At 51.0% G+C, this 141,434-nt stretch overlaps 2 protein-coding genes across 4 annotated transcripts in view; both read left to right on the top strand.

Annotated features, from left to right (window-relative positions):
• Positions 1 to 660: 660 nt before the first annotated feature.
• Positions 661 to 55,116, top strand: Ssh1 (slingshot protein phosphatase 1). Of its 3 annotated transcripts, XM_052169143.1 has the most exons (15): positions 661 to 798; positions 5,127 to 5,167; positions 23,426 to 23,529; positions 27,316 to 27,380; positions 27,964 to 28,085; positions 32,764 to 32,832; positions 33,251 to 33,316; positions 35,122 to 35,316; positions 35,784 to 35,877; positions 37,513 to 37,641; positions 39,866 to 39,912; positions 41,334 to 41,480; positions 42,830 to 43,030; positions 45,595 to 46,147; positions 48,715 to 55,116. In XM_052169143.1, exons 1-15 carry the CDS (start codon positions 730 to 732, stop codon positions 49,927 to 49,929), a joined length of 3,117 nt encoding a protein of 1,038 aa, XP_052025103.1. In that variant the 5' UTR covers positions 661 to 729; the 3' UTR covers positions 49,930 to 55,116. The 3 variants fall into 3 exon arrangements, with proteins under 3 accessions (XP_052025103.1, XP_052025104.1, XP_052025102.1); XM_052169142.1 differs by lacking the exons at positions 661 to 798; positions 5,127 to 5,167 and adding an exon at positions 19,036 to 19,196; XM_052169144.1 differs by lacking the exons at positions 661 to 798; positions 23,426 to 23,529.
• Positions 55,117 to 83,692: 28,576 nt separating this feature from the next.
• Coro1c (coronin 1C) overlaps positions 83,693 to 141,434 on the top strand; it is a 69,184-nt gene continuing 11,442 nt past the window's right edge. Inside the window, exons 1-3 of the mRNA XM_052167590.1 lie at positions 83,693 to 83,809; positions 109,009 to 109,208; positions 129,910 to 130,032. Of these exons, the coding sequence (XP_052023550.1) occupies positions 109,014 to 109,208; positions 129,910 to 130,032 (318 nt within the window). The 5' untranslated portion in view covers positions 83,693 to 83,809; positions 109,009 to 109,013. The remainder of the gene's footprint in view (positions 83,810 to 109,008; positions 109,209 to 129,909; positions 130,033 to 141,434) is intronic.

A 141,434-nucleotide genomic window follows, 5' to 3' on the forward strand; every position in this document is an offset into this window, starting at 1 on the left:
GACCGTCCCTAGGCAGGCCTCTGGCCGGCCCACAGTTCTCTCTCTCCCTCCGTCGGTTCATCCAGCTCACAGAAGTCCTGCCTCAGGGCAAGCACTGCTCCTTCGAGAAGCCTTTCCCCACCCCACCCGCTAGTCTGGTTTCTAGACACCAGAGGAATTCCGCAGATTAGATCAGCCCTTGGAGGTGCAGAGGCTGGAATCCAGGACCTTGAGTCGGCGGGGCACCCAGCTACTGGGCTACACCCCAATCCTATGCAAAGTAACTCTGCCAGCGGATTTAACAGTCCCGGGGGTGGGGGGTAGGGGGGAGGTGCCTAATTGGCTTTTGGATCCTCGAGGCCCGCACTTTATATGGGCAGAGTAACTTTCCTGAAAGAGTAAATGCGTTTTTTACAGAGCTTCGCTCTGCTGGCCTTGCCTCCAGAGACCTCAGTTTCCCTACGTTGCCGGCGAGTCTGGCCGCGGAGGAGGGGCCCAGGCCTAGCGGCTGCAGCCATCGCGGGTGCGCGCACGAGTGGACGTGACCGCGCGGCGGGGCCCGCCCCAGGCCGGCCACCCGGCGCATGCGCATCACTGCCTGAGCGCTGCGGGCCGGGTAGACAAGGGGAGGGGGCGGGGTGGGTGGACGCGGGAGGGAGGAGGGAAGAGGGAGGAGGAAAGGAGCGAGGGGCGGGCCCGGCGCGGCTGCCCGGCCGGCTGCTGGAGGCCCCGGGCCGGGCCCGCGCCGCGATGGCCCTGGTGACCCTACAGCGCTCTCCCACGCCCAGCGCTGCGTCTTCCTCCGCAAGCAACAGCGAGGTGAGCACGACCGCGCCCTCCCGCAAGGTGTGAGGCGGAGATGCGTCCGCCCTTGGGGTGCGGGCGTCCTCGCGTCCCGGTGACTGAGCATGCGCCGGGCCGGGGTCGCGGGGATGCTTCCAGCGCTCAGGGCACCGGGAAAGGCTGTGGTCGGCTCTGGGCTGCGCGGTCCCGGGCTGCTCTCGGGGCCCGAGCTCATGGTGCTGAGTCGGGATTGATGGGGACCCGAGCGTCCTGGTCCCCAGGACGGCCTGCCCCAGGCTGTGCTACCCGAGTCGGTCCCATCCCACCTCCCTCCTCTGATGTGACTAAGGCCTCCGAGTAAACCCCGGATGACCCAGCCGGCTGCAGGGGACGCCCCGCAGGCCCAGGAAGTTGCCAGCTGGAATCTGGGCCCTCTCCCCGGGTTGTGTGTCTGCGTGAGACTCCGCTCAGCAGTCCTGCGTGCCCGTGTTGGTGCGTTTTGGGCTCGCCTTGCCGCGACTGGCAGGCACCTTTGCAGAGTGGCTGTGAGGTTAAGCCTCCAGGGCCCTTTCTGTCTGAGACTCTTTCATGAGTTTTATCTGCAGGCAGAAGGTTCTGGTTGCCTCCTCTTTGCACACAATTAGGCAGGGGAACTGAGAAGTTAGATTGTAGTAAGGACTCTCTTCCCACACAGCTCGGTTCTCCCACATCAGTTTACAAAGTGCTTTTTATCCCTTATCTTGTGTTCTTCCTACGAAACTACGGGAGCTTAGAGAAGCAGGGAGGGCAGTACAGGCCTTTGCAGCCGAAAGGCTCCTCCTTCCTTCCTTCCTTCCTTCCTTCCTTCCTTCCTTCCTTCCTTCCTTCCTTCTTTCCTTCCTTCCTTCATCATGTAGTTCTCGCTGATCCCCTGCCTCTGCAGCCCAGATGTTGTCATCTCAGAAGTGCCCTCTACACCTGGCTCTCAGCCTGGCTTTCTAGCCAACTTCCATACCATTTTGGTAATTTAACACCTGGTTGCTTCCTGTCCCTATATTAGACACATTTTGAGGCTTTTAATCCTCTTTAGTTGAGATGTAACTCACAGCCAGCGACTCCACCTCTGGGAAGTATGCACACCAGCGTTAGTAGACACTAGCCTGTCACCCCTCAGGCCAGCAGCGGTTCAGCACCCGCACTCCTCAGTTGCCAGCCTGTAGATGTCTTTCTTTGCTTCACCCCCACCCCAGGCTGCCCCTACTTCTCTACCTTTGCCTACTCTGTAGTTCCTGTAACAGGAAATATGCACTGTTGCCTCTGCCTGGCTTCCCCCTCTAAGCGTGCTGGTCTTAAGGTTTGTTCATGCTGTGTCTGATCCCTGTGTCCATTTCATTCCTTTTTATAATAATCCAATGTATGGGGGTAAAAAATTTTCAGGACATTGATTAAGACTTTTTTTTTAATATAAAAGATTTATTTATTTATTTTATGTATATGAGTACACTGTAGCTGTACAGATGGTTATGAGCCGTCATGTGGTTGCTGGGAATTGAACTCAGGACCTCTGCTCACTCTGGCCCTGCTCACTTTGGCCCCAAGATTTATTTATTATTTTATGCGTAAATACACTGTAACTGTCTTCAGACACTCCAGAAGAGGGAGTCAGATCTCATTAGGAATGATTGTGAGCCACCATGTGGTTGCTGGGATTTGAACTCAGGACCTTCGGAAGAGCAGTCAGTGCTCTTAACCGCTGAGCCATCTCTCTAGCCCGATTAGGACTTTTTTTTTTTTTAAATCATTTTATTATTTATTTTTAGTGCTAAATGTTGAACCAGAACCTTGTGTATGCTTGCCACTACACACACTGCCTACATTTTAAAAATTACATTAAGGCGTGTGTGTGTGTGTGTGCGCGCGCGCACACGTGTTTGTTTGTCTGTCTGCTTATGGGTATATGCTGGTGCCCGCGGAGATCAGAAAAGGACGTTGGATCCTGGGGAGCCAGGCTTCCAGGGGGGCTTGTGAGCTGCAGGTTGTGGGTGCTGCAGGTTGTGTGAGCTGCAGGCTGTGGGTGCTGCAGGTTGTGTGAGCTGCAGGTTGTGGGTGCTGGCGTCTGCTTTTAGACTTCTGGAAGAGCAACAAGTGTTCCCTAGCTGCTGAGCTGTCTTCTGTAGCCCCCTCCTAGCCTACATTTTAAATTATGATATGATACTCCAATGACCAATTAACAGAAGAAAGCTCAGAAGACAGTCAATGCTGACATCTCAAGGAGGCACAGAGCCCACTTGGCTTTTACATCCTAGGGATACAGAAATCCCCAGAACAGACTACATGGCCAGGCTAGTAAAATTAAGAATGGGTCAGGTCAGAGACCCTGGCTCAATATAGAAGACACTGACATCTCCAGCATCCACTACATACATATACATGTGCACGTGTACACATGTGAACACGTGCCACATACAAATGCACAAACCCTAAAATCCCAGAAGGCTTTTTTTTAACTTGAGCATGTCAGTGGCCTTTGACCACTCACAACTGGCTGGGATGTTCCTGGGATGGCACAGCTGCCTTCCAGATGTGCCCAGGTCAGAAGCAAGGCAGGGAGAGGACAGCAGGTGCTCCCGGATCCAGACTGGCTGTGCCTCCGGCCCGCCCTTCCTGCTCTTGCCGTCCTCTCTCCAAGCCGCCTCCGGCTCGTCGGAGAGGCCTGGATTATTTCTTTGGGATGATAATCTTTACCATCTCCGCTTCTCTGGCATTCCTGACCTTATATCACCTCTCAGTGGAAAACCAGATGGTGACTAAGAAGTAAATGGTTGTAGAGCCCGTGTCCCCTTTCCCCCAGTCTCTTATCCAAATGCCACCTCTCTTATGAGTCAGGGATACAGCGGTTTCCCGACAGAGCTAGGCTAGCAGCAAAGCCCGGGAAGCCAAGTGACGTCCCAGCCCTTGGCCCCACAGCAATCTTGTCCTCTTTCTTTTGTCCCTCGCCGCCCCCCATACTTTCTGGAGCTCTTATTATCTCATAGATTTGTCCCTTTCCTGTTAACCTTATCTGAATTCCTTTGTGAGAGCAAGGGAAGCGGAGAAGTAGATGCATGAGCCTTTGCCCGAGGTGTAGAGGGACATTGTTTTGGACAAATATGCATGGTCTCTGTTTTTCGTGGGCATTGGCCAGATGCGTTGGACCAGCCTAGCTGCTGACCCTGACACTCAGAGACAGAGTCTTCTCCTTCACCAGCGCCCTGTGCTCTGCCCACTAGATACCAACAGCACCCTCCAAAAAAATGCCCCGGTGGCCCTTGTTGAAGGAATCCTTACATGTGGTGATTGCTGCTAGGTGCTTCTGTCTGGCAGTGGGATGTGTGGAAGCTGCCCTGGTTTTCTCCTCTTCTTTATAGCCTAGGAGCAAAAGTTGTCCATTCCCAGTGTGTTCTTCTATAAAGTTGTATACAGACTCTTCATATAAGGGGGACTCCTTATGGAATACTCATTCTTGGTGGAAATGGTCTCCTCTTGGTGTATATCCCAAACTGTTCCCTTCCTACCTTAGCTCTGGATCCAGTTCCTGCTGCCCTTGGCCTCTGGCTGGATGATCCCCAGTCGGTCTTGTGTCTGTCCTGGCTGTCACACTGCTCTGTCCTTCCCTTCCACACAGTGGGTGCTTTAAAAAAAAAAAAAAAAACAAGCCAACTCCCCCTGGACCACCTTGTGTTTTATTCTTATTTTGTGTTTCACCCAGAAAGGGGGGGGGGGCGGGTAGGTGGGGAGTAGTGACAGGGTTAAGATGTATACATTTAGGATTCAATATCTGGCTACCTTCCATGGCCCAAGTCTTGTCTGGAGTGACTTTTCGTTTCGGTTTGTTTTTGGACATGCCTGCTGCTGTGTTATCTGGGCCGCTCTCAGGTTCCCAGCACAAGCAGTCTCCCTGCCTTAGCCTGTTCGGTAGCCAGGGTGTCAGGTGTGTGTGGTCCTTCTTCGGGATGGAGTTTTTAGGTGGTATTCCTTGGACTCACTAGCGCCTGGCTCAACAAAGAAATAGATTTTCTTAAAACACAATCCCATTTCCCGTAAGAGCAAAACCAAAATAAGGCTGGGAGTGAAAAACGGTGCCCGTAGGGACTTAGCTCAGGCCCTTGCCTTTGGACTGTGGCAGGAACCGGGATAAACATTAGGAAACCTGAAAATGTGGGGAGTGTGACTCAGAGGACAACACATCAGGTTGACGAAGAGAGGGCTGGGGTGCGTCTCGAGCACGGCAGCCTCCTTCCTGGCCGCCTTTATCTTTGCTGGCACTGAAGCAGCTGCCAGGGTTTATAGTGGCAGCTGTGAGTTCACATGCTCCTTCTCTCTCTCTCTTTCTCTCCCTCCCGTAGTTGGAGGCCGGCAGCGATGAAGAGCGGAAGCTGAGCCTCAGGTAAGCCCACTTGGCGTTTGTTCTTAGGTCTAGGAAGCAGGTTAAGAACACTGTTTCTAACCGTGCCTTAATGAAAACCCGGGATAGCGCTGTGCCAGTGCAGTCTCACCAGAAGGGAGTCAGGTCTCTATGAGCTCCAGGCCAGCCTGATCTACATAGCACGTTCTGGGCCAATAAATGTAAAATTATAGTAAAATTGTACGTGCTTAACTAGCCGCTGCCTTAGGGGCTCAAGCCGGCCAAGCAAGTGCTCTCCCAGTAAACACCAGCAGTCTGTAACTGCCTTAATATGGGATGTCATTTGGAAAAGAAGGCAAATAACTGTCCCTTTTCTGTACCCTACTTCATTTCCTCTTGTGTTGTTGTTGTTGTTGTGTGTATCAGAGAACAATTTGAACCATTAATGGTCTCCTCCCAGCCAGGCGGTGGTGGGTACCCTACTTCATTTCCTCTTGTGTTGTTGTTGTTGTGTTGTTGTTGTTGTTGTGTGTGTGTGTGTGTATCAGAGAACAATTTGAAGCATTAATGGTCTCCTCCCAGCAGGGTGGTGGTGGCGCACAGCCTATAATCCCAGCACTCTGGGAGGCAGAGGCAGGTGGATTTCTGAGTTCGAGGCCAGCCTGGTCTACAGAGTGAGTTTCAGGACAGCCAGAGCTATACAGAGAAACCCTGTCTCGAAAAAAACCAAAGCCAAAAAGCCAAAAAAAAAAAAAAAAAAAGGTCTCCTCCCATATGGGTCCCAAGGATTGAACTCAGGTCCTCCGGCTTGGTAGCAAGGTCCTGTGCCAGCCCCGCCCTCTCATCAGCCCCTGGTACATTTTCTTGCAGACGTTCCTGTCTGTTTAATAATCATTGTGCTATGTTCTCTTTTTTTCATTCTGCCTTTGACAAGCTGCTACTTTTGAAGTCAGAACATGACTTCTATTTTGCTTGTTTTTTGGTGTTTTTTGTTTTTCAAAATGAGGTCTCCGTGTAGCCCTGGCTAGCCTGGAACTCACTCTGTAGATCCATCTGCCTCTGCCTCCTGAGTGCTGGGATTAAAAGCGCCGGGTGTGATTGGAACTGATCTGTAGCTGAGCTCACTTAGACCGTTCTTAGGGGCTGGAGATAGCTCAGTTGTTAAGAGCACTGGCTGCTCTTGCAGAGGACCTGAGTTCCGTTCCCAGCACCAGCATGGTGGCTCACAACCACTTGTAACTCCAATTTATACAATCTGATGCCTTCTTTTGGCCTTCGTCGGCAGGCTTGCATGGGTACACAGAGATAAGTGTGGGCAAAAATTCCCAGAAACATAAAATGATAATATTTTTTGTAAAACTCCCGTAAGGTGTAGTCACCAGTTACTGTATTCCCATGGGGGACACCAAAGTTGTCTGGACTATTTTTTGCCAAAAATTCAGGCCTCCTTCTCTTTGCCCATCTGAAGTCTAGCCATATGCCTAGACTGGGCAGCTCTCACACTATACTAACCTTTCCCAGCCAGAAGACCCTTCCCTATTGCGGTTTCTCCTCACCACGTGGTCCTACCCCGTCATGGCTTCCTCTTCCTTCTCTCCTGACCCCTCTCTCCTGCTGTCACTCCCCTGCTGTCACTCCCCGGAACCTCGTGTCCCACCTTTCCCTTCCACTGCCTTATCTTAGGCTCTAGCCTTTATTGAGTAACTAGAATGGGGAGAAAGTTCACAGGAGATCACCTGCATGGCTCTTGGTGGGAGGACAGTCCCTCTTGAGGAAGCACAATTAACATCAGAATACAAAGAGCACCAGGGTAACACCAAGTGCTGTGCTGAGTTACTGCGCTGAGTGCTCTGCGCAGTAATGCTCTCTGGTGTTCTGCTTAAAGTCTTTCAGAAGTTCCGGAAACATGTCTGGCCTGTCTTTGGACTTTTGTGCATTTGAGAGGAGGAAGGGAAGCCTTCCACTTGGATCAGGAAATGCGCTATGTGTGAGGATAACGTGGGTGGGGAGTCCTGACCTGCAGAAAGCAAAGTGGTAGCACTTGGAGCCACCAGATCAGATCATCGTCAGTCACGTTAGACTGTGCAAAGGGCAGATTGGCTCTCCCCCTCCCCCACTTTGGGGCAGCTTGTGGCCCAGGTTAGGGTTCCAGGGCTGGAGACACTCCTCCTGGGGGCAGTAACGAGCTGCCTTTTGCTGCACGGCCTCTGCGTGGAGGAGGGCCAGTGGAATCTGGGTGTTGGGTGCAGGCCCGGAACTGGGAGGAGAACTTGATGAGCGTGGTGGGCCCCCAGAGCCTCTGCAGCTTCCTGTGCCCTGCTCCTGTGACCCTTCCCAGGGGTCAGAATTCCATCTACCCTCCACCCGTCCCTTCCTCTCTGGGCACTGGGCCAGGGAGAGCATTGAGCTAGCTTTGTCTTTAGTTGCCCTTAATTAGCAGAATGCTTGAAGATGTTTGTAGCCAAGAACTTAGAGCTGTGATAAGAAACTGTGTCTGTCTGTGGTCCCTTCTCACTAAAAAGGGAAAGTTGCCTGGTTTGGCACTTGGGGGAGGGGAGTTGACAGAGCGTGGGGGTTGGTGTCTCAGTGCATTGACACCTCTGTGTTCCAGAGAAGTATTTGTGCATGCTGGTGCAGGCCTGTCACTCCAGCTCTCTAGAGGCTGAAGTAAGATCTCTGAGGCCTACAGAGTTCAAGGGTGACCTGGGTTATATTGCAAGCCTCTGCTTAAAAACAAAGACAGACAGACAGACAGACAGATGTGTGTGTGTGTGTGTGTGTGTGTGTGAGGGTAGTTCAAGCAAGTGCTGTACCTCCAGGCTGGTAGCCCAGGGTCCAGTCAGTCTGTCCAGTTGAGTGAGTTCTTCTGGACTCACAGACAAGGAACCTGACTGAAGTCCCAGGACCAGAACCTAGAACTCCCCTTTGGGTTCGCTGCAGGGGCTCCTATAATATCAGATCCATCCAGGCAGAGCCCTGCCCCTTTCACAGCAGGACCCCAAAGCCACTGTGGCCACAAGGAGAACCCCAGGTGTGGGGTCCTGGGTCCTCACGGTCCGGGAGTGCAGAGGGAGTTCTGGCTTCTGCTCTTCCTCTTAGTCTGCCTTTCAGGCTTCTTGAGTCACCTTGACAGCTCCCCTCCCTTCTCAGACAGAGGACACCATCCTGCTTTCTAACAAGGAAGTTCTGTGTGCAGGGCTGGCCTCTGGCTGCTGTTCCTCACAGACCCTGCTCATTCACACCCTCAGATCTTCCTTCTCTAAGCCTCTCCTAGAAAAGCAAAACAAACGTGACCAGGTGGCTTGGTTTGAGGCAGAAGCACTTGGGAGAGATTTCCCTTTGGCCCTGAAAAGTAAACAGTCTTTATTCAGTTTCTAAGGTAGAGGGAAAGACTGGGAAGCTGGTGGGGCGGGGCAGGGTGGGGCGGGGCGGGGCGGGGTGGGGTGGGGTGGGAGTAGATGCTTCCTTACCTGCCTCTTTTCTGCGCTGATTCTAGTTGGTCCGCTGTAGCCTTGGGTTCTTCCTACTAGTGTCAACAGCTGTGGATTGAAGATTTAAATGCTACATTGTTGCTGGCATGTGTTTAGGGCTAAGGTTTTGGCCAGGCCAATAGCTTTCTTTTTTAAAACTCTCCTTCACTAGGCAATACAGTGTAGCGACTTTTAACTAACCCTTATTTTGGTAGTACTGCAGATTGCTACAAAGTGTGCACACCCTGGTGGTTTCCTTTTGTGGGAGGGGATGTCCCCCACCCCTTTCCCTACGGATCCGGATACTGTGAGGCAGCTGTGCTGGTTTGCTCTCCAGGGTGGTCTGAGAGATTAGCCTGGCTCACTGGTTGCAGCACTTTTGCTGGACCCGGTTTTGTCTTCTGGGTCTCACCTGCCTTTTTTTTCAGACCATGGCTCTTGGGTAGTGCCATCCACCCACACTGCTCCTGGACCCATCCCAGGGCCACCTTTCAATGCTCTCCTCATGGTCCTCCCTGCTTTTCCCTCCCAGTCCCCACATCTCTGTCTGCCTTTCTTCCCCCCACCCGCCCCCTCCCCGCCAGCTTCACCCCCCCCCCGACCCCCGTACTACACACACTGTTTTGGGGTCCCGCAGGACAGCTCCTGCTCCCCTAAGCCAGCTCTTTTTTCAGTAAGCTGACTCACTCGTGGGTTCCCTGGGACCCGAGAGAGCTGGTAGTCCTCTTGTCTCTCTGTAATGAAGGTGGGTCACCTGCCCCTCGTGTGGCAGCCCTGTGTGTTTTTGTCACATCCCTTGCCTCCGGTGGCCCTTGTGCCTGATATGACTGGGTTCTTTTCCCACACACGGCAATTACATAGTCGAAGGGGCTAAAGATGGGACTCTGTCATCAATTATAAACATGAGAGTGCAGGCTGCGGGTGCTGAGTGTATGGGGTCCCGAGTTAGGTAAGTCTGTGCGTGGATCCCGGCCCCGCCACTGTACCAGGCTCTTTACCCAGAGGTGCTGGCCTTTGCCCCCGTGGGGTCATATGTAGACTAGAAAAAGCCTGGGGCCGGTTAGCAGCCCGTGGGAATTTCCTTGTTTGGGATCTGATGTGTTGGTTAGTTATATGTGAGCTTAGTATCTTCCTCAGGTGTGATTTCTAGGAAGGGTTAGCCTACGGCACAGGAGAATGCACCCTATGTGTGTTTCAGCCTAAGAAGGTCACCAAGGGGGGGGGGGGCCCTGACCAGCGAAGCCTGCAGCCTGCGTCTGGCAACAACATTCTTAGGAGATGCTGGGGCCTCAGGGGCCTAACTCTGACAGCTTCTCTGAGGACCTTCTGGAAAATGGCAGGCATTGTCTCATGCCTGATGAAGGAGAGGAACACCGAGGGGAGGTCCTCAAGCCCTTAGTGACAGCCCTGGCATTCTTTATCTGTGCCTAGCGGCGGCCTCTTCTGGAAGCCGCGTGGTTAAGACCATGGGAGTTGGTGAGCAGGTGGCCCTGCTGGCATTGCCTCCTGGATCCTGATGCTGGGAGCCTCTCAGGCTGGCACGAGGCACTGGTGGTTGTGTGCCAGGTGGGACACTAGGGAGGCGACACAGCTGTGTCATCCCCAGAGTGTGGCTCAGGAGTGGGGTTTCCTTCTTCAGTCTTGTGTTCCTGAGTCAGGTCTGCAAATACATTCGTTAGACCTCTTCTTTCATTCTTGTCTCCTGCCTGGTGGATTTGTGGGTTAGGGCAACAGGTGTGTCTGTCTGGTTTCCTTTTGGTTTTTGGAGTTAAGCCATGAACTCCCTCGTCCCTTCTATCTGCATTTCCCCCACACTCCTTCCCCGCAGTCTTGACTTTGGACTCCCTAGAGGATATTACTCTTTGTAGCTGCCGAAAGTGTGGCTGCCCTCTGTCACTGCCCCACGGTGTCTCATTGGGCCAGTGTGTCCCTCTCTGCAGACTGCTTGCCACTCCCCCTTTGTTTGTTTGTTTTTCAAGACAGGGTTTCTCTGTGTAGCCCCGGCTGTCCTGGGACTCACTCTGTAGACCAGGCTGGCCTCAAGCTCAGAAATCCTCCTGCCTCTGCTTTTTAAGTGTTGGGATTAAAGGCGTGTGCCCAGCACCACTTGCCCTTTGAAAACCCTGCCGGTAGCCTGCACAGGCTTGGGTCTCCCTCTTCCTTATTCAAGGGTGTATTTCAGAGTGTTTTAGCGCCTCTGTTGACACTCAGCCAGGAGAAGTCCTCTGAGGTATTGAGCAGCCACTATGTGTGCCTCGTGAGGAGGAGATAGCATGGGCAGGAGTGTCAGTGGGTCAGTGGGTCAGCATGTCAGTCCCCTGTCATCCAAGTGGCAGGCGGATAGAAAAGTAACCACTGATGCCATATACATTCGTTGCGCATGGTGCCAGTTTGTGGTCGTGGGAACAGGCTTGCCCAGCAGAGCCAGAGATGCCTGAAGGACTCTTCCACCTGACCCTAGCCTCAGTGCCCTAGGTGTCTGGTGGAATCTTGCAGGTCAGACTGCCCATCCTGTGAACTGTGATCTAAAGGCGACTCTGTGCCTGGAAGGCCTGCATTTCCTGTCTGCACAGTGCCCTCACCGCAGACATACCCGTTGCATGTGTCATTCTGTACTCAGCATGGTACACTTGGGAGGCCAGAGGAAAACCTCTGGGAACATTTTCTTCTCTCCTCTCATCTCTGGGGATCCTACTTGGGTCATCAGGTTTGATAGCAAGCACCATTACCCACTGAGCTGTCTTGATAGCCCGCAAGATTTTATTTTAAATTCGGAATTTCTTTTCAAGCTATATTAAACTTTTAAATCTTAGAGCAGCATCCTGTAGTGGAGATGGATGAGGCCAAGGTGAAGAGTTAAATCGATTCCAACACAGCTTAATTAAATTCATTGCTGCAGTTAATGTGAATTACATTTAAGTGCGGTCTTCAGACTTTCAAAGAATGGGGGGACGTTCTCATCTCCCCTCCACTCCAGGAGTGTGTGCACTCACAGAGGTGCTCCTGTAGGCTGTTTTCACTCATGACCATCTTGGGTTTTCGTCCCCTAGTGAGGCCAGGCACAGTGACAATCCTCCTGTCTCAGTGCTTGGCTCGTGGAGGCAGGAAGCTTGAAAGCACAGATCAGTCTGGGCTACACAGATGCTGTCGCACAAGCTAGAGAGATGGAGGGCGATGGATCAGCAGGTAAAGACACCGAGAGTTTAATCCCTGGAGCCCACATGGTGGAAGGAGAGGACCAGCTCCACAGGTTGTCACAGGTTCTCCTCAAAGCTCCTCATGCATGCTTTGACAGTTACACACACACACATACACACACACACCAATAAATAAAATTAAATGCTTAACATGAAAGAGAGTTGTGAGAAAGTATGAAGAAACATAAGTTTTTATAATGGACATGTCTGCCATGCAGCCTCTGTCACTTCACATCAAAGACAAGATTAGGTCCTGGCTCCTAAAGTCAGCTGTCACCAGCCTCAGTCTGTGAGGTGGTCGTGATAACTATTCCCATAAAGGAACTGAAAGCCACTCTGTGTGTGTCTGTTTTGGGCTTCTAATTGTCCTCTAGGTTTGTAACACGCTCGGAAATTTGATTCCCACAATGAACAAGGTGAGACATTTTTGGTGTGTGGTTGGGTCAAGGTTATGTCCCAACCTAGAGGGTCTTGGTCTGGACCCCAGGGAATCGGACCCTGGGCTTCAGCGGAGGGTGGGGGAGGGGGGCTTGGCTGCCACTCAGATGGGAGCAGAGCCTTCAGCACTGCATCAGTGCTTACAGCGGAAGGACTTGAATCTTAGCTCTCATCGTTGGCATATGTGGTCATGTGGATGGTGCTGGGTGCCAGCAGCTCTGTGATGAGGGGCCGGCCCCACTGATACCCTCAAGCTTGAGGAGGGGGCGGCCGGGACTAGTGAAGGTAGGAAGGAGCCGGTCTATAGAAGACAGGCACAGGCTCCCATTCCCAGGGTGCTCAGTGTGAGATGCCTTCCCCAATGGGTAGATGTGGCGACCCCTCTGGCTGGTTCAGTAGAATAATGGATGCCACAGAAGCACGCACAGTTGGCAGCAGATAGCTCTGTGTGGGCACAGTAGGGCCTCACAGTTGAGGTTGGCCCTGCTCCCAAGGTGGCTGTGACCTTGGGCCGCCTGCCTGCTCTCCTCACACTGAGGAAAAGCCTTCATCTTCCCTAGTTTTCTGAGATCTAGAGAGAAACCTGGTGTTGTCCTGCCTTGGTGCAAAAGAACAATTATTATTGCTGGGCAGTGGTGGCGCACACCTTTAATCCCAGTGCTTGGGAGGCAGAGACAGGCGGATTTTTGAGTTCGAGGCCAGCCTGGTCTACAAAGTGAGTTCCAGGACAGCCAGGGCTACACAGAGGAACCCTGTCTCCAAAAAGAAAAAAAAAAGTTATTTCAGTGATGTCCTTTATAGAAGAAACCCCAGCTCGGAATTGCTCATTACACCTAACATGTGCTTTCTCTCTGGAACATTCCACAGTCTTTGACTCTAATGACCTGGACACTTTGTATCCATCATTTGTTTCTGTTGTTCTTGCTCTGTATGTTTTGTGTGAGACAGGATAGCCTGGGACTCCCAGACATCCTCCTGCCTCTGCATCATTAATGATGGGCTTAGGGTGTGCTTGGCTAAGACCATCATTTAGTAATGTGCCCTTCAAGTGAGTGTGTTAATAATTGCTTCTGACTAGATGTGTGATACAGCGTGTGAGAGAGACTGAGCCTTTGATCCATGGGTTGCTGGGCACCCATGCCAACTCTGGTGGTGATATCCCTTGGCTTCTTCACTGCTAAGCATATCCTGGGGAAGATACTTCGAGATTATTTTACTATCCTGCCCTAGCTAGGTACTTTCCAATTTAGTTGATTAGTTTATTTGGTTCAGTAAGGATGATAGTTGTTTAGCTGACTCCAGACTTGCTGTGTATTGGAGAGTGACCTTGAACTCTGATCTCTTTGGCTCCCTCACCCAGGTGCCAGGATTACAGCTGTGGTGTGCATCACCACGTCTGGCTTGTGCAGGGCAGAGGACTCCATGATTGTTCAGCAAGCAATCTACCAACTGAGCTACATCCTCAGCCACTGACTGCTCGATTAAATATCTTTGCGGGCCTGTGTTTTTCCGTTTAGTGTTTCACACTTGTTACTTATGTTGCTAGCTGGATGTATTTTGGACACCCTCATCCATTTATCTGTTAAAAGATACTGGCAAGGCAACAATTCGCTACCAGTGGGCCAGGAAACAAAGCTCACGGCTTTGACCTTGGACAAGGGGCTGGTACAGGCTGATACAGAGAAGAACTGTAGAGCGCTGTGAGGGCAGCCACTGTAAGCTTCCTTGAGAGGACCAGGTTTCGGATGTCAGGCACCATGCGTGGACGTGGGCAAGGAGACTGTGAGTAGAGACCTGGAATAGACGAAGGAGACAGGCTTCTGAGAACCACAGCAGAGGATGCCCCGAGGGATGTGGGCGATCGTAAATCAGAGCCTGACTCCAAAGTCAGAGGAGCGGATGGTATGGTGCCTGGAAAGACTAATTGTGTCTACAGTAGGTAGGTGGCTGGAGTGGTGTGACACATGGCAGAAAGCTCTGGGGCTCAGGACAGCCAGTCCGCAGTGATTAGGAGCCCTGCAGTCTGGGGGTGGGGCCAGAGACCGAATGCTCCCACACTGTTGTGTTCTGGGCAGTAGTAGGTTGAGTGGAGGGTGGGGTGTTGAGTGTTGAGCTCACCTGAACTCTGCAGGCAGCCTGCCGCTGTCTCCTCCCCCCGACCCCCAGACTCTGTAGCCCTTGCTGGAACTTAAGTAGATCAGGCTGGCCTCAAACTCAGGAGACCCACCTGCCTCAGCTTCTCCCGTGTTGGGATTATAGGCACCATGTGCCACGTGTTAATGAAATACCGATTCAGTTCCTTGGCCACACTGACCACACTGGTACTGTGTAGCTGGTTCTTATGATAGTGCATTTCAGTAAGGGAATGAAGAAGGCCAGGGCCAGGTGGTCCTGGAGACAAGGAAGGGACGTTCCTTGGGACCGTCCTCTAGGAAGGTTGTATGTCGGTGACTGATGAGTGTGGCACGGGGCTTCGTTCTTGTAGGAAGCCACGGCTACCTGAGGCAGCTGAGATCACCCATTTCTGAGTATTTTTTGAGTTGTTTCAAAAATACTGCTTTCACGTTCCTGTTGATTCTGGCTGGCTGGCTGGGTCACTTCTGCTGCCGTAGAGTTCCCACACAATGCAGCCTTTATACCTCAACTCTCTTTAAGGAGGCTTAGGGCCTGGTGTACCCGATGAGGGAGGAGTTGCATTAGCAGGCTGCCCAACAGCTCTGGAGGGTCGTGGGTGGACTGCCTTAAGGTTTGCAGATCTGTGTCCGGCTCACTGACTAACTTAACTAAGCAGAAACAAGTCTTGCTCCTGTGAGCTTGGATAGTCCTAGCAACTGGCTGGCTCCTGCCTGCTGGGTGTGAAGGAAGGTTATGTGGCTGGCTCGGGGGAAATGTCTCTTGACTGTCTACAGTGCCTCTGGACATTCCTTCTCTCTGAGGGAAGCCCACGCCTCCAGCCAAACAATATGAGACCCTGCAGCAAAGACTTAGCAACTGGCGTGCCAGCATATTTCTGCCCATGAACCCTTTCCAGAGCACCATGCCTTGCCCTGTATTCCTTCTCTCAGGAGCAGTTTGGAGCATGGATTGAAGAGGTTTTTTTTTTTCCTTACACCCTGAAGAAGGCATTTGGAACCAGGCCCTGCCACATTTTGCTCAGATGCATAAGATAGAAGAGCCGTCTAGGGCAACTAGGGTGCTCTGGGCCATAAAACATCAGGAGGCTGCGGTGGAGAAACTGGGAAGGATTTTCCTCCAGTTCGCAGCTTTTCCCTCATCTGTCTCCAGATAGTATCTGTCCTTCTCTTCGTCCGTAAATGTCACTTTGCCAGGACTGGGGCTGTCAGTCTCTGTAAACCAGGCTAAACAGGCTGCAGGTTGGGCGGGCAGCCCTGCCGTCCTGGGGATGGGACAGGAAGGATGTGGAGCTGGGAGCCTCCAGCCCCTTCTGCTCCTGTTTGCTTTACAACTTGCAACAGTTCATTCTTCCCCCATCATGGATCTTTTGTCAGAAGAATGGAATTGTAACAATTAGGTGTAGCTGTTGGAGAGGCGAGCTCTCTGGACTGTAAAGCACTCTCCACAGTCACCCGAGTGCCTGGAGGGACCGCTGAGACGTGCTCGTGCTGACAGAGCGATGGCTGCACCACACACAGGCCAAGGTTCTTAGCGTTTCTCGTTCTACAGCTTGAGTTGGGGCATTAACGCGGGTGATCAAGGTCTAAGAAGCAGTTTATGCCAACCTGGATCTTAGAAGCATCATCTGTACGGAGCAGTCAGTGACAGCAGGTTAAAGAAGAGGGAACTAAAAGGCCCTCCTCTTTGGGATATCGTCCACACCCGTCTTCTGTTGTTTTTGAAACAAAATCAGAAAAGTTCTATTCTAAATCAAATGACTCAGGAGGCAGAGGATGTGTTGAAAGCCAGCTAACTCAGAGTCAGGAAAAGCACCCAACTGACCTTCCTGCTCCCCACCTCCCAGAAGGAAAAAGCCCCTTCTTCCCCATGCTCTCTTAAATCCCCTTCAACTCAAAGCCCCTTTGTCTTTCCTGGGGTTTCCATCTCTCCCTCTCTCCTTCCCCCCCAATTTATTTGTAGCTGTCTTTTGTTATTTTTGTAGCTGTCTTCAGACACACCAGAAGGGGGCATCAGATCCCATTGCAGATGGTTGTGAGCCACCATGTGGTTGCTGAGAATTGAAGACCCTGTGGAAGAACCGTCTGCTCATAACCACTGAAACGTCTTTCTGGTCCTTCCCTGGGTTTTCTTAGGTTCACTCCCTGTTGGCTGGTTGCTTGCTCTACCTCTTGACTTTATGAAGTCCTGTTTACAATAAGCAGAAAGCTGTGTGCTAGGGCTGAGCCACACCACAACAAGAAACAGGTTTTTCCAGTTCACAATCTCAGGGTCCACACTGGGATCAGAGATCCTGCAACAATGTTCCCTGTGATGGTAACTTTACAGTTCTGTAGCTTCTTTCTAGGATTTCCTTCAGGTTTTCTGTTCTCTTGCCTCAGTCATCACTATGTCCAAAGCTAAATACAATCAGAGGTTAAATCAGAGTGGGGCGGTGGTGGCACACATTTTTAACCCCATCACTCAGGAGGGAGAGGTGGACAAACCTCTGAGTTTGAGGTTAGCCTGGTCTACAGAGTGAGTGAGTTCCAGGATAGCTAAGGCTGTTATTGGAAAAGTATTGAGTTTGAGCCAGGTTGTGTTGGCCCAAGCCTGGCATCTCCCGTGTTTAGGAGACAGAGGGACTGCAAGACCTGTAGAGTGGGAGTGGGAGATCTTATCTCAGAAACTCAGAGCAGAACTGGTGAACTCGATCCCTGGGCAAACCTGGGCAAAGGTGTTTGCCACCCATGTGGTGGGAGGAGAGAGCTCACTTCAGCCAGCTGTCCTTTGATCTCCACTTGTGAGCTGCAATGCCACACACATGTTCATACATACACATACAACGTATATCCATGCAATTGCAAAACAACTTAGCAACAATTGCAAAATGCCTCAGCTTTAAGCAGTCCGGCCTATTGAGCACCTGTTCTTTAGAGAGCCCTGTCCTTTAAGCTTATATACTGTGCTCTTTTTGGTGAGGTGACCTGTTTAAAAAATTCCTAAAATCATATATTTAAGTAGCTTCCCGTTCCGTGAGGTATGAGTCAGCACGATGATGCCAGCTTGGTCGGTCTCACAATTCTGGGATGGATAAGATGACCCTCAGACGGTAGAGAGATGGCTCAGCGGGTAAGAGCACTGATTGCTCTTCCAGAGGTCCTGAGTTCGAATCCCAGCAACCACATGGTGGCTCACAACCATCAGTAATGGGATCCGGTGCCCTCTTCTGGTGTGTCTGAAGACAGCTACAGTGTATGTATAATAAATAAATAAAATCTTTAAAAAAAAAAAAAAAAGAGCCTTGAAAGGTCTCTGCCCTCTGACGGCCACAAGAACGTTTGTCAGCAGTGGGACTTACCAAAGGTCCAGCCTGCTGTCACTGTGGTCAATCTCGTGTCAACTAGTGCCTGAGAAGCTCTAGCAGTCAAGAATGCTTGGGACTCTGAAGGCATTTAGCCAAAGATGCACGTACACGGTTACCAGCTTCCAGAGAGGGTCACATTACAGGCTGGGGTTGGGGGCGTGGTGTGACCGCCTTCACTGCACCTAACCGGGCGCAGGAAAGCATCTGTAGCCAAGCCTCCCTGCCTGGGGCTGTCTTTCTGAGCCGTCGTAGCTTCTTCTTGCTGCGTTTGGATGCTTGGAAGAGGGACTGGGACACCATCTGCGTCCTGGGTTCTTGGTGACACCGGGGTGGGCCTCCAGGGCCGGGGTGTGCAGAGCTGGCAGCTGTGCCTTGGTGTGGGTTCTTCTGGAGAAGGGAGCCGCCGGGGGCTTGAGACGGGTGTGGGGCAGTGGGATTGGAGTCGGTCCCAGCTGTGAGGCCTGTGTTCCGGGATGAGCAACACTTTACACATCAGCTGAGTAAGAACTCTGTGATTCACTTACTGCCCTAGTGAGAACTCTGCACGCTGACCTGGAGCTGGGAGAAACTGCCAGAGATCTCCCAGGGAACCTCCCAGGGGCGTCTGCTCGGTGCTCACCAGCCACTGGCCCCCTCGTCCGGACTCACACTCATAATCTGTAAATGAAGGCTCTCAGCATCTCCAGCCCTCTGGGCTCAGAGACCTGTTTTGGCTTTCCAGCCTGGCCTGCGTGGGGGTGGGGGGGGCACCTTGCACCTCTCGAAGATCCTCAGAAACATTCAGGTTCTTCCCACATGCGGTGTCCCCAGCTGAGGGGACCGTGGTGTCACCAGGCACCTCGAATGGCTATCAGTGTGGCTGAAGCATTTTCTCAGGCTTCGAAGCTGCTTTTGAAAATGCCGTTTTGACTGTGTAAGCCACCCACGACCCTGCTTGGTGGGGCGGGTTGGGGTTTGAAAGCAGGCGATGCCCCGGGACTCGAGCGACGTAGGACGCAGGACGGGGTCCTTGCACTGAGGTGTGCTGCACGGAGGCCAGCTGCTTTTCCTCCTGGCTCTCATGCACACCCATGGCTTGTCCCCAAGCCTGCAGTGCAGCCCGTGGGAGTGCCGTGACTGGAGGCACCGTCGGTTGCTTTGCTTTCTCTGAATGGACCCCTTTCATCAGGAAATGCTGGGACAAGGGCTTTTTAAGCCATAATGTCAGAGGAAGACAAGTGCCACAAGAGCCACTTGCTCTCTGGGTGGGACCATCGTCTGAGGAGGGACTCCACTGCCTCCCTGGAAAACCCCAGTGCCTCTGGCTGGCCTGGCCTGTGTGGAGTGGACGGACAGCTGGGCCCCTTCAGGGACGTCTGGACCAGCAGGGTGTCTATGGAGGCGACAGCTGTCACCGTGGAACTTGATCTTTTCTACCTTTCTGACCTCTGTGTCTTCCTTCGGCCGAGCCGGTACCTCTGCCGTCCAGAGGTTTCCAGCCCACATTAGTACGTAAGCCACAGCAGACCTGTGTCCTCCCTGGGCACTCCTGCCCTGCCTGTGTGAGAGCCGGGGCCTTGGGGATTGAGGGGTGCGATTGCCTTGCCCACTTCTAGAAACTCTGATCTTGCAAGGTTTTTCCCAAGCGCAGAAGGCTGTGTCTGAGAACTGACTTGTGCTTTGGCCATGAAAGTTTTGAGCAGGGCTATGAGGAGGGGTTGCAGTTTTCCCTGGAGCAGTGGAAGAGGAGGCTTCCTCTGTCTGGGTCAGGTTTTCTGTCACTCTTAGGACCCTAAAGTCTCACTATTTGGGGTGGGGGTTTGGTGGATTGGTATGCATCCTTGACCTGGGTACTCAGAAAAAGATACGCACCTTTACTGACTTGAATGTCATGAGAGCTGGGCAGGGGGTGCGGGGTGGGGCACAGCCAAGGCCACAGACCACGGCTTGATCCTGAGCTTGCTAGGGGCTCAGTGTAGAAAAGTAGGTGTTGCCTGTCCATTTCACACAGTGATGCTCAGCTACCTGTGGACACTGTGGCCCAGGCAATGCACAGCCTAGAAGTCAGGCCTCGAAATAAGTGCTCCTCCATCTTGTTTGTGTTGAGTCCATACTTGACCATGCTCCAAAGTCTCCTGTTCGTCACACAGCGTCTCAAGTCTCAGGCCGAGAGCCATTTGGCCATGGGTGGTCTGCTGTTCCCCCGTATATTTCCTGGACACGGGACCTTGCAGACCTCAGAGCAGTATGGTTCCCCGCAGCATGCATGCTGGCTGTTGACAGGAACTGAGGTGATTCCTGGACACTGATTGTCATATTGCTGCAATGAAACATGACCAGCAAGCAAGCTGGGGAGAAAAGGGTTTATTCAGTTTACACTTCCACAGCACTGTTCATGACTAAAGGAAGTCAGGACTGGAACTCATGCCGGGCAGGGACCTGGAGGCAGGAGCTGATACAGAGGCCATGGAGGGTGCTGCTTACTGGCTTGCTTCCCCTGGCTTGCCCAGCTTGCTTTCTTGTAGAAGCCCGGATCCCCAGCCCAGGGGTGCTCCATCCACCACGGGTTGGGCCTCCCCTCTTGATCACTAATTGGGAAAATGCCTTACAGCTGGATCTCACAGAGGCATTTCTTCTACGGAGGCTCCTTTCTCTGTGATAACTCCAGCTGTGTCAAATTGACACACAGAACCAGCCAGTCCACTAATGAACCTCGTGGGTGGAGGGGGAGACGTCTCCCCTTCCTTATCAGACCGAGAAACCGCAGGCCTCAGAGTGGGTCACAGGGTGAGCCCCACCCACTCACTTATCAATGTTCCCTTTTTTTCCTAAGGAAATGCAAGGGAAACCAAGGGGAATTTTTGCTCTTGGTTTCCAAGGCAAAGGTCACACTGTTAATGTCTGGCAGTTTCCAGAACGCTCTGGTTTCTGGTCAGTCTGAGTTCTTTTTTTAATTTTTAAAACTGTGAACAAAAGGAGTAGATGCAGCCTGGAGAATTACCCCTGGGCCGCTTTGATCACCAGATGGCTGCTTTACCATTCCTGGGCCTCAGCTCTCGGAGATCTGGATGGAGATCAGAATCGGTCTGAAAGCTTTGTCAAAGCTTTGTCATTAAAATTTTGAGTAGGGAAGGGTTGTGCCGGCAGTGAGAGCAGAGTCTTCCCAGGGGAGGCTGCAGAGGGATTCCTGTCTGTCTGTACTCCTGACTTCCTCAGTGCAGGTGTGTGGCTGTGTGAGTTGGGAAGGTGTGTGCGTGTGGAGGATCACGAGGAAGTGCTGTGTGGGACTGTGCTGGCCAGGTGTCACATGACCCACTGTTGGGTTCTCAGAGTTCAAAGGCCCTTGCTTGAGAGTCCAGCCAAGCTTTGTACGTTCAGTTGACAGTCTCTTCTTACCATAAAGTTCACCCCTCCCCACCCCCGTTTCTTTTATGATTTATTTATGTTTTACATGCTTTGGTGTTTTGTCTTCAGGTATGTCTGTGTAAGAGTGTCAAATCCCCTGGAACTGGCTTTTCTTTTTTTTGTTTTGTTTTGTTTTGTTTTTTTGAGACAGGGTTTCTCTGTGTAGTCCTGGCTGTCCTGGAACTCACTCTGTAGACCAGGCTGGCCTCGAACTCAGAAATCCACCTGCCTCTGCCTCCCAAGTGCTGGGATTACAGGCGTGCGCCACCACGCCCGGTTTGGAACTGGCATTATTAATAGTTATGAGCAGCTCTGTGGGTGCTGGGAATTGAACTCAGGTCCTTTGGAAGAGCAGCCAGAGCTCTTAACTGCTGAGCCATCTCTCCAGCCCCTTACCATGGGAACTTAGCCGGGAACTTCAGATTTTACTGTGGATCCACCAGCACAGAAGCCAAGTTGTCTGAGAGGCTGCTCCAGGGGCCTTTGATTCTAAATGATCATGTTTCATCACTGACATTGGGTTTATCAAAGATGAGTTTGCCTTTTCAAACTGCAGGTAATATCATCCATCTCTCTAGGAATGAATCTTTTTAGTTCCAAGGTTCTTGAAAGGTACTGTTTTCCTAAAATGTTTTACCCTTCAGGTCATCCAAGTTCGCCTTTTACTTGCAGTATCTCATAGCTCAGTAATTTAAACAGGTCCTCTCACAGGACCGGTAAAAGCTAACATGGGTGTTAGAGTATGCGTTTTATGTTTCTCTCAAAATCATAAAGTTGATATGTGTTCAGCTTGGAAAGTCTGGAACCTGCTAAGAAGCTGAGAGAAGGTAGTTACAGGATGTTGTCTGCCCTGTGCTGTGTCCTGTGAATCCGTTCCGGGTTTTGAGTGCTCGGTGACAGTGGAAAGCTGAAGCTTCTCCTCTTTCGGAAGGAAGTCTGGATGGCTGTACAAGCTGAAGGATTCTTTTTTAAGATGTTAATTTTTAAAATCTTGTGTATGCGGATATCTTGCCTGTGTTAAGGATTGCATGCTGTACCCTCAGAGGTCAGATCTGAAACTGGAGTTACAGACGGTTGTGAGCCTGTAGGTGGGAACTGGAAACTGAACCGGAGTCCTCTGGAAGAGCAGCCAGGGCTCTGAACCATCGAACTGTTTCTCCAGCCCTGAAAGGGGGCAAAATTCTTAACTAAATTATAAGTGAAGAGTTGGAAGAATGTTTTTTTGTTGTTGCTGTGTGTGTGTGTGTGTATCTGTCTGTCAGCCTGCTTGCCTGCCTGTGTGTATCTGTCTGCCTGTCTGTGTGTGTGTCTCCGTCTCTGTGTGTATCTGTCTGTCTGTCTCTCTGTCTGTGTGTGTGTATATCTGTCTACCTATCTCTAAGTGTATATATGTGTATGTATCTGTCTGCCTATATGTGTGTGTCTGTCTGTCTGCTGTCTCTGAGTGTGTATATGTGTGTGTATATTTGTCTGTCTGCCTGCCTCTTTCTCTCTGTGTGTGTATCTGTTTGCCTATGTGTGTGTGTGTCTGTCTGACTGCCTGTCTGTGACCCTAGGGATTGATCCTAGGGTCTTTTGTATATCAAACACATGCTCTCTACCACTGAGCTATCTGTCCCCAGATCTCCTTTTTTACCCCATTTGCTCAGGCTAGCCTTGAGAGCAATGGGAACCATAGGCCTGCCTCTCGTTCTGACTTCTTAAGTCACAGGCTGAGTATGAATTTTTTTTTTGTTAGTTAAAATAACAAAGGCTGGAAACTCATCCTGCTGACAAATTCTGTATGGGTGAGCTTGAGATTGCTCGCAGACGTAGTGGACAGGGCATCCCGACTGAGGACGGTTATGGCTCCGCCCAGCCCCAGCCCTCAGGTGGTGTTCTAAGGATGCAGACACCCTGGGAGGCCATCTGTGTGTGCCTTCCAGAGTCTGCACCAGGAAGCAGTGACAGGGCTGCAAGTGTCAGGGAGGCAGCAGGTGGGAGGAGAGGGTCAGAAGCAAAGACCAGAGAGTGCAAGTTCAGAGTGAGTCACCGCCTTCTGCTGGGACAAGGGTCTCAGGTTACACCAAGAGCCCCGTCTTGATTGTGCAGGAAGGAGCTGTTGGCCTGGGGCTGCGCACCTGAACTAGGTTGGGGACAGGGGTTGTAGCATCCTGAGCTCCTGAGCACTGCGGCAGCGGCTGTACTATTTAATCCCGTTGCCTGTGTGTTCATCCCATTGCGTGCGGTCCGTCATCCGTCCACTCTAAGTGTTCCCTCTGGCGTGGCATGCGCCACGCCGTTGTGTTTCTCCATGTCTGCTCTAACTGTGTTCTGGCTTTGTTCTTCCCAGCTTGAGTGAGAGCTTTTTCATGGTGAAAGGAGCTGCCCTCTTCCTACAGCAGGGAAACAGCCCCCAGGGCCAGCGGAGTCTCCAGCACCCTCACAAGCATGCAGGTGACTATGGAAGCATTCATGGGACCTTTTCTGTGCCTCAGTGGGTGGGAACTCATTTGCTGGGTCTTAGGGCCAGGGAAGCAGTGCATTGTGGGTTTGTAATGAGCAGCCCAGCTGTTGGGGTAAAAAGACTCCCCGTGTGTTCTCTGTCAGTTGACTAAATGTCTCTGCTGATGGAGAGGTTTGGACGGAGGGACCAGCATGCATCATGGCTATAAGCTGTCACTTCAAAGACAGCCTCCAGGTTCTTGGTACCTCACCTGAGCATCAGTGGGGTGATGTCACGGCCAAGGGCTCATCTGACAGGATGTCTTTATCCTATAATGGCTGCCTGTTGGAAAGGCCAGAGGGGAGATCAGACCAAGCCTGAGCAAGGCTAGCCTCTGAGAGGTCAGAGGTCAAAACAAACAGACAAAATCCTTGCTTTGGAGCCAGCCTGGCTTCTGTAAACCTGGGGTCAGATTGAATAATAATGTAGGTCGGAAACCAAATGGGTAACAGTGCCTGCCAACTTCCAAGGCTGGTCTTCTCAGGCTGCTAGACTCCAGAAATGAGGGCAGACTGAAAGGGGAACTGAGAGGCGCCTAGCACGAGGGGCTCTCTGTAGCACGTCATGGCCTCCGGGGTTCTTCTGAGGGAAGCTGTTGGGGTCTGCATATCCACACGGTCAGGAGGCCCCTCTGCCTTTCAGAAGAGCCAGTGAGGTTCAGGAAACAACTGGACATTTCCTCACCCTGTGATAATTTTCCCCTTGACCTCTGCTCACCCAGCTTCATCTTAGGTCTGAGTGCCGAGGTGTAACTTCACACCTTGTCGTTCCTGACTCTAGTGCGCCAGAGCTCAGCCTGTGTTTACACTGCTAATCCCAGCAACCAAGATTTACGTCTGTCGTCCTCTAAGAAAGCCCTCGTCCTGCACAAGGAGGCATCGTGGTGTGTGGAAACATTTGATTTGAAGCAGGCTAGAAGTCAGTCTGTGAGCCCAACACTAGGAGGTGGGGTGCATGGAGCATCATGTGTTCAAGGCCAGCTTACGCTACATCGTATATATTTTAGGATACCGATGTTACTTAGTGACACCATTCTGTTAAAAACAAACAAACAAAATCCTTGCTTTGGAGCCAGCCTTGGTTCTGCAACTTCTTTTTTTTTTCTCTTTTAAAATTAAGCAAAACATGCTGCACAATTTATTCTGCTCCACATAATATTTATTTTTTCTTTTTTTTAGGTTTTAAGGTTTTATTTTTATTGAATATCGTCTTCATTTACATTGCCAATAGTAAAATCTTCCCCAATTTCCCCCCCTCCCCAAAGACCCCCAACCCCTCCTCCCACCCCCTGCCTCCACGTATATGCCCCTCCACCCGACACACTCCCACCTCCCCCCCCTTGGTTTCCCTTTGTTGGGCCTCTATTGAGCCTTTACCTGACCAAGGACCACTCCTCCCACTGATGCCCTACAAGGCCTTCCTCTGCTACATTTTTGACATGAAACCTCGGTTTTCTAATTTTAGCAGCAGGCATCCCGGCCTCAGATAATATGGAAATTGGTAATTATGCCTGTGGCCAGGCCTGGTGGCTCACACCTGTAATCCCAGCCCTACAAATCTGGGGCTGGAAACCAGGGAGTTCAAGGGCAGCCTGAGGCTACTCATCGAGCCCCTGCTTCAAAAGCAAAGCAACAAAATAAAAAGAAAACAGTTATCAAAGCTCTGGGAGCACAGTTGATGTAAGTAGCACTTCCTTCAAGAGTAGGATCTGAGTTTGGATTCCAAGGACCCACACAGAAAAGGCCAGGTGTGGCTGTGCATGTCTGTCACCCCGGGGTGGAGATGGGTGGATCCTGAGCTCTCGCTGGCCAGCTAACCTAGCTAATGATGCTCCAGGCCAGTGTCTCGTACAAAAGGTGAAAGTCTCTTGGTCAGCCAAGCTTGTCCTCTGGCTTTCACAGACAGGTCCACACAGGCACACAGCACATGCCAGCCTTTCTGGGGGCGATGGATATGACTTCTAGCATGATAAAGCTAAGCAGCGGAGCATTTCTATATCTGCTGGCGGCTGTAGCCTCCTGTGAAATGTGTGCCTGATGTGAGTGAGCGAGGCCTGCAAGTATGAAGAAGCTACTTTGTATCCGAACTGAGCTGGTCTGGTTGAATGTACACATCCAGGAAAGTGGTCTCTGGCTGGCCTGAGATGACTTGCAAAAGACTTCACTGTGTTCCCTCTTCCTGTCGCCTCCCTCGCCACTGTGGAGAGTGGCCAGAGGTTAATTCTGTGGGATTGGGTCAGATTCAGCCAGAGAGGGAGGCCGTCGTGTTCTGCGGCTCTTTTGTCTGTGTTTTGGGGATCTTGTTTACTGGGGGAAGAACACTTACCATAAGTTGTCCCCTCCTGATGCAGCGTCACACCTCCGTACCTTAAAAGGACAACGTGCTTTTGCAGCAGGCACGGTACTTGTAGTTCTCTGGGGCATTTGCTTCTGTACGCAGCTCTATCCTTCCAGGGTTCCCAGCCTGGGTGTAGAGGGTGTTTCAGGTCGGGTTGTTACTTTGTCTCCGGCTGTTACTTTGTCTCGGGTTTTTGCAGTGCTGGGCACGGAACGGAAGGCCTTATACATACTAGGCAATCGCTGCAGGGAGGAGCCATACCTTCAGCTCTTGTGGGGGAATCAAAAGAAAAAGGATAAGTGAGTTCCTTTGAGCACTGGACACTGTTGAGAAGGGGAGTTTTACTGAGTTATTAGTCACAGCTTCAGCCTGGTAAGCATCGTCACAGGGAGCCTTTCCTCAGAGGGCACGCAGGCAGAACTGGGCTCCTACATCCTGCTTTTTGGCAACACTGTACCGCAGCTAGATACCCTGCCAGTCTCCAGCGAGCTTGCTCCCTGCTCCTGAACACGCTCCAGACGCCAGGGGCGCCTCCCAGAGGAGCTCAAGCCCCACCCTGAGAGGGTGATGAGTTCGAAACTAGTCTGGGCTATATAAACTCTATCCAAAGAAGGGGAGTGGGACTGGTCTGGAGAGAGAAAGCCCAGTGGTTAAGAGTGCACACTGCTTTTGCAGAGGACCCAAGTTCAGTTTTCAGTATCTTTGTTGGGAAACTCCAGTTCCAGGAGATCCCACGCCCTCTTCTGGACTCTGCAGGCAACGACACATAAACATACACATACCCACACCACATATGTGCACATTTTTTTTAAGTGTTAAATGACTTTCTGGCTGGGAATGGTGGTATGCAGCCACAATCCTAGACCCCGGGAAGCTGTGGCAGGAGGATTGCTGCTTTAGATTACTATCTTTTTACTTTTCTTAGCAATGAAGGACAAAGAGAACACATCAGTAATTTCCTTCTTATGAAAAGGTAACAATAGATTGTTTTTTCCTCAGGTAGTTTCTCTGGCCACCCAGCACACAGCTGTTGTCTGTGGTCAGGTAGATTTCCCCCAGGCCCCCACATACACTCCCCAGGTGCAGAATCTGGCTGGTGTGGGAAACGCCCAACCAGGAGTTTGAAGAGGACAAATGCACTCAGTGCTTTTCCTCGCAATTCAGCCCGTGGCCTATGCCTCCCTGCAGCCTGTAGTTTCTGCCTCCCCACCTTGCCAAGGAATGTTTGCTCCAGTGTGATAGCTAACATGTTCCTGGGGCCCGCATTTCCCGAAGTCTTTGTTGAAAGGACCACTGTATCACCCAGGCGGTTGGAATCAGCCTTCCATGGTGCGTTTGGTTTGGTTTTTCTAAGGAAAGAGGTGAGTAGATGCTTAAACCACTCCTTGTCCACCCCTCAGGTGACCTGCCTCAACACCTCCAAGTGATGATCAACCTCCTGCGCTGTGAAGACAGAATCAAGCTGGTGAGAGCCGAGGGCGTGGCGTCGAGTGGGGCGTGGCGTCGAGTGGGGCGTGGCGTCGAGTGGGGCGTGGCGTCGAGTGGGGCGTGGCGTCGAGTGGGGCGTGGCGTCGAGTGGGGCGTGGCGTCGAGTGGGGCGTGGCTTCCAGTGCAGCAGGAACCTTCTCTTATGGCGATGCCTTCTCTCACTGTTGACCAAAGCCAGGGCACCGGAGTGCTGCTCGGTGTTAGATGCGTCAGTGGGATGCGTGACACTGTTGAGTCTATGCCTAGCTCTCCGAAGGGCCAGAAGAGACGTGTGTCAGGTCTCCGCAGCACCTCTGCTAACTGTGAAGGGAGCCTGAACTCCATTCCACCTGTGCCCCCACTGCACACAGTTGGCTGGCCCTGAGCGTCAGGCACACACACACTCTCTCTGCTCCTCCTCACAAGCACTTGGCCTTCATTTCTTCCCTGATTTGGGGGTGGGGGATCAAGAATTAAAACCCTTGGTCTCAGCCAAAAAACAACAACAAAAAAAAACCCCTTGTTCTTGGTTTGGGGGACAGAGGAAGGGAACAAACTAGTGAGATGACCTCCGTTTGCAGGCCGTGCGCCTAGAGAGCGTCTGGACTGACCGCGTCCGCTACATGGTTGTGGTGTACACCAGCGGGCGCCAGGACACCGAGGAGAACATCTTGCTGGGAGTTGACTTTTCCAGTAAGGAGAGGTGAGTCTCCGGGATGGCGGTTCCCGTCAGAGCAACTGTGTCACTGTTAGCCAAAGGTTTTTTTTTTTTTTTTCTTGGTGTCCTGCGGTGAGTCCTTACAGAAGAGGGCGTGGGGCTTGGGGAAGTACCGAGGCTCTGGGGATAGGGCACGTCCTCCCAGCCCATAGTTTCCTGTGCTGTGAGCCAGCTGGAGAATGCAGAGCGCTCCGAGCCTCAGAAGAGGAAGCACGTGACCGCCTTCTGTTGCCATACCAAAATACTTGGGTAGTTTATAAAGGAAAGCTGTTTATCTGGCCCGCTGTTTCAGAGGCCTGCAAAGCTACTGTGAGGCCTCTCTCTGGCCACGTGGATGCCATGACAGCGGCGGGGGCGTGTGCGGAAGAGATCACACGGTGGAACAGGAAGCAGAGGGAGCTAGGCTCAGCCAGCCAGCATTCGTCCCTTCTGAGGGTGGGACCTGGAGCCATCTCCCACCAGGTCTCAGCTCATAAATACACCACCCCTCAAATGGTGCAGATTTGGGGACCCAGCTTCTAGACCTGAAGAGATTTGTGGGGTCCCTCACAGTTGCAAAGGCATCCTGCACAGGAATGTTTCCCAAAGTGTGTGATCCAACAGTGAGCACTGAAGGACAGACATGCTAGAGTCAGCCAGGAGGACACCCCGCCCCCACCCCCAGTCAGACAGCCCGTGTGGGAGGATGTGTCTCGTGGGCCATGAGGCACCTGTATGGTGGCGAGCTTCTATGGACTGACTGCCTGTTTTAGAGGTTTTGTTTGGTTGTTTGAGTGTTTTGGTTTTTGTTTGTTTCCAAGACAGTGTTTCTCTGTGTAGCCATGGTAGCCTTGGGACCCACTCTATGGACCAGGCTGCACACAGAGACACCCCTGCCCCTGCCTCCCAAGTGCTGGCATTAAAGGTATGAGATACCACCAAGACCATCACCACCACGCCCCCCCCCTGCTGTTTGTTTTGGACAGGTTTTATATATATATATATATGGATTTTTTGGAGACAGGGTTTCTCTGTGTAGCCCTGGCTATCCTGGAACTCACTCTGTAGACCAGACTGGTTTCGAACTCAGAAATCCGCCTGCCTCTCTGCCTCCCAAGTGCTGGGATTAAAGGCGTGCGCCAGCACCACCCGGCTGGACAGGTCCTTGTGTGAAAGCTTTAAGGCTTGCGGTTGGTTCCCTAAGCTCGGAGGTCAAGCACATTCCACCGTGACCCTACCTACCATGGCATGGTGTGAGCAGAGTGTGGGAAGTTGTTGCAGACCCTATCTAGTCTCCACCCTTTACCCTCAATTACTCATCAGTAAGCAGATGGGTTTTCCTCAGACCCAGTGTAGGAGGCCACAGGCCAGGCCCCAGGTCAGCACAGATGCCACAGCGCATGCTCAAGAGGATTGTGTCACCGCCAGGAGGCTTAGCAGTGACACACGTCAGGCTTCTGTGATAGTAGTACAGGCAGGTGGGTGGTACCAATGTGGGTTTTAAGGTCTAGTAGGTAGCGCGGTGAGGTCACAGGTGTGCAGGGCGGCAGGTGTGCAGGGTGGAGTCAGTAGCAAGAAGACCAATCCGGAGATCATGTGACTGCACTGGGTTTCCCTGTGAGTAAGCTGCTGTGTCACAGGCTGGTGACCAAGACTTGGCTGATGGATGTGAGTGGTGGATGAATTCATTTGGTGACTCCTCTTCCCCTGCCCCCTGGCATGGTGAGAAAGTTTGCTGTGGCACAAGGAAGGGAGGAGCTGAGTCAGAGGCTTTGTGGGCTGGGGAGCGGTCTGAAAGAGCAGCTGGTGTACTCAGAAGGGCTGCGGACCTGCGGGAGGGAGGTATGCTATTAAGGTACCTCGGTGGGGGTGTGGCACACTGTTGAGGCACCGCCTTGAGGGGGCTCTCAGAAGTGGGAGGTGCCATCTTTTTGAAGTGCATGTGTGAGTACGCACTTACATACATGCACGCATAACTCAGGATTCTGCCTGCTTCAGCACTTCCACGTACAGGCACTTGCCTCTATGCCCTGGCTAAGGCGTTAATGTTTTACGTGTCAATACAGATTTTCAGATGATGGCCCATCTCTGTAGGAATCTTCCTGGGACAGGAATTTTTCTCACCATATGGAGGTGGTTTGGATAGCTTATTCTAGTCCTAAACAGGGTGTGTGTGGGTGTAGGGGGACTGTCTCCTGTAGCCTGTACCCTCTTTTCTTTTTTGTATGCTGTCTTCAGACACACCCGAAGAGGGCATCAGATACCATTACAGATGATTGTGAGCCACCATGTAGTTGCTGGGATTTGAACTCAGGACCTTCAGAAGAGCAGTCAGTTCTGTTAAGCACTGAACCATCTCTCCAGCACTCTGTACCCTCTTTTTGATCCTCACCATAGAAGTGTCATAGGAGTAAGGTCTCCTGTGGTCACCACTGTTGTGTTACAGAGCAGAGTACAGTTCTGTCACTGGGTTTGTCCTGGGCTGTGTCATGGAGTCCCCTTGCAGTCAGCATTGGCTTGTGTAGACGATCGTGTGCAGCCAAAGGAGGGAGGAACAGATGGAATCCCAGGTGCCCCGTGTCCTGGCTCTCCCCAGGGAGTTCTCACTACTGAAACCTGGCTGCCACCGTGACACTCTGTTCTGTGGCACAGGGGCGGAGTCTAAGAGTGGCTTCTTGTGACTGGAGGCAACAGTGCTGGAGAACACCTGGTCTCTCCTAGTGTTTGCAGTTCTCCTGTGCGTCCCTCACTTGTTCACTCACTCGGAGACTTGTCCTGTGTGCTCTTGTGTGCAGCACCAGAGAAGGTCATGTTCGTTTGCACCTAGGTTAATGCTTCCCGCCGAACTCTCTGGGCTTCTGCCCTTGTTCCCGCCCACTTTGATACGTCCACCCCTCGGCATGCTAGCTTTGGTCCCTGGGTCCCTCTCTCCCTCTGGTCATCTCGCCTCTGCTGCGAGTTCTACACTCAGGCCAGTGTCTCTCTCCCTCCCTATGGAGCCCCTGAGCTACAGCCACAGCCTGGCTGCAGAGCCAACCCCAGGGCAGTTGTAGGTTAGAGCAATGGCTGCTGGTCCAGAGGCCCCGAGTTCAATTCCCAGTGCACGGCTGTGCCTACAACAGAAGTCCCGTGGGATCCGACGCCCTCTGCTGGTGTGCAGACAAAACAGCTATACATATAAGGGAGCAATTAAAGTAAAATTTAAGAAAAATAGGAAGATCAAGAGATCGGCGAGTAATCGGCTAACTTTTCTGCCGTGGGCATGGAAGCAACCAGGACGCATGTTATCACGGGGTGTGGGGGTGGGTGGGGTATCTCATCAGGGAGGGGTGGATCAGGGCAGAACTGGCCTTCACGACCCTTGAGCACCAGGCTCTGATTCTCCCTGGGACTCCACAGCAACATAGGGAGTCTCTGTTTTCCTAAATTTTGCCCATGAGATTTTGGGTTTGGGGGCGTTAGTAAGTGTTGACCCGCCCAGAAAATATTCTTATGAATTCCCAGAGAGGGAACATGTGGGGACTGTGAAGAAAGTCTGTTGAGCCAGGCAGTGGTGGTGCACGCCTGTAATCGCAGCACTTCAGAGGCAGAGGCAGGCGGATTTCTGAATTTGAGACCAGCCTGGTCCTCAGAGTGAGTTCCAGGACACCCAGGGCTACACAGAGAAACCCTGTCTCAAAAACAACAAAAAACAAAACAAACAAAAAAAAAAAACAAAAAAAAAAAAAACAAGAGTAATCCCAGCACTTGGGAGGCAAAGGCAGGCGGATTTCTGAGTTCGAGGCCAGCCTGGTCTACAGAGTGAGTTCCAGGACAGCCAGGGCTACACAGAGAAACCCTGTCTCGAAAAAAACAAAAACAAAAACACAAAAATACAAACAAGAAAAGAAAGGCAGGATAGCACAAGGTAGGCAGTATCTCTGGAGCGGGAGTCATCTGGGCATAGGAGGGAGTAACATTAACCCCCTTCGACCTCCTACCCTCCCCCACAACCACCCCTGCGCCCAGAGCCTGTAAACCACATGGCAAAGATAGAAGCTCGGAATTCCTGAGGGCTGTGGTGTTGCTGAGGCATAATTACTGCAGTTCTTAAATGAATCAAGAGTTTCATCACGATCTGAGAGACCCTCCGATAACGCTCTGTTACAGTGGCACCAGTGTATGTCGGTTCACCGGTTCACCGTTAGGATGGGCAAAACAGAACCGGGTTCAACTAGTTTGTGAAGTGGCAGCAGCACAAAAGGTAGACCAGACTGAGAGGCAGGCAGGCAGGCAGACAGACAGACAGACAGACAGAAGTCTTGAGTGAGCAGTGGAGCTGTGGGGACCTCCCATCTCCTGTTACCCTGGACAAAAGCCTGGTATGGGCTGTCACAGTTGGGTGTGCTGCTCTACCAGGTCACCCGACTGCAGCGGGGGGAGGGGCGCTGAGATCAGCCGCTGGTCCCAGTACCCCAAGAGCTGTAGTTGCGGAGTTCCAGCCACCCCAGGCCTGTCTCCTCTAGAATCCAACCGTGAGTGCACAGTTCCCAGACAGGCTGAGAGCCCCTCCCTGCCACAGCCCCCACAGCCGGTGCCAGGCCAGCAGGTTGTAGCCTGGACCTGCTAGTGTGGAGACAGGGGGAAGCCCCGCCTGCACATGGCAACCACAGACTCTGAAGTATGTCTTCTCTTCCCCACTTAGCAAAAGCTGCACGATAGGAATGGTTCTCCGACTCTGGAGCGACACCAAGATCCACCTTGACGGGGACGGGTAATGGACACACTTTGAAAGATTCTTTTGGGGGGGGCTGGAGAGATGGCTCAGAGCTCAGAGCACTGGCTGCTCGTGCAGAAGATGTGGGTTTGGTTCCTAGCGCCCATAATGGCAGGTCACAACCTCCTTCCTACACCCTCTGTATTGAGTACTCATTCAGGGCCCCCTGTCCCCCCCTCCGGGAAGAGGGCTGTGACCCAGAGTGCACAGGTGAGGAAGACACTGCAGGGTACTTCACTTGTGGGGTACCAAGGATTCAGCTGGCAGACAGCTGGGCTCCGGGTACCGGTCTGCTTTAGCCCTTGTGGGGCAGCAGGAGGCATGCTGGTCCGGGGTCTGGGGTGGGACTGCACCAAGAGTCTGAAGTGACCGAAAGCTTGAGTTGTCACTTGTCTCTCCCGTTTTCCGTCCTCAGCGGGTTCAGTGTGAGCACGGCGGGCAGGATGCACATATTCAAGCCAGTGTCTGTCCAGGCCATGTGGTAAGTGTGCTTGGGGGGCTTTGAACCCTTCGGGGGGGGTATTTTCTACTTGACAGAATGAATAGAAAAGGCAGTTGTAGCTGGGCAGCAGTTATGCACATCTTTAATGCCGGCACTTAGGAGGCAGAGGCAGGTGAGTCTCTGTGAGTTCAAGTCCAGCCTGGTCTACAGAGTGAGATCCAAGATAGCCAGAGCTACACAGAGAAACCCTGTCTCAAAAAACAAAAACAAAAAATTTGTATTTGGAATCTTATTGTGCACGTGAGTGTGTTCAGAAGCAAATGTCCCATAACCTAAGTAGCCACCTTAGCTGTTTGGAGGCGTTTGATTCAGGGCCGTCCGTGCAGCTAACCCTCTTGTCCACTGATAGAACATTCCCATCATCCCAACAGGAAGTCCCTCCTTCACCCCGCTGGCCCCAGAAGAGTCTGTGCTTTCTTTTTTTTTTTCCAAATATTTATTTTATGCATGAGTACACCACCATTGCTGTCTTCAGACACACCAGCAGAGGGCGTCAGATCCCATTACAGATGGTTGTGAGCCACCATGTGGTTGCTGGGCTTTGAACTCAGGACCTTAGGAAGAACAATCAGTGCTTTTAACTGCTAAGCCATCTCTCCAGGCCCTGGCCATTTCTTACAGTTCTCTCTTGGGCGTGTCCAGCCTGGAGACACACTCAGTGTAGGTGTAACTAAACAGGTGTGTAGGCCCAGTGTCACGCCACAGTGTCAAAGGCAGTTCATGTAGGAGAACAGAGGAGTGGAATAAACCCGGAGAAATGTCAAGCTGGAGAAGATGAGCCTATGATGAACAGGAGCGTTTCCAACAACTCCTCCTGCCCGGGGAGCTCTCTCACAAGCTACCTGACTAGTGCTGTGTGCAGTCTCCTGGATGTGCTCACTTCCCGGCCATTAGAGGAGGGCGGGGCTAAGGAAGTCCTCGTTCTGACCCTCAGGTGCCCCCCAGTGTTTCCTTGGAAAATCGCTGTGACTTTCTCGTTAGCCAAGTCGTTACTATCATTATTAATTATTATCATTTGTGGCGGTTGGTTTTGCCAAACCCTCCCCCTTTTTTTTAATTCTTAGGAATCAGAACTGAATTTAATGAACATTTGGCTCAAGTTTGTTTCCTTATCCTGCCGAGATGGTGGGACAGCTAGAATTATGGACAGTGGGGCTGCTTGCTGCGTCTGCGCGACACCCTAGGAGCGCTCAGCTCACCTCCCTTCGGGGCCTTTCCTGGCTTTGCCATACCTCGCTCGGCGGCCCATTCCCTGAGAAATTCTCAGCCTTTAGTTATTGTCCAAGGAAATAAGAGGCTCTCCCGCGCCCCGCCCCCCAGATGTTACACACTGAGAGGCAGATCCAAAGTGCATTCGGAAGCCCCTGCTGTTCCTTAAAGACCTTCCCTTCCATTAGATGCCTGCAGTACAGCCCTGCCTGCAGACCTGACGTTTTCAGAGCTGGTTGCTGGAATGTGACCTAACCAGCTTGGAAGAGTTAGGGGCTGCGGGATGGGGTCTGCTGCTGGCGTCTGTTTATTCCTTTTGAAATGGGGAAGGATATCCTATCTGCTTGCGAGCTTAATTGATACTGCCTCTGGGAGATGACAGTTCTAGCGAGCTGCTGTGTGGCCCTCACACCTCGTGAGCACAGCCTCCAAGGAGAGTCCTTTCTGGATTGCCTGTTCCCCCGCTGGTAACGGGAGCAGCCTCTGTGAGCTGCAGAACCCGAGCCCCCTTGCGCCCCCTTGCGTCCCTGCCCCGCCCCATCCTGAGTTCCTCTCTCCTCCCCCTTGCCCCCCAGGTCTGCCCTACAAGTGCTTCACAAGGCCTGCGAAGTGGCTCGGAGGCATAACTACTTCCCGGGGGGCGTGGCGCTCATCTGGGCCACCTACTATGAGAGCTGCATCAGCTCCGAGCAGAGCTGCATCAACGAATGGAACGCCATGCAGGACCTGGAGTCCACGAGGCCCGACTCCCCCGCGCTGTTCGTGGACAAGTACGTGCAGAGGCTCCTCCCTCCCGCGCTGGTCCATCTGTCCTCTCGGGGTCCTGCCTCCCTGGAGCCCCTTGACCGAGAACCCCTTCCCAGAACAGGTTTAACCTGACTGAACCTGCCTGTGGGCCAGAGGTTCTCAGCCTTCCTGATGCTGTGGCCCTTTATTACTTACTGTTAGTTCTTCGTGTTGTGATGACCCCTAGCCACGAAATTATTTTTGTGTCTACCTCATAACTGTAATTTTGCTACTGTTATGAATCAGAATATCTGTGTTTTCGGATGGTCTTAGGCGACCCCTGTAAAACAGTCGTTTGACACCACTCTCCTAAAGGGGTCGTGACCCACAGGTTGAGAACCACTGCCCTAAAAGAGGTGTGTGTGTGTGTGTGTGTGTCCGCGCACATGTGTAAAAGATTTGTATATAGATGTATAAATGTATAGCAGCTTCCTGTACATTTTCCTCCTAGGCCAACCGAGGGGGAAAGAACTGAGCGTCTGATTAAAGCCAAACTCCGAAGCATCATGATGAGCCAGGACCTTGAAAATGTGACTTCTAAGGAAGTAAGGCACCTCCCCTCTCCCACTCCGCCTCCTAACCGTCCCCCCTTTCCTCCCTGTTTCCCCAACCTTCCCCCTTAGCCCATAAGTCTGTGGAGGGCCCATGCTTAGAGTTGGATTTTAGTCTGATTCCGGAGACTATGGCAGATTGCCAGCCCTCTCTGAGCCCTGTGAACAGCTGTAGAAACTGCTTGGCTTCCTCCGAGGAACCTCAAGTCTTCTGAGTTCTTTCCTGCATTTCTGTGTTCCCTCGGCCTTGTGCTATACTGGAGATGTAAATCTCAGGCTTCTCCTGTGCCTTTTAAGCTTCTCCTTGGTCAGTTTTTCCTCTTCCATTACAGCAGCAGCAGCAATAATAACAATAACAACAACAACAATAATAATAATTTGTTGTTGTTGTTGTGGGAGCTGGAAAGATCGCCTCCAGATCATCTGAGTACCATACCCTGTGCCCGCATGGTAGCTCACAGCCCTCCATAACATCTTCTCCAGGAGATCTTGCGCCCTCTTCTGGCCTCTTCAGGCATTGCAGGCACATGGTGCACTGCCATACATGTAGACCCAAGGATCAAACAAATCTAGAAGAGGGGCCCACCTTTAATCCCAGGACCAAGACAGACGTTCTCTGAGTTGAAGGCTATCTTTATCAACATATTGAGTTCAGGCCAGCCAGGGCTACATTGTGAGACCCTGTCTTATAAAACAAAAGTCTTTTTAAAAAATCGTTTGAAGTTTTATATGTATTTATATATTTAATTGGGGCTGGGAGCGTGGCAGGTAACACGTGTGAAGTGCCCATTTATTTATTTATTTGCTAGTTTTGGGTATTTTCGAGTCAGGGTCTTCCTATATAACTCATACTGGCCTGGAACTCACCTTGTGACCCACCCGACCCCACCCGGCCAGGCTAACCTCAATCTCAAACCTCTACCTACCTCAGCCTTTCACTGGTTAGTACTTAAAAAAAAAAATCACGCTGTGGTACTTTTTCCTAAGAGAAAGCAACTTTGCCCTCTCACTGCGGATTATGTGGTACTTAATTGTAAACGTGTGTTTTAAATTCAATAGAAACAAAACAAAACAAAAAAACCTTAGGAAAAACCAGATTTCCTCGTTGAGGGCCATGGGCTTCCTCCAGTTGGGTTAAGTTGGAGACGGAGTGAGTAAATGCCCACAGCCCGCACAGATGTGCTACCTGTGTCTAAACGCATTACCCTGGGCAAAAGATGGAGGACAAACTCACACTTGTAGACAGTCACCGTCCACAGTGGCTTCATGCCTGTGCAGAGGTAGGCTTCTGTTTGAGCAGCTCACTTCTGATAGGTTCCGTTCCACATCACTCCTGCTCTGTCCCGCCCACAAATCACTTCTGATAGGTTCCGTTCCACATCACTCCTGCTCTGTCCCGCCCACAAATCCCTTTTTTTGGGGGGGGGGGGGAGGAGAGGTTGGATTTGGTTTTTTCAAGACAGGGTTTCTCTGTGTAGCCCTGGCTGTCCTGGAGCTCATTCTGTAGACCAGGCTGGCCTCGAACTCAGAAATCCGCTTGCCCCTGCCTCCCAGAGTGCTGGGATTACAGGCGTGCACCACCACCGCCCAGTTCCACAAATCCCTTAATAGGGTCTGCCCCGCCCACAGATCCGAAATGAGCTGGAGAAGCAAATGAATTGCAACCTGAAAGAGTTCAAGGAATTCATCGATAACGAGATGCTGCTCATCTTGGGCCAGATGGACAAGCCCTCCCTCATCTTCGACCATCTATATCTTGTAAGAAGCCCAGCTCTGCTGGGACCTGGTTTGGGGACCTAATTTTGGGACTTGGTTTGGGGACCGTGCTCACAGACACATACAACCCAGATGAGGCCATGCCCAGAAACACGGGTAGCCGGGCCCACTGAAGGGTGCACCCCATTCCCACCGTGTCTCCTGTGCTCAGTGTCTTCAGGCGGTAAATCTCCATAGAAGGCAACCGGCCGGTTTTCAAAGGCAAGCAGGTTGCTAAAATTAGCGAGGAGATTCGAATTGAAAGTCAGACCCAGCAAGGCCAGGTTCCTGCTCCACCACCTCACCTTCCCTGTCCCATCCGCCCACCCCACCACCACCCCTACCACCGTCCCCGCCCTTCGTGGAGTGATTAGGATGACTAAGTGAGGTAAACTCTGGAGCTGGCAAGTGCAGTTTCTGTACGCCTGGCTATGGACGGTAACTGTGGGTAGAAGTGTCTCTTTATGGGAGTTGAAGGAAAATGACATTAGCCATTGAGGGGACACTTCAGCTTTAATAAATGTGTGTGTGTGTGTATGTGTGTACACACACACATATACACATATATACACACATAAATATACATATATATATGATGTACATATGTATACACACATATATACATGTACGTATGTGTGGGCTTTAAGTGGGTTTTGAGCAGAAGCTCACTGCTCAGGCTAGCCCAGAGTTTGTGCTCTTCTACCTCAGCCTCCTGAGCATTAAATGCATATATTTTTATGTCCTTGTTTATATGCGACTCTCTCTGCATGTACAGGTCTCATGCTATATCCACTGAGATGTGAGCATCTGGGTTTGAATAACTTGAAAGGCAGAGGGTGTACTGGCTGGCCTCTTCCCTGAGAACAGTGAAAAGGCGCCGCCCTCCACCCTGTCCACTAGGTGGCAGTCACGGCCAAGAGACTCACCCACCGCCTTCGTGGAGCTGGTGGAGTCTGGGAGGCTGGGTGCCTGTGCCTTCTTTCCATGAGTGATGTTAAAGGAATTTTATGCTCGAGGCTGCCCCTGAGATGTGAAAGTCCAGCTCACAAAATTTTCGTGATGGTCAAACCCTGAGCCCCAGAGGACCTGGGAAGCTCAGGAGAGGAAGTCAGCAAGGAGACTGATGCAGAGACAGGCCTTATGTGACCACAGTTACCGTCCATAACTAACTCGAGCCTCGCCAGGACTGAGGTGGCTGCATTCTCAAGATCATGGTGGCCGCTGTTTGTGCTTCCCTTCTGTGTCTGTGACTAGGAATAGCAGGGTTTCTAATGATACAGTGTATCAATGTATCCAGTCATTCATGCTCTAGACAGTTGGAAACAATTCATTTTAAAGGAGAAAAAATATTCCTGGGCTCTGCAGGGAGTCTGCAGCGTTTTGCTGTTAGTTTGTCCTTTATTCAGTTTCTTGTAGGGCTAGGATTGGAACCCGGGCCCTGGCACTGGGTTTGCCTGATGCCTGTACAGAAAGAGGAGGCAGTGCCTATATTGCTCCTGAGAAAACTTTCTCTCTCTCTCTCCCTCTCTCCCTCTCTCTCTCTCTCTCTCTCTCTCTCTCTTTGTTGTTTTTGTTTTTTCTTGGGTGTCTCCCCTCCTTGTACCACTGTGATGATTATATTTGGTTTGTTTTCTTTTAAAACAAGTCTTACTATGTACTCCTGGGGCTGGCCTTGAATCTCAAGATCACGGCAATCCTCCTGCCTCTGCCTTCTGTGTAGTGGGATGGTTTATTTTGAAGTGCCTGCCATCAGGATCTGTTGTCATTTATGTTACTGGTTCCCACTGTTTTTCCTACAAACAGCCCTAACTGCCCATCCTGTGTTCTTAAGGCTCTATATGAGCCTCAGTTATCTCTGTGGGAGAACTGTTTATAACTCAGAATTACTGGGTCAGAGGGTAGGAACTTTTAAAAATAATACCAAAAGGGAGCCAGAGTTCCCTCTGTAACTAATGGTGAGGAGGTCATCCTTAGTGTGCCCACGGCAGACTAAGGACTCGGGGACAAGAAGCAAGCTTTCATGAAGTGAGGAGCAGCAAGGCTGTTTCCTCTGTCAGCCTCAGTGATGCCCAAGGACCTCAGGAACCTGCTTAGACCCCTCCTTCTCCCTCGCCTGGTTCTTCTCCATCCTTCTTTCTGCTCTAGGCTGAGGCCCCACGGGCAGGTTCTCTGTAGTTCTGGGACTGGAGCGTATCCACTCACAGGGCTCTGTATGATCTGTCCCCAGGGCTCCGAGTGGAATGCATCCAATCTGGAGGAGCTGCAGGGCTCAGGGTGAGTCTGCTCCCCTCTTTACATCTCTCTGGGTGGCACAGGTGCCCACTGCCTTGGCCTGCCCAGCTCACTACCTCAGACCAGTCTCTGCAGTGACCGGAGGGGCTTGTGTGCTTCAGAGTACTACACATAGTCATCCGTGGTTTCTAGATCCTTCCTGGAGTCTTGGGTGATTGTGGGGTCCGGGAGCAGCTTGGTCACAGGGAGGACAGCCTGGCCCTGGGCAGGCTCTGGGCAGGCTCTGAGCTCCTTCCCACAGCCCCACTCCGCAGCACAACTGCTGGGAAGCACTGTTGGAGACTGACTGCAACAAACACTAGCACGGATGCACACACATCTCTGTTGGCCTTTTATCATGTCAGCAACCCTGAGAACCTGGCCACCACTGGTAATGCTTTGGTGCCTGGTGGGAATCTCATGACTGAACAGTCACTGCTGGGCAGGAGCCTGCCTGTCTCTGAGAAATTCCCAGTAGCAGGAGTGAACCTTTAAACCAGGCCCTTCAAGGAAGCGGTCACAAAAAGCACTGTTCTGCGATGTGGCCTTCTTGGACCCACTGCAGGTGAAAACTGAGACTAAAGAGGGCTTAAAATACTTGCTTAGAACTTCCGGTCAGAGGTGTTTCCCCAGCAGAGTGCCCGTCCAGTGTGCAGTCAGACCTCACACTTTCGTCTTACTGGGAATAAATATGCCAGGGAGCTGGGAGCTCTCGTGAGACGTTGTTATTTACAGTGAAACCTATTCGAGACCCTTTCCAGCTACCAGGGTTTTTTGGTTTTCAGGAAATGAGTGTACTGGTTAAGGGCGGAGGGCTGTGGCGGCTGGGTGAGCAGATGCTCTCCTACAGGGTAAGAGTTACAGAAGGCATTCTGTTTTTTAACCATTTTAAAACTGGAGGTTTTGTTTAATGTTTTTTTTTAAGATTTATTTATTATTATATTACATATTATTATTATATGTAAGTACACTGTAGCTGTCTTCAGACACCCAGAAGAGGGCATCAGATCCCATTATGGATGGTTGTGAGCCACCATGTGGTTGCTGGGATTTGAACTCAGGACCTCTGGAAGAGCAGTCAGTGCTCTTAACCACTGAGCCATCTCTCCAGTCCTTGTTTTATTTTTGTTTTTGTTTTTTTTTTTTTTTTTAGGGAAGTGTCTTGCCCAAGCTGGTCTTGAATGTAGCATTAGGTAAAGGGGTTTTTGATATGACATGCGTTATTTTTGAGTAATACATTCTTGTCCTATGAAGAAAACTCACACAAAAATGACTGTTAAGCAAATAAATAAATAAATAAATAAGCCCCTCACCACCAAGGCATGCCTGCGGGTGGATGTCCTCTGACCATTTTCCGAGGATCTTTGTTACTTTCTTTCTCCTGTTCCTCATTCTGACACCCTCAGCCCTTTGTTTCTTTCCAGCGTTGACTACATTTTAAATGTCACTAGAGAAATAGACAATTTCTTCCCTGGCTTGTTTGCATACCATAACATCCGAGTATACGACGAGGAGACCACGGACCTCCTTGCCCACTGGAATGAAGCTTATCACTTCATAAACAAAGCAAAGTAAGTGCGTGGGAAGGCGGCCTCGGGAGGAACGAGGGGCGGGCCAGATAAGGAAGCTAACCCGCTGTGGAAGCAGGCAGACAGGATCTCAGGGGAGGCAGTCCTGGATACAGGGGCGTACTGTCCCGGAGGTGGGACTGTCTGGTGGACCTTTGTTTTAGCTACAGGACACCAGGCACCGAAGTGGGCAAGTACGGGCCTTCTTCCCAGGGTGCCCTCATAGCCTCTTCTCCCTGACCCTGAGTGTAACATTGGATCCAGTGGTCATCATCAGTACAGATGCCAGCCAGGCTTCAATACCCAAATGCCACTGGAGAGCTCTCTCCTGAAAGGGCCGGTAAATGCTGGTCTCAGAGCTCTTGGGCAGTTCCCCAAGGAATGCAGGCTGCACCCTCTCCTGGGTAGTTCCTTGCTCCTGTGTGCCTAGCACAGGGCCGTCTCAAGATAGGGCCATCTCTGTGTCTCGAAGCCCTGGGCCCTCCTTACTCTCCTGTGGAGCAGTTGTCGTATTTTGCTCAAAGCAAAGACCCCTCCACCGCCAGCTCCCACTCCCGTGCTGTGGAAAACCCTCTTACTTAGGAACCTCCCAGTCAACACTATAAGGTGTGTCCTTAGCAAACTCTTTTTCTTGCTTTCCCAGCGCAGACTCCTTGCCTGTGGGTTTAGAAGGCAGGAAAGACTAGGGCGCCTCTACCGGAGTGGGGGTAGTGCAGGGGTTGGGGGTGTGGAATTGTAAGCCTGGTGTAAGAAGCTGGAGCCTGCTGGGCCCCGCCCTAGCCTCCAGGCTGCAGCCTCTGCCAGCCTGGCACGCCCTCGCCTTCCCAGCAAAGGAGAGGGTCACTGTTCCTGGTGTATCTCGAAATCAGCTGTGCCTGGGCCAGCCCAGCCTTCTACAAGCAGCAGGTCTGCTCCATCTTCCCCTGGCTCCACTCTCTCGGCCAGACCGCTGCCATCCCTACGCGCCCTCCCGGCTCTCACTCTCTCCCTGGGGCGCAGTGGGTTTTTGTTTTTTTCTGCCTTGATGGCCCAGGTTCCGTTTCTGACCATTCAGGGCCTCCATCTGCTGTGGAAGCTGAGTGGCTTTTTTAGAACTCCCATGAAATGCCCAGGTGCTGCCCGGGCTGGCAGCAGAGGAGATTCCGCTTTGAAGCAGGCATTGGAAAGCTGGGCCAGATTCCTCTGTTTTCCTGTTTGTGAGCAAGTTGATCTCACAGCAAAGATTATTCCTTTAGAAGGTGTGTTAGATCTCCCATAAACATGAAGACTGAGGAGTAGGGTCTGAGCTTCGAGATAATGGGGGCGGGACCATTAATCCTTGCTCTCAGTCTCCACCCCCAAAATCCCCGCAGAAGGAATCATTCCAAGTGCCTGGTCCATTGCAAGATGGGCGTTAGCCGGTCCGCGTCCACCGTCATCGCGTACGCCATGAAGGAGTTCGGCTGGCCCCTGGAGAAAGCGTATAACTATGTGAAGCAGAAACGCAGCATCACTCGGCCCAACGCAGGCTTTATGAGGCAGCTGTCGGAGTACGAAGGCATCCTGGATGCAAGGTAAGCGAGCACCTAGACGCAGGCTGGCAGGAGAAGCTGGCAGGAGAAGCTGGCAGGAGAAGCTGGCAGGCCTGGCAGGAGAAGCTTCCACCGCTGGCAGCTGGCCTCCCGGGAGCCGGCTTGTAAAAAACAACTATTGTTTGGGCTCTGATTAGTGGTTTCCAGGAGGGATCCGTTTTGATTTTGTTGGCACATGTAGAAAGCTTGTCTCACTGGGCCAGGGAAGGCACTTAACTGCTCATCTGAGGCATGTCCTGGTGTGTGGTGTGGTGTGGTGTGGTGTGGGCTTGAGCGTATCCATTTCCTAAGTGAGGCTGAAGAGGCTGCTGGTCTGTTCATCGCAGATGAGCCCGGCAATCTCCCACGAGCCAGTTCCAGCTTCTTTTAAAATTTTATTTATTTATCTATTTATTTTGTTTGTTTTTTAGAGACAGGGTTTCTCTGTGTAGCCCTGGCTGTCCAGGAACTCACTCTGTAGACCAGGTTGGCCTTGAACTCAGGAATCTTCCTGCCTCTGCCTCCCAAGTGCTGGGATTAAGCTGGAGCCACTGCCCGGCTCCAATTCCATGTACTAAGTTAAGGATTTGACACCAGGCCTCAGATGCTGGTGGTCCTTCATGTACACCGGAAGTTAGAAGTGATGGGGTCACAGGTTGTTTGTATTGATGGTGGTGTTTTTCACAGTAGCACCAAGGCAGAAGACGTCCTCCAGTCTGTTGGTGGATGCACAGATCAGCAAACAGGGAGAGCATATGGAGTCTTCCTCTGTCCACCGGAGGAAGGCGGCTGGATGAAGGAGCTCCTGATTGTGGGCAAGGCTGCTTAGGGAGCTAAAGCTAGAAAGTTGCTGGACCCAGAGGTACAAGGCTAGCCTCTGCCTTAAATCAAGATTCCCCTCCCCTCCCCCATAAAAGGACAATTCTGACGTGTAGTACATTCCAGGCAAACTTAGGAGCTCTCAGAAGAAACCGTGTGGCCCCATGCTTGCATGAGGTCCCTAGAGATGAGATGTGATCTTGGTGGCCAGAGACCAGGGAAGGGACAGAGAGGATAGTGGGTAGTGCTCATTCTGAACAGTTACAGAGATGGCGATGCCATGGAATTGTGCTGCCAGGCTGTGTAGATGGAAGTGGTCAAGATGGCACACTCGACTGCAACTTAAAAACTGGCGTGGCTCTGCGTGGATGCACAGGCAATCACCACAGGGCCTTTGCACGCTGACATCCAGTAAGTTCACACATGCGGCTGCTAACTCTGCTCCCTGCCTCACAGTAAAATTCAGCCTCTTGTTTTAAGCGTGAACAGAGGGAGGCAGTGCTGAAGGATTAACTTGTCTCCTGTCACACAGTGACTTCAGGTGTGGCAGGGGAGAGGTTGACACCCGCATGTGTTGACTGCCACAAGAGAAAGCACTTGTTGCAGCAGCCCATGGGGCGGTAAGGGTCCGCCGGAGGTCCCATGCTGCTGGGACAGATGCCACTATCCGAGGACTCACTTTCTCGCAGCTCCACATCCTGTGTGCACAAGTAGCCACCTGGATTATTTCTGAGTAGCGTTGGAAGATATCCAGAGACGGAGTCCTTCAGCTCCTAGGGCAAGTTTCAGGAAGCAGGAGTGCTCCTACCGGGTTGGACAGGCTGCAAGAGCCACTGTAGCCATCTCTGGGCTGTTACATTGTTCCCGAGTGTCTGTCGGGTCTCCAGGCAGCTGGAGGAGAAGGTAAAGTAGGTGCTCTTGCTTAGCCTAGGGAACTAAAGTGAAAGTTGCCTGACCACCTGATGCCTTCCCCCCCCCCCACTGCAGCCTGGCCGAGGGTCTCCTGGAGGTCCACAGCAGCATGGTGTGAACCGGGATTGCAGTCAGTGGAGGGAGTACATGGGGCAACCCACTGCACCGTGGGTGAGCCCCTGGGCTGAAGAGCAGTGGCCCTTTTCAGTGGGCACTGCCGTGGTCACTCCTGTCTCAGCCTGCGCAGCCCACAGTGTTGATTTTACTCCAGAGCCCTTGAGAGGTGGAGGCAATCTTGATTACTTCTGTCCTTGTAAAGTCCTTTCTCTCTTTTTTATTCATGGCTTGTACCTTCAAACATGTTATAAAAGCAGTGCCAGCCCCCTGACCCTAACTTGACAGCCACTGCCAGCTGATGCTTCTGGAGGAAGGCTCCTGGTGGGTCGCCCCATGCTCTGGCATGGCCTACAGCCTTGAGTGACGGCAGCATAAACTAGACTCAGCAGACTGTTTTAAAAGACACAAATTGGGGTGGCGAAGCTGGGGTAAATGTGATCAAATATATAGTATGGAATTTGACCCCTGAGTTTTCTCACCACTGTAGGTGTGTGAAAAGGTTGTTACTCTCACACGGGTTCATATAAATGAGAGTCAGAGCCCTCAGGGGTGTGACTAGATTCACACAATAAGATGAGCACAAACAGGAAGGTGGGGGTTGAGGGGGAGCGACCTCCAGTCAAAACTACCTCTGCCACATTGTTACTGCCTGGTCCAGAAAGGATGCTCTTGAGTGAACAGAGGGGGTCTGCTTCACCTCCTGCCCTTTCTCCCCACAGCAAACAGCGGCATAACAAACTATGGCGCCAGCAGCCGGCAGATGACCCAGTGGCAGAGCCCAGTGAGTTCTTGCCAGAAACCTTGGACGGCGGTGCCCTGGACACTCGGCTGCCCTGTCTGGATGATACCACCCACTCTGAGCTCCCGAGAAGCCTGGCCCCGGGAGCACCCTCTCTCCCCTGTTGTTTCCGAAGGCTCTCGGACCCCCTCCTCCTCCCCCACCATGATGATGCGGGCGGCCTGGTCCATTTAGAAGATGTGGAGAGGGATGCTCTGTTAGAGGGTGAGGCTCCGCCCATGGAGGTGCACAAGCTGACTCGGCATCCCCAGGAAGGTGCCAGGCCGTGTGAAAAGGATGTGAAGAGGAAGCTGGAGTTTGGGAGCCCCAAAGCCCGTAGTGGTTCCCTGCCTCAGGTGGAGGAACTGGAGAAAGATGGCGGCCCAAGGACAGGGAGGTGGAGGCGGGCCTCCACCCAGCTCGATACAAGTTTGCTCGACCAGGAAAACCTCAATAACAACAACAGCAAGAGGAGCTGTCCCGTTGACTCTGAGGTAGGCTGGGGAATCTCTACCCCACCGGTAGCCCTCACCATACAGCTCCCACTTCAGACCACAGGGTTTATTCCGGAGGGTGGGGGAACCACTATACCTGCCTATGTAGCACTTACATAGCTAGTGGGTGCACCACATATAGGAGACACCCCAGCCTTGCAGTACCCCAAAGTGTTTGAGAGCCCCAAAGCCTAAGTCACGTCATTATCCCAGTTCACACGGTTCCAGATTTACCTCACTGTACCCTCTATAACCCTCCCCCCAACCTTCTCATCTCAGATGGCTTTGAAACAAATCCTAGAGGAGTCACCTCCCTCCTAAGTGGTTCACTGTGACAGAATGACAGTGCATTAGCTTCAGCAGGTGTTCTGTCTTCAGGCTCTCTCGTTAATACTGAGCTCTCTGTGTGTCCCTCCCCCCCCCCCCCCCCGTACCCCTAGCTGCCATCCTTGAGGGGTGGTGTGCAGTGTGCCTTAGCTACAACCTCAGGCTGCCCAGGAAGTCCCTGGCCTCGTCTTCCCTGTTCCAGCATCCGGCAGGGACAGAGCAGCAGGGCTGTCCTCGCAGAGGGCCGAGGGGGCTGCTCTGCCCCTTGAGGACTCAGCAAAGGCTTAGAGCTGGGAACTTCATGTTTCCTGGCCATCCCTGCCGCTCGGCAGGCAGTGGGGACACTCAGTGGGGACACTGAGGTAGGAGGCTGGTTTGTATTTAACATTGTGCTACAAGGCTAAGCAAAGAAAAGACAAAGAAAAAAAAAAGGAAAAAAGGGGCCTAGCCACCCCAGGTAGTTCACTTCTGGCCTTTAAGTAACAAAATATGTTCCAGACCAAAGAGGAACTACACGCCTCCCCGACTGCCCACCACTTCCCTCAGAGGTCAAATGCCGCAAGATGCCTTTGTCTGGGACCGTTGTGCTGTGGTTAGCCTCGGTGGCCTGACCGTGAGTCACTGCACGGTGGCCACAAAAACAGCTGGGGTAGGGGCTCCGAGGACTTGGCGCCAGAGCCCAGCAGAACTAGACTTAGAGATGCTCAGCCATTTGTGTGCCTGGCTCCTTTTATTAACTGTGGCGTGTCAGGCTGGGTGGGGCCCCGCTCTGTGTCTCTGAGCCCCACGTGCGTGGGGCCGACGGTAGGCAAACTTACTAGCAAGGCCAGAGAGGACAGAGCTTGACCCAGAGGGGCGGGCATGGACCGACGGAGAGGGGCCCAGTCAGGCCGAGGAGCGGTGCTGAACAGAGAGCTGTGCTCTAAGCAGAGAGAGAACCCTGTGTGAGGGACAGGAGCTGCGTGTGTACTGTGGGAGGTGTCCGCGAAAGACAGGCAGGAGGGGGCTGAGCCTCCCTGGCATGTGGGTGTGGCTGTGTGCCGTGTCCTGGACACACGGAAGCACAGGGGACTCTTGGGAGAGGTGACTGGCTAGGCTGGTGGGTAAGAACACAGCCTTGTGAGCCTGACTCTGGAGTTGGCTACACAGAGTGACATTAAACTCTTGGAAATGTGGAATGAGGTTCCCAGGCTATATTTGTAGCAAAATTATGAGAGCCCCCCTACCCACCCCAACCTGGTGTCTGCGAGGTTGCTTCTCCTCCCCCCAGCTGGGCCACCCTTACCCTCCTTACATCTTTCCTGACAGATTACAGGGAGGACAAAGAGAAGTCCTTGTCCTTTTCACCGAGGCCCCAGTGACCAAAGGCAAGTCCCTTGGGGGACAGCATAACACGTAGTTAAGTCTGCTTGAGTTTGTGTTGGAGGCAGTGCAAATACCATTTCTGCCCCTCCCTCCTCCATCGTGGTGACCATGGGTCCCCAAGCTGCGCTCTGTGGTGCCCTGGGAAGGGTCTTACTCTATTCAGACCACGGTTGCACCCAACAGCAAATTCCCTCTGCCTGGGAGAACCCTCTTTCTATGGTGCGGTCCGTGTCAATTCTGTTGAGTTCTTTCTTGTTGTTTTTTAAATTCTAGTTGTTTGGGTTTTTAAATTTTTATTTTTAATGGCATGTCTGCGTGTGGATGTATGTGCTGGAATGCCAGAGGTCAGAGGTCACGGGGGTGGGGTGGGGGGAGCAGAGGCGTTGGATACCCTGGAGCTGGAGTTACAGGCAGTCCTGAGCTGTGTGGCGTGAGTGCTGGGAACTGAACTCAAATCCTCAGGAGGAGTACTCTTAACCAGCGAGCCGGCTCTCCAGCCTGATCAGTCTGTACTGCTCTCGGTGCCTACACCCTGCTTTCTAGACCAGACCATGGCCAGGGAAGGGTCAGCCTGGTTGGTGGTGGAAACAGATGGAAAGCGGGTGCTGGGAGTCACTGTCCCAGCGCCATGGCTTAAGGTTTGCCCAGGACACCATCTTGACTTGTGGAAAGGCAAGACTGACATCTCTTAAACTGGTGATAGCTTCTATTCATGATCTGGTGTGCCCTCAAAAGGTCTGTAATCATGAACAAATGAAATGAAAACACTGCCCCTCCCCCACCAGGGGGCCGGCTACCCTACCCTTTCCCCGCTATGGCCACCCTCTTTGTGCATGGGGTCACACTGCCGCCTCACTGTGCTCTGTCTTTTGCAGCGCGATGCGATGTTTGGAATCCTCAGTAAAGTGAAGCCTCCCTACACATCCTGTGCCGACTGCATGTACCCCGCGGCTGGCGGGACTCCTGAGGCTCTCGTGGAGCAGCACGAGGACCCCAGCTCCTCCGCCATCTGCACCCAGCCAACCTTCCTGCCCCACGTCATGTCTTCCCCAGTGGCCCCCGCGAGCAGCAGGTCCCGAGCTCCGGCCTCCAGTCCAGCCGACACCTCTCCATCCCTACTTCCGGCAGGCTCCAGGAAGCCAGAAGTCGGTGGCTCTGGAGCCGGGGCTGCCCCGGAAGCACCAGCAAGCCTTCTAGAGCCTTCCAGAGAGACCTCAAAAGTCCTTCCAAAATCTCTCCCGTTGAGGAATGCTCACTGTGATAAGAGTGCGTCGGCCAGTACAGAGGTGGTGAAGGAAGAACCGCCGACTAAGAAAGATCCGAAGCCGGCTAAGGATCTGAGGCTTCTGTTCAGTACCGAGGCGGAGAAGCCGACCGCCAATAGCTACCGCATGCAGCATCAGGAGTCCATTATCCAGCTGCAAAAAGCAGGCCTGGTCCGAAAGCACACCAAAGAGCTGGAGCGGTTGAAGAGCCTGCCTTCAGACTCCACATCTACCTGCAGGGACAGTGCCACCTGTGGCCGGCTGGAGGCCAGCATCCCCGAGGAGGGACAGGAGCCCGCATACCCGACCCCATGCAGCCAAACCGGGTCAGAGGAGAAGCCCGAAGGCGGAGCCTTGCCGAAGAGCCCGCCCTCTACCCTCCTCCGCCTGGATCACACCAGTAACTTCTCGAAAGACTTCCTGAAGACGGTGTGCTACACCCCCACGTCCTCCTCCATCAGCTCCAACCTGACCCGGAGCTCCAGCAGCGACAGCATCCACAGCGTCCGAGGGAAGCCAGGGCTGGTGAAGCAGCGGGCGCAGGAGATCGAGACGCGGCTCCGCCTGGCCGGCCTCACTGTGTCGTCCCCGCTGAAACGGTCCCATTCCCTCGCCAAGCTGGGAAGCCTCAACTTCTCCACGGAGGACCTGTCCAGCGAGGCTGACACATCCACCATCGCTGACTCGAGGGATGCCAAGTGCGATCTCTCTTCCTTCTTGCCTGAACCCCAGGCCATGCCAAGAGACCCCGCTGCAACCTCCAAACCATCAGGAAAATCTGCCCCGGAAAACTTGAAAAGCCCGTTGAGGGTAAACAAAAGCTGACGAACTTTCTTTGGGCGCTGTGAGGTTTTCATAATGTCCTGATCCACTTTCACATCTTGATTTTGTGTCAACAACTTCAGTCTTCTGAGCTTTCCCCGCCTAGAGGCTGTGAGGGAGGACACTCAGGTGTGCGGCCTGGGCAACCTAGAGACTGGCAGCCAGCAGTCAAGTTCAGATGTGTGTGCCTGAGGTGGGCCAAGCCCTCGGTTAGGATCCCCAGCACCCCATCAAACCAGGCACGATTGCGATTGCGCACGCTTATGGAAATTCACTGCAAGTGCAGGCAGAAGGATTAGACGTTCAGGTCAGCCTCAGCTACGTGGTGAGTTTTAGGCCAGCCTGGTGAAGAGAAAAAAAAATGTGTGTGGACATGCAAAATACTCAGTTTGCAACGTGTACAGGAACCACATTGGCGACGTCGCTGCAGCCCACGCTCCAAACTCATTCCGGTCCTCGAGAACGAATCCTCAGAGGGCAACACAAGGCCTACCTCTCTGCTCACTGTGCATTTTGTTTATATAATAGTAACAGCCAAGGCTCATTTCTGAGGAACAATGCTGTGTCCACAAGGGATTTTCAAGAGAATTGTGGTGGGGGGAGGGGATGGGGTTTGTTGTGTTGTTGTTGTTGTTGTTGTTGTTGTTGTTGTTTGAGGGTGGAGACCCCCAGAATTGTGACGACTTTGAACCTGACCATCCCAAGAACAACTAGGTGACATCATCAGAGGAAGACACTTAGTGGCAGTGGTCCGTGTAGCCCTCCGTCCCGGTGCCCACGGTCTTGGGACTTACGTCACCCAGTCACAGAGAAGGGCACTGCTGAGCCTCACGTGCTGCTAACAAGGCATCATTGTGTTATGTTTGGGATTCGGACAACCTCATGTCCGGAGGTGGTTAGTGGGGCGCAGATCATCCTGCTGAGACACTGAACTGACCCATTTGCTGAGAGGAAAGGTAGGTCAGCAACGGGTACTTTCTCACAGGCCCCTCCCCAGGAGCCACTCTGAGAGGAGAGAGTCTGTTGAAAAGCTTCACAGATGTTTACAAGAGTCCCTTCCCGGGCGAGAAGAGAGTACTGCTCTCTTGTCCCTGGCTCCCCCATGCTGTAATTGTGGGGCAAAGGAGGCACAGCCACACCACAGGTGTGAGTGCAGGTTAGCTCAGTGAAGCAGGAGGCCTGGGCTCTGGGTTCACATCACGAGCCTCACCTGGTGCCCATCATGAAAAGGGTGCTTAAGGATTTTGAAGAGAGACAAACAGAGAGGCAGACCTGCTGCAGAAAGCCTTGCTTGATGTTTGGCTGACGGTGGTGCACAGCCCTGTGAGATCACGGTAGGCTCTGTTAATGTTTTTGGGTTTTGGTTTGGTTTTGGTTTTTTGAGACAGGGTTTCTCTGTAGACCAGGCTGGCCTCAAACTCAGAGATCTGCCAGCCTCTACCTCCTTAGTGCTCAGATTAACAGTGTGTGCGACCACCATCCGGCTTCCTTCCTCCGTCTCTCTCTCTCTCTCCCTCTCTGTCTCCCTCCCTCTCTCTCTTTCTCTCTTTCTTTCATTCTTTCATTTGAGACAAGGTCTCACCATGTAGCCTTTGCTGTCTTGGAACTTTCTCTATAGACCAGGTAGGCCTCAAACTCAGCAGAGAGGTATCTGCCTCTGTCTCTAAAGGGTTTGGTTTTGGTTTTTGAGGTAGACGCTCATCCTGTAGCTCAAGCTGGCTTCAGACTCACAGCAGTCCTCCTGCCTCAGCCTCCCAAATGCCGAGATTACAGGTATAATCCCATCATTCCCCAAGCTTGGTTGTTAATTTTTAAGGGTAAATGGCACAGGCTTGTGATCCTGTCCTCAGGGGGGTGAGGCAGGTCCATCAGGAGTTAAAGGCACAACGTGAGATTCTACCTCAGAAGTAGTAAGTGACCTTGCCAGAGATGGTGTTACCTGCTTCAGATGTCTGCTGTGGGCCCTTGTGGAAAGCTTGCTGCCTGGTTTATGTGATGGCCCAGGGCCGCGTGTAACACTGCAGGAAGACGGGACATATTGGAGGGCTGTCTTCGCTCCTCAGATATCACGGATCAAATCCTTCCCTCCCACACTCCAACCTTGCCAGCCTGCCCCTTTACCTCTGGAGTGGATGGAGTCCTCGTGGAGATGACCACAGTTCCGTCCTGCAGTTGGCTGGTTCAGCCAGACAGCTCAGTGAGATCACAGTCTTCAAGGACACGACATGTTCTGGAAGTACACGGATGGGGCTCCTCCCACACGGGTTAGAACGAACGGAGTCTCGAGACTGGCCATCCTGGTGAACGCCAAGTATCTCTAGGATCCAGGCCAGTTCGTTTTTCATTCGTGTGGGGTCTTTGTGACCTCTGTCTCAGAACTTTTCTCCTGGCATGATTTTTGTTTTCAAATACATGCGTGTCATCTTATAGGGATTTATTTTCCCACTACTGTCAATGACAGTCACCTTAAAAAGCAATCATCCACTTAATCCTGAAACCCTGTGGGTTTCTCTACTCTTCCCTCAGCCAACAAAAGCAAAAAAGGCCAAGCTTAAATAAGCAGCGCCAAGTTCAATCTCACATGGTGGGTCGATTTTTGTGTCAAAATAATTCCTTAGATTTGGTAATGATAGGTTTCCCCTGTGTTTTTTTAATCCCATCTGTAAGAGTGATAGGATTTTGAAAACTTTTAATTTTGAAAACCATAATTTGTCCCATTCTGTTGAAAGAGTCGGGGCGGGTGGAGGAAAAACTCAAGCAGGCCTCTGGCCCCTGGCAGACTCCCTGCACCTGTTTTAGAAGCCCTGGCTATCAGCCACCCGTGTGAACAGCAGGGAGCAACTCTGGTCATCCAGAAGGCCAGAGTCCCTGGTGTGACAGTGTCGGTGTCTGTTCTTCCTGGAGGGTTGGCTCTCCCTGAAAATGCAATGAATTGGCATTTAACTGAAAGGCTTCTGTGAAACTACCCCGCTAAGCTAAGGTGTACGCACCCCAGCAGTGACAACTCCCATCCTGTCTCAGGAAAAGTTTGTCCCAGCCAGGCTTGGTGGCACACACGTGTGATGCGGAGGCCGGTGGATCACTGAGTCAAAGGCTGTGACAACCACCATCCGCCACCCCCCAAAAAATGTTAGCTTTGCGAGCTGCCTCCATACCTGGCTAGTTCAGCTCTGTGTGTAATCATAGCAAGCAGAGGTACAGGGATGTATGCAGCGTAAGCCACCAGTTCCAATGGCTGCCATTTTCACTAATGTCCTTGAAAGAAGAGCTTCCTGCTCAGCCCTATGGCCCAGGAACTTTACCTGCCTCCCAAAAGTCTGAACCACGTGGCAGCAGCCTTGCCCCTGGTCAACACAGAGGCTTCTCGAAAGTGTAAGGGAGATGGGGGCGCGGGAAGTCCAGCTTCCCGATAGCATGAACTAAGAGCAGGGTGTCTTTCCCAGACCCCCACCCCGGCCCTCCAACCGCGCACATGGTTCCCATGTGTGGCTCAGCCGAGCTGGCTTCCACAGGTCCCCAGGTAGCAGCACCGCGATGCTCCCCTTGTTCCGCCCGCCCCTCCGCTTGTTCTAGCTGAAGATCCGCCCCTCATCCTCTGCCCTAGAAAAGCCGGGCCTGTGTTTTTCTGCACCCATCTCAGGGACTACCCCGGAAGGTTTGCGAACCTCCTGCTCTTCGGGAACCACTTCTTAGTAAGAACGAGATCACAAGAGACATCGCATGTCACTAAAGGAGTTTACTTTTTTACCTGCTGGCAGTGACTGGTGTGAGAATTCATTGCCAAGCCCCGTGGGTTGGCTGACACGGAGCAGGCGTGTGTGATCCCTTCAGGGGAATGAGTAGACTTAGGAGCACTTGCCTGACCCCAGCTGTGCAGTCCTGAAGAGCCAGGGAGACGCCCACCCCTCCCCCATGGTGGCTCCCCACTGCTGGTGAGGGAGACTCTTGGTTCCACTTTTCCGCCCTAAAGGCGAGATTCCTGCTGACCATGATGATGAGTATGAAGGTCATCGGTGTGCCCCTGTCCAAAGCCCTTGGTTTTGGTTACTGTGGAGGTGTGAGAGTGCAGTGTATGTGGAGATATGTACATAAGTATACGTGCATATGCCTGTGTATGCATTATACATACATATATATACATATACATACATATAAGTGTATCCTATTTGATCAGACCTGGTGTGTGCTGTTCCTCACCACACACCATAGTCTCCAGCTTTGCAGGGATGCCACCTGGGGCCATCTGGAGAAGGGTGACCACCTCCTTCCCTCTTGCAGTAGACACCACCTCCTTCACCTCCTTCAGTCCCCGTCTTAGGCACAGTGTCCGCCGCCCTGGCCTTACTGCATGAGAAGACAGCTGCTTCCTCTTCTACCCTGTAATTATTCTTTTACAATCGAGTGCCTTAATAATCGTTTACAAATACCATGTATTTTTGCGCAGCCGTTCAGCTGCCTTCCGTGGCTGAGTTCTTTGGGTCTTGGTGGTTGAGATTATTGAATGAGCTCCTCCCTACCCCCCCACCCCCATCCCCGGTCGGTCCACTCTGTGTTAATCTGCGGTTGACACTGGGTCCTGACTGCTCCATGGAGCCTGCTAGGAGCGCCAAGTCCCCGCAGGCCATGCCTGCATCAGCATACACCATGGCAGCCAAAGGTAGCCCCTGAAGGATGGGAGGTGGTTTGCCAGGCAGCAGGGGGGGCGGGTTACAGGTCCAGCACTCCCCGAACCACAGTCTAAGACCTCCCCTCAACCCCTCAAGGTGGTCCTCTAGTTTATAGAGGCTTGCCACCACCTAGCCCCACTTCACACCCCCTCTTCCTCTTCTGCCTGTGTCCTGAGCTTGCTGCAAGCCCCGGGTGCAGCTCGACCCAGAGAAGTCGCCTCACCAGACTGCACCCTTCACCTTTCAAAGGCCGCCGGAGGGCGCCGGGTTCCCTCGTTGCGTCACAAAACTTTGATGGGGGGGGTGCATTTTTTTCTTTCTTTGTATTGTTTTTCCTCTTGTTTTTTTTTATATTATATATTTTAAAGGCAGTATCTTTTTGTACTGTGAAGTTTCAGTAGAAGAGGCATAGTGCACTTTTTTATTTACTTCTGTTGGTGTGTATTGTATGTATGTATGTATGTATATATATATAGTCTGCGTGCTTCTCATGTTGAGAATAAACATTTACTTTATAAGTGTCCCGTGAGTGTCTGTGTGCACTACTGTTCTCCACCTCTAGTACCTGCCAAGATGTCCGTGTGCGCTTTCCATATCGTTGCGGTGGACACCTTTGGTTTTTTTGGTTTTTTTTTTAAGATTTATTTATTTATTTTTTATTTATTTTATTTTTTTATTTTTATTTTTTTTGGATTTTTTTTTTCGAGACAGGGTTTCTCTGTGTAGCCCTGGCTGTCCTGGAACTCACTCTGTAGACCAGGCTGGCCTCGAACTCAGAAATCTGCCTGCCTCTGCCTCCCAGAGTGCTGGGATTACAGGTGTGAGCCACCACTGCCTGGCTTTTTTCAGATTTATTGTACCTACTGTGTTCAAGACTCTTCTCCACAGTTGGACAGGTTAGACCCAGAGGAGCAGCGCTGGCACCACCCTCTCTTATCCAGCTCAGTCACCCGTGGCTGGGATCGGACAAGTGGAAACCAAGCCTGGTGGTGCCCACCTTTAACCCCAGCCCTTGAGACGCAGAGGCAGGCGGATATCTCAGCCCAAGGCCAGCCTGGGCTACACAGTGATTTCTAGGCCAGCCAAAGCTACAGAGTGATATCCTGTATCAAAACAAACAACCCCCAACCCCCAAAAAACCCTCAAAGTATAAAGCATCTTGAGTCCTTAGCTCATAATCACAGAGGTCTCTGTGCTGAGCTATCCATGTTCGTTGTTTGCTTTGGGGGGTTCACGGCAAGGCAAGTTGTCCCCAAGGAAAACTGCTGGAAATCGGAGAAGCTGCGGGGGGGGGGGGGGGGGAGACCAGAATGGCCCCCAGTATCCATCTGAAGGATACAACCCCAGTGATCTGGCATTCTTCTGCTAGACCTCTTAAAGTTAACATCAGCTGTGACACTCCTCACCAAGTGGCCTTTGAGTCACAATTTAAGGTCCCAAACAACACCTGGTCACCGAGGGAGTCAGGCTACTGTGTCTTCAAATCACCTGGCCCTAGCTATGCATGCAGCCCACACATTGACTGCAGTGTCACTGCTGAGGAAGGAGACCTCGGTCCCGACCTCCCAACCAAAGGACTAGGTGTGCCGGACCCTCCAGACCTGCTGTGGGCATGGGGAGGACCCAGAGTCTGGAACCCAGAGGTGCTGAAGTTCCTCATCAGGTCACCTCAATTTGTCACTCAACTGGGCTCATGATAGACCAATCGGTATAGGTGTATTACCTCACCACAGCGAAGCTGCCACATTAACAGCCCTGGGTCAACCTAAACCAAAACTAGGAATAATTTAATGTGAAATCTAAATGAAAGATTATCCTGGCACAATGACGCTTGCCCACTACCCCAGGACCAGGAGTTGGACGCTATCCTTGGCTACTTAGCAAGTTTGAAGCCAGCCTGGGATACACTGAGACCTTATTTCAAAAAGAAAAACTTGACTGGGGCCAAAGCTGGGCCTGGAGGCTCACATCTGCAAAACCAGCACTTGGGAGGCTGAGGCAGGATTGTCTTGAGATTCGGGCCAGCCTAGGTATCTTAGGGTTTTTATTCCTTCGCAGAACATCATGACTAAGACACAAGTTGGGGAGGAAAGGGTTTATTCAGTTTACACTTCCACATTGCTGTTCATTACCAAAAGAAGTCAGGACTGGAACTCAAGCAGGTCAGGAAGCAGGAGCTGATGCAGAGGCCATGGAGGGATGTTTCTTACTGACTTGCTCCCCCTGGCTTGTTCAGCCTGCTCTCTTATAGAACCCAAGAATACCAGCCTAGGGATGGCACCACCCACAATGGGACCTCCCACCCTGGATCACTAATTGAGGAAATGCCTTAGAGCTGGATCTCATGGAGGCATTTCCTCAAGGGAGGCTCCTTTCTCTATGATAACTCCAGCTTGTGTCAAGTTCACGCACATGAGTTATGACTAGGTGTAGAACCTGGGGGGGGGGGGAGGGTACACTCATTTTCCCATGCACAAGGCTCTTAATTCCACCCAGACAGAAAAAAGAAGGAAACTGTATAGAAAGAAGGGAGAGGTTGGAGGCACAAATCTAATGTAGATCGAACTGTAACACTGACCTCTAAAATATGGCTTTAAAAAAAAAAGATTTTAGGATTTTATGTTCTACGTGTACATGTTTTGCTCACATGTATGTCTGTGCACCACATGTGTGCCTGGTGTCTGAAATCAAAAGAGCCAAAATTAGTGAGCCATCTTGTGAGCGCTGGGAGCCTAACCCCAATCCTCTGTCGGAAGAACCGGCGCTCTGAGCTGCCCAGCCGTCTCTCCAGCTCCCTCTCAGATGCCAAGAAATACCAACCTGGGGCTCACACTTCTCTGGGCTCCAGCCCCAAATCCATCTAAGACAACGGTTGTTTATCTGTGGGTTGAGACCCCTTTGGGGACCGAACGACCCTTTCACAGGGGTTGAATATAGCTATCCTGCATATCAGATATTTACACTATGATTCATAACAGTAGCAACATCTCAGTTACAAAGTAACAACGAAGTAATTTTATGGCTGGGGGTCACCACAACACGAGGAACTGTTAAAGGGTCGCAACATTAGCAGAATTGAGAACAGCTTGTCCAGTCTCAGTATTGTGTATTTTTCCCACAATACCCTGGGAATGCTAATAGCCATATTGAGAAGCCAATGAAATTTGAAAGCGCCGAGGCTTGCACTCTCCCAGCTACAGCCACATTCTATACATTCTTTGAGACAACACCCACAGCCATAAGTACACACACCCCACTATGTGGGTGTTCACAAGACCAGATCACCTTCCATTGGCTGCCTTTCCCTTGAGTTTATCAGTGGAGTAACCATCCCAGGGCTGGCTGGGTACAATCACAGGTCACACCTGCAGTGCAAGTGGTTTTTTCCAGGGAGGAACCCCATGTTTGTTTAAGCCTGAGGATGCTCTTCTTGGCAAGAGCTTTTATTTTATTTTTTTATGAGTGTTTTGGCCATATATCTGAGTGCATGTGTGTCTTTGTGCTTTGATGTCCAAGGAGGCCAGAAGAGGGCATCAGATCTCCCACAGCTAGAGTTAGAGATGATGTGTGTTAGCGAGCCACCTTGCAGGTACTAGGACTAGGCATAACCCTGCAGAAAAGCAGCTGTGCCCTTAGCCAGGGAGACATCTTTAAAGCCCCTGGTGTCTTTCTGTGTGTAACAGGAAGATGGAACAAGGCTTAACCTTTAGTCCCATGGAAGTCTGCGCCACTTCAGGCCCCGCGCTCCTTGGCTACACCTCTCCCATATGATCTTCACTTTGTGTGTGTGTGTCTGTGTGGTTTAAAGACATTTTATGTACCTGAGTACTTTGTAGCTGTCTTCAGACACACCAAAAGACAGCATTGGATCCCATCACAGATGGTTGTGAGCCACCATGTGGTTGCTTGGAATTGAACTCAGGACCTCTAGAAGAGCTAAGCCATCTCCCCAGCCCAGTATTCACTATGTTTTAAGGGGAAACTGCCTATGTATCCTCAAGTCGACAGAACCCAGTTTCAGGCTGAAATTCCTTTTGTGGTAAACTGTACCAGCAAATTAGAAGGTCTACTAGCATTTTAATTATTAGCTCCCAAGCCAGAGGAGGACAGACGTACCAGCATCTAATACTGAAAGCCTGATTCTGAAGGTTGGGATGTGACTCGGGGATCAAGAACCTTCCACACAGCCAGGTGGTGGCGGCGCACGCCTGTAATCCCAGCACTTGGGAGGCAGAGGCAGGCGGATTTCTGAGTTCGAGGCCAGCCTGGTCTACAGAGTGAGTTCCAGGACAGCCAGGGCTACACAGAGAAACCCTGTCTTCAAAAAACAAAAAACAAAAACAAAAAACAAAACAAAGCAAAAGAACCTTCCACACATGTACAAGGCTGAACTCCAGTCCTTAGCACCATGGGAGGGCGGGGGTCGACAGTAACTTGTATGTGATGTCATGTGCCTTCAAGCCTAGCACTGAAGAGGTGGAGGCAGGAGGATCAGAAATTCGAGGTCACCCTTGGCTACAGAGTATGTTTAAGGCTAGCCTGAGCTACATGAGATCCTGTTTCCAAAACAAGCTTGTCTCACCTTGTCCAGGAGACTGAGAAGCCCTCACTCCTCTGCCCACCTTCTTGGAGATATGGAAAAGCCAGGAACGTGGAGTTGATAGGGATTCCTGGCAGTGAAAAGGCCCAGTAAGTACAAACGTAAGGACAGGAGAGAACTGCAGACTCGGGAGTGGTGGTACCCACCGGTGACCCCAGCACTTGGGAGTTGGAGGCAGGAAGACTAGAAATCTAACGCCCATCTTGGCTGTGGATTTGGGCCAGCCTGGGATACGTGAGACTCTGTTGCTAGAATTTTTTTAAAAGGTATATTCTGGCAGAATTGGCAAGTAGGGTGGGGTGGGAGTGGATGCCTTTAATCCCAGTACTCTGGTAGCAGAGGCAGGGGGATCTTTATGTGTTTGAGGTCAGCCAGGGCTGTATAGTGAGATCTAGGCCAGCTGAGATTACATAGTGAGGCCCTTTCTCAAACAAAACAGCAGAAAAGAGAGAAAGAAAAGGGGGAGGGGGTGTCTTCTCCCCAAAATGCTGTATCAGAGCAGAGTTTCCTATAGTTCTTGAACTTGGATATCCAAGTAGGGCCCGAGGTCGCATAGGCACACGCGTGGATCCCAGCACGGAGGGGACTGAGGCAGGGGATCCTAAATTCAAAGCTAGCCTGGTCTACATACTAAGACCCTGTCTCAGCAAAACAGCTGTGCACACAAATGTAGTGAAGACAGAGCTACCAACGGGGCCATCAGTGTCTGCTCATGTGAGGATTGCTGCTAATACATGCAGAACTCCACACAGGTACATGCTCCGTGGTGTAGGGCTGGGAGGACTGAGGCAGGAGGATTATAAGTTTGAAACCAGCCTGGGCTATATAGGGAAATCCTATTATATATATATATATATATATATATATATATATATATATATATATATATCTTATAGGACAGCCAGGACTATATAGAGAAATCCCATCTCACCTCCCAAAAATACACACACACACACACACACAGAAAAAAATCACTGGGTAATGAGCACATAGCAAACCCCTCTGAACTGTGGTCTTGTGTACAATGTGTAGTAGTTGGTCCAGGTTGGGACATAAGTCATACTTCAGGGACAAGCTATAATGGTCTGAGGACCATGGGCGGCCCATTCACTGACCAGATCCTCTGCTTCCTGCTTCCTCATTACCTTTAAGGACCAAGAGGCACAAACACAGGGTCACTGGAGAAGCTGCCTGTAGCAGGGATGCGCACACCTCCTCCCCGACAGACCCTGGCCAAAGTACAGGATCTGCAGCTCTCAGAACCAGAACCAGGTCCTGGGCAGTTCTTCCCAGAGGAATCCTGAGGAGGGAACAGGGCTGCCTGGGAGCGTGGGCTTGGCCTGCTGTGGTCCAGCGGCAGAGGCACATCCTGTTCTGCGGTTGCCATGGTATATCCGAAAACATCTGCCACAACACAAGGCAGGGGTGGCTGGCAGCAGAACTCTGACCCAAGAAGGGCCGGCGCGGGCCGGGCACCAGACTGAGCAAGGCCTGCAGCTGGGCAGGGATTAGGAAAACTTCCCAGATCTCCCACACACATGTGCAGAGTTCGTGTACACACACATACACACACACACACACACACACACACACACACACACACGTTTATCTGGGAGGCCAGGCTAGCTGCCTATCTAGCCCGTGCAGATTTCCTGAAGAATTCTCAATTCTCTATTTTTGGTTTTGTTTTGGGATTTTTTTTTTTTTCTTTTTGCTTGCTTCTTTTTTTCCCCAATGTTTTGTTTGGATTTGGTTCGGTTTGCTGTTTTGAGAGAAGGCCTTCTGTAGCCAGGTTGGTCTAGAACTTGCTCCATAGCAGAGGATGACCTTGGACTCCTGGTCTTCCTGCCTCCACTTACCCAGTGCTAGAGACTGTACTGCTGTGCCTGGCTGCCTTTGTGTTTATTAGTTATTATTTTATGTGTGCGGCTATTTTGCTGGTGTGTATGTGTGTGGATACCAAAGGCCGGCATCAGATCCCCTGGAACTGGAGTTACAGACATTCATGACTCTCCATGTGGATGTTGGGAATCAAATTCAGGACACCGCCCAGGAAGAGCAGCGTGTCTTAGCAGCTGAGCCATCTCCCTCTTGCCCCCTGGCTGCCTTTTTATTTTTTAGATTTTTGTATATTGTTGTTGTTTGGGACAGAGTCTCACCCCATTGTAACCCAGGCTGGCTTCAAGACTGTAGTAATTACCCTGCCTCAGCCTTCCTAGCGTTGGCTTTATGGATGCTACCACACCCAGTCCTAATTCTCTGTTTTCTTCTTTGAAACCCTGAGAAGAGATCCTGAGTCAGGCCAGAGGCTTCCTGCCTTCCTGCCTGGACCAGCTCCCGGCCCCGGCCCCGCCCCCAGAGCCCCATCATCTCTCCCAGAAGGAACTCACTGCCCTGTTGTCATGGGAGCTGCTGCTGTTTCTCATGGATAACCCATAAAATACAGTCTTGGTGACAGTCAGTTGTGCAGTATAGAGGAGGAGTGAGCCTGAGCCAGGAGGACCGCGTGTTGGAGGAGCTGGGAGGACCACATGCCGGAGGAACTTCACACAACTGCAGAGTAAACAGGAGTCCCTGCCGTGGAGGGGTCTGCACAGATCTTTCAAACTAGGTAACTGGCTAAGTTGAGCCGATCCCATGTCATGAACTGGGGTCACAGGTATTAGTGACACGTTTTCTGAGGTACCAAGGGGCGATATAATACCCCCCACGCCCATGCCCACGCTATGGTTACATGAATATGCAAAGCAGATTTTCTTTGGAGGTGGGAAGGAGGCAGATTGAACCCAGGGCCTCACACAGGCTAGGCAGCCCCCTTTTCTAACAGTCTTAGAAAAAGTGTCTGGAGCCGGATAATGGTGGCACACGCTTTTAATTCCAGCACTTGGGAGGCAGAGGCAGGTGGATTTCTGAGTTCGAGGCCAGCCTGGTCTACAGATTGAGTTCCAGGACAGCCAGGGCTACACAGAGAAACCCCCGTCTTGGGGTAGGGTGGGGTGGGGTGGGGGCGGGAGTGTCCGGGCTAGCCTTGAGACTGCAATCATCCAGCCTTAGCCACCCCATTAGGTTGGAGTCTAATGCCTCACCGGCCTGTGCCACTAAAGCTACAGTCTCTAATCCCCCAGTCCATCCCCCAGCTGCTTTTCTAGGTACCAGAAGTCCTCTGTGGCTCCCAGAAGCCACAGGTAATCCTCACTCTGAGAAGCCATAGGTGAGCTGGGGTGGTGGCTACCTTCTGTTCCCCAAGTCTGTGTCCCATCCGTTGGGCTGTGTTTCTGAACTCAGAGGGCCTCGTGCCCACTACACCCTCTCAGGAAGCCTAGAGTCATCTGAAAGGAGGGAAACTCAGTTGAGAAAATGCCTCCATAAGATCCAACTGTTAGGCCTTTTCTTAATTAGAGGCTGATGTGGGTGGGGCCAGCCCATTGTGGGTGGGGCCAGCCCATTGTGGGTGGGGCCAGCCCATTGTGGGTGGGGCCAGCCCATTGTGGGTGGGGCCAGCCCATTGTGGGTGGGGCCATCCCTGGCTGGTGGTCCTGCAAGCTAAGCAAGCCAATGGGAGCAAGCCAGTAAGAAACATCCCTCCATGGCCTCTGCCTCAGCTCCTGCCTCCAGGTTCCTGCCCTGCTTGAGTTCCTGTCCTAACTTCCTTCAGTGATGGACTATGATGTGGCAGTGTAAGCCAAATAAACCCTTTTCCCCCAAATTGCACTGGTGGTGTTTATGACGTCGATAGTCACACTCACCAGGACAATGTGCTCACCCCGTCCGCTTGCCCACTTTCTATTGCTGCAGCTGTGATGGAGGCTTGGCTGGGATCTTTAGTTAAGGATGTCACTCTCTAGTCAAGCTGAACAATGTCAGTCACCTCCTCAGGGGACGCTTACCATAGAAATGACCTCCGCAGGTAGCCTGGCTAGAGGCAAACAGAATCATGGAGCTGCCTCCTCCAGGAAGCTAAGTGCTCTGCCTCAGCCCTGGGGCTGTGTCCAGAAAGGGCTACACAATGTGCCCTGGGGTTGGAAGAGCAGTTGTCCTCCAGGACCACCAACACAAGGGAAGAGGGGGGCCAGTGCCAGCAGCACAGGGGCCTGTGACACCAAGGGAAGCAGGAGAGAGTGTTGCTGCCCTCAAACCCACCTTCACACACATCCCTCCAGGCCACGCCTACTGAACTCCTGACCTTGCCCGTGGGACTCCAGGGCAACCTTCCCACCCTCTCAGCTCAGTGCCCGCCTTACTTTGATCCACAAAGGATGTGGGCTGGTGCTGCAGGCTGGCTGTGAGGTCTCGGGACCATCTCTAGTATCCCCCAGAGGACCCTACACACATCAGTATCACAGGAGGGTTATACACACACACACACTTACATACTGCACACACACATACACACATACACACACTGGCATCACAGGAGAGTTACACACACACACACACACACACCATGCACACTACACACACACACACACACACACACATACACACACATTGGCATCACAGGAGAGTTATACACACACACACACACCATACACACTGCACACACACACACACACACACACTGGCATCACAGGAAGATTATACACACACACACACACACAATGGCATCACAGGAAGATTATACACACACACACACCACACACACAATGGCATCACAGGAGGATTATACACACACACTCCTGCCCACCCACCCTACCCCCCACCCTATCCCCAACCCCATCCTTCATCCCCCTACTCCCCCACTCCCCACAGGCATCACAGGAGGGTTATACATACATACAGAGACCACACACACACACACACACCATACACCACACACACACCATACACCACACACACATCATACACCACACACACACCATATACCACACACACACACACCATACACCACATACACACACACACACCATACACCACACACACCACACACACACACACACACAAACAACATACACCACACACACATCATACACCACACACACACACCATACACCACATACACACACACACCATACACCACATACACACACACACCATACACCACATACACACACACACCATACACCACACACACCACACACACACACACAATGGCATCACAGGAGGATTATACACACACACACACACTCACACAATGGCGTCACAGGAGGATTATACACACACACTCCTGCCCACCCGCCCTACCCCCCACCCTACCCCCCACCCTACCCCCACCCCATCCTTCACCCCCCCACTCCCCCACTCCCCACAGGCATCACAGGAGGGTTATACACACACACAAAGACCACACACACAAATACCACACACACACAAACACACACACACACACACCATATACCACACACACACACACACACACACACCACACCACACACAATGGCATCACAGGAGGGTTCCACCTGGGAATACATTGCCATCACACTGCAGTGACATCCCCTCTGCTGTCACAATGTCTAATTCTCTTTTGTTCTACTACATAGCCCAGGCTGACCTGAAACTTAAGAGTTTCTTTACCTCCTAAGTGCTGGGATTAATATGGAAACGAACTCCAACTCCTCTCACAAGAGTGCTCCTGCGGGGTGCTGAGAGTGCTCCTGCAGGGTGCTGCGAGTGTTCCTGTGAGTGCTCCTGCGGGGTGCTGCGAGTGCTCCTGCAGGGTGCTGCGAGTGCTCCTGCGAGTGCTCCTGCGGGGTGCTGCGAGTGCTCCTGCAGGGTGCTGCAAATGCTCCTGTGGGGTGCTGCAAGTGTTCCTGCGGGTGCTCCTGCGGGGTGCTGCGGGTGCTCCTGCGGGGTGCTGCGGGTGCTCCTGCGGGGTGCTGCGAGTGCTCCTGCGGGGTGCTGCGGGTGCTCCTGCGGGGTGCTGCGGGTGCTCCTGCGGGGTGCTGCGAGTGCTCCTGTGGGGTGCTGCGGGTGCTCCTGCGGGGTGCTGCGGGTGCTCCTGTGGGGTGCTGCGAGTGCTCCTGCGGGGTGCTGCGAATGCTCCTGTGGGGTGCTGCGAGTGTTCCTGCGGGTGCTCCTGTGGGGTGCTGTGGGTGCTCCTGCGGGGTGCTGCGGGTGCTCCTGCGGGGTGCTGCGAGTGCTCCTGCGGGGTGCTGCGGGTGCTCCTGCGGGTGCTCCTGCGGGGTGCTGGGCTACAGTGTATTCACAGAAGACCTGAGTGGGTGAGAGCCAGGCCATGGGTGTCCCTGTCAGGCTCCCTGCTCTCGCTCCAAGGCTGTTCACCATTTCCGTACCGCTCCCTGCAATGGCTGATTCTTAAAGGAAATGGGCACATGTCCCGCCCTTCCTGCTGGCCACTGTCCCTCTTCCCCGTAAAGCCCCTTTCTGTGTTACCCTTGGGGAATCTCTGGAGAACATCTCTGTGGACAGTCAGCCAGTGAGGGCAGCCTGGCGCTGCTGCAGCCCCTCACAATGACACAAAGTTTCCAAACCATGTGTAAGAAGCCAGAAGGGAGCCCAGAAATTGTGAGATAAAAGAGTGGGGGTTGTGGCATATTGGGAAGAGTGTTCTGGGTGGAGCCGGGAGCTACTGCTCCCGTTCCCACAGACTCTAAACAAACCGCTGTGACAGACAGTGGCCAGGGCAGGTGATGGGAGGGGACCGGCCTTGACGAGTGTTGTAGGTCATTATTGGGAAACTGGAGTTGAGCATGGGGGCCCTGGAGCACGGGGGGCGGAGCTCGAAACTCCACGGGGCGGGGTCAGCATTTCCATGAGGGCCCTAGAGCATGGGGGCGGGACTCGAAACATCATGGGGCGGGGTCAGCATGTCCCTCCTGACCCTTACTCCAAGCTTTACAGAAAGTATGGTTCAGTTCCTCAGCCACCCGAGCCTCATTTCAAGTAGCCTATGCCACACGTATGTGTAGAGGACAGCACACACACAGGACACTGACCCCAACACAGAAAGGGTCGCAGGCGCACTGTGCTAGAGACAGCACTCAAGGCTCGGGTGGAAAACATTTTGGAGAGAAAGAAGGAAGCCAGTGGGAACAGGTTCCAGTGACTCAGTGAGACTGTCAGTGGCCAGCTCCAGCATGGGGCCTGGCGTGAAAGACCACTGACGGGTTAGCTGACCTGCGAGTGAGAGAGATGGCAGGAGGGAGACAGGAGGTGCTTGTGAGGAGTCACAAGAGCCAGCAGAGGAAGCAAGAGCCTGTCCTAATTTGGGTCTCCACAGCTGGGCAGGTGGGAGGCTGGTTCCCTGAGGTGCTTTGGTCTGTCTGTTTCCTGTTGCTATCACAGAACCCCTGAGACCAGATCATTTATTAAGCAAAGTTCCTTCAGCTCATGGTTGGGAGTCTAAGATAAGTGTGGCCACCATCCGCCTTCCCTGCAAAGCCCAGATGAGTGTCTGGCAAAGACTTCATGTTGTACTAGAACATGACAGAAAGCGGAATGGCAAGCAAGCGTGTGTGGAACTGAGAGGCCGTGCAAGGTGGCCTTGCTTTAAACGAAGACTCTCAGGTCTGGGAGCACTGCATTCATCCCCTGGGGACACTGCATTCATCCCCTGGGAGTACTGCATTCATTCCCTGGGAGCACTGCATTCATTCCCTGGGGACACTGCAGTCTTTCCTGGGGAGCACTGCATTTATTCCCTTAACAAGCCACTCGGTCACCTTGCAGCTTTGTCATGTCAAGGCACAGGTTTTAAGGTCATTTTAGGATGAGGTGCCACCATCTTCAAACCCTGACAGGTAAGATCCCTGGGAGGGAACGGGGGTTGGGGAGAAGGGAGGGTGGTGGGAGGAGGTGGGAATAGGAAGAGTGAGGAGGAAAAAGGGAGGAGGGAGGGAGGGAAAAGGAGGAGGGAGGAGGAGAGGGGGAGGGGAAGGAAATAGGAGGAAGAAAGGTTGAACTCACTGCCAGAGGTGTAAGCCTAGAGCTGTGGGCCTTTTGAGGCAGCCATGATGGGCTTGCTCACTCCAGCCAAGATAAAGAAGGAAAGGGGCAGGGACAGAGAGAAGGGGTCAGAGGTGAAGAAATGGTGTCAGGAGTCCAGGGCAGTGCCCATGCCCAGTGCACATGACGATGCAGGTAGGATCTGCATCCAGGCCAGGGACCTGGTTGCCAATGACTCTGGAAAGAGAAGATTCTGGTGCAGAAGGAGAAAAGGCTACATCCTTTCCTTCTTTGAGATGAAAAAGATTTGCTGAGGTTACTAGGCAATAGCATGTAATCTTGCATGTGTGCAGTTGAACGAGACGGTATTTGTTAACATGCATCCCCGTGCTCACAGCTGTGAGACAGAGAGATGAAGGCATTGATGTTGGGGGGCGGGACGTGTCTCAACCGACAGGCACGCAGCATCTCCTCCCGGGGCAAAGGGCCATTGGCCCTGAGCCCCAAGTCCTTTGGTGGGCTCTGCTCTGGATTATCTCCCATACTTTTCCACAAAAATAATAAACAAGCCCCGGCATGATTTTTAAAAATCGCTCAGTGTTACCCAGTGGGAATCAGCAAGGACTTGTGGTACAGTGGGTATTTACAGAATTTTCTTTTAATGCTCTCGGTATGTCCTACGCTTGGCTGAGAGCTTCAGTGCTATCTCATTAAACGAGAGGAAGGCCCCGTTATTCTCAAGGACGGAGGACAGGAAATGGACCCACGGAGCTGAAGTGGCTTTCCCAAGATGCGTCACTGCCAGAGACATCCCTTCTGGTAGCACAGCTGGTCTGGTCCACCAGCTGCTTCCATGGGTGCTACAATCAGAGCAGGAAAGCACACCTTTTCTCTGTCACGCTCGCTTGCTGGCTGACTGGGGTTGCCATTGTCTGCCTCTCTCAGTGGATCAGCCTCCGCCCCTGTCAGTGACATTGGGTTGCGGCATTTTGCCGTGAAGAAACCTGTGTTTGTAGCCACAAAAAGCTTTTTCAGGCCTGCGAGCCTTAGGGAATATTGAGCCAGATGGGGCTGTAGAGTTCTTCCAGAAAGAGCTCAGTTTCTTTGTGGTCCCAGGACAATTAATGTGCTAAGGGTCAAGAACATGGCTGGTATCTCCTACTGGCCGGGTGTGTGTGGGGGTGGGGGTGGGGGACCGGAGCGGAGGATAACCATCTGCTAATAACCCAGGGACAAGGAGGACCTCTGGCCTTTCCCAGTCCTGGGTGCTCTGTTCTTCGTGGGTGTGGGTGACAGAGAGGATTGGAGAGGTAAAAGATGGTCCCTGGAACCAGATGGCTAGTCCACTGCTCCAGGGCAATCCCCGCAGGTGGCTGCTGAGCCTCTGATTAGAAAGCCAGCCTGGTTCAGAAATGTGAGGCCACTCAGAAGCCAACTGTCTGGGGACTGAGGAGGAAGATCTCGGGAAGATGGAGGCAAATATATGTTTTCCTTTGGGTCCGGGGCTCCCTGGCCCACGGGGTTCTGCTTACTCTGTGTGACACACACCCATCTGCGGAAATCACCCTAGCTCAAAGCATGGAGATGGTGTTCCTCCTCTTCTGGACATCTGCTTGCTGAATAATCTTATTTCATTCACAAGGAGTGCCAGAGTTGATTTAGCCAGGGTCATAAAATGGATTCACAGTGACCTTGGTTGTGCAGGCTAGCTTTGTGTCAACTTGACCCTAGGTAGAGTCAAGGAAGAGGAAGGAGCCTTTGTTGGGAAAATTCCTCCTTAAGATCAGGCTGTGGGCAAGCCTGCAGGGCATTTTCTTAATTAGTGATTGATGGGAGGGCCCTGCCCACTGTGGGCGGAGCCATTCCTGGGCTGTGGTCCTGGGTTCTGTAAGAAAGCAGGCTGAGCAAGCCATGGGGAGCAAGTCAGTAAGCAGCACCACTCCATGGCCTCTGCATCAGCTCCTGCCTCCAGGTTCCTGCCCTGCTTGAGCTCCTGTCCTGTCTTCTTTCAGTGATGATCTATGATGTGGAAGTGTAGGCCAAATGAACCCTTTCCTCCTCAACTTGCTTTGGCCAAGGTGTTTCATCGCAGCAGTAGTGACCCTCTCTGGGATTGTTCCCTAATTCTTTCTATTGTTTTGTTTGTTTGTTTTTGGTTTTTCGAGACAGGTTTCTCTGTATAGCCCTGACTGTCCTGGAACTCACTCTGTAGACCAGGCTGGCCTCGAACTCAGAAATCTGCCTGCCTCTGCCTTCCAAGTGCTGGGATTAAAGGCGTGCACCACCACCACCCGGAAGCTGCCACAAATATCTTTTTGCCTAAAATAATCCTAATATCTGCCTTCTTGTCTCTTCTCTTTCTTTCCTTTATATTTTCCTATTTATCTCTTTTCTTTTTGCTTCTTTTGATCTTGACAGGGTCTCAGGTCCCAGACTGTCCTTGAACTCACTACGTAGCCAAGGATGACCTGGAGGTTCCAATCCTCCCACTTTCAGTTCCTGACTTGTCAAGATGGTTGATAATCCCCACTGTGCCTGATTTATGTGGTACTGGGAATCAAATCCAGGGTTTCCTCTGTGTCTTCTTTTGTAGGCAATATTTTCAGAAATGAAGGGCTACTTTCTTTTTCTTTTTAAATATTATTTATTTAATATATATGAGTAGCTATCTTCAGACACACCAGAAGAGGGCATCAGCTCCCATTACAGATGGTTGTGAGCCACTATGTGGTTGCTGATGATTGCTGGGACTTGAACTCAGGACCTCTGGAAGAGCAGTCAGTGCTCTTAACCGCTGAGCCATCTCTCCAGCCCTGAGGTTGTCAACACGCTACACTTGTTAACATTCACTTTTACGATGTTAAGAGCATCATGTCTCCCCAAGTCCTCAGGTTAAAGGCTCCAAGGTAGTGCAGTGGATACAGAGGTAGGACTTCTGCAAAGTAATTTGGATAGGCCTGGCAGTGGTGGCGCACACCTTTAATCCCAGCACTTGGGAGGCAAAAGGCAGGCAGATTTCTGAGTTTGAGGCCAGCTTAATCTACAGAGCTCCAGGACAGCCAGGGCTACACAGAGAAACCGGTCTCAAAACAAAACAAAACAAAAGAAAAGTAATTTGGATAGAGTCATGATAAAACCCTATGATGGGATTTTGTCCCTGTAAGAAAACGAAGAGAGCAGAGTGTTCTGTGACTGCTTGGTGTGAGGATTCAGTGGCAATGTGGCCATCTGTAAGCCAGGGGGCATCTATAAGACAAGGGGCGTGCCCCCAGTGTCAATAAACCAGGGGGCGTGGGCTCAGCACTGTAAACTAGGGAGCCATGCCCTCAGCATCCTTAAACCAAAGGGTAACTGATGGCTGCCTTCTCCGGCCTCAGTGCGCTCAAGCTGCCCTTCTAGGGTCTCTTTACCCTTACAGCCTCTTAGCTGACTAAGACACACCCCTTGTATTATCTTCCACGTTGAGCCAAAGCTGGCATGTGTGTAAGACAGAAACGGTGATGCTAGATCGTAAAAGGTATCACAGCCTCCAGAATGCTGGGAGCACTAGCAGTCCCCCACCTTGCCCATTGCCTCAGTCTCCCGAGCCTCTCAATCAGCCTGGCTGAGTGAGCCACGTGGGGAGGCCGTGGGCCTGTGGGCCTTCGAGCCTTCGAGTCCACAGCGCCAGCTCTCTGATTACAACCTCAGAAGAGAACGCACCAGAGCGAGCCAAACCCACGCAGGCAGCAGGACATCCCGATTCCCAAGCTCGGGAATTGAATGCCGGCATGCTATTATCTGCCTAGAAGGTTCTGGTGGCGTCGTTTATAGCAATAGATAACATCAAAGATTGGAGCACCTTTAAGATTTATGACCCAGCATTCCAGAGTCCCTGCCCACCCCCTTCCCCGTCTCCCGAGTCACCAAATTGCTTCTTCCTGTTTTGTCATGGGACTGACCCATATGTGACATTGCATAACCTTCTAATAGGAGTTCCTGTGTTGTCGGGTGTTTGGATGTCACGTCTGCAGCCGCCCGCCCTTTCTGTGCTGCTCCCTCATGGAGAGTGGGTTTTGATTTGTGGCTGTGAGCGTGTCCACAATAGGATGTTCACAGCTTGTTACCCGTGCCCAGCTAAACCATCTAATAGACCATGCTGGGCAGCAAGTGAACCCAGCCTGTTTTAAGTTAATTCCTCTCTTCTCTGTATTCTCTAGAGTAGAGTAAGCAAAAACATCTGGCTTCATTGGCGGCCTCACCGCTGGAATACGCAGTACAGAAAGGAAACCGGCTTCATTTTCTCTGCCTCTCATATCGCAAAGCTGCCCCATTTGATGAAGACCCGGGCCATTCAAAGACATCGGGGCCTTGATTCATTATTATTATGTTGTACGAATATCTACTCAGCATCTGAGACATTGTGGGATTTGGGAAAGTTGAAAGGAGTGGGAGTCTCGTTGGTATCTGACACAACCTTGTTTATATAAGTGGCAGATGGCACAAAGAAGCCACAGATATTGCAGTTGGAACTGGGTTCAAATTCTAGTCACACTTTCTACAAGCTATGTGACCCTGGGCAGGTGTTTGGACCTCTCTGAGCCTTACTTAGTGTCCTATTCTAAAGAAGATATTAAGTGTAATTTTTTCTGTTTAAGCTTTCTTTTTGTTTTGTTTTTGTTTTTTTGTTTTTGTTTTTGTTTTTGTTCTATTAAGATAGGATCTCTCTGTATAGCCCTGGCTGTCCTGGAACTAGTTCTGTAGACCAGGCTGGCTTTGAACTCATAGATCTGCCTGTCTTTGCCAAGGCATACACAGGCACCGGCCTGGCTGTTTGAGATATCTTAAGGATCCAATGGAAGATTAATATGAGCGAGTATTCAGCCTAGAGTGTGTTAACCCTGCCCGTGACTACACAGTTATTACTAGACAACCCCGTGGTACCTGGGTGAGACTGTGTCACAAAGTAACACAGACTCAATCTTTGAACCCAACTGTGTGGTGTGAATCAAATGTCTTCCTGGACCTTCTATAAGGGATGAGGCTGCGAAGGTCTGTTAGAGAAGCTTCCAAAATTCCACCCCAGTACTGATTTGGTAAAAAAAGAAGCTAGTGGTTGAAGAAGTCCCCCGTGCAGGCTCGGGTCCCTTATGCACATGACAGTGCTCATGACAGGGTCCAGCACAGGCCCGGCACAAATGGCATGCCAGGTCTTGCTCCAGTTTCTCTTTGTAATGGAATTTATGTATCTATCTATGTATCTATGTATGTATGTGTCTATGTATCTATGTACTTATCTATGTTTTTCTGTATCTATGTATCTATGTATGTAACTGTATCTATCTATGTATCTATGTATGTATGTGTCTATGTATCTATGTACTTATCTATGTATTTCTGTACTTAAGTATCTATGTATCTATGTATGTAGCTATGTATCTATGTATGTAACTGTATCTATGTATCTATGTATTTCTATGTATGTATGTATATGTATATATATATATATGTATGTATGTATGTATGTATCTATCTATCTATCTATCTATCTATCTATCTATCTATCTATCTATCTATCTATCTGTACTGGCTGTTTTTTGTGTGTCAACTTGACACAGGCTGGAGTTATCACAGAGAAAGGAGTTTCAGTTGGGGAAGTGCCTCCATGAGATCCAGCTGTGGGGCATTTTCTCAGTTAGTGATCAAGTGGGGAGGGCCCATTGTGGGTGGGGCCATCCCTGGGCTGGTAGTCTTGGGTTCTATAAGAAAGCAAGCTGAGCAAGCCAGGGGAAGCAAGCCAGTAAGTAACATCCCTCCATGGCCTCTGCATCAGCTCCTGCTTCCTGACCTGCTTGAGTTCCAGTCCTGGCTTCCTTTAGTGATAAACAGAGGTGTGGAAGTGTAAGCTGAATAAACCCTTTTCTCCCCAACTTGCTTCTTGGTCATGATGTTTGTGCAGGAATAGAAACCCTGACTAAGACACTATCTATCTATCTATCTATCTATCTATCTATCTATCTATCTATCTATCTATCTATCTATCATCTCAATAGGTAGCCATGGATGGCCTGGAACTTGCTGTGTAGGTCAGGCTGCCCTCAAACCTATAGAGATCCACCTGCAGGTGCTTAAAAGCTCCCAGAGGCTCCTGGAAGTAAAGTTACAGTTGGGAGACATGGGTACTGGTAACTGATTCACCTCTTCCAGGAGAGCGAAGCACCCTCTTAAGTGCTGAACCATCTATCCATCCCCTTGTAATTTCATGTGGTTCTACTTATGTTTTACTTGTGTGTGCATATATTCGTGTGTGTGCATGTGTACACGTGTGTGCGTACTTCTGAAGGCAGGTGGTGTCTATGGAGGTCAGAGTCTTCAGGCCACCCTGAACCTGGGATTCCACGTGGTTGTGAGCATCTCTCCTGCACCTAGTCTTTTTGGAGACATGCGGTCTTCCAGAGAGTCCTGGACAGCACATGCAGTAAGTGTCCCATTTTACAGCTGAGGATAGTAAGGCATCAGAAGGTAAGATGGATCCATTGGTAAATGGATGGTCATAAGGATTTATTCCCATGTAGTCTGAGCTCTCAGTTGGACTATTGGTTTTTGTTTTTAAGGTTTTTTGAGACAGGGTTTCTCTGTATAGCCCTGGCTATCCTGGAACTCACTCTGTAGACCAGGCTGGCCTCAAACTCAGAAATCTGCCTGCCTCTGCCTCCCAGAGTGCTGGGATTACAGGCGTGCGCCACCACTGCCTGGCAGACTATTGATTTTTACTCTTGCAGGATTATATCCTCCTGATAGTACTGAAGGGTGGGGGTGGGAGGGCTGAACTCAGGCAAGGTATGAGGAATGCTGGGGCAGGGCCTGCAGATGGGTGTGGTGGGTGGGGAAGGCTGTCTTTGATATTCTGTCTCGTTCAAAGTCCCCGCTTCTGTCATTCACAGAACAAGCTCTTAGATAGCAGAACATCCATGTCACACTTTGCCAGCCACCAAATGGACGGGGCAGATGGCAGGGTACACTGGGTACCGCTCTATCCCTGAAAGTTCCCCCCAGCAAGTGACATGTTCTCAAAGAGGCTGCAGCCTTGAGCTTGGCCTGGACGTCTCCAACACTGCATCTCTACACAGCTTCAAAGGAGTTTCTCCAACACTGCATCTCTACACAGCTTCAAAGGAGTTTCTTTGGTCAGACATGCTGATGAGGTCAAAGGTCAGGCCCCAGGTCAGCAGGCTGCAGTACTGCATGGGTGAGCATAGCCCATGCCCTCTGGCCCCAAATGCTAGGATTCCTTTGTTTGTTTGTTTTGTTTTGTTTTTTAAGACAGGGCTTCTCTGCATAGCCCTTGCTATCCTGCCTACCTCTGCCTCCCAACTGCTTTTGGATTTGGGTTTATTTATTTATTTATTTATTTATTTATTTATTTATTTTCTGAGACAGGGTTTCTCAGTATAGCCGTGGCTGTCCTGGAACTCACTCTGTAGATCAGGCTGGCCTGGAACTCAGAAGTCCGCCTGCCTCTGCCTCCCAGAGTGCTGGGATTACAGGCGTGCGCCACCACCGCCTGGCTTCCCAACTGCTTTAAAGGCACATGCCACCAATGCCTGGCAACATTTCCTTTTTAAAATTAATTATTTAAGCTTATGTGCATGTGTGTGAATGCAGATTGAGCCGTACCACAGAGCATTGGTGGAATTATGTTCCCTCTAGCCACCTTGAAGATCCAGGATCAAACTGAGGTCCTCCGGCCACGTGTAAGCACCTCTGCTTGCTGAGCGGTCTTCCCTCCTGTGCGGTGCCGATTCCCTGACCAGCAGGGAAGAAAGACTAGCACACCAGTTCCTTCCAGAGAGAGTTTACTCAGAATGTATGCTAAGTTACAGCTTGCTGGGTGTGCCCCGGAATCTCCCTTGAGCGCGACTGATATACCCTCAATAGGACCGCCCAGGGTCTGAGATAACGCTTCGCTCTGCCATTGGCTCAAGCAACAAGGCGTGAGATCATGCCCCAAGCCTTATATGGACTTGTTTACTCCAGGTGGCCAGGCTCAGGTAGCGCCATCTTAAAGGCGTAGTCAGCTCTCCACACCCTCCTACTGTGTGGTCTCTGATTGTACAAGATAGTGCAGCTATAGTCTTTCTTTCTTTCTTTCTTTCTTTCTTTCTTTCTTTCTTTCTTTCTTTCTTTCTTTCTTTCTTTTTTTTTTGTTTTTTTGGATTTGGTTTTTTCGAGACAGGGTTTCTCTGTATAGCCCTGGCTGTCCTGGAACTCACTCTGTAGACCAGGCTGGCCTCAAACTCAGAAATCTTCTTGCCTCTGCCTCCCAGAGTGCTGGGATTACAGGTGTGCGCCACCACCGCCAGCTAGCTATAGTCTTTCAAGTCTCTCACCCAGGAAGACTCAGTAGGATTCCCTGCATCTGAATAGCTGGGGTCTCTCGATGTTTGGGGCCTAACATTTCTTTGTGGCTGTGGTCCTTCACCCTAGATTGTTTAACTGAATCCTTGGGTCTGCCCATCAGAATCCAGGCCCACCCACCCTTCTGCCTCTTGCAATCCAAAATGTCTCTAAATATCACAGGCATGTGTCTCAGGGAAGGGGCGAAGGGCCGGAACAAGGCACCTACAGTTGAGAGGCACCGCTGCAAGCCTTTGCTGTATTAATTAGCATTAATCCTCCCTACACAATTGCCCAGGTTTCCTATTTGAGCGGCACAGGCCTGGCCATGCTTTAGATGTGCAGCCAGTGGGCACCTTTGCACAAAGCATGCAGACAGCAGCTTTATTTCTGCTATAGCGAGACTCTTGTGGCAACCAGGCAATTTGGGTGACAAGATTCACATTCAAGTTTTGGAAAAATCTGCCGGTACTGCATTATCTGGAAACCCTTCTGTCTGGTGATCTGCGGAGGACTGTCCAAGGGAGATACTGGACTTAGGGACTGTGAATTTATGGAATTCTTTTCCTGTCTGACTGAAGGCATTTGTGGGAAAATGAGCAAATACAGAACAGGAAGTGGGAGCAGAAAGCTAACCCCCGCGGTCATAGCTGACCTTGTGTGTCCCCCAAGGTCATGGTTGATCTTGTGTGTCTACTTGACTACACAGTAGATGTCCTGGTAGCTGATTAATATGGTTTCTGGGTGTGTCTGGGAATCTGGGAGGGGGTTTTAGAGGCAATGGATTCAGGCTGTCCTGGAACTTAAGATCCGCCTGCCTCCAGCTGCCTCCCAAGTGCTGGGCGCTGAGTGTGTATGCCACCCACACTGAAATAGCCAAACACACCTTTCATCCCAGCACTCTTGGGAGGTAGAAGCAGGCAGATCTCTGAGTTCAAGGCCAGCCTGGTCTACAGAGTGAGTTCCAGGACAAGCCAGGACTACGCACAGAAAAAAACCCTCTTGAAAAACTAAGATAAATAAATAGATATATATGTAAAAATAAGGATTTAAATGGGGACAAAGTAGAGCAGATGATCTTCCCCGTGGATGCACAGCACACATCCCATAAAGAGCCCGACACAAAGCCTGAGGAAGGTTGAATTTCTTCTCCATTTACCTGTTTCCTGTTTGTTTGTGAGATAGCCCAGGTTGACTTTATTACATGGCCCAGAGGACACTAGGGACTTTAGTGCCCATATTTTGGGATTAGGAGCCTGGGCCACCACAGCCAGCTTCCCTCTGCTTGCTTGATCTTCAGCCTTCTGCTCCCTTGAGGCTTCCGACTCTCAGACCTTATCTCTTGAATTTGACTCCACTGCACCGGTTGTCTGGTTCTCAGGAGCCTGAGCTGCATCTTCAGCAGCCCCCGAGTCTCCAAGTAGACGAGCACATCCGGGAGGTCTTTGTACATCCTTAAACAACATATATTCCTTTGGAGAATTCCTTCCTGAGTGTCAAAGTTCCATAGCTTCTGGTAACCTGGATTACTCTCCCTTGCAGAGAGCAGTCTGGGACCACACTTCATGTTTCTGTTGTGTCACAGACCTGCCTAGAGGTGTGAACACGTGAAGGCCAAAGACACTGACTTCATGAAGGATTGCGTAGAAGTTGGGGTCCTGGAGTCATCTTTGCCTCCCAGATGGGGTGCAGAATGTCTACTGAAGCTAGCCACACCCTGTTTTTCTCTGATGATGTCTCTAGTGGCAAGCACAGAAATGTATTTACCTAGCTTCTCTTGTTGTACAGCAAGGGCGGTTCCCCAGTGAACAGGAGTTTGATACATATCCTCACACACCCATGTCCTCACATATCCACGGTTGATCTTCAGTGGTTCATGTTTTCCATATCTGTGAACTCACATGTTAAGGTTCATGTGCTGGGACTTTGGACTCCAGCACAGTTGTGCTGGGACTCTGTATAACTTTAAAAGGTAGGAGAGGGGAGGTCTTAACCCAGGTAATTAGGTCATGGGGGCATAGCCTATGGAGGAATTGCTGTTGATCTCTCTGAGTGAAGTCCTATGAGAAAGCCAGTCTTGCTATGTAGTGAGTTTGAGGCCAGACCAGACCTCAAGGCTGTGTGAGATCTTGTTCCAAAAATCAAACAAATCAGGACTTCAGAGAAAGCTCAGTTGTTTAGAGCAGGGGCTGTTCTTCCAGAAGACTTGAATTCACTTCCCAGGACCCACATCAGGTGGCTCAGAGGGCACGTGCACAGATGTGCACACATGCTCACACACAGACATGTCCACAGGATTTACAAAAATAAAAATTAATATATATACTGGCTGGTCTTGTGTGTCAACTTGACACAGGCGGGAGTTATCACAGAGAAAGGAGCTTCAGGTGAGGAAATGTCTCCATGAGATCCAGTTGTAAGGCATTTTCTCAATTAGTGATCAAGGGTGGGGAGGGCCCATTGTGGGTGGGGCCATCCCTAGGCTGGTGCTCTTGGGTTCTATAAGAAAGCAAGCTGAGCAAGCCAGGGGAAGCAAGCCAGTAAGGAACATCCCTCTATGGCCTCTGCATCAGTTCCTGCTTCCTGACCTGCTTGAGTTCCAGTCCTAACTTCTTTTAGTGATGAACAGGGGTGTGGAAGTGTAAGCTGAATAAACCCTTTCCTCCCCAACTTCCTTCTTGGTCATGATGTTTGTGCAGGAATAGAAACCCTCACTAACAGAATATATTTTAAAAATTAGACTAGAGGGATGGCTCAGTGGTTAAGAGTACTGGCTGCTCTTCCAGAGGACCCAAGTCCAATGCCCAGCACCTACATGGCATCCCACAACTAACTCTGTTAATTCTGACTCTAGGAGATCTGATTCTTTCTTGCTCTACAAATACCAGGCATATAACTGGTATACAGACATTCATCTTTTCTTTTCTTTTCTTTTCTTTTCTTTTCTTTTCTTTTCTTTTCTTTTCTTTTCTCTTCTTCTTCTTCTTCTTCTTCTTCTTCTTCTTCTTCTTCTTCTTTTTGTTTTGTTTTGTTTTTGTTTTGTTTTTCGAGACAGGGTTTCTCTGTATAGCCCTGGTTGTCCTGGAACTCACTCTGTAGACCAGGCTGGCTTCGAACTCAGAGATCCACCTGTCTCTACCTCACAAGTGCTGGGATTAAAGGCATGTGCCACCACTGCCTGGCCCATTCATGTTTTCTTGAGACAGGGTTTCTTTTTTTTTTTTAAATTTATTTTATTTATATAAGCACACTGCCACTCTCCTCAGACACACCAGAAGAAAACATCGTATCCCATTGCAGATGGTTGTGAGCCACCAGGTGATTGCTGGGAATTGAGCCATCTCTCCAGGCCCACATTCTCTACTTTTTAAAATCGTTTTTGTATTTGTTATTGTTTTTAAGGCAGGGTCTCTCTATATAGCCCAGGTTGGCCTTGAACTCACAGAGATCCATGATCCATCTGCCTCAGTCTCCTAAGTGCTGGGATTAAAGGCATTCACCGGCTTTTTTTTTTTTTTTTTTTTTTTAGGTCAAGGTTTTGCACTGGACTGTTTTATCTCTAACTTTATAAATACCAAGAACAAATTGTTTAGGCAACTGGAGTTACAGATGGTCGTGAGACACCTTATGTGTTGGGACTCAGATCTGGATCCTCTAGAAGAGCAGCCAGTGTTCTTAACAGCAGAGGTATCTCTCTAGCTCCATATGTGTGTGTGTGTGTGTGTGTCTGTATATATACATATACATACACATATATCACGCACATAAATGTGCACACACACATAAATATGTATATATGCACACATAAATATGTATATATACACATACATAAATATGTATATAGAGATATGTATACTGTAAATATATAAAATTGTATATATTTAATAGGTGTGAGTGTTTTGCCTGTGTGCACATATGTGTACCATGTGTGCTTTATGCCAATGGAGGGCATCAGAGCCCCTGGAACTAGAGTTACAGGTGGTTCTGAGCCACCATGTGGGTGCTGGGAACCGAGCCCTGATCTTCTCTGCAAAAGCAGTTGATACTCTTGGTTTTTTGTTTTTTGTTTTTGTTTTTTTGTTTTTTTTTTGTTTTTTGAGACAGGGTTTCTCTGTATAGCCCTGGCTGTCCTGGAACTCACTCTGTAGACCAGGTTGGCCTCGAACTCAGAAATCTGCCTGCCTCTGCCTCCCAGAGTGCTGGGATTACAGGTGTGCACCACCAGCGCCCAGCAGCAGTTGATACTCTTAACCGCTGAGACACCTCTCCAGCCCTCAAAAGGTAAATGATTTTAATATATACACAGTGAAGTACCTGTATAGCACAGAACACTACTCAGCACTAAGAAGCAACACACTATTCATGTGTGCAAAGACTGTTGCCTCCTCTTGAGCTTTGTTCTGGGTGTAAAGCACTGATACCTAATGATTGTGGATTATATCATTTCATTTCTACAATAGCATTAGAAAGCCAAAATTTCAGAATTACAGACCCAGTGAGCAGAAGCAAACAGCAGCCGGGAAGGCCAGTCCTTGAGACCCACACTGTGGTGGTGCCATCTGTGGGAACATGGAGTCATCAGATACCTTACTTCTAATGTCATTGTTCAAAGACTGGGGGGCGGGGCGGGGGATGGGGCAGATGGCTCAATAACATAAGGTGCTTAGGTGTGAGGAACTGAACGTGTTTCCCCAACACCCAAGCAGAAATCAAGGCTTGCAGCATGCACCTCTAATTCCAGAGCTCGGGTGTGAAGACCATCAGACCCCTAGAGCTGGATGGCTGACCAGTTGAGCTGCTGTGTGACAAAACTTTTCCCAGGGGGACACAGCACACATCTATGCACCCTAGACAGGGAACCCAAGACAGAGCAAAATATAAATACCACCAAAGTCCAACTTGGTGAACAATGACTTTTATTGGGGTTATATAGGAATATGGATGAAGAGTTACTTAGAGAGGCAGAAAGGAGTTGAAGACAGCTACATCCCCAAAGCCCACCCCAACATGGGTGACAGCTCAAAAAGCTGGGAACCTGGAGCACACTGCACAGCCTGCAGGTATCTCCAAAGGTTAGAGTGTGTGTCCTTTCCCGGTGCCTGAGTTGGTCTAAACCTCTTCCAGGCAGCTGGTCTGGTCTCAGAGTCTTCTTTGCAGCTGGGCTTGGCTGAGAGAAACTCTCTCCACTTTTATTGCTTACTCTGGCAGGGAGGGGTGAGTGAATCTGGTCAGTTTCAGGGACTTCCTTGAAGCGTCTTAAGGAGCATTCCTGAAGAATGAAATGTTTCTGTCTTGGAGGGAACTGTTACACAACAGTAGTCAATAATTGGTAAGATCTTTTTTAAAAATAAGGTAGGGTGTGATAAAGACATGCAATGTTGTTCTCTGGCCTCTCCATGCGTGCACATATCTGGGCACAACACACGTGTAGGGGTACTTGGGAGGGTTGGGGCAAGCTCACTGGTAGAGGTCCTAGGGTCACAAACAAACCCACAAACTTTTATTTCCTCCAAATCACTTCTGAAGCATCTGCATTTTTATACATAGAGGAGAAAAGGTGGGGAAATGGGACTTGGTAGGTAAGAGTACTTGTTGTGCCAGCTTTATGACCTGAGTTCCGATCCCTAGTGCCTATGTTAAATGCTAGAGATAGCTGCGGTTCCCCCCTCCCCCGACTCATCCCCTTCCCCCAGCTCTGTTGGAGATGTGGAGAAGACTGCTGTGGCTTCTTGAAGGGTACCAGCCCAGCTCCAGGTTCAGTGAGACACTCCATCTCAAGAGAATGAGGTGGAAATTTACAGAGCAGGGCACCTGAAGTCCTCAATTGGCTTCAGCATGCACACACCCACTTCACACAGAGTTGCATGTACACCACACACACAAACACACACACACACACACCAATAAGATGAAGGGAACTGATTTGTCTAATATCTGTAACACAAGGACTTAAGTTCGGTCTGAATTAAATGAGTCTGTCAAAATCCAAAGTCCATAGTTTTTTTTCTTTCGTCGGCTGCCCCTGAGGCAGTCCGGGTAATCACTAACCAGCTAAGAGCTGTGCCGTTAGACAGATGAGAATTCCACCTGGTCCATGCTGGGTAACTTTAGGCAAGTCAATGCCTCCAGTTCTCCATGTCTTCACCTTTGTAGCTGGATTTTGGGAGGTCTTTCTATGGCCACGGGGTTGCCGAAAAAATTTCTCATAATTCTGCAGCCTCAGGCATTCGGTGTCTGCTGCGTTTGACTGGATAGCTTCTGTTTCCAAAGGCGTGGCCCTGTTCTCTGTATCTCAGTTCTCTCTCAGGCAGTCTGTGCTCTTCCTTCTCCCCGACACACTCACCCCCCACAGTCTATGCCCTTGTTCAATTAAGTATAAGGATCATAACAAAAGCAACTGGTTTTTCCACATCACCATATGCCGGTGACTGCAACAGGAGCTTTACTGCCTCTGTCCTATTTAAGCAGAGTGGCAAATCTTGTAGGGTATGAAGTACCCAGTCCCTCCAGTTAGCTCTGCTGTTTAGAAGGCAAAACACACCTCACTTCTCCATAAGGTTGAGTCACAGCAATAGGTGCCATGTGTGCGAGTGAGTGTGTGTGTGTGTATGTGTGTGTGTGTGAGAGAGAGAGAGAGAGAGAGAGGGAGGGAGGGAGGGAGAAGAGAAGCCAGAAACTGAGCCCTGCCAGGGAGGGGCTGCTATCATAGTCACAGATTAAAGAAGCCAAGCTCTGCCAAGCCAAGCCAGAGAGGTGCTCAGCAGTCAAGAGCACTTCTTGCTTTTTCAGAGGACTCTTGGTTCCTGGCACCACCGTGGTCCTCTCACAACCCGCTGTAACTCCAGGTCCAGGCTAGCTCAGTCTCCTCTGTCTGACCTACGAGGGCACTGCATGCAGGTGATGTAATTACATACACAGATGAACGCACATACATAAAATAAACACACCAATCTTTAAAAAATAGAGCTTTGCAGAGTAAAAACTTGCTGAGCAAGTTGTTTGGTTCTGGTAGACCTTGATTTACACAACACATAATTTGCACACACATACATTGCCTAATTTATTATATATATATATACATATACATATATATATATATATATATATATATATATATATATATATATTTGAGACGGAGTTTCTTTACATACCCCTGGATGTCCTGGAACTCAGTATTTAGACCAGGCTGGCCCGGAGCTACAGAGGGAGATCCATCTGCCTCAGCCTCCTCCGTGCTGGGACTAAAGGCGTGTACCTTCTGTTTTGAGGTGTCAGTTTAACTCAATTCCTGCAACAGGAATTCAGGGGTTCTACCACTGAACGTCGACCAAAGATTCCTGGACATTTCTGATGCTAAAACAAAGTAAAAATTCGTCCCCCTGTGAATTGTAAAGAGGCCTTGCTTTGGGAAATAAATGGCCCAACCCCTCAGCTGGCCCAGTTCCCTTGACCCAGGTCCCTTCGATCTTGGTATTTCAAGGCTTGATATTTCTGAAGGGGCTTTGGCTATGGGATAACCTTACACTCAAGATTAGGAAACTGAAATCCAAAGAGGCGAGTGAAATGGCCCCTGGTTCACTTCATTTGAGAATAATAGGGCTGGGACATATGTCTGCGAGTTCACATGAAGGGACTTTAGACAGGGAGTCTTCATTGCTTCACTTGAGGAAAGGAGTCTTTAACTCTCTCTGGTAGGTGTGGTCCAGCCCAAGGGTTACCACCCTGCCCAGGATAGCCATGTGACAGAGAGTGTGTGGGTGAGGCGTGAACCCTGATGGAGGCGGGGCTTCCGTTTTTATTACGAGGGATGTGGGCGGAGCTTGAGACACAGCAAATAGGATGATAATAGGTTCCCTGGGGCTTCAGGAAATCCGTGCGGGGATTTGCAGCGCTGAACTGGGGGAAGCTAGGTTTAGTGGGGACCGGGCCGGGCTCACGGACTCGATGGGCAGTTAGCTGCGCTCAAACAATCAAACCCATAGGGAGGTTCCGCAGGGCCGTGGGTGGTGCTTAAGAGCGCCCGCTCCGGTTCTAAAGAACTGGGTGGGGCTGGAAGGAGCCTGTGGGCGTGGCCACCCGGGCCATTCAAATGCCCCGGAAAGCGGGTGTGTGCTCCGAGCTTCCTTGCACCTCCCCGCACTACCAAAGGGGGCGCTCTAAGGAGAGCCGGGCACCTAACCCGGACCTTCCGGAAGTGGGCGTGGCTAAACGCGTCTCGACGGCGCTGGTTGGGTGCGGCACGGCGTCGGGGCGGGGCCTGCTCGAGGAGGCCTGGGCAGCGGCGGCCGCGCCCCTCCCCCGCGCGGCGCTCAGTGCCAGGCGGGAGGCGGCAGCGGTTGGAGGCTTCGCGGGGCTTTGCAGCTGGGACTTCAGTGGCGCCTCAGGCACCCGGGCTCTGGTAGGCAGCGCGCGCTCAGGAGGGGCAGCTCGGGAGCGAGCCGGGGCGGGCGGGCCTCCCGGCCCCGCGTGTGAAGCTCCCCGGCTGACAGGAGCCGGCGGCGCCGAGCGTGCGGGGCGCACGCGCGTGCCCGGGCGCTGCGGCTGGGGGATGGCCGTCTGCGGGCAGCCGTGGGCCCGGCAGCCGTGAGGCGATGTCTGTGGGCTGCGGGGAGGCCGCGGCCGAACGCTCACGTGGGACTGGGTGCGCGGGGCGCGTCCGGGCGGGGCTCCTGGTGCATGGCCTCCTGGACCCCGAAGACCTGGGGCGGGGGCGGGCTGCAGCGGCGTGGCCTGGAGGAGGAACCCTGTCCGGGTGCGGAACCTAGTGACCCGCGGGGCAGGTGGGGCTCGGCCGCGCCGAGATGGCTAGGATGACATCAGAGGTGGAGGGTGGGGACGCCCAGCCCAGCTCTGCCGCCGGTCCCCCGGAGGGCGTACGCACAGCAGCCCTATCTCCAGTGATGTGAATGCGCTGGGGGGAAGTGGCCGGCTGCTGGGCTTGCCGAGAAGAAAGGGGCTTCCTCCCGGAGGGAGGGAGGTGCCGGCCCCGACGTCCTTTTTTGGGAGTGTTCAAAGGGTTTTTTTGCAGGCTGGAAAAGGAAATGCAGGCTTTCGCTCCGTCGTGGTTTAGAATCACATCCTATATTTGGCCTTCATGTAGGCTGCCCTTGTTTTGTGGTGTCAGAACGGCTTGCTCTACACATTTCGGTCGTGGGATTCAGAGTGAGAAGCAAATTGCAAGTGGTTCATCTCTCCCAGGATTGCTTCCTGTAAGCGTTTAAAAAGAATTGACCGCAGAGCGTGCTTATACACAGGGCCACATATGTTTAGTTTTGGAAATGGTTGGCACAAAATATTGTACTCCCATCCCGTGGCCTTCCCTACCGGGATTATATTCTAAAACAGTAAATGCGAGGCTCTTAGTCACACTATATAATAATGCGTCTCATTGTCCTTGTCTGGCAGAACCCTGACACCAGGACCTGCTAGCTGAGGGGGGAACATGATTAAGTACAAGCAGTTGCTTCCTGCCGCCTGCTCGGTTGTGAAGGCAAATTGTAGTTTGTATTCCAGACTGCAGCCTCAGAGCAACTGAACAAAGTACTTGGTTCTGCATATGTTAGAGAACTCTGACCTAGGGAGACTTGGAAGTGTGTTTCACACACAGTGATATTTGGATAGACAGTCTGACATTAAACATCGAATCTAGGAGGTTACATATCGTACTGGCTAGTTTTCTTTTCTTCTTCTTCTTTTTTTTTTTTTTGGTTTTTCGAGACAGGGTTTCTCTGTGTAGCCCTGGCTGTCCTGGAACTCATTCTGTAGAACAGGCTGGCCTCAAACTCAGAAATCTGCCTGCCTTTTCCTCCCGAGTGCTGGGATCAAAGGTGTGCCCAGCGGCGGAGCTTTTTTTTCTGTTGACACAAGCTAGAGTTATCAGAGAGGAGGAAGCCTCAATGTCTCCAAAAGTTGGGCTTGTAGGAAAGCCTGGGGGGCATTTTCTTAATTCGAGATTCTTGGTGGAGGGCCCAGCCCACTGGGCAGGGCCATCCCTGGGCTGATGGTACTCGGTTCTATAAGAAAGCTAAGAAAGCCAGCTGAGCAAGCCACTGAGAAGAAGTCAGTAAGCAGCACCCCTCCATGGCCTCTGCATCAGTTCCTGCCTCCAGGTCCCTGCCCTGTGTCAGTTCCTGTCCTGACTTCCTTTGATGATGAACAGTGATGTGGACGTGTAAGCTGAGTTAACCCTTTCCTCAGAAAGCTGCTTTGGTCATGGTGTTTCATCACAGCAATAGGAACTAGAACTAAGAGACATCTATAAATAGAGAAGAAATGTGGGAAAGCAGAATTGCCTTATATCATAGCTCTAGAAATGCCCTGTCTTTTGGTAGTTGACAGTCACACAGACAGACACATGCTTTTTTTTTTTTTAAGATTTATTTATTATCATATGTACACTGTAGCTGTCTTCAGACACACCAGAAGAGGGTGTCAGATCTTTTTACCGATGGTTGTGAGCCACCACGTGGTTGCTGGGATTTGAACTCAGGATTTCCGAAAGAGCAGTCAGTGCTCTTAACTTGGGATTCCCTGGAGCTAGACTAGCAGAGGGTTGTGAGCCACCTGCACGGGTTTTCTGAAAGTGCAGTAAGCGCTTTTAACTTAATCTTAGTCTCATCTTTCCAGTCTTTAAGTGTCATGAATTTATTTAGCATAAATATCCTGGAGAAATGTCACTGCAGAAGCATTAGAGTTTTCATGGTTATTCCTTTCTTCGACCAGATCAAGCTAATCAGTATTTGTGTCTATGTATAAATTAGGATTAGATTCAGGATTGTTAAATACCAATTTTAAACATTATTTCTGGGATCCACTCCAGCTGTGCGGGGAGTCGCTCTAATGCTTCTGTGGTAGAGTGTTTGAAATGATATTATTAGTTCCTTAGCTAAATAGTGGGGATGTGGAAGACTCAGATTTTTTTGAGAGTACAACATTCATTTAGTATTTTGATATGTCACAAACCAGTGCTTTAGAAACATAGTAACTGAAGTGCCTGACCTCTCTTGGGGGTGGCCCAGCAGCTACTGTCACACCCAGCCACTGCCCTGTGCTAAAGGCTCCCAGGCTTGTGTTCCAGCTGATGGTTTCCCGGATTCAGTGAGCTCTGAGTTGTCAGAATTCTTCGGGCCCTTGCCAGTGCCTTTTAAACTAGAGATGGCCTTCTGTATGAAAACCTGGAATTCTCCATGAATATTTCAGCATGCCCCAGGACCTCGATGTTGAGTAATGGAATCTCTTGGGTTTTCGTTGCCCTAGTTGAGGCTCTGAAGTTCACGGGCAAGATTCACTGCTATTTTAGTAGCTGTTTAGTCCTCGACAGTGCAGTGCGTTCTTTTTTTGTTTTATAGCGGCTTTATTGAGCTATGACTCACATACCATGCACTGTAACTCACCTAAGGTACACAACTCTTGGTGTGTGTGTGTGTGTGTGTGTGTGTGGTATTGTCATAGCAGTACAGCCATTTAAGCACTGAGTATTTCCCCACCCAGGCGAGATGCGCCCCGTGCACCACTGCTTCCCACCAGCCTTCTTCCTTCTCAGTGCTCATCCCCTGAACACCTCTGGATCTGCTGTCTCTAGGGCAGACAGACATGTGTACAACCTTCAGTTGCTCTTTGTTCCTCACTTTATCAACATACTTTAAGATTTCCGTGCTGGGCGGTGGTGGCGCACGCCTGTAATCCCAGCACTCTGGGAGGCAGAGGCAGGCGGATTTTTGAGTTCGAGGCCAGCTTGGTCTACAGAGTAAGTTCCAGGACAGCCAGGGCTATACAGAGAAACCCTGTCTCAAAAAACCAAATCCAAACCCCCCCCCCCAAAAAAAAGATTTTATATGTGGAATAACCTACTTCTGCTTGAATGCTGTTTCGCTGTATGGACATACCATATTTTGTTTATTCATTCATACTTGATGGGTATTTGGGTGTTTGCCTTTTGGGCTAGTTACTACAAGTAAGTCGGCAGTGAGCATTTGTTTGTAAGTATGTATGAAAATGTATTTTCTTTTCTCTTGAGTGTTGACCCGAGAGTGGAATTGCTGGCTATCTGATAAGCCTGAGTTTAACTCTTTAGAGGAACTGTCGTGGTGATTTTCAGAGAAGCTGCAGCGTTGGGCGTTCTTAACCCACAGTGAGTGCAGGCCACGGTGGGTTAAGAATCTTCTTCACAGCCGGGCGGTGGTGGCGCACGCCTGTAATCCCAGCACTCTGGGAGGCAGAGGCAGGTGGATTTCTGAGTTCGAGGCCAGCCTGGTCTACAAAGTGAGTTCCAGGACAGCCAGGGCTATACAGAGAAACCCTGTCTCGAAAAAACCAAATCTAAAAAAAAAAAAATCTTCTTCACAGTGGATACTATTGTCTGCCTCTTGGTTCTAGTCAGCCTCCGGGTGGGGAGGAGTACCTTGTGGGTCTGGCTTCTGTTTTACCCGTGGTCCAAAGTGTTGTTTCATGAGATCAGTGGGTACTTGCATACCTTCTGTGGAGACCTCTCTATTTAGATGCTTTACCCGTTTTTTTAAAATAGAGATTGTTTTACTTTTTAAGGATTATTTTCATAAACACCCTTTCAGTTACCCAGTTTGCCCTTCTAAGTTTTTCCTGATAGTGCCATTGAAATAAAAGTAAAATTTTGTAAATAGCCAGTTCTTGCAAACTAGAAATTATTCACTTAGAACCTAAATCACATTTTTATCTGTCAATCTAGTTTGTTCTTTTCTTTTCTTTTCTTTTTTCTTTTTTCTTTTTTCTTTTGTTTTGCAACAGGGTCTCACTCTAGCCCAGGCTGGCCTTCTAACACCAATCCTTCTGCCTCAGCCTTCCAAGTACTCTGGCAGTTTAGTTATTGCAAGTCAAAGGCCAAATGTAAGAGGGTTGGGGAAAGAATTGAATTAATCACTGAGAAGGCTATTGAACAAAAAAGGTTGTTTTTTTTTTTTTTTTTTTTTTTTTTTTTGAGACAGGGTTTCTCTGTGTAGTCCTGGCCTCACTCTGTAGACCAGGCTGGCCTCGAACTTAGAAATCCGCCTGCCTCTGCCTCCCAAGTGCTGGGATTACAGGTGTGCGCCACCACCGCCCGGCTTAAAAGGTTGCTTTTTTAAATCTTGTAGCTGCCCACCCTTTAAAATAAGTTCAGATTTATTTATTTCATTTCATTTAGTGTATGTATGAATGATGAGTATGTGTGTGTGTGATGTTGTGTTCCTGTGAATGGTGTGTGTGTATGTATGAATGAATGATGTGTGTATGAATGATGGTGTGTATGAATGATGTATATATGAATGATGTACATGTATGTGAATGGTGTGTGTGCATGTATGTGTGTGCGTGTGTATATGAATGGTACACATATGTAGGCACACATGCCACAGACTGCCTGTGGAGGTCAGAAGACAACTTCCAGCGTTGTGTGGGTTCTGGGGCTCATGCAGTTTGTGTTGTGAATGTCCAGCCACTGAGCCATGCCTCCAGCCACAGACTTCTTAATGTGACTCTGGATGGAAATAGTTTCTGGTGGCAACCTGCCTCATCTTGCGCTGTTGCTCCTGCGTCGTCTCTAGGCCACTCCCTGAATCCTCAGCCCTTAGGTCTCCTGAGGTGCTTGTTCACACGCCACCTCCTCCCGCTTTCTGGCTTGACAACTCTTTCACACTAGCCGACATTGCCCCTGCCCTGAATATCATCAGTTATCACTGCTGTCTGCTCCAAGGATCTAGGCCTGGGTTTGAGCGGGAAGTATAAAAGCTGTCTTCCCGGCACAGGCAGAAGGCCAGGACGAGAGCACCATGGACTGGACGGTAGGCCGAGGTTCTGCCTTCTTGTTCACAGCTTGGTTGCCAGTGCCCACTGGGTGTTTATTGTAACTCAGAAGTTAGCTGAGGTGATCCTGAAGACAGGAAGGCTCCTGTTTGCTGACATCTTTATTACCTTTATAGAAAGAGCATGAAGGACTGGTAATTCCCTTCTGCCTTTCTGGCATCCAAGTCAGCTTCTTACTCAGAAAGTGCTCAGTTGTAAAACTAAAGTGAGACTTTACCCCGAGGCCAGGGCATACTTGTCTGGGCTTCCTCCCTCTGCCACAGCCTCTTTCACCATGGCAAATGGTTTGATATGATTGAGCCACTGGGCGCATACAGGCTGGCCTTGATGGCACAGGCCAGTGGTACCACCTGCCAGGCTGGTGTGCTCAGAGTGGGTGGGCCTGAGTCCTAAGGTGACAGACTTGTTCTTGTTTGTTTTGAAATGGGATCTTACCATGTAACCCTGGCTGTCCTGGAACTTAGACTGTAGATCAGGTTAGCCTGGGACTCACAGAGCTCCCCCTGCCACTGCCTCTGCCTCCTGAGTGCTGGAATTAAAGGCGTCTTTTCATCCTCTGTTTATACCTTCTGATGTCTTTTGCAGGACCTGACTGCAGTAAGTATTCTTTAGCTATGCTCATTTCTGATAGTCTAATTAAAAACATTTCCATTACTGTCTTTCTGCAAAAGGAGGAACCAGTTGGGGATTATATCTTTCATTCACTGCAGTGGCAGGGTAGTAAAGAAGGCCGTGGAAGCCCAGGGCATTCGATCCACCTGGAACTGGAGTTACAGGCAGTTGTGAGCAGCCTGTCGTGGGTTCTAGAAACTACACCCTGGGACCTCTCAAAGAGTAGTAAGAGCCCATGTGAGTCGTGACTCCAGCCTCTGGCCTGAGCAGTTTAGACAATGAATTCCAGCCAGGCTCTGCAGAGGGAAGAGTGTTTAACTTTAGGGGATGTGGGATGAGACCGAGGCCTCGATTTCACTCCTGTCTGTCTGGAGCCACCTATTCACACCGAGGCCATGGTTTCACACCTATCTATCTGGCGATGCCTATTCACACATATGTCCACTGTCTCCTCCTTATGCTTGTGGACATTTGATCTGTTTCGCTGTCTATCTGTCTGTTTTAAAGACAAGGACTTCTTCCCAGGTATCCTAGTAGACTAGTCTCCTCAGGGTTAGGAAGGCTTGCACTGAGGCACTCATTGAGTTCTGATATGGCTGGCCCCGCTGTTGGGAATCAGACACCTCTGGTGGCACATGCCTTTAATCCTAGCACTTGGGAGGCAGAGACAGGAGGATCTCTGAATTTGAGGCCAGCCTGGTCTGTATAGTGAGTTCTAGGACAGCCAGGGTATGTGGAGAGACCCTGTCTCAAAACACCAAAGGGAGCCAGGTGGAGAAAGAAAAGAAAAAAAACCCAATAAAATAAATGTTAAGAGTTAGAAACTGTGAATGCCATATCTTGCGGTATCAAGATACTTTTGTTTTGTTTTGTTTTTCCAGACAGGGTTTCTCTGTATAGCCCTGGCTGTCCTGGAACTCGCTCTGTAGACCAGCCTGGCCTCGAACTCAGAAATCTGCCTGCCTCTGCCTAGCAAGACACTTTCTAAGGAATGAGTTCTCTTAGGGCTGATTGTCTTCATTCTGGCTGCCACTGCAGACCTCTATGAACCCTGCTGCCAGCCTTGAGCTTCCCAGTGCCTCTACTCATGGGCAGAGCTGGAGACGCTGGCTGCTCTGCCTCCGGCTTTTCAGATACCAGGGCTCTGCTCTGGGGCCATTGGACCGCACTCACCGAGGAGCTGGGGCCCAGCCGTGCCCCCACAGCCCATTTCATTTGTAGTGTGAAGGTGAGGTGGGCCCTTAAGTTAACATCAGCTTCCTTTTTATAATCTGACCCTGCCAGTTTTAGTGTCTGACCCAGTTTGATGCCTGCCTTCTCCTATCTTCCACCCTGGGTGTCTGCCAGACCTACAGACGGCAGGTCTAGGGCTCCCTGCAGTCTCCTGCCTCAGGCCCTGCTCACATATTCTGGCTGAGCCAGGATTAAAACACGGGTGGTCGGGCCGTGTTTTCAGGACTCTGGGCGCGTGCTGGGTGCGTGTGGCAGCGCGGCCAGTCTTGGATGAGCTTTGCTGGAGACTTAGCTTCCTAGTTTTGTTCGTGATGGGGTCTTGCTATGTTGCCTAGGTTGGCCAGGAACTTGTTCTGTAGTGCAGCATGGCCTGGGGTGGCAGGCATGTATCTGGCCACATCTGGCTGATTTTAATTAATTAATTAATTAATTGTGCGGGGGTTGAAGACAATAAGTATTAGTCACTTTTATTTTTTCAATAAGATAAGCTGTGATCACATTTTATGTTTCAAAGGCCTGTTAAAGATGAGTTTCTCTTGTCTTACTGGGAAAAAGGGCGCCTGTCTTGCTGAGCTTGGGTGGGAACAACGCATTCGGCTGTTGCTGGAACAACTGACAATCACCGCTTCCCACTGGGCAGCCGAGACAGTGTGCGTGAGTGCAGTCACGGGTGGCTTGGTGGATGAGCCACTGGAGTCCCCAGTTGCTAAGAGCTGCTGAAGGCCCCCACCCCAGGAGGGCAGAGCATGGCGACAGCGGGGAGGGGCTTGGAATTGGATGGATGCTCCACAGGGTTCAGAAGCAGCTCTCCTGAGGACAAAGGGTTAATCATTATTTGCTCACTTCACACAAGACACACTTAAATTCCTTTTCAGAACCGTCAGCATTCTTTCCCAGTTAAAGATTCTAATTCCGTTCATTCTTAGGGACTTAAGGAATCGAGACTGATTTATGCATATAAGAGTGTGTGCTGCCCCAGCGGTGTCTCTGGGCGCTTGCAAGTGAACTCGAGCTCTCATCGCCATTAAACAGGGAGATTTGTGCTAAAGTTTATTTGTATTTTTAAATTTTACTTTGTTTTTGTTGCAGTGTCTATTTCAATATTACAGTAAAAAAAATGAAGACTTTATTAATGTTTATAATGCTTACAAAGAAAAGAGATGTTAAAAGCAGTGTACCTCAGATTTAAGAAAAAGCTCTAATTAAACACTTGTATTAAGTCTATATCCAAATATTCATTTTGGACCAAAATTGAGATCATTTGGTCAGTATTTATGCCTGCTGGTTATGTGCAGTATTTCTATACAACTTTTGATTTGAACTCTCAGGCCAGTTTCCTAACATTGCAGAAAAGAAACATATATGCTCACCTACATTAAAGGAAGGAATGGAGCAGGGAGTGCCCAAGGCCTCCCACATATGTACAAGCATTGACCTTTGCCAGAACTAAACGCTTCTTCCATAAAAGTAATAGATTGCCCAGGCTGCAGACGTGGCTCAGCGGTGAAGAGCACTGACTGCTCTTCCAGAGGTCCTGAGTTCAAATCCCAGCAACCATATGGTGGCTCACAACCATCTGTAATGGGGTTTGATGCCCTCTTCTGGTGCATCTGAAGATAGCAACAGTGTACTCATAGAAATAAAAAAATAAATATATTTTTAAAAAAATATTAGATAGCTAGGGCTGCAGTGATGGCTCCATGGTTAAAAGCAGCTACTGCCCTGAGTGGGTTTGATTCCCGGCTTCCACATGATGCTCACAGCTATATATATCACCAGTCCCAGGGACCCAAGGGCACTGGGCAAGCATATAGGACAGAGATGATGTTCATGTTGACAAACTACTGATGCATGTAAAATAAAAATATGTTAATCTGACAATGTTATATATAAGTCTTCAGACACCCAAGAAGAGGGCATCAGATCACATTATGGATGGTTGTGAGCCACCATGTGGTTGCTGGGATTCAAACTCAGGACCCCTGGAAGAGCAGTCAGTGCTCTTAACTGCTGAGCCATCTCTCCAACCCCAATCTAACAGTATTTCTAGAAATTTATTAAATAGACAAGCTCTATAGAACTAGGGGCAGGGCTACTTCAAGCAAAATTTCTGTATGGAAAAAAATAAAGGGCATAAAGACTTTGGGTGGTATCTGTACATTTTCACTAAAATTTTTATTGGGGGTGGGGGTGGGGGTGGAATTTCAATTCTTATTTTAAAAATTGATAATTTTAGCCGGGCGGTGGTGGCGCACGCCTGTAATCTCAGCACTCTGGGAGGCAGAGGCAGGCAGATTTCTGAGTTCGAGGCCAGCCTGGTCTACAGAGTGAGCTCCAGGACAGCCAAGGCTACACAGAGAAACCCTGTCTCAAAAAAAAAAAAAAATTGATAATTTTTTTTTTCCGTGTGTGTGCGCCTGTGTACCTGCATAGGGGTGTGTGCCTATGAGTTCACTGAGGGCTGCCTCCCGGAGCTGAGAACCAAACTTGGGATTTATAAGAACAGTTACTTCACAAGTGAGCCACTGAACTCATTTTGTGGTTAGTAGTATCTGTAGCTTTCAACATTGTCGTCTCGGTTTCTCTTGGCAAGCAGGAGAGGTTATGGAGCCAGCAAAGGCAAGCACTGCTCTTTGGATGATACTTGGTAAGATGTATTGTCTGCTTTTATTTCTAATTTTTAGAATTTACCGTGTGTGTTTGTGAGTGCATGACGTGTGTGGCAGTGTGTGTGTGCAGTGCCATGGGTACAGGGCAGAGGACATCCTTGTGGGATTGGTTCTCTCCTTTATCTTTCCTTGACTCTAGAGATCAAACTCAGGTCAGCAGGCTCCCAGGACAAGCGCTTATCCCCTGGGCCGGCTTGCTGGCCCATAGTCTCTTAGGAGTAGGGCGCTGGCTACTCGGCGTTCTCTTCTGTGCTGGCCGCTGCTACTTTACAGCAAAGCTTCAGCAGGAAGTTGGAAGTCTTAGTTTTTCTTCTCCCCCGAGATTGCCACTTCAGTCTCCTGCCCTGTGAGGTGCCTTGTGTGCCCTGGGCTGAGCTACGTAGTGAGGGGAACTTGGTATGACCCATGGAGCCCTCTGAATGACTCTGAACCCAAATGCGGTCCGTCTGGAGGCAGACAGCGTTTGCAGGACAGGCCTGCTTTGACTCAGGACTAGTCCAGAGACTGACTTGGGTGTTTGGGGCTCAGATGACTTTTTAGCTACAGATTCGGCTTTATAAACCCGAGCTACAGAGAGAGCCGCTGTTAACTCACAGCAGTGTTAAACTGTTAATGGTGGCGGTGGAATTCTGATCTTGCTTGCTGAGAGCCATGTGGAAGAGGAGAAGACCCGTGCTCCAGCTCCTGGCTTCTTTCTACAAGACGTGTGTCCAGAAGCCTCCCGCCTCAGCTGAGCAGCCGCCATGTCTGCTCTGACCTCCCAGTGGTGGGAACCAAGCGAATGGCTCACCCATTGTCTTGTGCTCACTGATGATCATTATCCCAGACTGACCAGGGTCAGGCTGTCAGTCAGTCCATTCACAGATGCCCTGTGTTGGAGGGCGACCTAAATTTAGCATCATCTTGTCTATTTCCTGAATGTTGAGATTATAAATAAGCCTCGAACTCATAGAGATTAGCCTGCCTCTGCCTCCCAAGTGCTAACATCAAAGGTAGGTACCACTACTGCCTGACTGTATTTTGTTTTTAATTAGATGCGTGTGTCAGGGGGAGGTGTGAATGAGTGCTGAGACCTACAGAGGCCGGAGGTTTCGAATCCCTATAGCTGGAGTCTGAGCTGCCTGACTCGGGTGTTGGGACTCAAATTCAGGCCTTCTGCAAGAGTAGTGCATGCTTTAGCAGTTGGGCCCTCTCTCCAGCCCAAAAATTTTGAAAGAGAGTTTCCTTGTTGACTAACAGATTCCCTCTGAACTGTATGTGTTCAGGGGAATAAGGTTTCAGCTCACACTGGCCTGTCCTACACAGAGGTGCCCTGTAGCTGGAAGGGAGGAGCTCTGTATCCTGTCCCCTGTGAGAGAGTCTGCTAGTGTTCTCCTCCCTCTTTCCTCTTTTCCATCTGGGGACCGTAGTGGGATGGCCCTGTGACTTTGGGCACCTTTGGGAGGAGGTTAGGGAAGGGTGGCACCTGAGGCTTGCAGTGCCAGAGGTACCCCATTCTCTGCCTGACTTTCTGCTCCTCTGTCAGCTCCTTCCGGTGCATCTCCTGTGGAGGCTCTGGAGTAGCTGTTTCTAAGCTGTCTCTCAGACACACTGTGTGCAAAGGGCAGGAGGGTCAGGAGCTTGATTTTCCCAGGTACAGTTAGAGGTTTCTGGTTTATAAAATTTGTTACATATTAGCTTACCTTGAAAGTGTACAAACGGATTTTTCTCGTTTTTAATTTTTTAATTAACTTGTTTGTTTTCGAGATAGGGTCTCTCTGCATAGTCTTGGCTGTCCTGGAACTTACACTGTAGACCAGTCTGGCCTCTGCCTTCCCAGTGCTAGGATTACAGCTGTGTACTACCAGTGCCCTGCTTGTTGTTTGTCAGGGTCTCTCTGTGTAGCCCTGGCTGATCTGTGGCTCTGTGTAGACCAGGATGGTCTCAAATCCTCTGTCTCGGTCTCAAATCCTCAGATCCTCTGTCTCTGCTTCTGGAGTGCTGGGACTCCAGCCTTCCGAAAGGTTTCAGAGCGCAGCGCAAAGCTCCTGCAGACATCTTGCATGCATAGTCTTTGGTGTGGATGCGCATGAATAAGCCTGTTGTGGGGTGTCCCGAGCAAGGCAGCGTCTGAGGGTGTGTGATGGTGTTGGATTGGACTAAACCAGGAGTAAGTGGGAAAAACTGCAGTGTGGGTGGTTTTGTTCAAACTGCCGAAGTTGTGATGCTAGAATGTGTTGTCATTCAGTGTGTTTGAGTACTGTAAAGTCCATACAATAGCCTGGAATAGCAGCTCCACCTGGGGTATTAGCACCCGGAAGTCAGAGGCACAGTGGCTTTGAGGTCAGTGTGGCTATAGAGTGAGACCCGGTCTCAAAAACAAAAAATAACAACAATGAACAAATAAAACCAAAAAGTCTACGTTAGACACGACGCTACAAAGGTAGAACTCGGTCTGTGGTCTGGTCAGTGGCCTCCACCAGCACTAAGCAGTCAGTCACCTTTTGAGTTGAGGTGGTAGAAGTTAAAAACTAAGCGAAGTGTGAGTTGGTTCCTAGTTGGAGAATGGGAACACCGGTTCCATTCTGTTCTATGTTCCTTGAAGGTATAGCATGTTCTGTTTTTTGGCGCCTTTGTTTCTCAGCATAGCCTGGCTGGTGAGCAGCTGACACCCGCCAGTGTGAGCTGAAGAATGCACAACTGCCCACCACACTTGTGGGCAGAGGCCCACATGCGTTTTCTTTAAGAAATAAAAGCATAAACAACAAATACTCACCTATATTAATTTCTTTAGTACTTGGGCCACTGAAGGTCGGAGGTCAGAGGACCACTTATAGAAGTTGTTTTTCTCCTAACGCGAGGCTCTGGGAGGAGAACTCAGGTTAGCAGGTTTATCTACAAGCATCCTTACTCTCACTAAGCCATCTTGCCAGCCCACATTTTGGGTACTGGAAGTTTACTTGGTTAAGTTCTTGAACAAATTCAGAACATTGTCAGTATTGGGGGTTTGTGCTGTGCAGTGCATGTGAGTGTGCGTGGCCGTGTGCGGGTGTGGACCCCGGAGCAGTGGTAGGAGTCGCCCTCTGTCAGTCTCTGCATTCCTGGCTTGAGAGGGCCCTCCCTGAACCAGAAGCTGCCGGCAGCTGGGCTTGCTGGCCAGAGATCGCTCAGGACCTGCCCCAGTGCTGGGCTCTGGCATGTGCAGCCGTGCCCCCCCCCCCCCAGGTTTTATGTGGGTGCTGGAGATTGGAACAGGTGCTCCATCTTCCCAGCCCCTTGTTTTGCTCTGTAGCCCAGGCTAGTCTCACACGCACTGTGTGGCCTCCGCTGGTCTTGAGGTTCGGATCCTCCTGCCTCAACCTCTGGAGTTCTGAGGTCATAGACTGCGGCACCTTACCCCAATTCTTGCAGCGTTGTTTCATAGCTCTGGCCAGTGGGTTGAGCTTTAAACAAGAACTAATCTCACTTCCTGGCTGATGTTTTCAGTCATCTGAAGTCATTGTCCAAGTGGATTCAGGAAAAGCTCAGTGTGCATCCAGGTAAGGGTCAGCTTCCCCTCGCGCCCGTCCCTTTAACACGCGGCCTACCCCGCCAGTGTCCTCACCGCATGTGCATGCTGGAGGAGTAGGGACAGGGGAAGCCTGAGGGGACTTCTAGTCCAGCCCCAGAGGAGCTGCAGGGCAGGTGAATTGGGTAGGGCGATCGGTTGTCACTGCTTCCCTGGCCAGTGTCCCACTCAGAGCTCCTTGCCCATTGTGGTTTGAAAGGTGTGGGTTTTAGTGTTATAAATGGCTACAAAATGGATCGTTTCATAATTGCATTTGTGTATTTGTGGGTGTTTGTGTGTCATTCCAGCAACTTACTGTCACTTGATGCTATGTTTCATGCTCTTCTTTGTGGCTAGAGAACCTGTCTGTCTGTCTCCGTGTGTGTGTGTGTGTGTGTGTGTGTGTGTGTGTCTGTGTGTCTGTGTGTGTGTGTCCTTTCTCCTTCCCTCCCTTTGAGACAAGGGTTCTCAAAGTGATTGTGTCAGACACTGGGCTTCTTAACAGGTGTGTGTGTGTGTGTGTGTGTGTGTGTGAGGGAGGGGGGAGAGGGAGAGAGGAAGAGAGGGAGAATGAGAATGAATGAGTGCATGTGCCTCTCAACCTTTTGCAGGTACATGGGGTGAAATCTGTAACCCGACCTAGAGCCTTGTGTGACCCCAACATGCTGATGTCTTGCCTTAACTTTCCCTTTTTTGCTCTGGGCTCCATCCTCAGGCTTTCTGAAGCCATCTGTGTTCAGATCCCTTGGCTCTTGATGTCCACGCCCCATCCCATTACCCTCCTGTCCAGTTCACCTCTGCCCATGCCTGGAGTTAGCTTCTGGGACAGCAGGCGCGTGTCAGACTCCTGCGGTGTCCAGTGTGGTCCAGGCACATGACTGGGACCTAAGTAATTGTTGAAGAAATGAACTAGAAGGCTAAGGACCTTCACATTTGAGTGTGTCATGTGTGTGACCCTGTAGATGCTAGAAATGGATTTGTTCTCCATGCCCCGTGCATGTGTTCCTAGGGAGGTGTGGGCAGAGTGTGTAGACTTGGGCTTTGTTTGACAAAGAAACAGTTCATTTTATTTTACTGTAGGCAGTTTTCCAGTTCATAGCTGAAGAAACAACAACCAGAATAACTTAGGCAGGTGGTGGCAGTCAGAGATGAACCTGTCTGCTACAGGACCGTAGTGTCTTGTGTTCACCTGTAGCTTCCTGTGACTTCTCGGCAGGAGTGTGTGTTCACCCATCCCAGCTTGCAAAGGGTAAGGACAGCAGGTGCGTCCTGCTGAAGCCCTCTGTGTCTCTAACAAGTGCAGTATCAGCCTGCTTTACCTGGCTGGCCTACCCCTCCCAGCCTTCCTGCCTCCTTGTCCCGGTCACACCTGCCTTTGCTTTGTTTCGTGATGCTGCTAGTTGTACGTATGGCTGGTCTTACAGCATTCTTTATAAACATGCCTTCTTATTTTATCGGATTATTCAGATCAGGAAATCCTGTCATTTCATTTCTTGAAACAATAAAACTTCCAAAGAATTATTAAAATTTTATTGCAAGAGAAACTTCATTGACTGACTAATGAAAAACAGAGGGAGCAAGTTTGGACAGTCATATTCAGCCTTTTTTTTTTCCTTCCCTGTTGTTGATAAGAAAAGTAGGTCATCAGTGTAGCAGGAGTGTTCCGAAACACTCTGGGCTGTTCAGATCTGCAGAAGGCCTGCACTCAGCCCGAGCACTCTGGGGATCAATTTGGTTCTTTGCAGAGGCCTCTGGGAGATGCCTGCAGCCATGGGTGGTTTCTGGGCTGCCACAGGGTGTTCTCTGGGGTGTTCTCTGGGGCCGGGAGAAGCTGAGCTTTCTTCTGATGCAGGCGGGGAGAGGCAGTTATCACAAAGATAGTGGTGATAAGCAGAGATTAGGAGAGGGAGGGATTGTGCACGAGCACCTTCCATGTTAGCTCTGTAGTAAGAACACGCACTGTGACGCTGGAGAACCGGGCTGTCTCCTAGCATCCTGCTTTGATAATGGTAGAGCCTCTGTGTCACTCTGTGTCCCTTCCTTAGGTAGGTGACTTACAGTGTCCCGCAGTGCTCCTTGCGTCTTCCCAGGGTCTCTGGATGCAGGTGTGAACATGAGTTCTTGGTCTTCAGAATCGCTTCATACTCTTTTCCCGTGATGGGCGGGCGGGCGGGCGCTTGCACGAGGCTGCCTTTTCCTCAGGTTGCTCAGTGAGTGCTCATGTTTCACTTCAGCTAGTTTCTAGCTTTTGTTTTTTTTCCTTCCCTAAAATGAGTACAAGTTGTAAAATATGAAGGTTCTAGAAAGCTTCAGAAAGTGTGGAGAACTGTAGCACAATTTAGCCTTTAGGGATTGCACTTCTGGTGGTGCACACACACGTCTGCATACATGCGTGTGTATACACATGTACATGTCTGTTTCTAGTGCCTTATGATCACTGCATGATCTCAGACAGTTGAACACTCATAAAGCTTTTTAAATCAGAAGTGAGGATTTACTTCCTCAGGTGAGGCTAATGCTTTCTTTGCTTCATCGCAGTGTAGGTTCTCCAGAACGTATTCTGAATTTTGGCTTTTCCATTTGCTCTTATGCTCGTGGGCTCAATGTAGTTTCATATTTAAAAATCACCGAGCCTGCAAGTGGAACTGCGGCCGTTGAGGCAGTGCCCTGTGGTAGGGCTCCGAGGCGTCCTGTCTGCTGAGGAGAAGTGTGTGTGTGTGTGTGTGTGTGTGTGTGTGTATGAGAGAGAGAGAGAGAGAGAGAGAGAGAGAGAGAGAGAGAGAGAGAGAGAGAGAGAGAGAGAGATGTGGAGTTTAGTGCTGAGAAAGCAGGAGAGCCAACTGCCATGCTCTGTGGCTCTGGGTCACTGTGACTCAGTAATTCTTTCTGAGGCAATCGCATGACATCTCTGAGAGAGGCTGAAACACGCAGGGCCTGGAAGCAAATTGCTTCGCAGTTCTGCCTCAGACGTCCTGTGGCCCAGGCTGGCCCACAACCACAGTTTAAGTCTATTTTCTTTTATTTGTTTCTAGAAACATTTTAGAGCCAGATTGTTTTGGGCTGTGGAATTGAAACATGCGTCTGCCCAGACTGTCCGTCTGTCCCTGGCTGAAGAGAAGTTACTTGGGGGCTTTCACGGGTTTGACTGTTCTGTCACAGTATGCTGACCACACAAAAGCTTGTCCTGTGCCCGCAGCATCTGTGTGAGGGAGGCATTCGTCTCCTGCAGGCAGGCAGGCAGGCAGGCAGGCAGGCAGGCAGGCAGGGCGGCCTTCAGAAAGGCCAGTGAGCGCAGAGCACAGAGCCCCCTCCCCCTCCCCCAAACCTCTCCTTAGTCGGTCTGGCTGGGTGTAGTTTGCTGTGCATGTGGTCGGTCCTCTTTCTAAAACAGTTGTTATTAGGAAGTACCAGGACAATTAAGAGCACTTGCTGCTCTTGCTGAGGACTTGGTTTGACTCCCGGCACCCACCGTCTGTAACTACAGCTCCAGGGGATCTCACATCCTCTTCTGACCTCAAGCACCAGGCAAGCATGAGGTACACAGACAGATAAAACAACCATATACATAAAACATAAAGACGAATATACATTAACTTAGGCAGGTCTTGGGGCTTTTTGTTTGTTTTGGTTTTGGTTTTTTGAGATAGGGTTTCTCTGTGTAGCCCTGGCTGTCCTGGAACTCACTCTGTAGACCAGGCTGTCCTGGAACTCACTCTGTAGACCAGGCTGTCCTGAAACTCACTCTGTAGACCAGGCTGGCCTTGAACTCAGAGATCTGTCTGCCCCTGTGTCCCAGAGTGCTGGGATTACAGGCATGTGCCACTGCCCGGCTTGTAGTTTATTTTTTAATGTTTATATGTTTGGCTGCACACATGTCTTTTTATCGCCTGTATGCCGATGGCATTGGGTCCCCTGGAACTGTAATTACAGGCATTTGGGAGCCATCATGTGGGTGCTGGGAGTCAAACCCAAGTCCTCTGGGCGAGCAGCCAGTGCTCTTAACTGCTGAGTCATCTCTCAGCTCCCCACTGTTCCTTTAACCTAACACAGCCAGTCTGCGTGGAAAAGTGCCTGTCATGAACATAGCAGCTTCTCGGAGGCTTGGCCTGCCCCTCTCAGGGGGAGCCTTTGGAGCTCTGCGGTTGCTGCAGAGCTGCTGCCGGGATCCTGCTAATGGGAGCTTTCCTGTGTTTCTCACAGGATGTGTTTCCTTTCATGCACACTACGGAAATACATCTGTGTGACTCTTCAGACAGACAGTGCCTCAGTAAACAGGAAAGTCAACGCTTTGGTCCTTTTCTTAAGATGCGATTGGTGGAGGCCAGGGAGAGAATGGAGGACCATCCACTCAGGTGCTTCAGGGACAGTTCACTCTCTGCCCTGCAGTGTCGCCCTACTCAACCGCAATGTTCCCCCGGTGCAGTACCTGCAGAACCCTGCGATGTCGCTCACTGTGGGCTTGCAGAGCCATTGCGGGAGAGCCAACCCCTCCCCCAGGAGTCCCTGCTGGTTGGCCGTGCTTCCTTACTTAGGATGCCTACCCCACACAAGGAGATCTGTGTCTGGTTTCCTTGGTGTTAGGAATAATGAATAGTACTTTTCAGAATTTAGGATTTCTTTATTTGGAGTCAGAGCTGAGGTATATACTGTCTGCCTACCCACACGCTGTTATGACGGAGGGTGGTAGCAGAGGCCTGGAATCCCAGCACTTGGGATGCAGAAGCAGGAAGACTGTGAGTTTGAGTCTAGCCTGGACAACATAGAGAGACCCTGTTTAAGAAAAAAAAGAAAAGCCTGGATTACTGGGTAATCAGCTCTCTTGGCTTCAGTGATACCTAGAAACCAAGGCAGAGAGACAAACGGGCGTGTTTCTGAGCTTGACTCTGGCCCTGGAGAGATCCTTCAGTGTGTGGGCTGGGCCTCAAGCATCCTCTCTTCTGGGCTATTCAGCTGTTCTAGGCAGGGTCACTATCGCTGTGAAGAAATGTGGTGGCCAAAGCAACTGGGGAGGAAAGGGTTAACTCAGCTTACACTTCTACATCACAGTTCACTGAATTCAGGGCTGGAACTCAAGCTGGGCAGGAACCTGGAGGCAGGAGCTGATGCAGAGGCCATGGAGGGATGCTGCTTACTGGCTTGCTTCCCCTGGCTTGCTCAGCCTGCTTTCTTATAGAACACAGGACCACCAGCCCAGGGATGGCTCCGCCCACAAGGGGCCCTCCCCCCTTGATTACTAAGAAAATGTTCTTGCGTACAGCCCTATCCTCTGGAGGCATTTTCTCAGTTGAGGTTCCTTCCTCTCAGATGTCTATAGTTAACATAAAACCTGCAGGCACATCAGGTAACCCAGGCTAACATCAAATTTGCTTTTTGGCCAAGGATAGCCTAATCTTACATTTGCCTTTCAAGTGCTAGATTGCACATCTGGCTTTGGCTGTTTTGCTTTCTGTATTTTCCTCTTCTTCCTCTTTCAGTGTAGTCACATCTGTGTGTAAGTCCAGGGTCTTACTGTAAATCTTGGGTAGCCTGGAAGTTACCATGTAGACCAGGCATTCCTTGGACTCAGAAATCCACCTGCCTCTGCCTCTGAAGTTCCAGGACTGACCTTGTGCACCAGCTAGATGGTGTGGGAATTACAGGACATATCTAACCGTGTGCACCAGCTAGATGGTATGGGAATTACAGGACATATCTAACCGTGTGCACCAGCTAGATGGTATGGGAATTACAGGACATATCTAACCGTGTGCACCAGCTAGATGGTGTGGGAATTACAGGACATATCTAACCGTGTGCACCAGCTAGATGGTGTGGGAATTACAGGACATATCTGCACTGCCGCCTGCTTGTTGGGAGTTGTGAAATCTATTGATCATTTCCTTAATTTGCTCAATGGCTCAGCTATGTCATCATTTTAAACCTTTTTGCATACGTACGAGTGTGCATGTGTGCATGTAAGTGTGCAGGTGCGTGTGTGTTTTCAGGGATGCCGTTCTTGGGTGTTTTTGCTTGCCTTTTTTCCTTCCTTTTTTGACAGTCCCCCTGAGCTGGAGCTGGCCAGCGTGGATCTTGCGCTGGGATACAAGTGTGCCACTACCCCAGCTCCTCTGCAGCAGTTCTGGGGACAGAGTCGGCCCCGCTCCTCTTTTTGCAGGGTGGAGGTGTCTCATTCGAGACAGGGTTTCTCTGTGTAGCCCTGGCTGTCCTGGAACTCACTCTGTAGACCAGGCTGGCCTCAAATTCAGAAATCCGCCTGCCTCTGCCTCTCAAGTGCTGGTACTAAAGGCGTGCGCCACCACGGCCCGTCAGCCCACTCTGGATATGCCAAGTGCTCTCTTGGCCGAGCTCTTCCCTGCTGGCCTTGCTATTGTTTTGTTAACCTCTGGAGTCCTGTTCCTGATCCCAGGCTGACCTTCAATATCCGCCTTAGTCTCTGTCATGCCTGGCTCACTGCCCTCTGCATCTCAGACGTTCTCACCATCTGCAGGGGAATAAAGGTCACATGCAGGGGGAGCACTCACAGCTTGACAGCCTCATGAGTGGCTTCTCTCTGGCAGGGTGTTTAGAATGGTATCTGGATCTCCTTGTTCAGGACTGCTTCATTAGTTCTTTCTCATACAGTTGGGAATTGGCTTCCCTTACAAAATATTTTAGTTTCTAAATTTATAGCTTGATCACTTAGATGAGAGAACTTAAATCCAAAGTTTGATAAGACATTTAATTTGTTTTAGTTTGTTTTTGATATCTTAGTTTTCCAACTGAAGTTTTGAATGCCATTTGTCAACACTGGTGGCTCTTAGAGAGAGTTCTAGTCTTTGGACTAGTTTTCAGATTTGTCTTTGTTTGGGAAGGGTGTTCATGCTGCTGAGGTGGGACCTTTCCCTTTCCGTAGGGAAACTTAGTGGGCTCTGAAGTAACAGTTGCTAGTGTTTCCAAATCAGTGAGGACTGCAGAGTCTGTGCTGGCCTCTGTACAGGTTAAAAACAAGCACATGCCACGCAGTCAATTAAAGCATAAGATAGAGAAAACCAAACCCAACCAATGCCACATGCAACCATTACCACAGTGAGTTGGGAACAGTTTCATGACCCCTAAAAGAAGCCTGTGGTGCTGGAGAGATGGCTCAGTAGTGGACCTGGGTTCCATTTCAGGCACCCACATGGAGGGTCACAATCACCTATAACTCCATTTCCAAGGGATCTGATGCCTTCTTTTGGCCTCTGCGGACATCATATGTCCCCTGTATGTCCTCCTCCACCCCCCCCCCCCCCCCCACACAACATCTTTTGTTTGCTTTGTTTTATTTTTTGAGACAGGGTCTCACTCTGTGTCTTTGGTTGTCCTGGAACTTGATGTAAATTGTCTGGCCTCTGCTTCCTGGGTGCTGGAGAGATGGCTCAGCAACGGTTAAGAGCACTGACTGCTCTTCCAGAGGTCCTGAGTTCAAATCCCAGCAACCACATGGTGGCTCACAACCACATGTAATGGGATCCGATGCTATCTTCTGGAGTGTCTGAAGACAGCTACATTGTGCTCATATAAATAAAATAAATCTTTAAAAGAAAGAAAGAAACAGCCTCCTGCCCTTTGTCTTTAGCTCTTAACCCACAGCCCACAAACTTGGATCTGTATTTGCCTAGTATAGGCTTAACACAGACAGAGTTAGGCTCTGCAGGTCTCTGTACTGCCTTTGTCACTGTAATGTTGCAAAGGTCTCACCAGGCCGTGGATGTGCTGGTGAGTGTGCTCACTCCTGAGCAGTGGTCTCTGTGGCAAAGCATTTTCTCTCTTAGGCCAGAGAATAGCCGCACTCGGGGTGCTCCCTTTGCTGTGGGGGAGGGGAGTTTATGTACTTGTTTTCAGTTCTGTCAAGAGCCAGGTCAGGTGGAAATCTCTAAAGCTCAGCCCACCTGACACCCTAGAGGTCCTGAGTGGCCCACACTATGTCAGCGGTCAGCGACTCTCTGCCTGCTGGGTTTCATATGAGGTAAGGGACCCATTCATTCATGGAGTCTTTGGTTTTCACTTCCTGAGTGACAGTAATGCCTTGCACCTTCTGTGTGCATTGGACAGATGCGTGTCCCTTTGAGCCTTTAATCCGTCTGGGGAATGGTGTTGGTTATATACCCAGGGTCTCACATACGGTAGGCAAAGACAAGATCTCCTGGAGCCGAGGCTGGCTTTGAATACATCTTCCTGCCTCCACCGTGCCTGGCAAGTCCACCTTTGGGATTTTAAATTGTCCTCCCTACTCCGTCTCCTTTTTAATAAGTTTTTTATATAGTTTAGGTATTAGTGAGTGCCTTATTAGATTTAGGGTTTGCAGCAAATGTCTGTGAATGTTTTTATTTACTTTAGTTAGTGTGTGCTGATCTGATGTGCGTGTGTGCCTTGGTGCGTGTGTGGAAGTCAGAGGCTAACTGGGAGAGGTCAGTTCTCCTCCGTCTCACTGAGCTATCAGCTCTTTCTCTGTCGTTGCTTGTAGAGTGTCACACTTGAGCTGCTTTTGCCATCCAGGGCCAGGATGTGGCCTACACTGCTGGCTGTGTTTCCTTCTGGGGCATTGTAGTCTCAGCTCGTGTGTCTAGGCTGTTGACCCATTTGGTCCCCAGCACCTTCTGTTTCTTGTTCTCAGGGCCGGCCTGCCACGTCAGCACCCTTTGTGGACATTCCAGGTTCCGTGAGTGGTTTTAGTTCTGTGTTGAAAGTCAATTGGCTAGAGAAAGTATTGTTTACCTCGGGCCGAGTCTTTTTTTAAATGTGATTATTATTATTATCGTTATTGTATGTTTATGTGTATGCACTGTGTATGTGTGGGCACATGTGTATGTGTATACTGTGTGTATATGTGTGGGCATGTATATGTATACGTGTACACTGTGTGTATGTGTGGGCACATGTGGGGGACACATGTATATATGTGTGGGCACATGTACAGAGATCAGAGGACGACACTGTGGACTTGGTTCTCTCATACTATTGTCACATGTGTTTGGGGAGCAAACTCAGGTTGCCCAGGCTTGTGTGGTAGGTGTCCTTTTCCTCTGAGCCTTTCTGGCCTGGACTTTGAATTCTGCTGCATTGATTTATGTCTGTCTTGTCAACTCTCACACTGCTATGAGAACTGTTTCCACTTTTCTGCTTTATAAGAACACGCATGTGCAATCGTCTAAGTGTGCTTGCATGCTTTCTTTTCTGCTTCCTCTAGGGGCTTAAAACAGGCCCCTGTCCTTGTGTGTTCCTCCCGAGATGCTCTGTGAGTGTAGGGCGCGGCCACAGTGGTCAATCAGTGAGTGTGGGGCGCACCCACAGTGGTGGGGTATGCCTGCAGCTGTCACTCGGTGAGTGTGGGGTATGCCTGCAACTGTCACTTGGTGAGTGTGGGGCGTGGCCGCAGTGGTCACTCGGTGAGTGTATGGCGCGCCCACAACGGTCACTAGGTGAGTGTGGAGCGCACCCACAGCGATTACTCAGTGAGTGTGGGGCGCACCCACAGCGGTCACTCAGTGAGTGTGGGGCGCACCCACAGTGGTCACTCAGTCACTCAGTGGCACAGGCTTTCTCTCCTCTGAGCCTTGTTTGTTGCCTTTGCTTCCTGTGGGCTCCCTCCTGTCCTTATCCGTGGTGTGTATACCAGTGTGTGTCTGTGTGTGAGTGTGTGTGCTCACAGTATATGTGTGAGTGAGAGAGAGGGAGACAGATAGACACGGAGACCTTGGTTTTTGGTTTTTGCCTATTTTTTCTATTGAGGGTTTTTTGTTTGTTTGTTTGTTTGTTTGTTTGTTTGTTTTTGAGACAGGGTTTCTCTGTGTAGCTTTGCCTACTTGTTCAGTAGACCAGGCTGGCCTTGAACTCAGAAATCTGCCTGCCTCTCTATCCTAAGTGCCTGGGATTAAAGACACATGCCACCATACCTGACTAACTAAAATTGATTTGTGCTTACGTGTATGTGTGGGTATGGGCAGGAGCTATAGGCAGCTGTGAGCAGCAGTGTGTGTATGTGTGTGTGTGTGTGTACACACCAAAGATGAGGGTTCTGAGGGAGCAATAAATGCTAACTGCTGAGCCTTATCTTTTGAAACGCTTGCTGGGATGTGCTGGTGGGGGCTGTAGCCTTTGTGATTTGTAGAACCGATGACTGAGAAGGTGGTGGCTTTGGAGAGTGGCCAATATGGAGGTGTGTGCCTTGAGGGTTTGCCACAGTAGAAGCTGCGCCTGACTCACTCCTGAGGGAAGAGCTCCTGCTGTTTCACAATGAAGGCTGCTGGCCAAGTGTGAGCCCTTAGTACCTTGTACCAAGAGTCCAAAGTGTACGATCCCTACGGTCCCAGAAGTCAGCAGAGAAGGGAAGCAGCAGCAGGGCTACAGAATACAGGGTGTGGGGCCTGCCCGGGCTGTTGCCTCTGCCCAGCCACACGGCCCAGCAGTGCAGAGAGGACACTGACACTGCTGCACATGCCTTGCACAGGCAGACAGAGGCGCTGGCATGAGCTTCCCCCCCCCCTCTCTCTGCATCCAGCAGTGGGAGGGGCGTAGAGGGTGAGAAATAGCATTGCCCACCTCAGGCCCCATGTGGCACAGACACACAGCTGTTGGCCTCTTCTGTTCACAGAGGTCTGGTTTTCTGTGAATTTGTCAGGGTTTGGCCACGCGCCGGTTCCACTTAGCTTTATTCGAGTTCCATTTGTCTTTTTGAGCAGAATGCTATACAGCAGCAGACGGGAAAATTACATCAAGTGCTGGCTAGAAACCTGAGGTGGGGGGCGGGGGGGCTGGAGCCTGAAGCACAAAGCCTCCCATGCTCATGCTCATCTGGCAACCCAGAGAGGTCCCAGGGCCCCAGCTAGCTGTCACCCACAGTCCCCACGCCCAGCAAGCTCTGCAAGCAGTTGAATGGCCTGACACGAGCCCCCATCCTGGTCTCTTTTCTCCTCAGCACTGGCCTGCTCCCTCCCTTCTGTCCAGCTGTATCTGCCATGCAATGCAGGCCTTGGCTGCCATGGCTCGTAGCCTGGTGTATGGTTCTTAATGTTTGCTAGAATGGAGCTGCCAGACTCCCTGTCATCGCGAGGCCTTCATCAGCCACTTCCCACTTAATTACAGCTCCTAGTTCTAAGACGGGCTCTTGACTTCTGTGGCAGCCTCAGGTCAGATTTCTTCCCTGGGCCTCAGCAGCAGGTGGCAGAGGGTAGTAGGCCAGGCAGGCAGGGGGACAGGGGCAGCAGCCTCTTGTCTGCCTAGTTGGTTGTGTGGAGTGACTCTAGGAAGCCAGCACAGCACTCAGACAGAGGGATGCTGATGTTGGGGCGAGGGAGGGTGGTTAAAACTGGAGGCCGACCCTGGCAGGCTGAGGAGAGAGCAGCCAAGCCACGTCTTGTTTGAGGGTTTCCTTCAGCTTCACATCAACAAGGTTCCTTCACGTAGGTATTTTCCTGTCTCCAAAAGAGGAAGGGTGGGATGCGTTTGTTTTCCCACTCTCCCTGAAAGATGGTTTTCCCTTCAGGTCCTGCCTTGATCTTTCTCTTGAGGTGAACACTCGGACTGTGTCTGCCTTTGTGAGCTTTCCAACCCGTTTAGCTGCGTTCTCCCTGCTCCTGCTGCAGAGGATCTGGGATTTGCAGTCTGCCGACCTTTTAGTAGTGCAGACAGCACACAGTGCCGGCTGGGCTGGCCAAGGTGCTGTGGAGGCGCAGCCTGGGCACACAGGGCTCTCACACGCTTCTCCCTGCTCTCTTTACACAGACACGATGCGGCGAGTGGTGCGGCAGAGCAAGTTCCGGCACGTCTTTGGACAAGCGGTGAAGAATGACCAGTGCTATGACGACATCCGCGTCTCCCGAGTCACCTGGGACAGTTCTTTTTGTGCCGTCAACCCCAGATTCGTGGCCATCATCATAGAAGCGAGTGGGGGAGGGGCCTTCCTGGTGCTCCCTCTGCACAAGGTGAGCGAGCGAGCGAGTGACATCCTGTTCTGGAGCTAGAGATACAGGCCGCTGGTTTCTAGGTTGCCTCATGTGGGTGCTGGGAACTGAACTCAGGTCCTCAGCAAGGGCTCTGACCACTGAGCCATTTCTTCAGCCCCTGGCCTTCTGGGTTTTGAGTTGTAAATGGGATAAGAGCTCAAGAAAATATCCCAAGGGATGGGTTTTAGTTCTGCGATTTAGCTCTCCTGCTGCTTGGGTGTGTATGATCCCGGTTCCATCCCTGCTGCCAGAGTAGTGGGTGTTGGAGGTGCCCACACAGACAGACACAACACAAGATTCGAGGTTTACCCCCACTCTGGGTAATAAGCTATCGCCTAGGATTTGTACTGTTTAACAGTGGTAGAAACAAAACAGAAGGTCCCGCAGGGTGGCTCTTCGTGCACGTCCCTCAGTGCGGGCCCTGGTTCTCCCTGCCTTTCCTGAGCCCGGTCCCAGCTGGACAGAGCTTTGTGCACCTGTTCTCCTTTGCTTGTAGAAGTCCTGCGCACTGGAGCTAAGAGTTTAGTGCCCTGACTTTACGTGAAAGTGCAGGAGCTGAGTACAGCTGTTTCCATGCCGTGAGACTCTACAGGCAACAGTGGGAGACCAGGGTGTGTCTTACTGTGGATGGTGGGTTCCGAAAGTAGGCACCCCGAAGTCCACCTCCTGCAGTTCCCTCTCAGATGTCCATGACTAGCTTGCTGTGGTTTAACACCTGTGCGTGACGTCCATGTCTAGACTGGTTATTGCACAGCTGAACCAGCCCTGGAAAGAGAGAGATAGGAAGACGGCGCTAAGGATCCGACCACACGCTTGGCTCCAGCGCCCCTTCCAACGTGAATCTCACCATTAATTAGAGCTTTTTCTCCTGGGTACCTCGTTCCTGCTGACTGCTGCCGTACCATCATGCCTTAGCCTGATTTCAGAGTGAGGGTTTGCAGTGAGTGTCGGTTGTGTTTGCCACACACCTGTTTACTATGTTCCTCCAGGGGCTTTAGTTATGTGTAGGTGTGTGTGTGTGCATGGACCGTGTGCATATGGAGGACAGGCATTGCATCCCCTGGAGTTAGAGAGTTGTGAGCCCCCCACCCCCCAGCTGTGGGTGCAGGGAATAGAACTTAGGTCCTCTGGACCTGCTCTTAGCCCGGGGTGGTCCCCAGCCTGTGATTTCCTTTATTAGTAGCAAGGAGCGCTCAGGAAGTTTGCTCTGTGTTGTTAGGGCTCAGGCCAGCTGTCTGAGAGGGCAGCCACAGTCTGTCAGCTGGGTCGGGAACTCACGGTCGGCTTGGAGCTAAACCATCTTTCTTTTTATAAACCGAGGGACAAATTCAAGACATTCTTTTCTTCAAAGAAATTAAACAAGCCAATTAAGAAACCCAAAATAAACTCTGAATGGCTAATCTTCCACCAAGTTCAGACAGTTCCTTCAGCTTCCACATCCACAAAAGGCTCTGTGAGTCTGCCTTTCCTTCTGCAAATCACGGGAGATGTTGACCCTCACAGCGCTTGCAGGAGACCTGTTTAGTGATGTGGTTCTTGCTTATGTTAAGTGGCCTGCATTAGTCAGTATCCTGTCATCGCTCTAACCATCCTTACGGGGATGAGAGTGCAGCGAGTCCTTGGCTGTGGAGAGAGCTTAGTGGGTAGAGTTAGCACGAGGACCTGACTTGGGAGCTTCAGCATCTTCTGACAAGCCCGGCTCCATGGTGCCCTTCTGTAACCCCATCACTACGGGTCAGAGGCAGGAGGAGTCTAGGGCTCCCTGGCTGCCAGTCTATCAAACTAGTGTGCTCCAGATTTCCCGAGAGACAGTGTGTGTGGGGGAGCAGAAGATACCTCCACTGTATACACACATCCCTCCTCCTCCCCCATTGTCATGCCTAAATCACACCTTGGCTTTGGGAGGTGCCCGCCTTTTGGGTCTTTTTCAGCTGCAATTCTGTCTGTCTGGTTTTATCCTGAGCTTTGTGAGGAGAGGCTGACTTTGGTGTAAACTTAGTGATGGCATCAGGAGGGAGAAGAGTCCTCGGTTACTGGCTTCTCATGTCAGGAGGTTCCCAGGCTCCATGTGGTTTTCAGGTGTTACCGTGTACACCGTTGTGTAAACTGTATAACTAACTCTGTCAGAGTGAATGTGCTGAGGGAGGAGTGAGGCCTGAGCATTGAGGAGCCGGAAGTCAAGTCCTGGCTGGGTCACCTTGAGGCAGGTCATTTCTGGTCTGCCACCCTATCCCTTAATTTTTCTTTCTGCAACGTAAAGGTGCTGTATATAAAAGTGACTTTTTGAGAGCTCTGGAAATTCTGTGTTCTCAGCACATCTTCTCTCTGGTGGCTGTCTGCTCTGAGGTGATTTCTGAGTGGTTTGTATTCAGAATCTGTAAAGGAAATGCTGGTTTCTCTTTCTTGGTCTGACTTGTACCTCTGGGGAACAGAAACCGGGGCCTCACCCAGCAGGTAAGGGCGGTGGTCAGTCCTGTGCTGTGGTCGAAGGCCTGGCTAGGAGCCCCATGTCAGTTGACACCGATGTTTCTGCTCTTCCTGGGCTGCTACCTGGTCCCTGGGGCATCAGTAGCTGTAGCAAATAGGACTGTCCTCACTGTTGACAGGAAATACCTACCTTGTAATAGATGGTCTAACCCTAAGTATTTGAGTGAGGGTTTTTACATTGTGGAATGGATTTTACATTGTTGCTGACATTTGGTTGTTACTAGGTCAGATTTCATTGCGGCATGACCATCCCATGTGAAGCTGTCTTGCTGTTGTAAGCTCGGCACTGCCTTTTGCAGCAGAGTTTCTACCCCTGTGCCGGGAGCATCGGACCTCAGGCCTGACTCATGCTAATCAAGTCCTCTGTCACCAAACTGTGCCCTGCCGCCCTGCACCCCCACTCCAGCATTGTGGACTGTTTTCTAAGCTGTATCTTATTAGATTGTTACAGTTGGCCCCGTGTGATGGTTTATACCTTTAATCCCAGCACTGGGAAGGCAGCCCACATAGTGAATTCCAGGCCAGCCAGGCTACATGATGAGACCCTGTCTCAGCACCTCACCCCACCCACCCCGAGATTGGGGGAGAGGGATAGCAAAGACTTGTAATCTCAGAGTTTTGTGATTAGAGTTTGGGAAACTATAAATGCATTAAACAGTCTTTATCTTCCAGGACTTAAGGTCCAAGATGGAAACAGTCACAGGGACAAATACTTGACATACACACATGCCTGTGCTAACACACACGTGGTCAGCACATATGTGTCTGTGCTCACACACAAGCACAAGCACACACCTGAGTGGTCAGCACATTGGCTTGTCAGGAACCACTGCTTGAAGAGTAAGCAGGTTCCCAGCTTAGGTGTGGCGGCTTGGATTAGTCCGCATGCGCCCCGCTCTTTGGTAACACCGCTCAAGCCGTGGCATGCAGCTGCCGTGCTTTCTGCAGGTGTGGTTGGCTGTGTGTTCTTGTTCCTCAGTCTTTCAGAGAATGAGTAAGACAAGGCTGACTTGGTAAGCACAAGCTGGCTCTGTGATTTGACTGGCACGAGGGACAGCTTTCTCCCTCGCTACCAGTGCCCAAGCTGCCTCCCCTGCAGCTTGCAGGCTTCCAGTCCCCTGAGCAGTCTGCCGGGCTCACTCCTGATGCACAGCGGAAGCAAGCACCCCTCCCTGCTTCGGGTCATGATGACTCCAGCACACAGCGGTTCCTGTTAGGCCCACACTCGAACTTTGGACCTCAGAAAACCTGCCAGGCCTGCCTGAGACAAGTAAGGTGCAGGGGTGCTCTGAGACCCGTGCTCCCCCCTGGGTGGAGGGGTGCTCTGAGACCCGTGCTCCCCCCTGGATGGAGGGGTGCTCTGAGACCTGTGCTCTCCCTGGGTGAAGTGGTGCTCTGAGACCCATGCTTCCCCTGGATGGAGGGCTGCTCTGAGACCTGTGCTCCCCCCCCCAAGGGGTGCTCTGAGACCCGTGCTCCCCCCTGGGTAGAGGATCCACACAGCAGGCTCCTGTCCCCTGCTGCCCTCCCCATTCTGATTGTAAAGGTCCTTTGTGTCCTTTGTGCTGACTTCTTCTGAGCAGTGACTGTCTAGAGGGGGAGGGCCATGATGAGGTAGGCGTGGCCAGGGCTCCTCTAACCTTGGGTCACACTCTCTGTCCCTGCAGTGTAGATGGGCAGTACCTTTTATTTAACCTAGATAGATATATAGATAGAGATAATAGAGAGTGGCCCAGGGTTTTGATCTCAGGTTCTCTGACTTGCCCGTAGAGCCTGTATCTTAGGCAGTTGGGTATTTGGGTGACTTGCTAGACAGGCAGCAAGTGTAAAACAGGTATTCTCAGACTACAGTGTTTGCTTACACTGCATATGTGAGTAGTAAGAGTTGTGCTGGCTAGTTTTATGTCAACTTGATACTAGATAGAGTCATCTGAAACGAGGGAGCCTTATCTGAGAAAATGCCTTCATAAGATCCAGCTGTAGGGCTTTTTTTTAAATTTTTTTATTTTTTTATTATTATTATTATTATTTTTTGGTTTTTTGGATTTTTTAGTTTTTTTGGATTTGGTTTTTTCAAGATAGGGTTTCTCTGTATAGCCCTGGCTGTCCTGCAACTCACTCTGTAGACCAGGCTGGCCTCCAACTCAGAAATCCGCCTGCCTCTGCCTCCCAGAGTGTAGGGCATTTTCTTAATAACTTGGTAGGGGAGGGCCCAGGCTATTGTGGGTGGACCATCCCTGGGCTGTGGTCCTGGGTTCTATAAGAAAGCAGGCTGAGAAGCCATGGGGAGCAATACAGTCAGCAGCACCCTGCATGGCCTCTGCATCGGCTCCTGCCTCCAGGTTTCTGCCCTGCGTGAGCTCCTGTCCTGACTTCAGACTGTGACCTGGAAATATGAGCTGAAATCAGCCATTTCCTCCCCCAGCTTGTTCTTGGTCATGGCGTCTCATCACAGGGGCAGTAGTCCTAAGACAAGTGCCTTTCTGATGATCTGTCCTGCCCCACCTGCATTGGGCTAGGGCCTTATAGGCTGTAGGGAGTAAGTGCTCTTCCTAGCCTGGGATGGTGAGCTGTCAACCACCACACCCCTTCTGGTTAGTTATGAGTGTTTTTCACACAGCTGCAGGCGAGAGTGTAAGTGCACACACTTATTTGTGTGTGCGAGAGTGTTAAGTGCACACATATTTATATGTGTGTGCGTGTTAATATAAACGTTCTTTTTGAGATAGGGTCTTCTTGTGTAGTGCATGCCTCTGAAGCTTGAACGGAGTTTAAAGAGGGCTTTAAAACCTGTCCTTTTAGGGTTCTAGCTCAGCTGGTAGAATGACTGCCCAGCACACACAAGGCCATGAGTTTGATTCCCGGCCACATAGACCAGCCATGGCGATGCAGACCTATATGATCCTGCCACCTGAGGCTGAGGTAGAAGAACCCTGAGTTCAGAGTCACCCCTAGTGGTGGTGTGCATGGGAAAGGATCCCTGAGGCTTTGAGGTTTCAGAAACCCAAGCCATTCCTAGTTGACTTCCCAGTCCTGTGATTGTGTCTCAAGATGTGAGCTTTCCGCTTGCGCCAGCACCTGGGACATGGAAGCTTGGTCCTGCGGAAAAACAGCTTCTTATTAAGGAGCCATCTTTTCAGCCCTGAGTGCTTTCTGCGTAGACGCATGCTGGGGTGTACATTCTTTTATTTAAACATTATGAAAATAAGTAAATTTTTAAAAAGGGGGGCAGACACCCTTGTTTTCCCTACGAAGATGCTAATCCAGCTGTGCGCTGCTCTGAGACAGCTTTGGGTTTCCAGTCTGGAAGGCCTCTTCTGTGTGAGATGTCAGCACTGCCGAGTTTAGGGTCCCCGAGACTGAGACCCTCCTGTAGGAGCAAGTTGTAAATTCACCACTCAAAGCTGGGTGCGTGGTCACATATCTGTGATCCTGGCATTTGGGAGGCAGGGGGATTTCTGTGGGTTAGAGGCCAGTCTGCTCTATCTACAGAGCGAGTTCCAGGACAATGGGGCTATGTAGAGAGACCTCTCTAAAAGGAAAAAACATCATTATCTGAACCTAGCAAACATCCCTTTCCCACAGGCTTAGGTCACATACTCCAGGCCTTCAAAATGCAGCCACCCGACTCACAAGTAAACTAGTCTGGAACAAGGATTCTCCTCCCAAGTCCTTCACCTGCTTCTCCAGAGCAGAAGCTGTGAGAGCCCAACGCTCCTGTTGGCCCTGGCTGCAGCCGCAAACCCCAGGGATGAACGGACAGCGGAACGCCTGTCCATTCTGAAAATGAGTGGACTCTCGGCTCCACTGTGTCTACAGCACAGCAAGGAGGGGTCTGGAGGGTCACCCTTGCCACGATGGCGTCACACAGCAGAGGGTGCTGAGGTCCCACAGGGACACGTGGCTCTACAGTGGACACTACACAGTCCATTTACCCCCTGCACTTCGTAGTAGGATCCATGCCTCCTGTGAGTTCCTGCCATTCTCAGGATTTAATACCCACTCTAGGGTCTTGTCATTTGAGATTCCAAAGACTGAGGCAGGAGGATCTGAGTCTGGGGCCAGCTTGAGATCCATCGTAAGACCCTATCTGCAAAATATAAAACCAACCAACCAAACACAGCACAACCCAAAGAACATATTCTAGGTCACCAGCCAACATCTCCCTGAAACTACCTTAAACAGGGATGACTTCTGCCTTTCTGGGGACGGTGAGATGATGTGCCCCTCACGTGTCTCTCAGTCCCTCCTAAGTCTTAACTGCCTCCCCCACACAGGCCGAGTCCTGAGGCTGAGCCTTGAGGTTTCATTTCTGTTCTTGTCTTACTCTATGGTGACCCGTGTTGGCCCCAGAGCACTTTACCTAGATCCATGTCTCCTCATCCCTTTTCTGTGTAAGAAGGAATTTGTCATTCCTTCCCCAGCATGAATCAGAGCACGGCAAGCACTCTGAGAACTCAAGGAAGTCCTCCCAGGAGGCTACATGCTCTTGGAGCAGTGTGGGAGAAAGTCTGAGAAAGCCCCGGAACCTCCAGAGGGCTTGGGATTGGCAGCTGGCGGTGCTCCCCTGCACGCCTGCTGTGGTGGGGCTGCTTGCCCCCTGAATTGGCTGCCTTCTGCCAGAGAGCTGTCTTTGTATGTCACTGCCTCTGTGGTCGCCAGCACTGTGCCTGTAAACAATCAGGAAATGTTTCATAAATTGTTGAGGACAGTTTCCACCCTTGACCTGCTGACTGCAGAGTGGGTTCATCTGTTCTGGAAGGCTGCATCTGTTTCACCGTGCAGCCTGGCCTGGGGCCCTGTGTGGAAGGGCACTGACTCCCCAGTGGGCTCACCTCTGTCTCACCTTGGGTATATCCGCAAGGTAGAAAGCAAATACCAAAGGCGTGCTGGCTTGATTCTCCACAGAAGTCAGCCTTCAGTCTCAGTTAGAGCTGATGCTGTTGGCCCTGGGTGGGGTCAGGGCTTTTTCTTAGCCACATTGAACAGGTCCCAGTGCACTGGGCCAAAGTCTCCTGCCGTAGAAGGTGTGGTAGATGTCATAGTTAAACAGTTCAGAAATGCCATACAGATTTGTGAATTGTGACCTGCATCTCAGGGAAAGGCCAAGTTCTGGTTGGTGCAGAACAAGTTCCTGAACTCAGCATTTAAAAAATGGTCTTTTCCCTCACCCTCTTCCTCTCCTTCCACTGCTGCAAAGCCAGCAGCGACTCACCATCTCCTGAGCCTACGTGTGTTCCCACAGCGCAGTCAGGTGTGCAGCCACACATTTCTGAGAGGACTTTCTCATATTCATGGTTCTGATCTTAGCCTGTGCACACCAGTCCTCCAGGTGCACCTCGGCATCACGTCGGCCAGCTTATTGTATATGTCGTCACTAGAATATAATACTTTGGCTCCTTTCTATGCAGTAAGCTTCAAAAATTCATGCAAGTTGTTCTGTGTACACCTGGCCTTTCCGTAATTTCCAGGTTTATCTCAGAGTCAAACGCCATCCACTCACCTTTCAGGAGGTCCCACTCAGCCACTAGGGAGCTGAGCTTCTTGGCCTGAACCAAGACCACATAGACCAGGTCCCTCTGGTCCTTCCAGCGATGTGCCTCCCCCTTGTCCATGAGCTGCTGGGTTGGTGGTGATGAGGGGCATCTTACCTCTGCTCAGAGTGGCTCGGTGTGCTGTCCCTTTGAAGTGGACATCTCTTACTGCAAACTCACCGCTGCTGTTCTTCACGCCACACAGCAGTGTCATCTCAGGTAGAAAGATATCCATCCGTCCCTGTGTCCCGCGGTGCTCCCTGAGAACTTCCCATAACGTCGTTCATTTGCTTCAGGGTCATGTGGTACATGTAGGCTTAGATTTTTCAAAACCTACTTTAATTACGATTCTTAGAGTCTTCCACCTCCCTTCTAGCCCACCTGCTAGCGGCAGGGGGAAAGAACGGTTAATAGGAAATGGGTTTGTGGACCGATTTAGAAGTAGTTCTTTGGGGAGATCAAATCTTCATTGTCTGGTTATCAAAAGTCTCATCCAAAACATCAAACACAAATCTGTAGCAGTGAACACCAAACAAATCAGTGACTGACTGCAGAAGACGCTGAGAGGCCCTGCTAAATCAGCCTGAGTGCAGGGAGGCAGCCAGAGCTGCCAGACTGTCCCGGGAGGTTCTCTGGTGGGAACTCTTTATGAAGTTACAGCATGGAAGATCAGCAGCGAAGTGCAGGGCGAACTGATGCAAGAGCCTCGTCACTGTCTGTGGGCTTGTCACTGTTTATATTCTTTGTAAACATCGTATGTCTGCTGGAGCACGACATCTTCTCACCTGGGTCTGCGGCAACAAACATCACATGACATAACTTAGTCTCCAAAGTAACCAAAAGTTTCTACTTCAGGCACCCTTGAGGATGCCAGTCACTTCTTCATGGGGACAACACAAGCCTCTGTGGACAGTTCCCAGCTGGCTGTAATGCACAGTCCTTCAGTCTTGATTGTCACCGTAAAGGAGTCACAAAACTTGGGTCAGCCTGGTTTCTGCATTGACAGTGGTAACTGCCGATGAGAAGGGTCTGGGCAGCCTTGAGGATGTCTGTGTGCAGGTCCTAACCCAACAGCACTGTGGTGTGACTTCAGTCACAATCTTGACACTGGACAGGGTCATCTCACTGTTTGAGAAAATGACATCTAGATTGGACAAGTCGCCTGTGATGGGAGGAAGTAGTTGGTCGGCACTTCTCTTTGTCTGCTGGTAGTGCCCCCACAGGCAGCACTTTACAGCTCACACCGACAGGACCAAGGGCAGGGTGCCACCCCGGTACCAGTGGCTGCAGGGTCATTGCCTTGCCAGCTCTCCCTGTGGGCAGGGGGCGCTTGCCTGGGTAATTGCTTTTAAACATTCCTCCAACAACTGCCCTGGTCTGTCCAGTGCTGAGCCTGTGCTGTGAGAGGTGCTCAGGCCCTCAGTCGTCTGAGTGAGTCTGAGTGAGGCGGGAAGGTCACAGGAGGTCGCCGGCTTTCAGGTTCTGTGAGTTTGCATCTAAACAATACAGTCTGAGAAGGGAGGTGTTCCACCCCAGCAGGGCAAGGGTGGTGGCCACACCCTCTTCCAGATTGATAATTCAAGTGTAGGTCGGCTTCTCTGGCATGCTGGAAATGGATCTGATCTCCTGTGTATCACATGAACCAGCGTGTAAGTCACAAGTAGTTGGAAGTGGCTTTATGGTAGAAAAATCACACATTTGTTGTTGGTTTTTTTTTCCTTCATTTTCAGTATGAATTGTGTAAAATTGGCATTTTCCTTGAGGACACGTGAAGAATCAGAACAGGTGCTCAGGTCCTGTGATAGCTTCATCAGCCAGGTGGCTTCCCTCAGCCATCCAGGAAGAGGCAGCGGCTGGAGTCATGCAGCAGTGAGACTCCGTAGTCTGTCCCACCCAGTCGTGTCTGGAGACTGTCCCTCCAGAACCTTTGAGCTCGGTGAGCCTGCTGCCTCTCCCACCTGCTCCCCTTCAGAACTCCAGTCTGGGATGGAGTGACCGTCCCAGGCTTCAGGCATGTTTTTTCAACCTTTCATGTCTAAATCTTCCTGTGAAGATTTAGGGCCGTAGGGACTGGAGTCCAGTTGAACCTCCTTTGCACTCTCTCCGTGGCAGGAAAGCTCAACAAGGCAGTAGCTTGGCCTCCGTGCTGTGCCTCCGTGTGGTGGTGGTGAGATCTGAGCAGCTGTTGCTGAGGGCCACCGCCCCTCTGCTGAGCCCTTTCCTTCACAGGCGCACTCAGGAGGAGCACTAAGGAGGAGCACGGGCTCCCACTGTGCTATTGTTGTGTGTGTGTGTGTGTGTGTGTGATCACTGCTCGCACCTGCCAGATTTGCATTGCTGTGTTGCTGAATACGCACACTGACAGGCGGTTTTCATTTCTGCAGAGAGGCGTGCCGATTGTCCACTGTATAGAGGCGGCTGTTTGACACTTCATAGCCATCAGTGTTGGTGGCGGAGGGTTTTATTCTGTGCGTTTATTTCTTGGTGTGTTGTGACCTGGCTGTTCAATGCTTACTGAAACAGCTTCTGTCTGTTGCCTTCAGCACCTAAATTCTGAAGTGTGTGGGTCTTGAAAGGCTGGGGGATGGTCTGGGGACTCAGGGGAGGGCACCAGGTGCAGAACAATGACTTGTAAATCGTGTCCTGAGCTGCCAGCCACATGAGTGCTGTGTGGCCTCATTACCACATGAAGTGCCACAGAAGGGCCCTTTCATTTTCTCTCAGCGCCTGTGCTCTCCAGTCTCACTGGAGGCAGCAAGGAGGAGGGCTGCTCTGCCCGCCCAGCTAACAATGGAGCCCAGAGTGCTGGCAGAGGGGCCCTGCAGTGTGCCCGGGGCGGTGACTCACCCAGAGCATGCCCAGCGACCATGTGTCCACCCTCCCCCACGCCTCCAGAGATGAGCAGCAGGCAGCCTGTCCTTTGTGCCCCCCTCACCTCATCCAGCTTCTGCTGCTGCCGTTCACTGCCTGTCCCAGCAGCCAGGCCCAGGCCTGAGAAGCTCTGACAGTGCTTTTTACCATATATGGCCATCGGTGCTCGATGGCTGACAGCTGGCCAGGATAATTTCCTTCCTCTGCTTTGATTGGCTGCACAGCTGCTTAGAGAATGGTGGGATCTGGAAGTGTGTGGTGAGAAGCCACCTAGTCAAGTGCAGGGAATGTTTAACTCTTTCCTGGGCTTCTGGAGACGAGAGTCCCTGCTGGTCACACCAGGCCACCCACACCCAGGCCAAGAAAGGGTTCTGAGCACATGCGGATTGCTCCTAAAAGTCCATCCAGTCGGGGTTGGACACGTTTTTGCAGTGTCACCTCCACATGCTGCAGGCTGCTCTTGTGTACTTGACGCTCTCGGTTGGTTGGGTGCAGAGTCCAGGGAAGGCTGAGGTGGGAGGCGAGGGCTGTGCCGGCGTGTGGTCACATCAGTCGGCTGGCTCATCTTGATGAGCTTGTCTTGCATAAGGGACACAGCTGGCTCTGAGCTCTCCTCCAGCTTGTTCCCAAGACAGAGACTGTCCTGCCAAGATCCCAAGACGGTCTCCTGCCCCTACTGTCCTGGCCCTACTGTTCTGTTTCTCACTCCTACTCTGGAGTCCCAGAGGCCGCATCCCCACCCCCGCTGCTCACTAGAATGAACCGGACAAGCGCCCTTAACGATGGGGATGGGGTGCTCCCTGCATCCTGCACTTAGACCTTACTTCCAGTGCTTGCGACTTTACACTGAAAGGTTGGTTCTGACTGCTCTGCTCCATCATGGGCTCATGCTCACAAGAATCACATGGGATCACGATGGCCAGGACTAAGTGTGCACTTCTAAGTTCTTCTCTTGAGTCATTGAAGAAATACCTAGCCAGCCTTAGAGTTAGGGCTAGGCTTGGCACACAGCTGCAGTCCCAGCATTCAGCGGCAGAGGTAAGCAGATTGCTGAGTTCCAGTCAGCCTGGACTTCATAGTGAGTTCCAGTCAGCCTGGCCTTCATAGTGAGTTCCAGTCAGCCTGGCCTTCATAGTGAGTTCCAGTCAGCCTGGCCTTCATAGTGAGTTCCAGTCAGCCTGGCCTTCATAGTGAGTTCCAGTCAGCCTGGCCTTCATAGTGAGTTCCAGTCAGCCTGGCCTTCATAGTGAGTTCCAGTCAGCCTGGCCTTCATAGTGAGTTCCAGCCAGCCTGGCCTTCATAGTGAGTTCTAGCCTGGCCTTCATAGTGAGTTCCAGTCAGCCTGGCCTTCATAGTGAGTTCCAGCCAGCCTGGCCTTCATAGTGAGTTCCAGTCAGCCTGGCCTTCATAGTGAGTTCCAGCCTGGCCTTCATAGTGAGTTCCAGTCAGCCTGGCCTTCATAGTGAGTTCCAGCCAGCCTGGCCTTCATAGTGAGTTCCAGCCAGCCTGGCCTTCATAGTGAGTTCTAGCCTGGCCTTCATAGTGAGTTCCAGTCAGCCTGGCCTTCATAGTGAGTTCCAGCCAGCCTGGCCTTCATAGTGAGTTCCAGTCAGCCTGGCCTTCATAGTGAGTTCCAGTCAGCCTGGCCTTCATAGTGAGTTCCAGTCAGCCTGGCCTTCATAGTGAGTTCCAGTCAGCCTGGCCTTCATAGTGAGTTCCAGTCAGCCTGGCCTTCATAGTGAGTTCCAGCCAGCCTGGCCTTCATAGTGAGTTCCAGTCAGCCTGGCCTTCATAGTGAGTTCCAGTCAGCCTGGCCTTCATAGTGAGTTCCAGCCAGCCTGGCCTTCATAGTGAGTTCCAGCCAGCCTGGCCTTCATAGTGAGTTCCAGCCTGGCCTTCGTAGTGAGTTCCAGTCAGCCTGGCCTACATAGTGAGTTCCAGTCAGCCTGGCCTTCATAGTGAGTTCCAGTCAGCCTGGCCTACATAGTGAGTTCCAGCCTGGCCTTCATAGTGAGTTCCAGCCTGGCCTACATAGTGAGTTCCAGCCTGGCCTTCATAGTGAGTTCCAGCCAGCCTGGCCTTCATAGTGAGTTCCAGCCAGCCTGGCCTACATAGTGAGTTCCAGTCAGCCTGGCCTTCATAGTGAGTTCCAGCCAGCCTGGCCTTCATAGTGAGTTCCAGTCAGCCTGGCCTTCATAGTGAGTTCCAGTCAGCTAATACTTGTCTGAATAAACTAAACCCCCACACCCAAAAAGGAAATAATATATTTTTAGGTTGTTATTTTATATTTTTGAAAGCAGATTAGACACTGATTATCAAGAAAGCGTAGGAAAGAACTCTTCGGGTTGGGGGCCAAGGGCTGATGGGGAGGGCAGGTTGAGAGTGGGGCTTTTATTCTTCTTCTGCTATAGGGATTGAATTTAGGACCTGCCGGTGTCCAGGCTGTACCACGGACCTACAATCCCAGCGTGGTGTGCTTGAATAAGAACATGTTACCTTTTTCACTTTTTTCCTTTCAGGAAAAACACTAACCGTTTACCTTCTCACATCTCAATGGGCTTTAAGTCTAGTTGTATTAAATCCATTAAATCCAGCACCACTGCTTGGGCCAGCAAGATGACTCAGTTGGCAAAGGTTACACAAGGCTACACAAGCCTGGCGACCCGCATTTAATCCTGGAATGTGTGTAAAGAAGAAAGAGAGGCTGATGAGTTCCTGATGTGTGGTGTAGCATGCGCATGGCTCCACCATACACATGCATACATACACATACACAGACATACATGTATACATATATGTGCACACCATAATAAATGTAAAACTTATGTTAAAGGATGGGCGTGGTGGCACACGCTTTAATCCCAGCACTTGGGAGGCAGAGGCAGGCGGATTTCTGAGTTCCAGGCTAGTCTGGTCTACAGAGTGAGTTCCAGGACAGCCAGGGCTACACAGAGAACCCTGTGCCATAGACAAAGGAAAGAAAAGGGAAGTTGGTGAGTCGAGCTCTGGGCATGCCTCTGATGCGAAGGTTACCTGTGTGCTGCACACTACAGGCTGTTTCCTCCCAGGGCCACACCTCCCTTCAGCCTCAGAGGAGGTCAGCCTCAGCCTGTGTTTTACCCCCATCCCCAGGCTGGTGTTTCCATTCACTCAACAGCAGAGCTCCCTCCGTGTGTTTCATCAGCCAGTCACACCTGGCGTGCATCTCCATAGCCGAGGGCACCCCTGTGTCTGCAGTCACCACGGCTCCTCCCCCTGTGGAGCCGCTGAGGCTCACAGATCCCCACAGAACATGTACTCACATAAGTAGTTCTGTCATAAGCAAAGGAAGCTGGAGAGAAAGAAGCGGCTTCGATCAATGCCCTTTCCAGCTTCTTTGAACCTGCGCATGTGAATGGGGCCCTTATGCTGGGCTGGGACTGTCCTCTGCTTCAGAGCACATGTCTGACTCCATCCCCCAGGCTGGAGTTCACCAGTCCTCAGTTTATTCCCCAAAGCCAGGAATGAACTGTCACTGACATGTGGGCACATCAAATGGGTTCGCTCTTCATTTTTTCCTTAAAAAGCAAACATCTGGAAACACCAGGCTGCTGGTCCCTCTTCCGAGAGTCATGAGACCTGAGTCCCTGGGTGCTCTGGACCCTCCTGTGCCTGGCCACACCGAGTTTGGTCCAGAGGCACAGAGGAACAGCTGGGGAGTTGGAGAGGACAGGAAATCGAGGCAGCTGCCCAGACTCATAGGAGACGGGCAGAAAACAGAGAGGCTCCGTGGTGAATCTTAGGATAGAAGCTAGGGTGAAACATGTAGCTGTTTCAGCATCTCGAGGGAGCCTTTGAGACTGAGGACGTGTGCTGCTTGTCACTGGAGTTCTTTCCTAGCTTTGGACAGGAACTTACAAAAACGTTACATGTTTCTACGCTGGAAGGGGCCAACCTCTGCTCATTGGTCCTCCTAGCACCATTGTGGTGCTCAATGGTCCTCCAGTTCCATTGTGCCCACCGACTGAGGAGTGCTCTTACTCTGTGTGATCTTGTATAAGCCACACAGCACACACTACAGCCACACAGCACACACTATAGGCCTTGGATCTCGAGGGCCGGTGAGGGTGCAAACACCCCAGGTCCCTCTTCCCAGTGTGGAATTCCTGTGGTAGTGTCCGTGGGGACTCTCCTGTGTTGTATACACTGTATACGTTGACAGTCTGATGGCAGTGGCCTTTGCACACACAGCATGTGCCGTCTAAGAGGCAGAGCAGCACAGGCTGGGATGCAGAGGAAGCCTCTATGTGTTTCTCTTGGAACTGACGGGAATCCATTGTAACTGGAGACTTGGGCTGTGTTGTAAGCTCTTAGAGAGGAGTGTCTTTCCAGAGTCAACAGTGTTCCTTTCTAGAGCCTTCCATAGGCTTTAGGATTCCCGGCAGTTCCGTTCTGCTTTTTCTTTTCACCCTCTTCCACCCTCCCAAGCCCCTGGACAGGAAATGCTCTCTAACTGACTGGGCTTTGTTGAGAGGCAGGAGCTCTCGCTCTCCACGGGCCCTGCTGAGTCTGGTCTTGGTGTGAAATGTTAAGGTCTTGCCCCAGACCCCAAGCGCATGGCAGTGCTGGCAGCAGCTTACCACTGTGCTGGGGGTTGCTGGCTGGGCTGCACTCAGAGCGGTCACCATCAGCCCGGGCCAGCCACGTGGAAACTGTGCCCTACACCTCTGCCTTGTGCCAGCTGTCTGCATGCCTCAGAGGCTGAATTTCCCCTTGGGTTCATGTTGCTTGGCTCCGAGCAGGCTACTAGATCTGTCAGGTACTAATGTGAGTGAGCCAGGGGCCTGACCCATTTCACCACCGTCCCACGAGTTTATGAACCAGGGCCTGGAGCAGCCTCTAGAATCTTGGTGATGGTTTGATAGTTACCGAGTTAACTCCTGGTAATTTCACCCACTTGGGGTTGTGGCAGGACAGGAAGTGTGCCGTGTGAGTGAATTAAAACCTTACTGAAGGCTCAGAATACAAGCGGCTGTATGTTTTCCATCCGAGAAAAGAACGGATGCTAGGTGGCGTGGTGCACACACCTAGGATCCAGACGAGCCAGCTACTCAGCGAGACACCACCTCAGAGAAACAATCAAAACAAAACCGAGTCAGTGACATCCAGGCCAGTGCAGCGGCAGGAGACTGTGCTGTGCACACCTGGCTGACCAGTCTCTAGACCTCCACCTCTGTGACCGCTCTGGGACCTCCATGGCATGCACACCTCCCATGCACAAGCATACCATACTCACTAATAATAAATAAAATTGTGTATACTATCTAGATGGTGTGGTTGAGGTGGCCTACCCTTGATGAAGCAGCATTAGTAAAATGAAGTTATTCTATATAAAAGTTGTAAAATTGGAGAGAAGTCATTAAAATGTCACTTTCTAGTCAGAGAAAGATACTGGGATACTGGCTTTCAATTTGTAAGTTTTGCAGCCGTGCTGATACTCGCTGCTGCTGCTGAGGTAAGCTGCAGCATCATGGGGTGTGTAGCATACCCTCAGAGTAGACATAGTCCTCATTGTCCGTGGGGTGCATGGGAACTGTGTGCCCCGAGTTCCCCGTGTGCCCCTGGTGATGTCTGCCTGTCCTTACACATTAGTCCATTGTCATGGTAACCAGAGTGCTGCACAATATGATATCTTGTTTGTCTGCCAGTTGCGGCAGGTACCAAGTGCGCACATGGAGATCGGAAGGCTACTTGCTGCAGGGGTTGCCGGGATTGAACTCAGGCTCCCTGGCTTGGCATCAGGTACCTCCGAGCTATCTTGCTGGCTCTTACCACATCTTAATAGTATATCCCCTTTGGCAAAACGTCTGATTGCACTTCTGTTCAGTTTGACTTCGTTATGGGTGAGAAGGGACCTGGAGGTTATAAACCGTGAGAACAAGAGAGCTGCTGTCCCATCTGACATGCGCTTAGAACAGGGTCCTCCCTCTGCCCGTGCCTGCCTCGCTGTGTGTATCAGTGCGTTTGTGCAGTGCTGTGGTGTGACGCTGCTGCATTTGTTGGATGGATTTATGGTGACATCACAGCCAGAGGAAGCAGCTGCTGCAGAGTTTCCGGTGTTATTAACTTATGTTTCTGATGGCCGGCTGCCAGCGGTCGCAGGCTACTGTTGCACTCATACGCTGGTGGGAAGTTTTATCCCTACCCAAGCCTAGTATCGATGGCCAGTGACATTTCAGATAGGTGCCTCCATTTATTTCTGAATAATTAGGTTTTCATGTGATCAGTGGTCTTGTCCACACCTGAAGGCATTAGTTATTATCATTTCTTGTTGTGGTTTGTTTTATCGTTTGTATGCTTGTTGACTTGCTTATAACTGGCTATACAGACCAGGTCAGCCTTGAACTCACAGATAGCCACTTACCTGTGCCTCCCTGGTGCTGGGATTACAAGGATGCAGCACCACGCCCCTCCCCCCCCCCACACTGTTGTTTTGGGTCTCAATAGAAAGGAAGTATGCAAGCTGCCCTGCAGCTGCTGCAGCAGCAAGATCCTGGGATACGGCATGGGCCTCTGCTTCTGTGCAGCTGCAGGCTTGCAGTGCCTCAGATGGGAATGGCAGACGTGCTCCCTATTCTGAGAGTTCTGGCACAGTTAAAGAATACGTGTGGCCAGCTGCCTGTTAACGAGTGGCTGGGTGTTAAGCGGCGTGATTGGACAGACGTCTCCTGTGGAGGGGAACTAGTTAACCAGGCTTGGTGCTCCGGGTGCAGTTTTGACTTGTCGGGCTCTCATCAGGAGCCCCACGTAGCCCAGACCACAGTCCTACCTGTTGTTCCAGGGAGTTCAAGTTCAGTACTGTATTTTCTGTCCCAGTGCCAAGCGGGCTGGCTGAGGTGACGTGTGGGAAACAGAAGCCTGAGGATAAGACAGTTCAGCAGAAAAACTCTCGATGGTGAAAAAAATATCAATGGTGGCCAGTGAGGTGGCCCAGTGGATGGAGGCTTGCCGCCACCCTAGCAACCAGGTTCTGTATGGCAGAGTAGCGATCCAAGAGGTCACATGTGACTAAGTAGCTGGTGGTGGCTCAAACTTGAGGAGTCTGACCCTGAGTAGATTATTGTAGGCATATTCAGGCATAAGTTGGTGAAGTCGTCTCTGAGGTCAGTTAACCCAATCCCCTGTGTACACAATAAAGAAGAAAATGTGACTATATTAAAACTCTGTAAGTTGTATGTAACATCTTCCATGACAGTGAGTTCTATAGGTTGCTCGTATGTGAACAAGCTCATGATAATGGTCAGTTGGAGGGTAGGGCAAGGTTGGCAGGTTACGCCCAGCAGCTCCCAGCCTTCCACAAGGGTCCTTTGAAGGAATGGGCCGGCGTGTTTAACATTCCTGGTCCCCTCGTGCGGGTCTGTGCCCACAGTGTGACAGGATGGATCCCAGGGAAGATGTCTGAGGCTGTCCCAGTGTTTGCTGAGTTCTCAAGCGCTTCCCATGCTGGGCACAGACACACACTGGCCCCTGGTTGTCACATCTAATGGGAAAGAATGAGTCATTGGCACTCTGTTACAGATAAAAGCTGGGCAAGGTTCGCCAGCTTGAGTGAGGTGGCCGAGAGTCCCCAGGTGGGGAACAGTAGACGGCGCTCTGGCCTGGGCAGTGGTTCTGAACGCTGTGCTTTGCCAGAGTCTTTCATGATGTGGTGTCAGCCGGTGGGCTCTGTTTTTACTTTTCTTTTCTTTTCTTTTCTTTTCTTTTCTTTTCTTTTCTTTTCTTTTCTTTTCTTTTCTTTTCTTTTCTTTTCCCTCCCCTTCCCCTCCCCCTCCCCCTCCCCCTCCCCCTCCCCTCCCCCTCCCCTCCCCCTCCCCTCCCCCTCCCCTCCCCCTCCCCTCCCCCTCCCCTCCCCCTCCCTTCCCCCTCCCCTCCCCTCCCCCTCCCCTCCCCCTCCCCCTCCCCTTCCCCTTTTTTTCTTTCTCTTTCTTTCTCTTTCTTTCTCTTTCTTGTTGCTTGCTTGTTTGCCAGGCTGGGGACTAAGGCCGAGGTCTTGTGTATGCTAGGTAAGCCATCTACCACTGAGCCAGATCCTCAGCCCCTGTATTTAGTGACTTTTGCCCAGAAAGATAGTCTCTGAAGACACCTAGACCACAGGCCCATGGATAGAGGGATCTTTAAGCTTCAGCTTAATTCCTCCTTAGCAGAATCTCTTGCCTGCACTGTGACAACACACACTGTCATTTGTTCCTTGGCTCCACTCCCTGGTCAGCATAGGGTCAGTCACACCTTCCACATCCAATTCTAATTCTCAATGTCCTTTTTTTTTTTTTTGGTTTTTCAAGACAGGGTTTCTCTGTGTAGCCATGGCTGTCCTAGAACTCACTCTATAGACCAGGCTGGCCTCAAACTCAGAAATCCGCCTACCTCTACCTCCCAAGTGCTGGGATTACAGGCGTGCGCCACCACCCCTGGCTTTGATGTCTTATCAATAGGAATTTACTACTGTCCCGTACTTGTGAATGAGTAATGGGGTGATGTGACTGCTCTGCTAGAAGAATGGACAGTGACAGTTTTATTAAGCTCTCATTATGTTCCAGGGTCATCTCTATATGCTTACCTGGGTCACCATAATAGGACCTTTTGATTTCCCTAAACATGTTCTCTTGTTGGATTCTCCACATAGACCTGGGAGACGGCTTTCACTGCCACCCACCCTGCAGGTGCTGAGCTGTGCTGAGCTCTGGCTTCCTTTGGGCTAACCTCTAAGCACTGGGGCCTGGATTCAAGCCCGTGTCTCTGATGCCAAGCACGTGGGCTTGTCAGGTTAGCACATCCCCTCTCTCCGAAGAGCCCCATGGTTGAGTCCGATTTCAAACAGAGTTTACTTATCTTGAAAAATTGCCAAGAAGCCTGCCCTGAAGTGGAGGGTGATCGACAGTCGGAGAGCTGCGCTGGTGTGTGCGTCTGTCACACAGAGCAGGAGTGGCTGCGTGCCTGCTCCTGGAGCCAGCCGCCGCCAGCCTGTTAGCAAAGGAAATAGCTTCCGCGTGCCTGTTGGTGACACAGTACTTGTCTTAATTGACCCCAAATTGATAGGTTGGCCTGTTAGATTCAAACAGGTAACACGGGCACTTTGTGGTGACTTAGAGTAACAGGAAACATCTTAACGGGGTGTGGAGCTGGGTGGTTGCTGCCTCACCCTTGAGCCTCATCGCAGCAGCTGTGGTTTTCCCTTTATTTCCAAGGCCACCAGCGTGCATGTGTGCACCAATAGCTTGTTCCCTTAACTAAATGTGGTGCTGGAGACGGGCTCAGCCGTTGGCAGCTTGTCCTGATCTTGCAGAGGACCCAAGTTCAGGTCGCAGTGCACAGCTGCCTGCAACTGCAGTGGTGAGAGAGTCCTGGGCCTTGGCCTCCGGCTCCTTCTGTACATACAGACCCCAGAATTTAAAATAAAATACATTTTCAGAAGGGAATTATATTTTACATTTTGAGTAACACCAAGGGTCCCTGTGTAAAACTTGTCTACAACAAGGTTGCTGCTATAGAATTGTACTTGGGTAAAAAGACTTACGAGTTCTCTTTGCATTGTTTTTTAATGCAGACTAAATATTTGGGTTCTGGAATTTAGGTCTTAGTAACTGACGGAGTGCCGTTAGTAGTGACTGTTCTAGAGGTGGAAATGAATGCTCCTTACAAGTTGTCATCGAGGATGAATATGATCATCTACAACGGCAGAGGTTGGGGTGGCAGTGACTGATGTGTTGATGTCACACTGTGTCACATAATCCATTTGTCTCTTCTTTCAGACGGGGCGAATTGACAAATCCTACCCTACAGTGTGTGGCCACACGGGACCAGTGCTAGACATAGACTGGTGTCCACATAATGATCAGGTCATCGCCAGCGGCTCAGAGGACTGCACCGTTATGGTAAGTCCCCAGGGCGAGGTGTGGTGCAGACCCCTGGGACCCATCTCCTGCTCTCAGCTCTGTGTGCATGCACACACGTGTGTAGGAGTCCCAGCAGTCTCAGCGTGTTGGCTCCATTGGGTTATACCATAGGGCTTTTGAGAGGTGGGCGAGCAGTTTACAGGCCCTGTGTCAGCATTGTGCTGTTCCTTGTTCTTCTTTTCTGCTCAGCAACTGTTGGTATCTATAGGGAAGATTTCGGTGCAAGTAAGATGATTTTCTAATAATTTTATTAATGACATTTGACTGTGCACCTCCTGCCAAAGAAGGTAGAAAGACTGTTGTCGTCCACTGTGCAGTGAGATGCTACACACGAGTGTTGTTATCCGCTGCAGATAGCGTGGGTAAGGCGGGCTCGGGGAGTGGGAGTGGAGGAGGGCTGAACCCGAGCCCACGCTGGAAGGCATTGCTGCCGCCGCTGAAGAAGGACCTTTGTGCTCCATGTGTGTGCATCTCACCTGGGTGCGCTTATATCCGCACACCCTGTAAGCACGGGGCCTCCGCTGCCCAGAAGAGGACAGTGGACTTGGAGCTGGAGGTAAATGGGTCTGAGCCTCCATGTGGTACTGGGAATTGAACCCAGGTCCTTCATAAGAATAGACAATTTTCTTAACCATTGAGCCATCTCTGCAGCACCAGAAAGTGTGTTTTGAGAAAGCTTTGTTGCTAGGTGGCCCGTGCTGGTGCTGACACTCCTGGACTCTGCCGATCCTCCTGCTTCACCTCCAACTACTGCCTCGGGGCACCTCTCACAGTAGAGTTCCTGAGAGTGAACTTACCCTCTCAGTAAGATCAGTGGCATGCATCAGTTCTCAGTGTGTGCTGGCTAGTTGGATGTTGTCTCAGTTAGGGTTTTACTGCTATGAACAGACACCATGACCAAGGCAACTCTTAGAAGGACGACATTTAATTGGGGCTGGCTTACAGGTTCAGAGGTTCAGTCCATTATCATAAAGGTGGGAGCACGGCAGCATCCAGGCAGGTATGGTGCAGGAGGAGCTGAGAGTTCTATATCTTCATCTGAAGGCTGCTGAAAGACTGGCTTCCAGGCAGCTAGGACAAGGGTATTAAAGACCTCACCACACAGTGCCACACCCACTCCAGCAAGGCCACGCCTCCAAATAGTGCTACTCCCCCAGCCAAGCATAAGCAAACCATCACAGATGTCAACTTGACCCAGGCTAGAGGCATTTAGGGATTGAGAAAATGCTCCTATCAGACTAGCCTATGGGCATTTTCTTTTTCTTTTCTTTTCTTTTCTTTTTTCTTTTCTTTTCTTTTCTTTTCTTTTCTTTTCTTTCTTTTCTTTCTTTCTTTTGGTGTTTTTTAATTTTGGTTTTTTGGATTTGGTTTTTTCGAGACAGGGTTTCTCTGTGTAGCCCTGGCTGTCCTGGAGCTCACCCTGTAGACCAGGCTGGCCTCAAACTCAGAAATCTACCTGCCTCTGCCTCCCAGAGTGCTGGGATTACAGGCGTGCACCACCACCGCCCAGCTGAGCATTTTCTTAAGTAAGGGTTGACGTGAGAGCCCAGCCCACTGTGGGCAGTGACACCCTCGGGCTCAAGGTCCTGGGTTCCATAAGGAAGCAGGCTGAGCGCACCAGGAAGAACAAGCCAGTGAGCAGCATCAGCATCAGCTCCGGCCTCCAGAGTCCCGCCCGACTTCCCTCAGTGATGGCCGTGATACAGAACTGTAAGCTGGAGTCCTTCCTTCCATAGATGGCTCTTGCTTACGGTGATTATCCCAGCTGTAGAGACCCTAAGACACCATGCTTCCCCGGTCCATTAGCAAGGTTAGACAGACACATGGTGGGGCTACCATTGCCCTGAAATAGCAAAGATCCACCCATGTCACGGTCTCACCCACTCCTTGTTTTTCCTGGGGTCTTGCTTTATTGTTTGGTTTTGTTTCTAAATTCCTTCTGTTGTCTATAGACCAAAACATCATTTAGGGTGCTTTATTAGCTGCATAGTTTACATAGACAAATTAGTTCCTGAACTGAATTATTTAAACATTTCCCCACTTTCCTTGTGGGCTTTTGGCAGCTGAAGGCATACTGAATGTGCCGCCAGTAAAGGTGCCCTTGTGTGTGTGTGTGTGTGTGTGTGTGTGTGTGTGTGTGTGCCTCCCGTGTGTGTGCTTGCTAGACTGATGACTAATGACTAGATAACCCTTGCCACTGGAAAGGAGCACAGGTTAGACCCCTTGCCGGGTCCTGCAGCTGAGAGTCCCAACTGCTGTGGAAAGAACAGGTTTGATGTGTTTCCTTGTTGCCAGCCTTGTTGAGCACGCTACCGTTCAACACGACTTCTATAGAACCACCAGTGTTTGCAGAGCATAGCCGTAGGTGGACAGAGGGACTGTAACTTCTTTCTCGGCCTCCTACGTACCCTCCCTCCTGCATGCCCTCCCTCCTGCATGCCCTCCCTCCTAAGTACCCTCCCTCCTGCATGCCCTCCCTCCTATGTACCCTCCCTCCTGCATGCCCTCCCTCCTGCATGCCCTCCCTCCTACGTACCCTCCCTCCTGCATGCCCTCCCTCCTGCATGCCCTCCCTCATACCCTTCAGGTCTCGCGTGTCTTCCTGTAGGATGCTGCTTGCCGACATGGGCCTCTCTGAACACCAGGAGGGCACTGCAGTTTAAAAACAGCACAGCAGCTTTGAAGTCTGTCAGTCCCGTCCCTGTTTCTTCCTGAGCGGCTGGCGTAGAGCGCTGGGTTTCTGACCTCTGCTTTTCAGCAGTTTGGATTTTGCTGACCGTGCCCTTCTGGAGCAGGTCAGGACTCTGGCCTGAATTTGCTGCACATGTGCAGATCCTAAGGTTTATGTAGGTCCAGTCCCTGGAGCGAGGCACTCGTGGCTCTGTCCTCTTGGGTCTGAACAGCTATTGAAGCTTTGTTCCTGTACCTGGTGACTCAGTAAAGGAGCCCAGAGTGGCTCTCGTAGCTGCTGCTGTGCTGTTTTCTAAATTGAGCCAATTACACGGGGCACTGCTCCATCTGTTGAGTTGCCTGGTATTTCAGACCAAATAGGAAGGGCAGTAAGCCCCGGATTCTTCTGTTTACCTACTTTCCAAGGTGATGGCTTAGTACTCCTTCATCCTTAGAAAATGAGGCTTTTTCCCTTCACATCATTTGAGTAATATCTGGTTTAGAAACTCATGTCTCAAAGCTCAGCCTGTCCTGTCCTCCCCAGTGAGACCTGAGATGATCTTTGATTGCTTCCTTGCTGTGATTCACCCGAGGGCCTTGGAGGGCCCTGCTAGTCTTTGGATCAGCTGTTTCTGTGACCCCTGGTGTTGTGGGGTGTTTATTGTAAGCTGTATGCCTGTTCTTAGAGATAATGTCTCTGAGCTATTGTTATGTTTGCAGACACCTTGACCATAGCTTTGGCTTGTTCTCCGACTAGCTCATTTACTTAATATTCTGTTTATTCTGATCTTACGTTCTGCCACGTGGCTGTTACCTCTGCTCAGCTTTCGTGAATTTTCCTCCTTCATGTCTAGGGATGGATCTTCAGTGCTTGGCTCTGTCCCAGAATCCTTTCTGCTTATGGGATATCCCACTTTCTATTCTGCGCTTTCCTGTTGGCCGTAGGTTTTCTTATTGATAGGTGATGTATCCAGACACAACACAGGGGATTCTACATCCCAGGTTCTTTAAATGGAAAGTGATATTTCTGCATCCTAGGGCTGATGTAACCACGGTGTGGCTGACCATCCTTAGTGATCGAGAGCCATGGCTCTCAACCTTCCTAACGCTACAACCCTTTAACGCAGTTCAGGTACTCATCTACTTTACGATTCATAACGGAAACCAAATTTCAGTATGAAGTGGCAACAAAATAATTTTATGTTTGGGGGGCAACACAAGGAACTGCGTTAAAGGGTTGTAGCGTTAGGAAGGTTGAGAGCCATGGCTCTAGATCACTAAGGATGATCTAGAACGAGCAGTTCCTCGTGTTGTCCCCCCCAACATAAAATTATTTTTGTTGCCACTTTATACTGAAATTTGGTTCCTGTTATGAAACGTAATGTAGATGGGTACCTGATCTGCTTTTTCTTTCTTTCAACTGTAGGTGGTGTTGCTGCTTCTTACATCTTAGTTACCTCAGAGGGCTTGTACTTTTGTGTATACTGCTCATTTAATGTGGCTTAGTCAAGTCCTACAGCCTTTGCCCGTCCAACTGGGCAGTTGAGCTATAGACTTTGGACGAGGAACGTGGCCCTCCAGTGGTGGTAGTCTTCTGGTGTACCAGATGTCCATCTGGTCTGCCTGGTGATAGCATGCTTCGAAAGCACCCATCTTGTGGTGTAGGCAGTGGGTGGACGGCATGTGTACTATTAGCACCAGCTGAGCCCTGCTCTCAGCGTGAGATACTAAGGCAGACAGGTGGCTTCCTATGGAGACATCTATTTTACAAGCCGCTCTCCTCATCCCCGACCATCAGTCTCAACTGCTCCCCTTGCTTAGTCTCTGGTCTGTCCTTGGGGACCGACTTGAGCAGTTGGGACAATGCCCTGGTGAATGGCAGGCAGTGTTTGCGCTGATTGCAGAGAACAGCTTTGACTGCTGCAGGCCACGGAGCAGGTATGGGGCGGTGCTTTGTGCTGGATGTCATCTCCAGGGCTGGCACTCTTAGACCCCCCCCCCCAGGCCAGGCCTCTTAGCCTCTATGAGTGCTGGGGCCCATCGTCCGTCTTCCCGGGGCCTTTGCTCCTCTTAGCATCTTGGGCCGCTACTTTCTATTTGGAGTACATTATTTGTGTCGTCTATGTTTATTTGTATGTGTTTGTATGCACACATGAGTTTTATGTGCACCACGTGTATGCAAGAGCCCCAGAGACGACAGCATTGGCTCCTTCTAGATGGGAGTTAACAGCTGTGAGCTGGTGTGTAGGTGCTGGGAATCAACCCTGGGTCTCCTGGCAGCGAGTGCTCCTTAGTGCTGAGCCATCTCCTTCAGTCCATCTCTCTGACTGTGGGAGTGCGCCTGTGCGTGCCTGAGTGTATGTATGTGTAGTGTGTGCATGCCTAAGTGTATGTATGTATGAGTGTGTGCATGCGTGAGTGCATGCATGCATGAGTGTATGTATGAGTGAGTGCATGCATGCATGAGTGTGTGCATGCATGAGTGTATGTATGAGTGAGTGCGTGCATGCATGAGTGTGTGTATGAGAGCTCATACTTAATTCCTGTGTGTAGTAGTTAGAAGTTTCCAGAAGATGGCTTGGTTTGACTCGCTGCCCTCACAGAGTAAGTTGATGTTCAGAAAAGGGGGGAGCTCGCTTTCCCGCCAGTCTTTGTTTGGCTTTTCCAATTCCTATACTCTGCAGGGGGAGGCCTTTGGGGAGTCCTCTCCCATTTCCTACCTGCTCAGATGGGATGGGTCATTCGCTCTGGTTTCTCTCCATTGGCTTGCCTTAGCTGTCTTGGGGAGAGGAGCCCTGGCTGGTGGGGTTTGAGAACACTAGGCCGGCCTGTACCTACCTCTCCAATCCTTGGAGGTGAGGGGCTCCGGCGATCTGTGGCTACTAAGAAAGGCAACCTCTCTGTGTTGCCAGGGCGTGTCAGTGGCCTGTTCCCTTAGGTCAGAGAAGCAGGGTGCCTCTGTCTGTAGGATTTTGAGGTGCTTTGGTCTCTTATCAGCTTTTTATTTGAGGTTTGGGCAAGTTCCAGCATCAGCTATAATTCAGTATAACCTCTGCCTTCACAAAAATCCTCTGCTGCTCCTGCATTGGCAGGGCAAACATTTTGTTAGTGGAACAGTGCTCTGGGACAGATCTCCTAATTTCCTTCTATCTTAGATGTGGGCTGCACAGAGCCTACTGCTCACTCACTCGGTAGCTCTGAGGGAGTGAAGGAGCAGCTGCCATCTCGAAGGTATCAACGGAGACAGCCTTACTACGCTGGCTCCGCCCTCCACCCCTGTGCTGAGACAATCACAGTGGCAGGAGATTGTAGACCTTCAAGTCCCAAGTTTTTTTTTTTTTTCCAAGACAGGGTTTCTCTGTGTAGCCCTGGCTTTTCTGGAACTCACTCTGTAGACCAGGCTGGCCTTGAACTCAGATTCATTTGCCTCTGCTTCAGGAGTACTGGGATTAAAGGTGTGTGCCCGGCTGCTTCTCTATATTTTATTTTATTTTTTACTTATTATCGTAGGGGACACCCGTGGCGATCAAAGGACACCTTTTTGGGAATTGGTTCTCTTTCCACCTTGCCGAGGCAGGGTTGCTTGTTGCTGCTTCTCCGTGTATTGCAGGATTAGCTAGTTCTCTGTCTGCCTGTGGTCTCCCTGTAGGAGTACACCAGCCACCACAGCCATGTTTTCACATGACTTCTAGAAACTGAACCCTGCTCCCAGGCCAGCAGCAAACACTCTCTGCCCACTGAGCCACCCTGCCGGCCCAGCCTCTCCTTCAGAAGGTGTATTCTGTAAGCAGCCTGTAGAGGAGTGTGGGGCAGCCTGTGTGCTAGGGCCTGCCGTTCGTTCCTTCGTTCGTTTGTTCGGGGCAGTGTTGGCACCAACGGGCAGCAGGTAAGCTCTCCCAGCAGCCGCCCTTCCCTTCGCTCCCAGCCCAGGCTCTGGCACTGTGCGCTCTGCTCTCTGACGATGGCGTCCTATGGAGGCGTTCAGATCGTGCTTTCTCAGTATTTTCCTTGGAGGAATCTTAGCCCCAGTACATGGCAGTGGTTGAAATAATTCTAAGAACAGTCAGGTCAGGTTGCGACTGCTGTTGGCTACCTTTGTCCGTCTGGAGAGCAGCAATCAGACACAGATGCAGAAGCTGTGGTTCAGACTGAGAGCTGAAAAGATCCCTTTACTGTCCCCTTCAGCTGTCCCCAGCTATCACATCCTAAGCAGTCGCAAGATGGTTTATTCATGGTGAGTGCTTTCATCTCTCTTCCCACGTCTGTCCTCATCCTATGAAAGTGAACAAAAGTAAGGGTGGTGTCAGGTTTGTCTGTGCTTGATCATGGATGTTTTCAGCAGACTTTGTTCGTTACAATAGAAGGAGAAGCCCTGACGCGTGTGTCCTGTGTATCTGGTGTACAGATCACCTCTGGTGTGCCTGGTTGGTGTACAGATCACCTCTGTGGTATGTCAGGTATACAGATCACCTCTGTGGTGTGTCAGGTGTACAGATCACCTCTGTGGTGTGTCTGGTGTACAGATCACCTCTGGTGTGCCTGGTGTACAGATCACCTCTGTGGTATGTCAGGTGTACAGATCACCTCTGTGGTGTGTCTGGTGTACAGATCACCTCTGTGGTATGTCTGGTGTACAGATCACCTCTGTGGTGTGTCAGGTGTACAGATCACCTCTGTGGTGTGTCAGGTGTACAGATCACCTCTGTGGTGTGCCTGGTGTACAGATCACCTCTGTGGTGTGTCAGGTATACAGATCACCTCTGTGGTGTGTCAGGTGTACAGATCACCTCTGTGGTGTGTCTGGTGTACAGATCACCTCTGGTGTGCCTGGTGTACAGATCACCTCTGTGGTGTGTCAGGTGTACAGATCACCTCTGTGGTGTGCCTGGTGTACAGATCACCTCTGTGGTGTGTCAGGTGTACAGATCACCTCTGTGGTGTGCCTGGTGTACAGATCACCTCTGTGGTGTGTCAGGTATACAGATCACCTCTGTGGTGTGTCAGGTGTACAGATCACCTCTGTGGTGTGTCTGGTGTACAGATCACCTCTGGTGTGCCTGGTGTACAGATCACCTCTGTGGTGTGCCAGGTGTACAGATCACCTCTGTGGTATGCCAGGTGTACAGATCACCTCTGTGGTGTGTCTGGTGTACAGATCACCTCTGTGGTGTGTCAGGTGTACAGATCACCTCTGTGGTGTGTCTTGTGTACAGATCACCTCTGTGGTGTGCCAGGTGTACAGATCACCTCTGTGGTGTGCCTGGTGTACAGATCACCCCAGGCTGTCGACCTTCAGCAGGTCCAGCCTGGGTCCCAGGTCCAGCTTGCCCTCTAGAAAACACTCATGTGCCACGCTCTGCCTTGTGGGACCTCCAGACAGTTCTGCAGCAAATCCCTCAGCGTCTTGAGAGACCTTCTCTCTTTCATGTTCCCTTTGAAATCGGTGCCCTGAGCTCTTTAAAAAAAACGTAACCTTTTGCAGGAAAGCACTTCCTGGTTGTAACTCTAGTGTCTCCCCAGTAGTCAGTTCCTGGCGGGCGGGAGATCAAGATAGGAGAGTAGGCTCTGGGGACGCTCTGTGTGCTTTAAATCTGTGCCATGTTTGCAAAAGAAAACCATTAAGCCAATTGCATTGATTCCTTATGGGGAGCAGGTTCCCCGCCTGCCTCCTGTTGGCCTGGCTCCCTGCGGCCATGCCCCGCGTGTGCAGGCTGGAGGACACGTGGAGGGGACACGGCACGAAGGCTCTGCACACGTGCTTGAGCGGTTTTTCAGAACCTCCGTGGGTTTTCAGTGCCTGAGTCCCGCTTTCATCTGGAAGCCTTTTGGGACTGATTATGTTGTTTTCCTTTCTTTCTTTCAAAACAAAACATTACTATGGAAATGTGTCGTTTGATAGAATTTTTAGAGACTCAAAGACTTTTTTTTTAATAGGCGGGTAGTGACTTGTCCCTGCCGTGCTGAGGTGTTGCTCTGGACCCTCTGTGGAGGGTGTGTCTGCCGTTTGCCTCCCTGCTCAGTGAGCATTTTTGAGGCAGCAGATTGGTGTTGGTAGCAGTCTGTAGCCACAGGAATAGAGAAAAACTCGCCAGCCGGCACAGACTGCATCAGCACTAAACAAGGTCCCAGTCATAAACAAGGGCTTTCACACACAGGATACGTGGGGTCTCAGTGGGTGCTAATGAGTTCTTTACAAGACAGGCTAAAAGTGTGTGTGCTCACAGGAGAGCAGAGGTGAGCTCGGAAGGGCCTGTGCGCTCGGCCTTGCCTGACCCTGATCTGCATGTTTGTACTGGATCTCTGCAGTGCGCAGGGGAGACAGGAGCAGAGCGCATCACATGGCTTGGGACCCCAGGCTCACAGGAGGACAGTTTTGTCAGACGGTCATGCAGCTGAGGAGGACAGGTTCAGACGCAGGCCTTCCAGCTGCAGACTGTCCCTCCCCGTGAGCAGTTTCCTGTTAGGGTAGTGCTGTGCAGAGCATTAGCTCAGCTGACCTTTCCAGAACCGTCTGTGAGCCAGGCCATGCTCCCTTAGTATAAACAAGGAGTTTGGCTCCCCGCACCTAAGGGCTCTGTGCTAACGGGGCTAATTAGCATCCCAGCCCCAGAGGCCCAGGCCGGGCCTGCTTGTGCATAAGAAAGAGAATAGAGTGGCACTCTGCTCTGTGTCCCCAAGCAAGACCCCCAGTGACATTGACAGGCCATTACCAGAAGTAGCAGACCCCCTCCAGGCAGAGAGCCAGTTGGTGACAGCCTGAACAGGGCCCGCAGCACCAGCAGGAGGGCGGGAGCGCTGCCTCTGGGGACTCGGCCCTTTCCCACAGCTCCATCCAGCCCCGCCTGTCCTCAGCTCCCACTTCTGGTGTCTTTACATTTTGTCTCTCAGACTTTCCCCGACACCTCTTCAGCCTCAGGCCTGTGGCATTCCGTCCTGACTGGTTCATTTCCCTGTCCTGACTGGTTCGTTTCCCTGTCCTGACTGGTTCCTTTCCCTGCCGCCTCCGAGCCTCTCTGTACCTTTGTTTATGTTTACACACTGTGTAGGAAATGCTTTGTGCATTTGTTGGGTTTCTTTTGAAACTGGCGACTTGGTTTCCCTTTTTCTTCTCTCCCACTGCCCTCCTTTTCATCTGTAGTGGTTTCTTCAGAGGTTCCTGATGGACTTGGGCCAGTTCCTGTGCTGTCCTGACTGCGCCTGCATGTTCTGTCAGCACCTGCGCAGGCAGCACAGCATCGGTCCCACTGGGCATCATCACGCTAGCACGCCCACTGCCCACCATCACCCCAGGTTCAGTGCACATCCTCAGCGCAAGGGAGTGCCCCGCTGTGGGTGGCCCATACTTGGGGTGCGGCCCACGCTTGGGGTGCGTCCGTGTGACTCGAACTCCTGCACCTCCAGCACCTTCCACATCTGCCTGTCAGTCTGTGAAAGCTCAGCTTCCTGCTCAGCCCTGGGTCACCACTACCTGTTTTGTGGAGGCTCCTTGGTAAATGCGTGATGGACCAGGGCTGAGAGGAGCCACGTCTCTGTCTAGTGCCCCTGCCTGCCATCAAGCCCGCTCAGCATGCAGCGCTGGAGAGACGCTCAGAGGTTAAGAGCACCGGCTGCTCTTCCAGAGGTCCTGAGTTCAGTTCCCAGCATCCACATGGTGGCTCACAACCATCTGATGGGATCTGATGGTGTGCATGAAGACAAAGTGCCCATGGGTAAAATACACAAATAGCCTGTCCTGTGACCAATGTTCTGCTATCATTATTGACATTTCCTCTCTACTCGAGCAAGGGGTGGGTGAAGGAGGAGTTTAGAGAAACGGAAGCCCTGGCTGAGCTCTGCTGCTCCTGTGTTCCTGGGTGCAAATGCTGGTGACACCCCTGGCCTCCACCACCACCAGCAGCTGTTGCTGGCCTTGGGAATCCCAGCCGCCTGAAGCAAGGGCGACACCTGGGGGTAGCTTGTGGAGTCACAACATTTGCAGTTAGATGCAAAACAAAACAAAAAACAAAAAACCCAAGTGCCTGCGTTCATGACCCCTCGGGCCTGCGCCTGCCAACACCGTGCTCTCGTCAGAGTCAGAGTGCTCTGCTCTGGTCCCGTGCGCGCCCCTCAGCTTCAGCCATCATTATACTCTGCCAGGTTCAACTGGAGGCCTTTGTCTAATCAGAAACCTTTAGGTTTTATTCAAATTAAAAAACAAGTGCCAGGCTGAAGCACACTGCTCTGGAGGGTAGAGCGTGGCCCCTGCACGCCGGGGGTGGGGGGTGGGGGGTGGGGGGTGGGGGGCTGAGGGGTGAGGGTGGGTGGGTGAGCAGACTGTCCTGCCAGAGTGGATTGAGGCAAGGCACGTGTCACCGTCCTTCTCCGGCTCAGCTGCCTGGGTACCTTCACTAAGTGGCAGGGGCTGAGGCGGAACACTGGGTGGTGTCTAGGCTTGGGCCTCAGGGTCGGTTTATTTTGCTGTGATTTGCACGAGATGTTTTATTTACCTCAAGTGGAATCCAACTAGACAATGTGTAGATCACCCGAGAGGCTGAGGCAGGAGGATCTAAGAAGAATGATTGTCAGGCTGGAGAGACAGATGGCTGGGCCACAAAGGGCACTTGCTGGTCTTGGGGAGGATCCAGGTGTTCAGAGGGAACTCGCTTTCAACTTCGTTCTTTATGCAGAGGCCACGGCGCAGCGATGCTCTCCTGGGTCGGCAACATTCCTAG

Source organism: Apodemus sylvaticus, chromosome 22, assembly GCF_947179515.1.
Source record: "Apodemus sylvaticus chromosome 22, mApoSyl1.1, whole genome shotgun sequence".
In the NCBI taxonomy this organism is placed as follows: Eukaryota; Metazoa; Chordata; class Mammalia; order Rodentia; family Muridae; genus Apodemus; species Apodemus sylvaticus.

What these genes read in the sequence shown, in the direction of transcription:
- Ssh1 (XM_052169142.1), top strand. Translation starts at nt 19,084, where the DNA reads ATGGAGGCGACAGCTGTCACCGTGGAACTTGATCTTTTCTACCTTTCT. An exon ending in GCACCCTCACAAGCATGCAG is followed by an intron (nt 23,530 to 27,315) that starts GTGACTATGGAA and finishes TCCACCCCTCAG; the next exon opens with GTGACCTGCCTCAACACCTC. An exon ending in ATCCACCTTGACGGGGACGG is followed by an intron (nt 32,833 to 33,250) that starts GTAATGGACACA and finishes TTCCGTCCTCAG; the next exon opens with CGGGTTCAGTGTGAGCACGG.